The sequence below is a fragment of the Gallinula chloropus genome, assembly GCF_964237585.1.
Source record: "Gallinula chloropus genome assembly, chromosome: 2".
NCBI lineage: Eukaryota > Metazoa > Chordata > Aves > Gruiformes > Rallidae > Gallinula > Gallinula chloropus.
This window is the reverse complement of record NC_140086.1, coordinates 25,999,362-26,107,147: the sequence shown is the minus strand read 5'-3', so window position 1 is coordinate 26,107,147 and position 107,786 is coordinate 25,999,362. Positions and strand designations below refer to the sequence as shown.

Genomic DNA, 107,786 nt, shown 5'->3' with positions numbered 1-107,786 from the left:
CTGAGGGAGCTGCTGGGCCTCTTTAACTTGGAGGAGACTGAGGGGTGACCTCATTAACGTTTATAAATATGAAAAGGGTGAGAGTCAGGAGGAGGGAGCCAGGCTCTTCCCAGTGATGGTCAGTGACAGGACAAGGGGCAGTGGGTGCAAGCTGGAGCATAGGAAGTTCCATGTGAATGTAAGGAGGAACTTTTTCACTGTGAGGGTGATGGAGCACTGGGACAGGCTGCCCAGAGAGGTTGTGGAGTCTCCTTCTCTGGAGATATTCAAAACCTGCCTGGATGTGTTCCTGTGCGATTTGCCTAGGTGACCCTGCTCTGGCAGGGGGGTTGGACTAGATGATTTTTCAAAGTCCCTTCCAACTCCTAATGGTCTGTGATTCTGTGAGGAGGTTTTGCAGCAAGACAGCAAGGGAACATGTAGTTCCTGGTACAGGCATATGCCTTCAATTAATTGTATATCTCTTACCAGTTATCATAGAAGTTTTTGTTCCATTAGGTTAGGTTTTTACAGCAGCATAAGATGGTATTGCTGTCTGTTCATTCTTACCCTTTCCTGCTCCCTTTCTCTTACACGAATGTTCATGAGACTCCACAATGTACCAGTCTGGGCAGCTGAGCTGAGGGAGTAGCTCTGTAGCTGCCTTAGCCACAGACACTGCTGCTGTGGTTTCTCATTCCCTGTCTTGCCCCGCTTCCGTGGTCACTAGAGCTTTTGCTGAGCCATTTACAAGAAAACCTAGCCTAGCAAGCATTAATCTAGCCTTTGGGCATTAATGCTGACTTAAACTGGCTTATGGTTACTGTGGCAGAATGGCCTAAGACACCCTAAAAGACTGCTTCTCTGTAGCAGGATTTAAAGCACAGTGTGTCTTTGTGAAAACAGAAGCTGAAGCAATCTCATGTTTTAATGTCAGCTCATCCCTGGGCCCTGCATAGACTGTTGGTTCTTACAGCCACACAGCACTTTTGGAAAAGCAGTCTTAGTGGTGCACATCTGTAGTTCTGTCATGAATAGAAGTGAAAGTGCAGGTCACTAATCTGATCTCACTGTCCTGATTTTGACAATGGAATAGCTGTGATTTGGTGTCAGAGATGTTGCAAGCTGTGCCATTATGTTGTTCAGAACTACATCCGCTCTGTATTGTCCCTGCTATTAATAGCCACATAAAATCTCTCTTTGAAGGTGGTGCAGGCTGTAGGTCAAGGTTTGTTTTAGGTTTGCCATCTGCCTGGCAAATGGCTGCCAAAAAAGGACTTCATATTTGTGAAGTCTGGGGAATTTTGTTTCCCAAAACTATGGGGAGAAATAAAATACGTGTGAAACAACAGAAGTAAAATAGTGGGTAATAGTTTGGGGGTTTTCTGCCTTCCAGATTTGGCACCTGCAAATTCCGGATATCCTCATGGACAGGGTTGTTGGTAATGCCCAGGTGATGGGCAAAAATCAGGAACAGAGAAGGCAAAGACAAGACCAAGGAAGGTTTGGAAATGTTAGTGGAGTCTTTTGACTTGCTAACATGCTGAAGAGTGTCTTGAAGACACTCGGGGATTAGCAACGTGGGTGCAAAACATAGCTTACAGCACTGGCTGTTCCAAGGGAGCAAAGACCCTGGGACAGCAGAGATACTGTTTTGCTGGCATATCTTGTATCTTTATGGAAGTTTCCTAAAAGCTGAGTCCTGTGGGATTGCTGAGCCAACTAAAAATTTGGGGCTCACAGTTCAGATTATAGAATGCATATATGCTGGGTTCGTTCTGTGACTGTTAAATAGCATTGTTCTCCACTTTTTAAACTTCCAGTGTGGTTCTTGCTGTCCTTACAGTCACAGCAGTGTGCCACACTGACCTAGCAAGGTCCTGAGCTTCCTGTCTTTGCAGGAGACCTGTAAAAACACACAAGGAAACAACGGTGCACAAATAATTGTGCACCATCTTCCTGATACGGGGTTTTCTTGAGCAGACTCTTCTGGACACGGAATGTGCATGGTGTGGCTGAAGGAACAGCATATCCTGGTATCTGTAAATTGGGTTTCCTCGTGGTGTTGAAGGCAGTTGTGAAGCCACAGAAGTACGGAGCTGAAGGCAGCCTGTGAAATCAGCCTGGGACCTTGTTGGGAGTCTCTGTGGGTCACGCTCGCTGCTGCTGTGGCAACACTCACTAGGTCACCCGGCCAGTAGCGTGCCAGCTAATCTCAAAGTAGCCCAGGGATCTCTGCAGGCTGTGGTGTTGGGTGCACGATGAACGTGCCAATAGGAACAAAACACAGTGTGGAAACCATGTAGCAGATGATGTGTTTTGTATTTGGAAATACACGTGCTTGCTTGTGTATCTCTGCTTTCCTCACAGGTTTGATTAACTTCAGTCTTAGCAAGTGCCCTTTTAACACACACCCTTTGTAATCAGGGAAGATGAGCTTTGACACACAGATCTGTAAGATCTGGATTCCAGATGAAGAGGAATTGCAAAGTTGTTTTTTTTTTTTCCCCTTTGGTGCAAAATTTGACATTAGTCCTCAGAGATCCTTACTGTTCTTATGCAGTTGTAATTCAGATTGAGGCTCTCTTGAATGTCATGTTGCAATTGCTAGGTATCAAGGCATTTAAGTTATGCTTTCCTTTTTCACTTTTTAAGTGAGCAACCTTAGTTACATTGCACATCAGAGCCATGTTATTCGTCAACACAGTTAATTTGACTGTGATGCTGTTGGTTTAAAAATGAACTGCATGTCCTGACTGGATGAAAAGAGGTTAGATAAGAACCTTTAATCTTCATAAGGAATATAATGTTACCAGATTTCAGTTGCTACTTTTCAGTAATACTGAATTCTTTTGTCTTTAGCCTTATAAACCAAACCGTAAGGTTTCACAATTAAATGGTAACAGGGTGTTCAGTTTTATAAGTATCTGCATCGGTAATAACTGAAGGGAGATGAGTGTTTTTCTGTGGGGCTGGGTTTTTTTCCTCTCCCACCACCACCCCCCAGCCTAGTCAGCTCTCTTGTGTTGAATTGTAGGTTTTACAGTGCCTTGCTCTGGAAAGCTTTGTTTTTATGGGCTGTTAAGACAGCATCTATTCAGCAACTGGCTGGTTAGACTTAGGACTCGGTAACTTAGGAAACACTACTGAGCCTTTTTCTCTTCAATTTTTCTCATAGGCATAATAAAGCAGTGGAGAGAAACTAAAGGAAGGAAGTGTTGCCTGTCTTACTGATCAGGAACCTGTTTCTGAAGCATTTGGACAAACTGCGTATGTGTGTAGTACAATCTGAAAAGGTAGGATGTCTTCCTTTTCTGTTTTATTTAGGAAACTTCATCGCTTACAAAAACCCCTTTCACAAGTCTCAGTGGAGCTACAAAGTCATTTTGTGTGGTTAAGGAGGAACGCAAAGCCTAAAACATTCTTTTCAGTGAGTTCTCTGGAGTCTAACCAACTTGCCCTGGGATTTCACAAGAGGATTTTGGTGAAGGCAAGTTAGCTGTTCTTTAAAGAGCCTCCAAATCCATGTAAAGGCTACTCAGTTTTATAAAGCAGACAATGTAGGAGAAGACAGTAGATTATCATGATTTCAGGGTTAGCTCCAGTTTTGGCTTCTTTATCTACCCAAATAATAAGTATTTCTCCAGGCATGTGGAGATTTCGTGCTGTTTCCTCTGGAATGGAGGTCTACAAGGAGTAGAGAGTCTTAGCTGTTGTTGTTGGTTGGTTGGGTTTTTGTTTGGTTTGGTTTGGTTTTTTCCCCCCAGTATGAAACTGACACATTCAGTGAAATTTGCAGGCTGAAAGTTCCACCAGTGTTGTTTGTAAGGAGATACAAAAGGCATTAAAAAGGAATACACTTGAACTATGATCTTGTTGCTTCAGGCAGAATTCACATAAATAGAAATTCTGTCTTTCCCAGTGGCTGCTGGAACTGTGCTCAGTAACAGTTCAGAGCAAGCCTGGCTCACTGTCTGCTGAAGTCTTTGCTTTCAGAATTCAGAGCACTTTGACATAAAATAGGGATTTTGACATCCACCAGGACTATCCTCAAATTCCCACTTAAAATTTAAAGTCTCCAAAGCATGTGTTTGCGTTCTCACTTCATTCACATTAAGCTCTCTGTATTTCTGGAGTCACTTCCAGGCCTTCCTGTGGATCCAGCCGTACAGATGCAGGACAAAGGAGGGCTTTACTTCTCTGTGTTCTCTGAATAGGCTGGAGGTGTGTGGGGAGCATGGGTTATGACATCGAGCGTTTCGTTGGCTACGTGAATGAGGGGCTGTTGTGCTCCATCTGCCGCGACGTGTTAGAAGACCCACTGCAGGCTCCTTGCGAACACGCCTTCTGTACGGCCTGTATACACGGCTGGCTTGTTCACCACAGCAACTGCCCCGAAGACAGACAGATGATTGATGTGTCTTTGCTACGACCTCTCTACAGGTATACAGTGATCCTGCTGTATGTTGAAATCATGTTAATTTCTCAGCTTTGCTTGCACAGTTTCATCTTTTGTCATATACTGTCACTCTGATTGTCTTTATCCAGTATGCCTATCGCAGAAACCTGTCACTTGTATCAAGTATTGGCATATTATTTTTAGGTAACTAACTTTCAAGGTATTAAGATTTTTAGATGGAAAGAACACTTAGTTTATTCTTCACCTGTGTCTTGAACGCTGATTCTATATACCTGTCTGGATATTACCCTGAATGCCCTCCACAGCACCAAAACTTGCCCGTGCTTTTTTAGAGGAAGCAGGCAAAGCAACTCTTGACTACAGTCACTACACACTGTATCTTTTGTTTATCCTTTCAGTCTTACTAGATACTGCAGTGGGGTTTGTAATGAATAATTCCTCTAGATATGAACCAAACTTCTCACCTTCAAATCCTTTTTTAAAAAGGCCTTTAGCTGTAAGAATCTGTCTTGAGGCAGCTCGTCATGTGAAGCAGGCTCTTTTCTCAAGTCTATTCTGTAATTCCTTGGCAGCACACATTTTCATCAGTAGACACTGCTTGCTGTTTAACCCCTGCGTTGTCTGATCTTGCTCAGATTAATAGTTAGGCTGTGTTTAAACCCTTCAGCCACAAATGTTAAATTAATTAATGTTAAATTTGGCACTAATGAGATTTCACTGCATGGAAAGTTGAAATCTAATGTAGACAGAACGCTAGAACTGAATTTATCAATTGCTTTGTCTGTACTCACTGTAGTTGCTTCCGTTTGGCATCTTTAGAAACACAGAACTTACATAATGAATGAGTAGCCCTAGTAGATTTGCTCTTGGTAATATCTGCTGAGCTAGTGAAAGGTCACAGTTGCACAATGAATGTTGGAGACTGCCTTTCCTATCAACATTGTTTCTGTTGTTTTCTAATGTGGTCACTTAAATTCTATTTAAGAAAAAAAAAATTAAACCGATTACTCACAGTTTTCCCTAAGGGAGATTAGAATCTTACTTTATTTTGCTAAAAATTGAAAATAGTAATATTTCAATCGTGTTCCCAGATTTAAGAACAAATTAATTGGTGGTTTGTTTGGGGTTTTTTTGCATGTAGGTATATGAAAAATGATCTAAACCGTCTTCAGCTACATTGCAAAAACAGAGAGAACGGCTGTGAAATGGTTTGTTCCCTGGAGTCTATAGACAGACATGAAAGGGAGTGTGAATACAGTCAGATACCTTGCTCCAATGCTGGTGAGTAACATTCAAAGAAGCTGAATCCTTTCTATTCAGGAAATGTGTTTGTTCACCTTTCTGTCAACAGAATGGCAATAAAGGCCATTATTTCCAAAGTAAAAGTAAAAGCTTTAGCATCATCTACTCTGCAGGAGACTTTTTGAACAGAATTCGTTACAGATTTATGGCAGTCATGATCATGACCACAAATTTCTTGTCCAAGAGCTAACCAAAATTAATGAGAATGATGGACTTCAAATTTGTCAAGATACAGTGGGTTGTTTTGCTTTCTGTCACGTTATGTGCTCGTGTTAAGGTTTTCATTTAAAGTAAACTTGCACTTGAGGAAGAAACATACTGCTAAGAAGAAACACCCTGTTAAAGTTTCTCAGTCAGTTTTGTTCAAAATGTCATCTATTCCTGGACAAAGTTAATTTCTAATGAATGATGCCAAGGACATAGTCAAGTCATCAGTTGTGAGAAGGTGCTAGCATTGCTCCACTGGCAGTTCTGGTTTCTCTCAGCAGTGACTCCTGCACACTGTCTGCAGAAGCAGCAGCGTTTATGGAGTTACCACACCTTTTGTCTGGTGTTCAGGGCATGAGGGGCATCTCTTCAATGCTTCCTCAAGAGTACATCAGAAGGTGCTTTGAGTACCTCCAGCTACAAGTCACTATAGTTTAGTAAGGCCCTCCTAGAGGTCTGTCTTCTGTAATTTTCTACCATGGTTTGTTGGCAAATTTCATTGCTCCCGTGTTTCAGTTTTCCTACATCTATTTTCTCTTCAAATGAAACAGAAAGAGCTATGGTATATATTGCAGCAAACAGTGACTCACTGTTTAAAAATAAACACTACGAACTTACATGTTCAGAGTGTTGACAGTAGCAGTAATTTATATAGTGTTTGGGTTTTGTTCTGCACATTTTACACTGCAGACTTGTAGTGGTTTTGTCTTGGAATTTCTGTGGAAATATTTCTATTTTTGCATCAGATATTAAATGTTTGTAAATAAATGTTTTTTCTTATGTGGTCTAGTGTGCCATACACAGGACCAACCAATATGCAGGAAAACAAGTTACATTCCATCTTACCCACAGTTTTACTATGTATTCTTGGTTTTTTTTGTCTAAATATGATAGGTAACAGGTTTTTTACACAAGTGCATTTTTCCAGTCATTGCCATCTGTGGTGCAAGGGCAGGCAAGCTGCTAAGAGAGTTTTAGCTTGGCATCGCTGTTGTCGTGGCTGAATGGCTTTAATGACAGACCAGTGGCCAAAACCTTCACAGAAAATGCCTGCTTTTTAATAGAAATTTTCAGTTAATAGATAAATATATTAGTAAGTGTTGTTCAGAGTGGTTTATTACTAGTATGTGTCTCAAAACTGTAATAATTCATATTCTAAAGAAATCTTTTTGTCTCTGCTTTAATAGAATGACAATTACTTGGCTCAAGATACTGCAGTTTGTTGGGCTGAGTGTTTTTGTTTGGGGTTAATTAAAACACTTTTGTTAGTTGTAAATGACTGACTTACCTTGCTGTTCCCTGCTCAGGTTGTACAGCTCAGATCGAACGCCGCAACTTAGACGGTCACCTGGCCGTGTGCGAGTTCCGGAGCCGCGAGTGCCCCAACGGCTGTGGTTACACCATCCTCAGCGCGGAAGACACGCAGCACAACTGCGTGGCAGAGCTGAGAACCGAGCTGGAGCTGCTGCGGTACACAAACCTTCTCTTTCTTTGATGTTTCTGTTAGTCTGAGCCTAAAATCACTGCGTAAAGCACTGCAAGTGCTAGTGCTGGATTCTGGTATGTGTTAAATACTCTGTTAATTACTTGATACTAATGAGCCAGAGTAGTAGTATGTGTCAGCGTAGACTTGAAATTCTTACTGGCTTGATTTTATTTTTTGCTGCTGGGTTGGGGGTTGTTTTGGTCCAAGTTATTACAAAACTTGGAATACCAGTGCTTGCAGCTGAAGAAAACTGTGAGCTGACCATAAAAAATGACAAAATACCTAATGAGAACTGGGCTGAAGTTAGCAACTTCATTTTTCCATTGGCCCAATACAGATCCAAAGTCACATTATTTAATAATTTCATTTAGTTACATATTTACAGATATCAAAAATAAAACTTCCTAATTATTTTGGCAGATACAGGCTAATAGATTAAACTTCAGAGGGTCTAATTTTCAATTTTTTTTAAAATCCTGGTGGACTAGTTACAGTTGGTGAATATGACACTTTTTACCAGCATCCTCTTTTTCCTCTTGCATACGTCTCTGGAGCTTTCCCTTTCCATGATACTCCAGTTGCACTGTTTTGTTTGGTTTCTTTTCTGTGCTCCTTCCTGTTTGTATCTTTCAGCTCACTAAGCCTTGTGCTCTTGAATGTCACTGTGAATTCAGGCTAAAATCTGTTTTAAGTGCATTGAGAGACAAGGGATTCTGCTTCCAGACTCAAAAAGGATCCTAGTAGTAGTAAAATGTAGCAACAACTAAGTTTTGGCTGAGTCTCTGTGAATGATTAGGTTACGATAATTTACTGCATTTAGTGTCCACCATAAAAGTAACAAGATTACATGTTTAGTCATACTATAGTATTCACACTTTTTTGTCCTGACTATCTGTGCTTAGCAATACCAAGCAAGCACATACTGTAAGTAAAAGGTAGTAGTAAATCATTTAAAGTCATAAATGCATGATCTGGAGCCCAAGGAGGTAGTAGTAAATCATTTAAAGTCATAAATGCATGATCTGGAGCCCAAGGAGCTGTTTCAGGAATATGATTAGGGTTGTTCCCTGTACAGTCTGTTCCTGGTCGCTTTAGTGTCCCCAGGCACAATGCACTGCTTTTGCTCTATTTAGTACATCATACTGCTGCACCTTAAAGAGGGGCCCTGCAGAGTGTGATGGGAATCGGAGCCGACTGTTTGGGCCTCCAAGAAGGCTGTCTGGAATTGGAAAATCATGGGGATTTTTCCATGTTTGCAAGACCTAACAAGGAGATATAAACTTTTTAGGTCAGAAATGATCTGCAGAGTGGAGGAGGCAAAACATGAGATGGAGTCAAGGTTAGATTCACAGAGAAGGCATATGGTCCAAAAAGAGAGTATTCTGCAAAATGAAATTGAAGAACTAAAGGTAAATATGATCGGTTTATTTCCTTGTTTCCGCTCTCTTAACAGGCTAGCCTTCTGCTTTTCCCAGTGGTGGTCTCTTAGTTTGTTATTGCAGTTTCATACAGATGAGAATTGCCTTAAGTTTGGGGAGCAAAAGAGGTGTCAGCACAGTGCTTTCCCCAGGCTGGTCAGCTCTGTCAAGAAGCTGTCCAAGCGCTGTATTTGTGTGGTTCATCCACTTCCAATTCATTTGGAGCTAACCCAGATACCGCTGTACCGGGGCTGTGATGGTCTGTGCATGCAAAACACGTCGGGAAATGGGTCTGAAACTCATCTTCAGTGTCTGAATGTGGGACATACATCACAAACTGGATGTAATTAATACCCAGCTCCTCTTTTAGTGCTGTGCAAAGTGGCTCAATCCAGTGCTGACACAGAGCCCTGCTGGCAACAGTGCTGTCCGCTCGATGGTTCAGCTGCGGCCAGAGGGTTAGGAAGTTGCACTGTAAGCTTCAGTAACAAGCGAGGTGTCGTCTTTTTGTCCATCCAGTCCTTACGGTATCGCAGAACAGTCATTTTTAAAGCCCAAGGCAGTGGGTGTGCTTTATAGTTTACATTTTTGGGTTTTCTGGATTTGATGTTAAAACCTTGGAGACCAGCATCTGAATATAACCAAAACCCTATTTTATTTGGGGTCTTGAGATACAAAATTTAAGCAGCAATTAGATCAATCCACTGTTTCCTATTCTGCTTTTTAAGAAAGTTTTTGCACTTCCAGGAAAACTGGTTTTGGGAATCTCTACAACCAGACTGTCTCACTAGGTGAATGCTGGATTGTGTCTCAATTTGTTTACATTTGTTCTGCCATCCAAAAAAATACTTCAGTGTTACTTATTCGTTATAGTCCCTCACCCACCGAGCGTGGCCAATCCAGCTTCATACCATCATCCTAGAAAAAGGTTTGTTTCTTATGTAAATTTCTGTTTGCATTTCAGAGTCAGATGTCCCGACTGATGTCAGACGTGCGCTCTCTGATGGCCGCAGAGAGGCAGCACCGCCAAGAGCTGGAGCAGGCAGAGCTGGAAAAACGGGAACTAATGGAGCTGCTGAGGGGGCTGCAGAAGGACTGTCGATTAACTACTACTGAAGGAAGCAGGAAGTCAACAAATTTCCGCCCGCTAGCACGACTAGAGAGTGTAAAACGAAAACCTAGGGAAGTTACAGTTATCTAAACAGAAGTAAGCTCAAAAAGCATTTTCTTCTGATTTCTGTGACCATCTGGCATCTTTTCTACTTTCTATGACTGACTGGTAACCTGTGTATCGTTTCATTTCCTTTCTTTTTTTAATCTGGATCACTGCTTTTTCCCTCTTGGGGCATAAAAGCAAATGGGGAAGTTTTCTCTTAGGGAACACACCCTGGGCATTAAAACCAGTAACTGGCAAATAGATTTTTTTTAGCTAGTGTTTTTATAAAAAAGGGGGAAGGCGACTTGATTTGTTATCTCTTTGGTGCATCATGTACAGGCGTCTTTCAAGTCTGAGAGCAAGAGCCTTTTCAAGTCAAAGATACGCAAAGGTTGTTTCCTTTCTGGTCCACTGTAGTCCATTTAAATCTGGTTTATGCTTGTACTTGAAACAGAAGGCCAATGTGTATCATCAGTAATGGCATTTGGGGTGTCCTTAATTTTGGGAAAACTCAGTAATAGTATGAAGAAGTCAGTAATAAATAGATTTTGTTTGTTTATAGTCCATAGAAGGTCTATTTCAAAGGTGGAATGAAAGCACTTTAAATTGTAATTCTTGTGCGGCGTAACAGCTCCAGTTGAGGTTGGCTTCAGAGCTGCTGTGATTTTCCCAGGCTGACACACACTTAAGAGGCCAATACCAAAGCCCAAGGTAATAGTCACCTGGAACCTCTTAAGTGGATGTGTGAGTAATTTGGAGTCTATGGGAGGGGATCTGCATTTCATTGAAAAACTTGAGCGTTTTGTATGTGAAAGTATCAATTCCTTCTACAGGGTCCCTTTGGCGTAAGCCCAGCCCGTTAGGTGCTCAGTCTCTTTAAAATATATATAAATACCTTGAGTATCCTTAATTTTCTGTGGGCAGGTTTAAGGCTACTTGAACATTAATGTCCACAACAGACAAATATTTGCACAGTCACTTGGACTTCGGACACCTTTCTAGTACTGAATGCATCTGTGTAAGAGCTAGGGGGTTTTATATAGACACAAAAATACTGACTCAAGGAAAGGGAACATTTATCTGTAAGGGCTGCATGAGGAATCCACACAGTTCCAAGACTTTTCTCTAAACTTCTCCCACAGCATGTTCGTGTTGTTTTCAGGACTGTAATTAAGCCATACTCTGTCCTCTGTTGTAGCTCTCCAGCGGAGTAGCAAGAGGAGAACCCGGCCTCCTGTTTACTGAGTGTGCTAAATCAGTTCTGAATTTTCAGGAAAACGATCTGGATCGGCCCGGGCAGTGGTTTGGAAAGCCAACACACTGCTGCACGTTCCTTGCTGTCGCCCAGAGCAAAGCTTTGATGGCTAACAGCATAACCAAAGAGACAGGCAGCAGCCTCCTTCAGTGATACACTACATTATGAAGACTTGCAGCCAGACCTGTCTTAATTCCAGGCTTAATAAACCCTTAGAACTTGCTGTTTCGTCAGTACTGCTGAAGGAGACGTGCACGTGTTCAGGCCTGGTGCGTATAAAAACTGACAGAAATAACCCTTCTGTACAAATTTGTTGGGGTTTTTTATCTGAAAGAAAATGTAAGGAGAGTTATGTCCAAATACTTGTTTTCAGCCCTTGTGTTCTAGATGCAATGCCAGTCATTGGCTAGAGCAGTCAGCAACTCATGACGTAGCACATCTCTTAAGCAGCCATATTTAGCAGTCTGAACCAGTAGCTGTACTTTGGGAAGACCTTCATTCACACTAAACATACATCAGTGTGTGTATCAAAGCTGTAGGTAGAAAGTAAGAATGCTTTTATTGGTGTCTGTGCTCTGTGTGACTGTTTCAGCACTCACCTCATTTCAAAGTTTCTTGGCAGCACCAGATTTCATGCTATTAGAATCAGGATGTTTTCAGGATGTGCTTTTCTGTGTACTGTACTGTGTGGTTCTGTGACGTGACTTTATCTACTTTGCCTAATGTGAAAGAAGAAAATTCCTTCCAAGTCCTAAGGAACTCGGGTGAGCTGGATCATCTTTCCCAAGCTGGAGGGCAGGAATGATCTCCCAGTCTTTTCTGTCCTGACCACAGAAAATTATATTTTCAAGGCTGAAACTAAATAGCCTGTTGTGTTAATATTTTGTCTAGCTTTAGCTTTTCCAGTCTCACATATTACACAGCTCTTAAAAATGGCTGCCAGAAGCAAGGAATTTTTTTCTTTCTTTCAAATAGTCTGTTAATCCTTTTTATAAAAACTAAGGGTCCAAATATTGTAGTAGACTTGGTGTAAGAGAAGACATTCACTTGGAAATGCTACTTCCCTAGTCACGATCGTATCCTAAGATACAGGAGAGACACTGCTCAGTGTGCATCACAGGAGGGTCCAGCACGGAATTACTGGCAATGGTGTTCTCAGACTAGATCACACTTCCACCAGTTCCATCTCCTCCCATCTGTGCTGAGAGCAAGTTGACCTGTACTCCAGTGGGCCAAGAACCATGCTAGCAGTTGTTGTATTTTTAGTTGCTTCTAATAACACTCTGCAGCCAGAAAAGGGATGGTGGGGAAAGGAGAGGGAAGAGGAGGAGTAAGCACAGTCCAGCTCTCTTCCCTCAGCCCGAGTGCAGTGATGCAGCTGCAGTAACCAGCCTGTGCCAGCAGCCAGCTCAGCCGTGTCAGCCCTGCAAGTAACGCTGCCTTAGAATTAAATCTTCAGCCAGAAGTGGATACAAAGTGTAATGGTACCAAACCTGAGAAGTACACAAACCAACCTCAGAGAGAGGAAACTGTTAGTATTTGAGACTACAAAGGAGTGCAAGGAGTGGCTGTGTTAGGCTGAGTGGGAAAGAATAACATTAAGGAAGTAATTAAGACATTAACATTTTAAAGTAAGGGCTGAGTTTCTCTTTGAAAGAAAAATCAACATTTACATATTTATTCTTAAGACCCAAGAGGCCAGTTACAAAAACTGGTTTCCACAAGGGACTTCTCTGTTGGAGAGGTCAAATTCAAGACAAAGTATCATTTCCTCCACTTCCTTCAGCATTAAAGCTGCATTTTAAAACTCCTGTTCTGTGCTCAGCCCAAAGCAAAGCATGGTCAGTGGTCACACCCAGCGTGGACTGGATTATTTCTGGAATGAGAATGGCCATTGGGGAGAGCTTCCAGTGCACTTAGCTGAGATTCAACAATAGGCTGGAGCTGAGAACCAGCATCTGGGCCAGGCGCAGGAGTGGACAGGGAGACCTGTGCTGGGGTCCCTAACTGCAGTGGCAGGTTTTAGTTAGGGTGAGTCTAGTACTAGATTAATGGTCTCACATGAGGTAAATTAACTGAACAGCCCACAGTTGTTTCCACAGGAGTTTCCTGTCAGCACAGAAGGGAATTACGTAGTCAAGTGAAATATGGTATGGTGAAGTGTTTAAAACCACTCTTGGCCAGCTGATCTCAAATGTTCTTCAGTGTTTTTAATGAAGTTTAATGTATGCATAGATCCCAGGTGGCCAACAGTTCTGAAGGACATATAGAAAGGGGTAGGTTGCCTTGCAAATGACACTTCCCACATGCTGTCCTCCTGGCTGCTTCTGGCATGGTGCTCTACATGGAAGTGCTGGATAGGATTTAAAAGGAGCAGTACCAGCCTTGACTTTCTCCTGTACTGCTTATTGGATGAAGGATGGTAGGTCAGGGAGATTTTACCACATAGATAAGATGCCTTTATAAAGACCTACAATTCTATGCAACTTTATATTAACAAATAAACACTGAACTGTCTTCCAGCATTATGGTTCACTGCCAATCTATTTACATTTTCTACCTTTATATACACAAGGATAAAACAGTGCTTAACGGAGCTTAATCTCTAGTCTGTAAAAGAAACTGTAACACTCTTTGTATCACTTTGAAGTACACTTTGTATAAAAGCTGAACTAATAAAGGGTCTGTACCATCAGCAGTGCCTTTGGTTTAGTTCATTTCTTTCTCTGCCAGAAGTTTGAGTTACTCTTTGTTGGCTAACAGCCAAATTTTTGTACTCTGTGCAGAGCAGGTGGTCGTGGAAAAACCTCCAGCTCCAAGGTCAGTGCACGGGAGTAGGCGAGGCTGTATTCCCCCAGAGGGACCATATCACAGTAAACAAGGCAGGTGTTGGGTCCAGCAGTATCCCGTCTCACAGAGTTTCCCCCACCTCACAGCTGGGAGTTTGTGATCGGGATGAGCAGCTGTTCTGAAGGTGAAGAACTAGCAACACCCAGAAAGTCCTGACAGTCCCGTCCTGCACAGACAGCAGGATAATAAACTGGCAGGAAGGGGAAAATTCATTCACTGTCCAACAGCTGAGAGGATCCGATTCCCTGAACTAGGTAAACACCAAGAGTCCAGAGCATGACACTGCGCTGTGCAGTGCTCTGCTCTAACCGGCTCAGGCACAGCCTCTTACCTGGTGGGAGGCGTTACTCAGTGGTTGGAGGAAGCCTGGAAGCTTCCATGTCCAGCGCGGGAGAGCAGCACGACGGTTTGCAGATGACTTCTCTGCTTGTCCCCATCCATCAGCACCTGCCCTTCAGCTGGTACGGGGTAACAACAGCTGCATGGGTGCTAAACGTCTCAGAAGTAAAAAAAGCACAGATGTTGTCCTGCCCTTATCCCACACACAAAGGATGCGTTTGTCCACCCGTAACTGGGACAGTGCTGAACCGCGGCGATCCTTACACACTTCAGCCGGGCACAGGCACAGCCACTCAGCTTATCTCCTTTTCCTACCACACGCTGGCGCACACACACAGTCTGCGTACTGAGCTGCAGGAGGAGGAACTGTAGTGCTCTCTGGATCTGTCCCGCCTTCCTTGCTCCTCCCACATGTATGCTCATCTGCTAGGTGTGGATTCACTCTGCTGTATTCTGACATCAGCATTAGTGGCTTCCAGTGTTCTGGGCGTCCGGTCAGGAAACAAAACCTGGAGACGTTTTCTTGGGCAGCATACAAAATAACATCTAATGCTTGAGGTGTTATTTACTCCTAGTAGAAATCCAGTTTAAAAGAGCAAACCAAATAGCTCCAAGTTTTAAAACAGCATTATTTTGAGTTGAATTTATCCAAGAAAGCAACCACTTTGCATTGAAGGGTCACAGAATTAAATTCATTTTAAAAAACCCAACAAACCCAACAGAAAACCCCAAGCATACACATACACTTTTTTCATGTTTAACTCAATTCACAGAGCTTGCATACATCAAACAATTTAACCCACCCTTTATTTCCTCCTATTTTGAAAATGACTAGTGTGACATGCCATACATTTTAAACTTTCAAGACCCAGTACTGAATATTTACATATTTATTCCATGCTCGACAGTTTTATTTACCGTTCATCTCCACGTCCCTGACCGAAAACAAATGATTTATATCCCTGCTAGTTTCCAACACAGTAAAGTTTCTAAAAAAATAACACAACCTTAAACACATGGTCTAAAGGAGCTAATCAGCTTAAAAAATACTTAGGCGGTGCTCCTTAAAAAAATAGCATTAATACGTGTAGCGCCCCTGAGAGCTCCTCCTGCTTTAGCCGTTACAATTGCATTATTAGTAAATTTACACCTTCCTGTGATTTTACCATTTGGAAAATTGTTTGGCTTCTGATACAAATTGTCGTTGATGTCACCTTAAGCAGTGTTACCTCACCTTAAGCAGTGTTACCACACACACTGCTGTGGACCGTAACTGTTCCCTTTAACTGCACCCAATCAGCACAGGTTTACCACTCCCCTAGGGCAGGGCAGTTGGCTCTGTGCAAACTGATCACCTCTCAATCAGCGGGACACTGTCCCAGGCAGGGGAAGGACACATGATGGGGGCCTTCTGTGGCTCAAATAAAAAAGCGACTGCATTTAGCCAGGCAGCACAAAGGTAAAAAAAAAAAAACCCCAAATAACCCATTTGAAGTACTCTCATACTTGGAAAAAGCTTAAGATAGGCTGTTAAAGTTTACAATTCTAGGCAGATGAGGTATCCAAAGCTGAGATTACAAAACACAGGAACGTTACAACTGTGCCCTATTTAAGTGAACAAAGACCCCTTTATAGCACTTTTGTAATGTCAAGAGACCAAAGTGTAAGTGAAAAATCGAGCTCAGCGAAGTCTGACAGCAGAGCTCGATTGTAAAAATTGTAAATGGCCTTCAGAAAAAGTTACCACTCCTCAACCCATCCAAAAATGTCATGAAAGGCTACTGAGAACTGGTGAATTCTCTGAAATCCCATGGAGCTCCAAGGAATGCAAACGTGTGAAAAGCTTATTTCCATCACCGAATTTAATATGAAAATAATTCAGAGGCAAATCGAGCAGTAACATCTCTTGGTCAATTCCCACTTCTCAAGGCTTTCCCTTTTTGCACTCTATGTCAGTCCAATTACAGCAACAAAACCCCACACTGTCTGTTCAAAGGGAAGGTTCAGCATGACTGTATCACGATTTGGCTGTTCATTCTATACACCTGTCCCCACACCTTCTCTTCAACTATGCCAGGCAGCAGAGAGGCAGGCGCCTAACTACCCCCAGGTTCCCTAAGGGTAAGGGGTAGTTTGTCTTTTAGCTTCAAAGCACACTGTTTGCCAATGAAGTAACTCCTGCGCTCCTAATGCACGAGCTGGAGTTGTAACTGCTAGAATGTTCTCTTATTCCTTGGAGTCCATGACAGATTTTCTAATTTTGACAGGTGTGGATTTAAGTGTCTATCTGCATTGCCAGAGATGTACAACAAAACTCACATAAATTACACTGATATTTGCATTCTTTCATAGATTACTTTCAGTCAATATTCAATCACTTGCTACTTCAACTGCTGTCAGATGGACCTCATTCATTAATAATTCAGACTGGCTTTACAAAAAAAGGGGGGGGGGGGGCTGCTAATGGTTCTAAACCTGAGAGAAAAAAACTAAAATTGCCTTACATATATATATATTTTTTAAATTTTCTTGCAGTAATAAGTCACACACAAAACACCTGTACCTTTCTTTTGGCACAATGAGTATTTTAGAAGTCCTTCAAGTCTTAACTCAAAGAGGTTCTTTACTGAGCATTGTCTACTGAAGTCCATGAAAAAAAATCAAACATTCTTTCAAAAGGAACCAAAAAAAAAATTTACAATTGTACACAGGAAGTCTTGAATGTTATTGAAATCTCGAGTCTTGTATCAAACAAAAACTCTTCTTCAGACAAAAATATTCTCTTGGTGTCCTCCAGATACGAGTAACTCTGAATTGGTCCTTTAGTGCCGCCTCTTTTCTTTGTCATCTTCACAGAAGTCCCCATGGCTGGGCTGTTCCTTTAGGTCTCATTTTTATCGTGTGAAGGAACGTACATGCCGACCTCTTCCACTGCCTCCACTAACAAACTTTCCTCTTGAGCCACCACTGCTACTACTATTAGCACTTGTCCAAGACGGTCCGATTCCTCCCCGGCCTCTGGACGCACGATCGCGAGGACTCGGTCGGTAGCCTTAAAGCAAAGAAAAGTATACTCAGTTGGAAAAAAAAAAAAAAAAAAGCCCTAGGCGTCAGTAGCTGCTGGGAAAGCGTAAGGAACAAAAACAAGATGAGACAGAAACGGGCTCTGGTTTCTCCTTTTAATTGTCACTTCTCGTTTAGGCAAGCATCTTGTGCTTGGGTTTGCTCTATAATTACCATGTAGGTACGAAGACAAGTGAACTGCAAAAATCTGAATGCGAAATTAAGGTTCTGCGAGCGAGGGTTCAATTCAGCAAGTTTTATGGGTTACAGGGCAGGTCGTACGAAAGCACGCATCTGACATAGTCTCAGTGACAACTGTTCATATATGCTTAAAACATTTGCTGAATTTCAAGGTCTCTGCAGCATCCTTGTATGGTTTCATTTGTAAAGCAAAAATGAAATTCAAGGAATTTTCTATAGTTCGATGCCCATAGGAATACCATGTACCTGCTGAACTTAATGGTCTCAATGGTGGCAGTGGACCCCTGTTAAAATTGCTTTGACCACCTCTACTGTCATTGTAGGTTCCCCTGGGCGTACTCTGTGCACTCCAGCTTGAGCCTCGAGCGCCTTCACGACGACTGTAATTTCCTAGATAGGGAGAGAAAAACCCACACGCTGTTGAGCAAGCGTCACTTCTATGAGGCTTTTTCATTTCAATCTTCACAACACTCAGGGCAGTAAACAGGATATTTACATAATTCAAACAGATAAAGCTACTCTGCATCAATGTACCCTCCATATCCTACTCAAAGTCTACAAGTCGCTGTCTTATACACAGAGGCAGGGGAATATATTTTCCTGAGATGAACTCAACCTGAAAAGAATTCACACCGTCTACTGTGTTAAGAGAGACTCCTACACTTAAGGGATAAAGTAAATATTTGCTGGTTCTACTGTGCAAGGACTTGTCCTAATTATGGGATGGACCAGAAAGGAATGCACCTTGTTTACGTATGAAAGCAGCTTAACACTACAGCTAGAATCTCCAGGTTCACTGAAAACTGCATCTTATTCTTCTCGGGACCTTTCATCCTCTTATTCAGAAGTTGCCTTTAAACCAAACCAGAGGTGTGTTGAGATGCTTGATTTTGGGAACTGACATGTCACCAACGGCAGAGAGGGCCTTTTGTTTTTCTGACTGCATCTCTGAAGCACTCCAACAGCTGCTGAAAGACAACAGCTAACTCCTTTTGTAAAAAAGAGGGAGGAGAGGCAACACAGGAACTTGCAGCCTTGTTCCAATTCCAAAGCGCTCCAGAGAATCCTTTCTAGTGTAAACAACTTCAGAACAGTGCTTCAGGAACACCGCACCCACCAGGGATGATTAACTGCTAGTAAATCGAGTTAGTATTACTGAAGCATTTGTAGCATTCATTTACTGCAGTTCTATTACTGGAAACAACATACCTTTTGAAGCAGGTGGTGTAAAGAACCTGTTCTGACTGTGAAAAGCTCCTCGTCCCCCACGATTCCCTGAGAATCCACCACGTGAAGAAATCTTCTGAGACACTTTTGGTGGCCTTTTGGCTGGTGGTATCCCATCTGGAGCAACCACTTCTTTGCTCTCTGCAGCAACAAAATCATCCACGTGCATGGAGGGTGGCCTGCTTGTGTTCTGTTTCCTCTGACGGAAGATATCGTGTGGTCGAATTCCTTGTCCAAATCCTCCCCTGCCTCTTCCTCTTGGTGGTGGCACAATATGAGCTCTCTTTGCAGGCTCTATGTACTCAGATTTTCCACTGTTGTGACAAACCATGATGTATTTAGTTAATACAACAATACTGAAGGTCAGGCATTCTCCATGCTGGAGATGCAATTTTAAAGGTACGTGACAATTTGAGAACATACAAGTCAGTGCTGAACACGCTGTTTACTCATTAAACTCATCTTACCTTGAAGTTATGAAGGTCTCATGCTTGTGTTTGCCAAGTTTGAACCCTTTGGTGGTTTTTGTGCGGCCAGGGGATGATGGTTCTGACAAAAACGACCTCTCCAATTCAGCTTGCAAGTCAAAGTCGCTGCAGCCCTTCTCGGACAGTTCAATTAAGTCAACTTTCACCTGCAATGACAGTGACGAGCTTTACCCCAACGATCGGCACTGTCACCTCTGAAGAAGAAAACACGCCACACCAGGACAGATGAGATTCAGAAAGGGTCCTACCACCAGAGCAAAGAAGCTCCACCCTCTCCCTTTTAACACAGCAGTGTGGCTCAAAACAAGCATCAGCACAGCTGTGGCAGAACAGTCTTAATAGCTCTGAATCTCACAGTCAGGGGGACAGCTTTCCAAGTGTGAACACCCGTCCTGTCACTACTACAGTGAGGCACTCTTTTACTTAAGCTGCGGGCCTCTAAGTTTACTAATTCTGCTTTTGCCCAGAAATCAACGGGTTTGGTTTTGCTTGAAATTAAACCACAAGTATCTCTGCATGTAAAATAAAGAGTAAAACTAAAAAAGAATGAAGGTAATGAAGTCAAGAGAAACTAGGGAGGAGTTAAGACACTGCTGATTGCTTTGTTTTAAAAAAAGAATGTTACTGTATATTTTCCAAAAATTACATTTAAACCTCAGATCGCAAAAATTAGGTTTCAAATACTGTAAAAATCTTTTGTGTAAGTAGTTTCATTTATTACTGACATTTTTTCCACTTTTACTGTATCAGAGCAAAGATTTTTGGGTTTCTTTTAAAAAAAGCATAGCTATCAGGCTCTTTGGGTATTACTGTGATGACAGAAGACAGGCAAGGAAAACAGATCATGCTACATGTAACACAAACTGCTGAAAAGCCCCAGCAGCCACACAAGAACAGGTTAGGACTGACACAACCGTTCCTCTAGAGATGACTTCCACATTAGTGCACTGCAAAAGGTGCCAGTTTTGTGGCTGCTTCTGAGTGAACCTGCAAGCATTCAACAACAACCTTTATCAAATGCCAGCCCCTATATCTGGTGAACCGTTTGGCCATGTAAATTTCTGATGCCACTGGCTCAGGTTAACCCTCATTTTTAAGTCCGCTTCACTTCTATTAATGAATTCTTTTACCATATCCAGATCAGTGTCTATTTCTTCAGCCTGAAAGGGTGAGAACCACATGGACTTCAGCTGGTCATCCATCACGTCTGCCAACACATACGTAGTCCTGCAACAAAACAACGCCAAACACCTATTTGGTCATGAACAACAACCGACTGCAAGCCTACGCAGCACTGCAGAACCTGGGGGGCATGTTGCTGCCTTACCCTAAATACTTGCATGAAATGAAACACACTGGGACTAGTAGGTAGTAGTGACAACAGTGCTGTTCAGATCCTGCTGTACTACACCCACCCACAAATTACCATGTTTCCTTGTGTACATCACAGGCAGTCAGCTCCCACACATTGACATTTTACCTGTTGTTAAACAAATTTTGGAGAGAGTCTGGTGCAGAAAGAATAGGCTCTACATCTTGGTCACTCAGTGGACAAGAATCACCCGCTGACTCCAACATCTGTCTCACTCCAACAATATTGTCCAGTAAGGATTCAAGGCCATCATCTTCCTTAGAACGATCCTAAGTCAACACAGCAGAGAAGGAAACATGCTTTTGTTAATTAAAAAAAAAAAGGGGGGGGGGGCACTACACAATACAATCTGTCCATCCACAAAAAGTGAAACTAAGACACCTGAGTACACAAACAGCAGCAGAGCTCTCCTCAGTGCACTATAAAACGAAACATGTCACCACATGCACATTCTAGTCCTTGTTTCCAGCTGATGCAATAACCTCCACAACATAGTCCCAAAGAAAGCATCACCCAGGTTTCAGTTAACGAGCTCTCTGCTAGAGCATTCCAGCACCCTAAGTGCCTGCTCTTTCTCCTTCAGCACAGTTGTGGCTTTTAATCTTTTAGTGGATGTAGGCAGCCAGGGAAAGAATGGGAAGGAGTTGTCTAATCCTGCTGGTTTAATCCAGCAGGCAGCTCACTGCACTCCCCACAGCGGGATGTGGGACAGAACCTAAAAGAAAGACGGTGAAACTTGTGGAAATACACAGTAATAGGAAAGAAAAGGAAGATGATGATAATAATAGTAATAATCACCATCACCTCCAAAACAAGTGATGCACAGCACAACTGTTCAACACCCAAAGGTGATGCTCAGCTAGTTCCTGAGACATGACGTCTCATGGCCCACCCCCCAGTTAAATACTGAGCATGGTGTCATCTGGTATGGAGTATCTCAGTAAGGTCTCTTGATTTCCTGACCATGTTCCTTCCTGGATAGCTCAGCACAGATTCTGCCTCAGTGGTAGTGACCATGTGCTGTTGTTCCAGGTTCAACCTAACATCCACAATACACCTGGCCTGTTTCAGCCCAGCCAACACCAAGGCATGAGATTATCCTGTTCTCACTACAGAACTGCATTTTTCCTAAGAAACCACACAAACTCCATGCTAAATCAACTCTAAAAAGTTTAGAGGCTTTGTCCTTTGCCACATTAATCACACCCCCAGCTCACTATCATCTACAAATTCACCAAAGATATATCCATTATGCAGGTCCTTGATGAAAACATCTAGCAATATCAGACCCACTACTGACTCCCGGTTTCTCACTTGTTACTGGTGCCCAGTAACATCAAGCCACTGCTAAGCAGCGGTTTCTGTTGCTTATTACATTAACCATCTGCTTCACCACTACCCAGCACTCTCTTTGTAAGCATTCACTGCCTTTCATCACACAATTAACTGCCTATGGTTTTACAGTGCACAAATACTTCCACGGCACAAGGGGATCCCAAACCTCCTTGAAACTTCTTAGCATTACCACAATACAAACCCTAACGTCAGAACCCATCCTGCACCAGAACAGGTGATCGTGGGCATCCATTTTAAAACCATGGCAACAGCTCATACCAGTTCCACAAGGAATGCCCCAGAAGGTGCGCTCCTCTTAGCAAGGAGGGATAGTCTACATAGTTATAAAACCACGTTCAGATACAAGACTGCAACATCAACTTGGTTATTTAAATTCTTTTACCATAACATGTTTCTCCAAATCAAGCAGTAGGTTTTCTGGGGTTTCTTCTTTGTTTTGCAGCAGATGTTTTAACTCCGCAGTAGTCAGACCCAGCGTTCTGCCTGGATGAGAACCATCTGCTTCCATAAGGCTTCCGTCATCTCCACAGCAGCCCTGAAATATGTGACAAGTGGGAAACAGGTACACACAAATATTTGTTACACTTCTGGACTGCAAAATTTCCCATAGAATTAAAATGTACATCACAGCAGATCTAGCAAAACTAGAGACATCTTTTGATTTAAACGATATTACACAAAATATTTGAATGAAGTACACTCCAATGGGCAAGTTTAACTGCTACATCAAGATGAGTGAACCCCTTCCTCTATAAGCTGAGTTTGTACCACAGAATTAGCAAGTATTTTACATTTCCTTTAGATTCCTTCCTATTCTCCATATCAAGACAGCAGCTGTCTTAACAGGATGCCAATCTAAAACCCAGACACACCATGCTGCTATTTGCTTAGGGAGTCAGTATGAATCAATATGCCATTCTTCCTACTGAAAAATCCTTTTATTTACTAAAGATAGATTCTGCCCAGCTTTCAGAGATTTCATTAAAAACTGAAGATGGTCCTAACAGTACTGGCAGAAAAGCCTTACACAGCAATCTGAAGAGCCAACTGCTCTCAGAAATAACCATTTCTGAACGCGTCTCACAGTGCAGATTTCAGAGAGGCAGCTGAGTCTGCCCAAGGGCCCAACGCATCTTCACTCACCAGCGTATCAGTGTTCAGAACCTGTCGCATGAAATCCAGAAAAGAAGAGGCCAGTTCGCCCGTGTCTTTGCTAAAACTAGTGATTACTCGCTTCAGTACAGTGTACAGAGCGCTGCTGTGCTTCCTCAGAGAGCTGTTTTCAGAATGGAGAGAGAGAAAATGCTTTATTAGTGCACACACTGTGACCGCTCCACTGCAGCTTTTGTAAAGAAACAACATATATGCAGAAGAAATTTGGGAAACTTTACAATTATCAAGTTGAATTTTGATTAGGAAGCTGAGGCTTCATTTTCTCTGTGCTAGATTGCTGTTCTCACCAGTGCTGTCTGCAGATACTTCAGACCACACACCTTCAGCTATACATACCATAGCAATACCTCTAAAACCTGCAAGAAATTACTTTTTTATCTCTGGCAGAAAAGGGGTAGGAGTACAGCAACACCTGCTTGCACAAGGGCCTTATGTATAAAGCAGGTTCACACTTGCTGTCACAGTTTCACATCACCATGATGCCTAACTGCCAAAACAAACTAGAAAGGCAATCACCCAGCAAAGAAATACCAAGGCTGTGCACTGAAGCTGACAGCTAGACATATAGGATCACTGAAACAACAGCATCTTTAACCTCCTTATTTTTCATTTACAGGTTGTCTAGCTTCTTGCAGCTTGAGCAGCACAGTTCTGCAGCACAGCTCAGAAGAGTGTTTTGAACCACCTTTTACTGACAAGGCTCCAGGTACCACCTTTTTCTCTGTGAACCTCACAATTTTCTTGCCTCCTTGCACTTCACCTTTAGTGGACAGAAACAGTGTCAAAACACCACACTACTGCACGTATATATTCTGTTTAAAAGGCAGTGAAGTCAACAAAAGTAATTTCAAAAAAAATTTGCATCCTCATTTCAAAAGCCTTAGCTGCCTAGAGGTTACAACACTTAAGGGAAATTCAGACTGAATCACCTCAAAATAGAGGGGATGACAGAGAGCTCTCCAATGTCCCAGGAGAGAGTTCTAGCTACTCGAAACGGAAGAACATGAACACTATAGCTCATTGTCCAGCCTGGAGGAAATGGAGTGTAAAAACATTTATTTCAATGTTTTGTTTGTTTTTTGAAAGAAAATGTTCTTGTGTGCACACCACAGACATTACTCAGAGATAAAAGTCTCAAGTGAAAGAAGACTGAATAAAAACACTAAAGCCCCAAAGAGAAATGCAAGTTCAGATGCTTTATCCTCAACGTTTCCTACCAGATGAATAGGAAGTGATTTCATGTCGCAGAAGTTTTTTAATGAATGTAAGTTTTCAGTGGTATCTTAAAATACCATACCTCTTTAAGTGATAGAAGCCATAGTCATGCTCTGTAAGAAACATCATTGTTCGGATACATGTCAGCAGACAATTGTAACTGCTCTCAGAATTAGTTAATGTTTCCATCAGAGAGTCACAAATTAAGGGCATCAGGTCTTTGTTCGGTAAGGAGTTGGAGAGCTGCTCTGATTCAGACACGGAACCTTCTGATGAACTTGGTAAAATGAGTGCAATATCCTATAAAAAAATAGATGGTTATACACATAGTTAAAAAATGCATTCTGTATACCAGCAATAAGCATAAACCATACATTAAGTGAGCAGCACTAGGCTCTCTCACTACTCCTTTACCATCTTACTCCGGAATGTAAGTTATTACTAACCAGAAAAATACTGACCCAGAGTATCATTTTTAACGTGGTTCTGATAAGGGTTACAAACTATTATTGATTTTTAAAAGTATGAAAGATTCAAAGGGTGAAATGTGGTAGCAGAGCCCCACCCAGAAGCCCAACAAACACTAGATAATATGCATACAGTTTCTTGCCCAGGTAAAGCAAACTGCCCCTCAATCTCAGAACTGTCATCAAAATACAAGGAGCAGCTGAGGTCACTTGGCTGTTCAGCTTAGAGAAGAGAAGCCTGAGGGGTGACCTCATCGAAGTCTACACCCTCCTCAAAGAGCACAGTGCAAGTGCCGATCTCCACTCTCTTAACCAGCAACGGGACACGAGAAAACAGAACAAAGCTGAATCAGGGGAAGTTCAGGTTGGACATTAGGAAAAGGTTCTTCACTGAGAGGGTGGCTGGTCACTGGCGCAACGTCCCCAGGGAAGCGGTCACTGCACCAACCCTGTCAGAGTTCCAGGAGTGACTGGGCAACAATCCTAGTCACACAGTTTAGTTTCAGGTAGTACTGCAAGGAGCAAGCAGTTGGACTTGATGATCCTTTCCAACTTGACATATTCTATAATTCTGTGGTTCTACAATCATTAAGAGGCTGCAGACACCACCCAGGAAGTTTAAGATCTCCTGACCCCTACACATTTTATGTAAAATAAACCAAGATACTTAGGGATATGGTTTAGCATAGGATGGGAATGGTTGGACTCCATGATCTTCAAAGGTCTCTTCCAACCTTGTTATTCTGTGATTCTGTGAAGATTGACTTTCACAGTGAATTGGCACAGGCAAAGAGCTCTTGTTTATATGCAAATGGACAATTCATCTTCACTGACCAGAAATGCCCAAAGGTCTTTTGTGTGAGCACATACATGCATGTAACTAGTAAGGCAAATGATGACATGAAAATGTATACATGCAACTGATGAGAAGCTACCAGGGCTGGTCTGTGACTCAGTCTTCAGATATCATTTCTTACACTGCTCTAGTAACTTACACTTAGTTCTAATGGTGGTGTTTTATGGTAGCATCATGCAGTATGTATCTTTATCTTTTAAATACAATTTTAAGAGGTTTCCACTAGACAACTAAGAGACACATATTTATTCAACTAGGAAATGGTTGAATAGTGACAACTCAAGTATTGCCAGTGGCCCACAGGAAGAAATGGAAATCCTCTCTCAGCTGAAGTGACAATCTTTGTGCCATTCAGCTTTTGGTCTCTAATGACCTACCAGAACAGTGTACATAATGCAAGAGAAGTATCATAAAATGAAAGGATTACAAACTCAAGAGCAACAAGAAAGCAGGTCTGCCAAAGCAGCCAACCATACACATCTTTTCTTCTACTATTTTAACAACGTCAATACTTTTTTTACTTTTGGAAAAAAGCAGGCACCAAAGAAATTAACTTATTTGTCCCCTAAAATTACCTATACACACTATGAACTGAATATAGAAAATACCTGATCACAGAGGGACTGCAAAAGGGAAGTTACGTATTCAGCACACTGTTGATGAGTGACATTGTCTCCAGCCGATCGCATCAAAGTCAGGAGCTCCTGGAAAACCTCTGCATACTTCTCATCACCTTTAGTGTTTCCATTGATAAGATGCAAAATGGCCAATTTACAAGCTTTATGTGAAGCCAGGGTATCTAATAGAGCAAGCAGTCGAGTGGTCTGTCCTGTGTACTGTTTCTCTTTTTCCTCTGCATTGCTGAAAAGAAATCAATGGACTTTGAGAAAGCTGTTTTCAAGTGATCTAAAGAACTATAAAAACAACCATTACAGGAGTCATTAATTCTGCACTTTTAAAAAAACTATTTTACACGTGTAAACTTACCGTTTCATTAACTTTTTGGAAACTGCTCAACTTTCACTAAGTGACTTCTAGCTGTACCATAAGTTAGCTCATCTACTATGCATTTAACACAGTGTAGGCTATTAATTGTACACAGATAAACATGCTTTTATGCAAACCCTATCTAATTCTACGTGCATAATTATATTTTTAAATAAACGATACTCATTGTTTCAAACCCACCAAAATTTGTAATATTCAATTTCCTCCAGCTTACACAGACCTATATATTTTTCTACAAGTCTGCAGATTCCAGTATAGCAAATGTTGCTGGCCTACTTTTCTTTATTATATCAGACAGGTAAGCACTTCACAGATGAGATAAAGCTTATTAAGGAAAGCCTGAAGAAAATCTTCCAAAAACACCATACATATACAATGTGAACGTCTACAGTAAAACTTTAAAGTAGGAGATGGTTCCGTGGCAACTTTAAGCATTATCAGGACACAGTATGTAGAACTGTAGTGAGAATCCATTCAGTTCATCATGGACAAATAACACTTCTGGAAGTATTTTCCTCCTGGTAATTTTATTGCACGGAACAAAGATGAATTTAATAGTTCATGAAAGAAATCTTAGCAAGAGAAATCAAAGATACCTTTGTAGGTCTTCTACAATCAGATCCAGTACAGTCCTCATGATAAGAAGAGCAGTAGGTGAAGCCAAGTCACACAACTGAACACAGATCCGTCTCAGCATATGCTGAACAGGCTGGCAGGATGAACCGGAGAAAGAGCGAACTATCTCTTGTATGAGCTTGGCCTGAACATGAAGATGCATGCTCCACAGCTTCCTGGTGTTGAGGGCCACTGATATATCATGTGGCTCAATTACCTGCAGGAACAGAAGGACAAAAGCTTTTTCCACTCAACTTTTATCATAAAACATGAATTATATCACAAGGTATAAACAGAGACTAGTACTGTCTTCATCAAAGACAGGGAACGCCATTTCCCTATCACTGAAAGGCAGAGCATGATTCCAGCAAATTGTGTATTCCTTTGGGAACAGTGGCTGTCACACACCTTTTCTGCTTTGTTAAAGGTCCCAAATTCAAGATCCATGCCAAAAGAAAGGACAGCCTTAATATACAGAGTTTGGTATTCAGGGTTAAATTCAAAGGTTTCAGAGCCAATCATTTAAGTTACAAAATGGAAGTTTAGATAATTTCACAAGGGACAAAAAACCACCATGATTGCTAATTTAAGAAGATATGTCAAATAACAGATCTGTTTCTGATAAAAAAGATGCATCTTCAAAGAATCTATGTGAACATAAATACTTTACAGAAACTTTAATTCATCCTTTCACATGCCTGTTTTTTCCACAACTACAAAAATGGTCTAAGGGTTATACATCATTAAAACTCTTCAAAAAACTAAACAAATTTAAACTATACCTGAGTCGTCTGCATGGGCAGTGGGAGAGGCAACAATTCTGAAAGCAGTATGAGTCCAGAAAAAAAGCCTTCAGGTATTCTCAAAATTGAAGAGAGAACTTCCTTCAGCATTAAAGACCAAGTATTGTTTGCCAAAGTTTCTTCAGAAATGGTAAGTTTTTCATTAACACCTTGTGTAAAAGTCAGTAAGATATCAACAATGTCATTCTGAATTTTCTGCTCATCACTGTCTAAGCGGCCTGAGAGAGGGATGGAGCACAGGAGCATGTGTAAAGAAACAAGCGCTGAGGGAACGCGCATGTCTTTGAACTCAAAAGATCCACCCCTCAGGAGCTCCGTTAGCATTGTTTTCAGGAGAGTGAGTGTACAGCGGGCCATAGAAATTGTTGTAACCCTGTGCAGTGTGGTGCCCATGTTGACATGGAGTCGCCAAGGCTGAATAAGTATGCTGTTCAACTTCTGTAACACCCGGATGAAGGTGTCCATGCCCTCAGAAGAAAAGAGCTGGATAACTGCAAGATTCCATTTAAGGTCTTTCTGTTGACCTGTATGGAAAAGAAACAATGTTTCTATATGTCTACTTTCTCCTGGGCAAACACAGTTACAGTTTAGATATATTTAAGTAGAAGACTCAGAAAACGTAAGATGTGTACATGAAGCTATACAGATACACCAGCCGTACCATCTACGAGAGGCGGTGGACATGCGACATGGCAAAGAACACGAAGTGCAGTAGGAAGCCCAACTCCATCGGGGGTCATCAAACTGTCAACGTTCTTTTTGGGAGAAAGAAAGAAAAAAAAAAAAGTATTACAAGGAAGGACTTTACAGCATGTGCATCACTAGGTTATTATTCAAATTATTCCACAAAATTCAAGTTTTTTTTATTCTACCTTTTGGAAAGTCACAAATACAGCAGAAGCAAAGACAGCAGGATCAATGTTTGTACTGTGGTCTTAGGAGAAGCTATAAGATTTAAATAGTTGGATCTTTGTATCATGTAGTTATCTTGGGGTTTGTTTCAATAAATGTAACCAAATTCAAGAACTGGCCTAGATCATAAGCTTTAATAAAAGCATTTCTTTTGAATAATAGTATATACTTTTAAGTATCACATGTTAGAACATACTTAAGGTAAAATATCAAAAGGTCTGAGCTTATAGACCACAACTAAAAGATAGTATTTATCTGTGTTTTACTAACCTGTTTAATATATTCAATCAGATTTGGAATACAATTTATTTCAAATCTAAGATTTTTCAAAGGTTCAAGCCACTTGCTAAGCTCTGGGGGAAAAAAAAACAAAATTACTTAAGTAACTTGTCAGTGCACTTATAAACACAAAACTTTTTTCAATAAAAATGTATTTAATTTTCACAACAGGTACAAAGGCCAAGCATCAAATCTGATAGAGATACACTGCAGCTGTAGCCAGCTGAAAAGCATCAACACAAGTAAGAATTCAGTCCAGGCAACATACCTCACATACAGAGAAAAAAATTGGGCTCAAGTCAATCTGAACACTCAAATATTTTCCATCTTATTGTCCGTATTACTCAAAGTTAAACTTATTTATAAAAGACACAAAGGGTCCCACTGTCAGCTAAAGGAAAAAGCCATCAAGGGCAAGGATCAAAGCACAATCCCCTTAACATACATAACAGTCACTACAAATTTAATACAAAACACCTATTAAAGGCCCAAATGGAGCCAATCTCTGCACCAGTAACAGAGACTCACTCTCTCTTAGCCCAGAATAACCTGACAGTGACAATGTTTTGGGACAAGAGATTTAAAGTTTTAAATTGTTTCTATTGTTCCTGAAAAATGTGAAGGTTCAAAGCTAAACTAGATCTCAATTGACTATTCTCAAACTGGCTTCATGATTTGGTTTAATAAACTAGCCCCACTTCCCATGAAACTGCATGATGATCAGATGAGGAGCAAAGAAATAAAAAGCATGGTAGAGGAGAGAATTGGAATTAAAATTAAACTTTGAAGAATTCATTTCTTTCAGTGCATTTAAGTTTTGAAAGAGATGTATGTCTACACAAGTCAGCTAAGTAGTGCACAGCACAACTCTGGACATCAGAGTTTCAATGTTCAGATGTCACAATAATGCCCCACGGGCTTCTTCCACATGACATGGGAAGTCAACATGAGCCAAAGAACACACCAAGACACAGTTTGGAGGTCAAAAGATTTAGTAACAGGGCAGTGTGGCAGATGGCCTACGTACCAGAAAATAGATACAGGATTATCTATTAGTACAGAAAAACTTTATAATGGTACATCAATAAAGGGAACCATGAAAATAAGAGTCAGCTCACTGTCTAGTTAGTCCAATTTTACTAAAATTTGCTCTCCTATTTTCAACACAGAAATAATCTCAAACTTCCTGTAATTATCCAAAATTCATGGTAGTTAATGAGACTTGAAAAATAATTTAACTATAAAGAATTTCCTATTTAACTTTCATTAACAGAAAAAAAAATATTACACATCTTCTCAGTGACTCAACTAATCAGATGCAGCTGGAGAAGGAATGTTCATTATATACATTATCCAAACCAGATGATCATGAAGCACCAATTACCCACATATAAAAGGTTTCTTCTATACATTCAAACAATTCAGTTGATAATGACACATACTGTACCTTGCAATTTGGTGTTATTTTCATCTGCTTTACAAAGCTTCAGCAAAGGCGCTGAGTGCTGTTCCAGCATTTGGACATCACTGGAAGATTGAACCACCAGCAAAACAAGGATGCAGGCATAATTATAAGCAACTGACTTCTTAGACTTTGAATCTCTGAAACAACAACAAAGATTTTCTTTTGATCTCAGCTATTACAACTGTTATATTTTCATTCTTTGACCTCTAAAACATCAACCTACAGAACTTTGACCTTCACCAAGGATTGCCCCTTATAATTATCAATTAAAAATCACAGATTTTCTCCTATGCTTTTTGAAAAGTGAAAGCTTTCTTTCACATTGACTTTCAATTTATTTCAAAATCTATAAAGGATGAGAGCAAGTCAAGCAGCACACAAATCTTATCCCATAACTTCGTCTGGTTTTAGAAATCTTGTTTTAAAACCATTGCTACCTAAAATAATAAAACTGCTTGTCCAGAGAAAATGATGACTGTTTTTAACACTTACAAAAAGATAGTGATTAAGATATTCCAACCCCAGGGAACAGTGCACTGTCCAGTTTCACTCATCAAGCCTTTTGCTTGTTTCACAGTCAGGTCTCATGCTTGACTGAAAACTGCCTACTTACTATTTTTTTCATTCAGCCAAAAGTCTGACCTGTATTACACCACCTTTGTGGATTACCTACACAGATCCTGGGTATTAAGTATTTAATTACCAATGATAGGCCTGATTTTCTATTACATTCTTCTACTTAAGTTGCTTTGTTTTTTAACAAAAACATCATTATCTAAAAGAAAAAAGAATATTTTCGATTTCCCAGATTAGTTAGAAGACAGATACTTTTACAATGTAAAAACCTAAAGCATACAAATAAGAGCATAAATTACCCTAAAGCTTCTTTGGAATAGTACTCCATTAAAGTAATAAGACTTTGGAGGTTTTTCTCCAGGCTGAATACATGAGCAACAGCAGATCTTCCCACAGGGTTAAAGGTGATCAAATAAAGGTTGTGAAGCGTTCCCAGCAGATCTGAATGGTCAGTCTCCTCATTGGCTGTGCACCGCTGGAAGTGGCAGAATAATTCTGAAATGCACTGTAACGTCTGTGTGGAATGCAGGAGCCACAGGGCAAAAGTATCCTCGTTGGCACCATCTGACTGGAGACCCTCCTCTTGATCCGGATCAGAAAACTGGCAAAGTGCTCTAATCAACAAGTTTGTAGCTTCGTACTCGGAAATGAAGAACAGAAGACCCTTCTGGGACTGCGCCAGGAAGCGCAAGATATCTCGTATAGCCTGCAGCACACCTGGATGGGCACCCGTCACGGGAATGGACAGCAGCAAAGTAATGCATTCCAAGAAGAGGTGACTATGAAGGTATCTGGGAAACAAAAACAAACAGGAAAATAATCAGTAATATTACAATCATCTGTCAACACTGCACAGTAACGTCACATGAAATTACACGCCTCCTAGCTTCAGTACTTATTGCTCTTATAACTAATTATGAAATAGCACAAAAATTTAATCGTGTGAAGCATAACTGCTATAACATTTACAGGAAATAAATCCCTAAAGTTCTGATCTCCAAAATAACAAAAAAAAAGGTTACTTATCTACAAACAAAATACTTCCTATTTTATTAAATTGGCTGTTTCTGAATCATCATCAATGCCATGTTAAACAATTTGCACGTGCTAAGAAATCAATCATTATAGCCTATGTATGATGTGATTTGAAGACTCTGCGTGTATGTACATGCAGAGCCTACTAACAAGGAAACCTGTTAGCATTTAGAGAAATACTTTCTGAACAGAAACGTGCTAACAGAGAAATAACACATGGGATCCTGAATGGCTGAAGGCAGGCAGGCCTCAGCTCCTCTGCCCCTGCTGTTAAACAGTGAGCTACACTGACACAACTGCATGACTTGTAGCCTTGTATCCTGCCAGCTCAGCATACAGACAGAGGGATTCCAGGCCTCTTTTACTCATATGCACAGGTGTTTTCGACGATAACAAAGGGAAAACACTGCAGATCTACTGCAGTTTTCAAACATGGACTTGCACAGCATCACACTCGTTCAGCACCTAGCACAATTGGCCTGGACCTGTGAATGCGACTGAAGTGCTAGCACAGCATCAGCAATAAGGTTAACTTCCTGTTACATGCAACAACAGAGTAACAGGTACATTAACTATCACACTCTCTCATACTTTATAAGCACAATCCAGCATCCGCCAATAAAGAGTGAAATATCTAGTAAAGTGTCAGTCAACGAGGTCATCCCTAAAAAACGTCAGTATCAAGCTGGAGGAAAAACACTCTAGAGAAGTGAACTTGCAGTTGCCATACCTGAACAAAACAGGGTAAGGGTCATCCCTTTCTGGAGGGCCTGTAATGCGTGCCATAGTTGGGAAAGATTTCACAGGTGGTTGAATCATTGTGTGAGGAGCAGTTTCCATCAAATGGAAGATTTCTTCGAGGAGACTAACAAGCTTTTCCATCTCTCCTTCACTTACATTAAAAGATTCCAAAAGATGGTCCATGTCCATAGGAGTCTCCACATCATTCTCATATTCCTGGTTAGTTCTTTCAAGTCCTGCCAGGTCCTGGTCCTGTTCTGGCTCCGTGTGATTAGAAAGAGAGGGAGTGTTCTCTGCTAACTGATCAACCACCTTTTTAATATCTGAGAGAATCTCATAGAAGTGACATTTCTGGAGAATTGCGGAACCAGCAGTAACTACTCTCACAGTTTGATCTAACAGTATGAGTTCCAGGAGTTTCTGATAACCACTTTTCTCATGTACATCTGCGCCACCCCTCAGGAACATTTCCATTCCCTCAGTCATACTAATAACACTATCCAAAGCTTTAAAAGCATTAAGTTTAAGGGAGGACGATACATGATCTGCAAACAAGAGGTCAAATAACACATTAATAACTCCTGCCTGCAAGAGTGCTGTTATTCCTTGAGTCCCACATTCTCCGAGTGATGACACCAGTTTTGTCCCAGCTTTGAGCTGTCGGACATTCAAAGCAATGGGTTGTTTCTGAGCTACCTGAAGGTTTAAAGCTTGCAGGGTCCAGTCTACTAGCTTGGTAATATAATCTTGCTTTGTGTCTTTCACCTGCAGGTAGCTCAATCCTTTTGTTATTAAACTCGGAATTTCCTCTAATGCAGTGACCCACTTCGCACCCCTTTCCTCTTGATATAATTCCAAGAGTTCAGTTAATTTAACTGAGGCTTCCACTGCCCCCGAATTTTCTTTTTCTGGGTCTTGGTCCTTTATTTTACCAACTTCATTTTCAAATACAGTCTTGTAAGGGCAGCTGAAGTATAAAAGAGGTCCAAGCTCCCTTTCAAAAGGTTCATATGTCACAGGAGGTACAGATGCCAAATCCTCAGGAGTATATTCAATATCAAAGCTTGGATACTTGAATGTTTCCCGTTCCAGATCAGCAATTCCATCTTCATCACTTGAAATCTGCTCATATCCATCATCTCCTAAAAAGAAGGGACTCAGTTATGAAATGAAATTAATTATGGACAAACAAGTTCATTACTGCAAATAAGGCAAATAAGGCAGGCAACAGTGCAATGTCAAAAGGGAAAAGATCCAGTTCTCTCTGCACTTAGTTATCATAATGATACTGCCATTGACATTTCAGAAAACCAATCTTATTTTCCTTAATTTATTTACAAACTCACCTTCACCTTCTTCTTCCTCTTCACCCTCATCTTCATCTTCATCTTCCTCGTCCTCTTCCTCTTCCTCATCAGCAATACTCTCTACTGTATGACCATCATCATCATCGTCGTCGTCATCATCCTCCTCAACATCCACATCATCATCATCATCTCCTTCTTCTGGTTGATCTTCCTCCACTTCTCCATCATCAGAGTACTGGCTTTCCTGATGGATGGATGTTCGATCAGGAGAAATAGGCTCAAAGTAATCCTCCCGATGATCCACATCATCTTCTTTTTCCCCAACCACTAAAAATAGAGAGGTTAAGAAATGAGGACTTCTGGGATGTACAACAACGCTCAACAATATGGTTTAGAATTTTTCATTAAGCATAATGGAGACACAAAAAAAGCATCCCAAAAGAAAATGTTTCGGTGATTTGACTGAACACAAACAACAATCACTTAGTTCATCAAGTGACATAAATAAACATGTAGAGTCCTTGGCACTTTTAACCCATATGGAGACCAGAGAACTCAGCAGGTGCTGCAGAGGGATGGAGGAGAAGGGCAATGAATACCAGTCAGCAGAGCATTTATACAAAATGAGCAGCATGTTCAAGCAGAGTATTGGTCAACAACTGATATTCTCAATTCTACCAACTTCTAAATTGACACAATTTAACATAGCCAAGACATTTTCTTTCAAATCCCTTTCCAAAAACTGAACCTGTCCAGCAGGAGTAACAGCAGACAGGAAACTTCACACCAGACAGGAACACAGAACTTCTGCTTCTGCTAAGCAGTGACGGGCAGCAGATAAAACACAGTCTGCTCTCATTCTACCTGATACTGGCATAGGTTCATCCTCATCATCATCAGGAGGAGGAGGGCCTGGAGGTGTCCTTGGTCCCCTTGGCTGTGGTCTTGGAGGGCTGCCATTGAACTGGTCTTCTTTCTCTCCATCAGCTGTATTTATTGTGAAAATGAGAGTTTGCATTTAATGGAATCACAGGAATAAAGTGGGAAATTTCAGTTTTTCAGTGCTACTTTTAACTAGAGAACACCATTTCACAGCTGTTATTCAATCTGTATTCTCTGCAGCATGCAAGGCAGTTTTCTGAAGCCACTCTTGATGTAAACAACACAATAAGCAAGCTTATTAACACAACTGATTTGTTTTTAATGTAATACTGGCTTAAAATTAACATGGGGCATTGCCATTTCTGGCTTTCACACTAGCAATATTGTAACTCTACCAATAATATAGGAGTTACTTTTTAAAAAGAATTTAAAGTTTACATTTTAATCAAGTTTTTTTACAGTTCACAACTGGTTTTTACTACACTGAGTATTCAAAATTTCCAGCCCAACAGTTGTACCTTGAAGAGACCGGTTCTAGTTTTAAATCTAAAAACCAAAACTGAAGCAGAAACTTGATCATGGATTCTATTTGTGGCCATTCTAACACCAATACAAAGCAGACACTCTTCTATAATGTACTTTACATACAAGTCACAATAAGTGACATAAGTTAATTATGGCTGTGAAATAATTTTGTTATAATTTTAATACTAATCATTTTGTTGATATTTCAATCATCTAAATTTTAATGAGTTCACACAAATTAAACTGCATTTTTAACCATCCCAAGTAATTAGCAACAGATTAAGTAACCCATTCTCAAAAAAAAACTCACTAGTCAAGAATCTACTTAAAACCACTAAATAAGTGTTTTATATAAATATATAAACATATAAATATATATATCTAGAAGAATATATATCTAATAGAAAATACAAAACTGAAGGACAAACACATAAAGCAAGAAAAATACAGCCACTGAAATCTAAAACGTAAAAGAATTTGAGGGTTTTTTTCAGATGAAATACTATAATGTTGACTTAAAAAAACCCCAAACAAAACCAAACCTGTGCCTTCTCACAAGGCTTACCGTGTTTTGGGTTTCTTTTCAAGCCAGGCTGCTGCTGGGGAGGTGGTGGTGGAGGTGGTGGTGGAGGAGGTGACTCTCTCTCATGACTTATTACCCTGTCAACTGAGCCATATATTGCCAAAGTCAGACAGTTGTACCAGCCTCTTAGAACCAATCCATCTGTGTTCACCTGTTTTATTAAAAATGAAAAAAAAAGAATAAAAAACTTAAAAACAACACAAGACAACTTCAGAAAATTTGTTTTCTTTAGTAGTTATTAGTAAATATACTGATACAGTAACAGTATCTGCATGAAAGGAAAACTGAACATTAAAGTATTTCTTCCCCCCACATTTTGAAAACTGAGACAACTGTAAATACATCAATCATCACAATAAAGAATCTTTCCCTAAAAGCATTACATTCCTCGCAATACATTTCCTAATCTACTACAGCCTATCAATAATAAAGAAAAAATCACCATAGCCACACGAACACTGATTTGAATGAAATAAACAGAACTGAAAATTATTTTCTTAGCTGTGGCCTGCAGCTGCAACATCCTGATTTATCTTTGCTTTTAAGCAGTGGATAGTTCTCTTGGTAGTCTCCATAGGAAATGTCAAGCAATCAAAATTGCTACAACTCATACCATTATAGATGCAAGCTTAAAGTAACGAGTATCTGAATTACAGGCAGATTTTAGAACAAGATCTTAAACTGCAAAAGCTTCACACAGTGCTAACGTACCACATGCAAACATAATTATACCTAAATGACAGACATGTAGGTTTATATCATATTGCATTACCTTTGCATTGGGTCTGAAAATAATTGAAGTGTTTTCATCATACTCAAGGCTGTTAAATAAAATACACAAAGTTATTTTTCCATTAATATAAAGCATGCTTACAAAAATGAAACACAATAGTACTAAATATAGAAGCCAATAATAAACCCCTGAACAAACACATACTATTAAACTAGAGTGCATCATCACTTATTCCTACAAAATATTAATATATATGGGCTCTATAAATTTAAAAATAACAGTATTTTTTCTTCTTTTACTCATGAATCTCTGTCTTCCCACACAGACTGGAGGAAAAGGGCAAGAATACAAACTAGCACAAACCAGACTAAACATGAAAATCATAGGAGATACAGACTTTACACTGTGCATTTTGTGCACTGAAAAACTCTCAGGAAGGAAAAGGTAGGTAATGAAGTCGTGAAGTAGTCTTGAAAGTACTTACCTCCCCAGCCTATCAAAAACAGGGGCACTTGGTTTGCTGACGTTGTTGAAAAACAAGTCTAGTTGAAAACTATGTGGGGATGTCTCTCTGGAAACAGAGCAAAAGTAAAAATTAAATCTGTCGAGCTCCTTACCAGTGTAAGTAGGACTAACAGGGGGAGAAAAACCCTTACATGATATGTTTAAATAATTCCCAAACATAATTATGAGCTAACAGTCACGTAAAAGCATTTTACCTTTTTATATCAGAGGTTCTATTGAGATATACAAGTTCAAGATAAAAAAACAGGAAGGTGTTACTGAGTCAAACAGATGGTCTCTTTCACTTACCCATAAGCCCTATTGTCAGGCAAACTGGTGTGAGCCCGTACTCCTGGAGGAATGACACGCACTTCGTTTATGTAAACCACACATGGAAAACGAACCACATCTATATTGGTACTTTGCTACAAAACAAGGAATAAAGGAAGTCTAATAAATGCAAAATGCAAGCAAGGCAATGTACTCTTTATTAACAAAATCAAGGTCACAATTCTAATAATTACAAAATGCACCTCTGTAAAATATTAAACAGTATGGTTTAATTTTAAACAACAGCAAATGTTGTATTTCAAATGTAGTATTAGAAATTGTAATGCTAATAAAAATCTGGTTTACTAGACCTGTACAAAAATTCCACAGGATGCCTATTTCTACTATTGTGCAACAACATCTGGAAACCTTTTGCAAATAACTTTTCTGTTTCCCACTCAGAAATAACAAATACAACATTCTTACGCTGTCACTCACAAAAGATGCTTGAGCAAACTAGGAAGTAACCATAAAAATCACAGTGACTTCCCATGTAGCAGCCAGCAAACAATTAACGCTGAAAGTCTCCTCTCACCACACCGGGTCTTATTATATTTATATAGCAAATCTGTCATGTATACATTTACAAAATAGCACACATGTATCAACTATATGTCCAACTGTAAGCAGATAAAGGCTTTCTTAAACAGACACTCCAAATCACAATAATTTCTCACTGAAAGTTTCCATTTAACAAACTGAATTAGCAGATTGATGGAAGAAAAAAAGAAAAACCTCACATTAACCTAAGTATCTACCAACCTGACTGAAAAAACAAATACAAACCAAATTATCTGCAGTCAAAAGTTATATAACTTTCATTAAGATCAGAAAATAAACAAATTACCAGCATAAGGCAAGAAAGTACCAAGATTTTTAAGAAATCAAATAAACAAAGTGTTTTGGGTTTGCGTGGCAAGGTTTGGGGCGGGGGGGTGGGGAGGGGAGTGCTGCAGGGGTGGCTTCTGCAGGAAGCTGCTAGAAGCTTCCCCTAATCAAACAGAGCCAATTCCAGATGGCTCAAGGACAGACCTGCCGCTGACCAAGGCCAAGCCAACCAGGACGGTGGTAGCATCTCTGGGATAGCATAGTTAAGAGTGGGAAAAAAACCCAAGTGGCAGGTTTTTGTGGCCAGAGAAAGGAGTGAGAAGGTATAAGAAACTCTGCAAACATACAGTTCAGTGAGGAAGAAGGGGGAGTGCTTCCCATGGGGGCTTCAGTTCTTCACTAACTGCCCCAGCATGGCATCTATGAGGTACAGACCTTTAGGAACTAACGGCATTTAAAACTAACATTTAAGTGTGTGGTTTTGGGTACATACAACTGTCATCTAATAAGAAATCTGTGCATATATCTTTTAGCTCACAAATACAGCACGTTGCCCTAAGGACTGCTGTGTTACAAGCAGGATGGTAGAACAAAAGGAACCTTGCTATGACAGAGAGCATGACTTTGTTGGATGGACTTGGCAGTGCTACGTTAATTGTTGGACTTGAAGATCTTAAAGGTGTTTTCCAACCCCGGCAATTTTATGATTAACAGTATGATTAACAGGAACATGGTGACTACAGCCTGAGAGACCTCTTTTGCTGTTCTCTTAAAACAGGTCTGTGTGTCAGATGGGAGACTCCGATTTCTGGAGGAAGGGGTGCTGCTGTGGAAGCGCTGCTGCGGAGGAAGCTGCGTCCCCAGCAGCAGTGCCCAAAAATAGACAAATTCCTGTCCAAATGGTATGAGATTACACCCCGACAGCCACACAGCAAGATCATGATGGCGAGCGAATCCAACCCACTTTTCTTCCAAAACATTGAAAGAAAGTGCCCAAATAACTATATCAACACATGTTAAACTGCAAAGCCAAGCCAAATAAATAATTTTGCTTAGTAATCAGCAGCACTTTTTGAGAACTGCAAGTTCCAAGGCAAAACTCATGACTCATTTAGCTGAAGAATTAGTACAACATGAAGGCTTTTCTCCAACATGTAACACTACTTTTCTTCTTTAATAAAAATTCAATGATTCAGGTTTGGAAAATGTCACTGGTAAGACAGAAAGTGTGAGAAACCATTACACAAAACAAAAAAAAAATTCATAGTGTCTTGGAGGGGCACAGGAGTGGCTAGTGTTTTCTACACAGGCGAACAGCAGTGGCTAGTGTTCCTTGCCCAATACTGTCTTAAAAAGCAGAATTAAAAAGACATGTGGGTGTCCATGATCCTGGCAGCTAGAAAGGACCACAAAATAAATTCCAGTTCACTTTTAATTGCAGCATCAACTTAGAATACTTTTTTTTCTTAATGTCTATGAACACAGTTCAGATATTCCATGATTCTACAACATCTTTCTCGTGTTATACGCTACTTTTCATTTCCCTACCACCCCCCACCCCTCAATGGTTCCCTTTTTCCGCCCTGAACAGCACAACAGGCTGAGCCCTGGGCAAACCTGCTGCGACACAAATGGCTTCAGGAATACTCAAGATCCCAACAGCCTCAAAGTGGAATATTTGCCCTACCTCCACTGCTAAAGCAAGCTTGAAATAACCGTTTTGTTCATGATGCAGGTGTGCTGCATAAATCTACAAGAATATCTCACACCCACACAATAACCCCTTCCTCCTCACTAGCTATTAAAAAGCAGTAGGTACCTCACAAGGGGCTGAGTGCAGCCCTCTCTCCGACTTCCTCACTTATACACTTCTCACACCAATTTTACCTACTTTGTTTCCCGACAGCTTCTCCCCCCTGCTACCTCTAAATCTTCACTCTTTTCTTACTGCCGTACCACTCCCCTCACTCAGCCCCTACCAGCAGCTACCAGAACAGCGAGGAGAGGCTGGCCGCACCGCGAGGCCGGGCGCCACGTCTCGAACAAGGCTTCGGGGACAAGGCGGGGAAGGAGTGCAGATCCCCCCCCTCAGCGGGCACCTAGCCACGGCCTGCTCCCTCCTGGCTCAGCCATCTGCTGAAGCAGGGCCGCCGCCGAGGCCTACCCCGACCCTGAGCGCCCCAACGGCGCTCCGTGCTCCGCCGCGGGCCTGCAGGAGCCCACCGGCGCCGGCGAAAGGGCCCCGACAGTAGCTGGGAAGAAAGAAGATGAGGCAAGCGGCGACCCCAGCGCCCCACCGCGTTACCTCCGCGCTCTGATGCTTGAACGTGTCTAAAAACAGCAGCTCGGTTGCAGCTTCCACCGCCATCTTGGCTCGGCCGAGGGGGAAGGGCTTCCGGGCGGCAGCGCGAGCGCTTCCGGGTTGCTGCCGGGCACGGGCGGGAACGGGGGGGGCGGGGCTGCGGTGCGAGGGTTGCCGCGCCCGCGCGACACCCGCCGCCCCCAGAGCCGCGAGGGAGGCGGCGCGCGGCTGCCTGCGCTCCGGTCCCCCCGCCCCCGCCCGAGCGGGGCAAAGCCAAGGGCGGCTCGGGGAGGGAGGGGTTCTCCCTCACAGCGGAGGGAGAGCTGCGGCTCGGCGGCAGGAGCGGGGTTGGGCCGTGGTGCCCCCGAGCTCGGCGGGCATCGCCTCTGCGGTTCTGCGCCCAGCCCTGCTGCCGCCTGGTTTCACGGCGGATTCTGCGCCCAGCCCTGCTGGGTTTCACGGCGTTCAGCCCCGGCTCAGCGCTGACCAGACTCGGTCCTGCTTGGGAAGCTTCCTCGCTAGCCTTCCTGTGTTTCACGCTGGCCCTTTCCAGACGTAGGAGACTCGGACGCTTCTCTGGAGCTGGCACCGAACAGTTCCTCGCAGCCTTTCCTTGTGCAGCCCCTGGTCTCCCTGTCTGACGCCCGGTGCCCCTCTGCAACGGCCACTGAGTTAGATGTGGGGTAGAGACGCCGTGAGGCCAGCCTGGCTTGTGCCCAGATGGATGACATGGAGCCCATCTCATACAAAGATAAGGCCACGGAAGTTTTCTGTGCAAGCTCTGTCTCTCTAATGGCAAAACTGCGCCATGTGCCTTTAGGGGAAGTCTAGAAAATGAACCACTGACTGGAGCTTCAGCCACATCCCTGCGCTCTCCTTAATGGTGTTAATTATACCTTATTATCTATGTCTTGTTTCTGGAACAGCTTCGTAATGAAGTAAGCTGCTTTGCACACACACCAGGAATTGGCGAGCCCCTTTGTTCCAGCAGCTAAGCCTGCCGCTCTCTCAGCCCTCCAGAGCTTCACTGGCACCAGGAGCAGCAGTCCTCCAGGTTGGACTTGAAAACATTGCATCAGTTTAAGCAAGGGTGTGGTTCGATATATCCATTTTCAGTGGTGAAACTAGTTCAGGAAGTTCCTGTGCCCATACCGTGTGTTGGGGAGCTGGGCCGCAACGCGCAGTTCCACAACCTGTTTTATTGGCACACCTGAAGAGGTGTTTTGTTGGGAGTGCAGGGATGGATACTCACCGGCTGGAATTGCTTCTGAATCCACTGAAAACATGGTACTGCCTCCTCGTACTGCTGTTAAAATGCTGCAAATCCCTTCACAGAAACATTTCAGAATTTAAGGGGCCTCCTTCCCTGTGCCAGCAGGTCTGGCTCTCGTTCTTGCCCTAAGCTGGCACCCCCCTTTCTCACCCTGGTGGATAAACAGATCTAAACTCCTGGAAAAAAATATAAATTTTGTACATAGAAAAACAAAACTCAAATGTATACCTGTTTTGCTAAAGCAGTGCAGTGCTTACAGCTGCTAGTGATTCTTGCCTTGGCTTATTTTAGTGATCTTTATGGGCTCTTTGGAGACTTCTACCCGAGAGCTGCTTTGCAGATCTACTCCAAACATGGGCATCATCGCACGTACCATTATGCTGGGGGAGCACAGCCCCAGTCAGATGGCTTCTCTCCCGGGACAGGCTGGAACAGTATTGCAATCAGGTCAGCCAACATGAGTTTCAGTAACTCGCAGGGGAATTCCAGCCCTGTGTTTTTATCTGCACTGACTCCCTTGCTGCTGGTAACAGCTATGGCTCTGGATGTGAGAAGAATCAAATTTGCCAGATTAAATTCAGATGGCTCAGAATGCAATGTCATTGATTTCAGTACCTGGCTAGGCTTACAAATCAGTGGCATTTCTTTTCTGCAAGGAAAAGCAGCAGTGTTTGTGTGTCACACCCAGTTGCATGATTTCAGGGAACAATTTGGGTATCAGTAGAGAGACATATAGTGACTGATGAAAGTGAAGGAAACAGAATTTGGCTAGCAGTAGCAATTGTCTCAGATTAAAAAAACCCAACCAGTTGGTGGTAACAATTAAGACATTCCAACAAAATAATACTGCTCTGCTGATTCTGCCATTGCAGCTGTAAGTAGTTGATATTCTGAAAGAAAACACAAGCACAAATAAGCAAGAGTGATACAGGTGGGAGACCCAGCGCAAGCCAAACATCTGTGCAGGGAAAGATAATAGAGTTGCAGATAGTACTGGGGTGTATTGAAGACCCTCTGTAGAAGCATAAAAGCAGGGTGGGAGACACAGAACTCGCAGGAAAAACCTGGAGGCAGTGAGATTTGCAAAGTCCCACAGTTGTTGAAAATAAACTGGGAGGATGAGTGTTGCTTGATGAGAGGAGGAAGCCTCAGGAACGTGAGGGAAATAAATACAAAGGCACGGAGGTCTCTTGACATGACCAGGATAAGATCAGCTCCTTAGCATGAGGGAAGGTGTGAGTAGTTTCAGAAATGTCCTGTAACAGAAAGTGGTGTGGTGGGAAGCCAAAACTGATATAAAAAGGACAGAGAAACAGTTGCACTGAGATTAGCAGAGGGGCTAGAAGCTAGGCAGATGGACAGCAGGCAGGAAACACGGAATATCAGGAGAAAAATCCAGCAACAGGGTGCTGGGAGGAGTCTTGAGAGGTCATCATGCCCCAAAGCACCCTAATACATTTCTGTAGGTAACAACACTGATGTCATGTGGAAGATGACACTTCATGCAAAGGCTATGCTTAACAAGGCCCAGGGATAACAAATGGCCAGGGAGAAGCAAGTGGAGTGGGAGTACACAAATGCCAGGAGCCTGGGTGACACCGCATGGGAACCAGAACAACTGGTGCATGTAGTCAGACCAGATACTGAAGACAGGAAGGAAAGAGAGTGGAATGGGAACTGTGACTGGAAAATCGGCATTTTAGGGAATGTGTTACTCAAGAAAGAAAAAAATAAAAGGTAATGGCACTACAGGCACAATTAGCAGCGAGTGGCACCCAAAATAAATAAATAAACCACAGATTATTCATAAACCCAAAAGACAAAATGGGAATTAAAAAGTACTTTTAGGGTATAGCTAAACCTATGAAAGGGGTTACTGTACATAGTGGCAGCCTGCTATGGCAATAAGCGGAGGACTCATGCTCCTGTATGGAAAGAAGCAAGGTAGAATGGGACAATAAAGGATAAGAGGGAAGAAAAAATAAATGGCTAAGCCAGAACACTACAAATCACAAGGATCAGGTGCCCATCCGGAAACAAAGACAAGGGCTGCATCTCAAAAGCCAAGCAGGCATTGGGAAGGAAATAATCCAGGATGGATGACTTACTGAAAGATGACCAGCAAACCCAGCAAGCACTATCTATCTGGCATGCTCCAGTGTGAAGTCATTTCAGAAATGGACTTCTGGAGTTTTTTACTAATATATAAAGTGGTTTTCTTTGTTTGGTTTTTTTTAAGAAGAAATTGCACTAAACAAAGACCTGAAAGGGAAGTTGCAAAAAAAAAAAATCAAATCCCTCCAATCCAGGCTGGGCAAAGTCCTCTGAGCAACTCCCCGAGTGAGGACCAACCCTGCTCAGATGCTTAGTACAGGTCAGCTGCAGCCACTGCTGATGACACATAACCTCACACTGCCTCACATATATTTTGCTCAAGGCATCAGAAAGACAAGACAAATGCACGAAGTAAACCAGGCACCCCAACCCTCTGACAAAAGGGGCGCGATTTGCTCTGGTGTCAGGTTCACTCGGCCAATTTCAGCTCCTGCATTTAAAAACTGGGGGAATTAGTTTGCCGTCTCCAGCCCTGAAATTTGCAGTAACTTTGCTATCAAGAAACACCGTTTTCAAAATCTTACACAAAAAAAGGGTGACAATTACTCCAGCCATCTTCTGCACACAAAATGTGGCTGTCCAGTGAAACATACAGACTTTTCAAGGAGGAGTTTGGGGGCAGTGGAAGGAGACCCAGGCTGCGCCAAACTGCAGCAGGGCAGGACGAGGGAGCAGGGCACTGTGTGGGTTAGTCAGTGGCTGACAGGATCCTCAATGCCTCACCCTTCCCACCAAACCAACACATCTGGGTGAGCTAGTAAAAGGTGGTGCAAGCTGCGAACCTGTGCCAGCACAAGGAATGGCGATGAAGAAATGCATGATGTGCACCATCATCCCATAAAAACTTAGAGAAGCAGCATCGTGATGAAGTTGGAAATACACAACCAGGGTCTCAAAGAACCAGGTGTGCTGCAGGATTTCCTTGGGGAAAGTGCGTGTTACTTCTTTTCCCTACGTTCGGTGACCTTTCCAGGTATTTGTCATGAAAAAAAACAAGGTTTGAGCAACAGGCACGTAAAGCCAATCTCTCCGCGAAACCACGATCAGCAGAAGAGAGGCGGTTGTCACACGCGCCAAAGCCATCACGGGTCATTGAGGGAAACTGCGACAGCCAAACCAGCCAGCTCTTCCCGCACGACTAGGTCCGCCGTGCCAGGGCACTACAGAGGCTTCCGTGCCGCTGCCGTGAGCGCGACGAAGGAAAAGGCTCCACCGCCCTGCGCCCGCCCGGCTCCCTCGCAGGAGCTGCTCCCGGCCGCGCGCCGCCGCCACCGCGCTCGCCCCGCGCCGAGGGCGGAGACCCGCCGGGGCGGCTGCGGGCGGTGTGACCGTCTCCCTTCCCCTTCCGTCCAGGCGGACGGGGTTGCGGACTGCCGGCGGACGCGGGGCCGACCTGCCTTTCCCCGCCCGCGACATGTCCCGGGCAAGATCGGGCATCCCCGCTCCCCTCCGCCGTCCCGTCGGTGAGGAGTCACTCGCGCCTTCCCGGGCAGCGCCGCGCCGACAGCGGGAGGCGCAGCCCGGCAGAGTCCGGCCACCGTCGGTGCACGTTGGTGCTCCTCGGAAGCCCGGAGCGGCTCTGTACCCCTCCCGCAATCACAGTCCCGCGCTGAGCCCCCCACCCGCAATCGCGACCCCCCCCCCCCAATTCCGCCACCCCCCCACGCCGTGCTTGCCACGTCCCCGCTCGGCGGGGCCAATGAGCGGGCGGCGCCAGGTGTGTGCTACCTGCACCACGTGGGCCGGGGGGGTGGGCAGGTAGGGCCGCGGCCCCGCGCAGAAAAGCCCGCAGCCATTGCGCGCTTCCCAGGGGTGCAGTCGGTGTGGGAGCGGCCGCCGCCCGCCCCGGGAGAAAAAAGGGGGGGGGTGGGTGGGAAGCGGGGTAGCCGTGCGCCTGCTCCGCGCCAGTGCTCGGGGAGCGGGGCTGTCGGTGGGGGTACTCTCGCTTGAGTTTCGCTTGAAGGCGTCTCAGGAAAGAAAAGTTTCTGGCCTTGCTTCTTCCCCCTCCCCCCCACCCCTCTTTCGTTTTCCCCGTTTCTACTCCCTCTTCCGCTCCCCCCCCCGGCCCCCCAGCCCCCTTTTCTTTTTATCCTTTCCACTGGCCCTGTGGCAGCACCATGACGGCGTCTCCCGACTACCTGGTGATCCTCTTCGTGACCACGGCGGGCACCAACGGAGCAAGGCTGGGCTCGGATGAGCGAGAGCTGCTCCAGCTCCTGTGGAAAGTGGTCGACCTGAGGAGTAAGGAGGTATTTTCCCCCGAAGGGGAGCACCCCGACCTGCTGCTCCCCTTGGCCCCTGTTGTGCTCAGCACAGCAGGGATGGCCCCAGTGTTGGGCTGGCGGTGGGTGCCCCGGACTGGAGCACGCTCTGGTGCAGGGCAGGGGCCCGTGCTGCAGGTGGGGACCTCCAGCCTGGGGAGCTGACTCACCCCTCCTCTGCTTTCTCTGGAGCTGGGACACCTGCACAATGTGCTGGTCCGACCTGACCACCCGGAGCTGACAGCTGAGTGCCAGGAGATCACCCAGGTGGATGTGGAGAGCCTGGCACAGGCTCCACCGCTGGAGCAGGCATTGAGACAGGTGACCCCCTATAACTGGCTGCTGCTTGCTGGTCTCCCGTGGGAGCTCCCTGCTGGGGTAGAGGCAGTGTTACCCATTTACCCCCTCTGGCACTATCACTGCGGCAGTGGAGCCTAGCACAGAAGGGCCACAGACATGCAGGCCAGGCAGCCTGGTCTGTGGTGGGCTTTGTGGGGATTTCTCACTTGCCTTTCCCCCATTTACCTTGGGAAGGACTGAACCCCCAGAAAGGAAGGTCAGGGTCTGGCATTCCCCTATCCTGGTCTCCTGCTCTGCCAGACCCCGAGTCTCTGCTGAATGTGACCCCTGGTCTATGTTGGGAGAGGCTAAGTTTAGGTGCCCCCCTGAAAAGGCTGGGTGTGGCAGGCTCTGTTAAGGATTGTGGTGGTTCATCAATCCTGGGAACGAGACTGCATTGAGGGCTTTAGATTAACAGGGAGGTGTGCCTGATTCTCATTGGGGGTAGGGCTGAAAGCCTGTCTCCTTTCCAACATGTTTAAGCGCCCCATCTGAAAGGCTCTTTTGCCCTGGCACTTCCTCAACTCTCTGCAACCAGTTTTGTGTCTCCTTGCAATGTTTTTGCAAACACTTCTGGAAAAGGAGTGATGCCCATTTGTGTGGCCACCCCTCGGTTATAAGGGGGGGGAATTTCTTTGAAGAGAATTATCATAAAATCTGTAGATTGTGTTCTTAATAGCTAAGCATATGACAAATGAAGGATTAGGGTCCTAGTAAAAGAAATCTCAGCTCCACATTCCTGCCACCCAGGAATAACATGTTACCTACTGATGACACTGCCTCGCACAACCACCCTGATCTTTTACATGTATGTCTGTCTCGTGTTCCTCCTTTCAGTTCAATCAGTCCGTGAGCAATGAGCTGAACATCGGTGTAGGTACTTCCTTCTGTTTCTGTACTGATGGACAGTTGCACGTTAGGCAGGTCCTGCACCCTGAAGCTTCCAAAAAGGTATGTAGTTGTAGCTTAAGTCTGACTCTTGACGTGCTTTATGTGATTTCTTACAAAATTGATCAACTCGTCTTTAGTAGGAAGGTGCTTCCACACAGCTGTAGTACAAACATTGCTTGCATGTTAATATGCTTGGCAGACTGGAGAGCCTGTCCATGGGGAAGACACAGACCGTGCCCTGTGCTTATGTAGTCCTGACATGCCTCTTCGTTAAGTCAGAAGACAGACTTCCTTGAATTAAGTGTTTGAGAGAGGAACAGTGCACTGACAGAGTAGTCCTAGTTTCTACAGCTGGAGAAGTGGGTTAGCAAGTGGGAATTTGGAAGTGTTGCCAAATAGTTAACCACCTTAATCATAAACTGCCTTTTGAAATTTTACATTCACCTTTAGCTTTAGCAACTTTACATCTCTGTGTATTCAGTTGACGTGCTGAGGGCGGTGCTGGTATTTGTAAAGAGCCGAGCAGCAGTTTGAGGCGGGCTCTGAGTGATGACTAGTCCCATAATCTGGAGTTTTCTATGACTTCAGAGTTGCCAAACTGCTAACAGTGTTATGAGGTCCTGCCTACTTTTCATTAGGGATAGAGTTGCAGCAATAGGCCAAACCTCTAGTCCTGAAATAACTGCATCAATATTAATAACGTGTCGTTTTGTGGTTTGCTATGAGCATGCACTACTTACTCTGCTCTTCACATTGAAACTGATCTGTGCCCATCAGTTTGCTGCTTCATCTTTGAAGGGGCATTGCTGCAAGCCTGTGCTGTTACAAAACTAATATTGGATGGGTTTAGTATTAATACTTGTTGGTGCTCGAAGTATTTATACCTCTGTTTAAAACAGAAGCAGTGAACGTGATTCACAGTGAATGGAGAGTCCTTATTTATGTGTACTTCTCTTGGGGTACAACATGAGAACATGAGGATACAAGTTTTTAGCAGACTTTCTTGTCTATTGTAATGGCAGTGTGTTTTATACAGTTAATCTTTCTGTGCAGTGAAAGTATGTGGATAAATAATTGTAGGGGGTTTCCCTCTTTGGTGCCTGGGATAGGTGTCCTTTTTCTATATCATCACAGGGTCACTGATAGGAAGCAGAAGATCATAATCTTCTGTTGCTGTTTTAAGAACTATTCATTTGAAATCTGCACAGTGCTGCTTCTAGATTAAGTAAACCAGATCTGTATGAGACATGTAATAATTCCTAGGTGAATCCTGAGGCTGGGGTGGGGGATGACTCAAATTCAGATAGGGAGAAATCACTAGGCTCTTGAATAGTTTTATTTAAGGATGCACAGTCTGAACCAATCTAGCAGCTCATGGTATTCAGAGAATGAATTGGTATCAACTGTTCCAAGCAAATGTTCCCAGTGAAAGTACAGAACTTGATCTCTCATGGAGGAAGAAAAATACCCATGCTAAAACTAGAGCAAGAAAGCTTGGCAAGCACACCTGCATTATCATAAGTTTGTCTTAAAGAGTATCGTTTGCCTAATGCACCTCTCTATATGCTAAGATAAGCTCCAATGTTCTCAAAGCAGAACTTGTTTTAGAGCCTAAACTTCTTTCTTTGGGCTCCCTAAGTATGCTTTCACGTATCCTGTCATTCTGTTACAATGCCAAGATGCTAACTAGTTGTTAAATCACAGAAAGCCCTTGCTTTTGGTCTAGAGAGGTATGACAGGCAGCAAACAGCCAAGTGAAATATGAAATATTGTGTCTGTTGGGAAGAGCTAACTGAGGGAGGAGTAGTGGTTTGTGGTGGTTTAAGCAGCATCCCCCAAGTTTTCTCCACACAATTTTTGCCCATGTCCTTGGTGTCAGGTGTATGCTTCCCCCACCCCCCCCCCCCCCCCAAAAAAAAAAGCATGCAGAAGACAGAGTGGTGCACTGAAAAGGGTTTTATTGATTACTAGTGGGCTACATGACTTGCTCCTGGCTTCATACACTGCAGTCTAAGTAATTGACACATAGGTGGATAACCTCTGTGCCGTGTCAAACCCTCATCTGCACGCAGTTGGGTTTTTTGGTTGTTGCTGTTCCCTTATTATTTTAAAGGAATAAATATTTGCAGTGTGATTATTCTCTACAAACGCAACCTTGTCTATAAACAAAATGTCTTCAGTTAGTCTTGCAAAATTTGTTTGGCTCTCTGAACTGAACTGAGTGCCCTCTGGCTTTTTACAGTTAAAACTGGAATCAAGAATTGATGATAAATGTTGCAATAGCAGCCATTTCCTCTCCTACGTATATATTGGATGTGAGGCACTAGTAATAATAGCAAATGTTTCTCTGGCAGTGAAAAAGCACATTTTTCCCTTTAAACAATGTAGAGAAGAAGCTGCTTAAGCAAAAGTTTATAAACATACTTAGGTGTCTAAGATCTGTGTGAGCTTCTCTGTAGAAAAGGCTGTTTGTGTTCCCTGCCCCTCATAAGGAAATTGGTTGATATCTGAAGGCAGAGCAGATTAACTGATGGTAGTTACTTTGTCCATTTCCAGAATATCTTACTACCTGAATGCTTCTATTCCTTTTTTGACTTGCGGAAAGAGTTCAAGAAGTGTTGCCCTGGCTCACCTGATATTAGCAGACTCGATGTTGTGGCCATGAGAGAATGTATCCTTTTAACAGTGATGGGTGTCTACTGCTGTTAGAGCTTTGGCTGAGTTTTAGGCCGGAGCTGTGTGAGTAATGGTTGCAACACATGTTTAGGGGTGATATAACTTTAATGAGTGACTCAGAGCTGTCCTGAGCTTTCTCACAAAGATAAAAATGTATGAAGATGCATGTTCCCGTAGGGAAAGTACTGTATTTCTTCTTGATTTCTGTACATTTTCTTTACAGCTTGACAGCTTTGTCTCTTTGAAGGTCAGAGTTTAGTGTTACTGGCATATTTGTTCAAATTGCTGATATGAATCCCGGTATTAAAGTTCTGTGTTTACTTGTCTCAGTTAGGCTTTGATTTTATTTTAAGGTAAGAGTGACTGTTGGGACACCATCTTAATTTTTAGGAGGAGGGGACAGTGATTCTTCATGTGAACTTGCAGTGAATCTTTGGTTCAGGAGTGAACCTGAGGCAGGGTGTAGTGCTCAGTCTCCTGGAGTTCAGTCTCACACCTCACAAGGTGAGAGGCTGGACTGGCAATAAGATGCTGTTACTAACCTGCTTCCGTTTTTGGTGAAATGGTTGTCTGAAATTGCTTTCTGAATAGCTTTAAGTGGTCAGTAACCTCATCCTGTCTGGCTCTCTAGTCCTAGATTGGGTTTGTTTGCATGCCATGTGCAATTATGAGAAGTGAAACAGGGGCTGTGAGTGGTTTGGCTGTGCCTTCCTCCTTGCTTCCCTGGCTCCAGTCCTCATCTCAAACATACTCTCGGACATGGAAAACACTTGATGTCCCTATTGATCCATTGAAGCAGTGACCATAAAAGCTAGCTAGCAAGGAGGGATGAAGGAATTTAAGAGTGTTTTTTTTTTTTTATACTGGGTTTCTTTTGTTGTTGTTCTTATTATAAGCTAGTCAGAAGTAAATAGTTGTGTCCATAGAGTGGCTGCCACTAAAAGCTGGTAGTTTTCTATCTCAAGTCTGTGGCATCTGAATTATTTTGGCCTTTCACTGCAGGATTAGTATTGCCTGAGCTTTGTACTTGTTGAACAGAGAGCATAAAATATTTATGTATGTGTAGATTTTTTTGTGTTTAAGGTTGAACTCTGGAAGCAGTCTGCTCTGCTTTGCCATCTTGAATTAAGATTAATCTCCCATAGTGAAGGGGCAGAAATCGCTCCACCCCTACTCTGAAGCAAAGCAGTACATTTGGTGTAGGAGTGTGAATTTTTATGTATAAAAGTGAAATAAATGTTCTTGTTACGTAGTCTGGAAGCTGGAGTATGGAGGCTTCTAAAAGTTATGATCAGAAACCTAATACACTCTTTAGGGATGCTGTGACATCAGCTGGAGAAGTTAATTAAAGGCAATGTGCTACTCTTGCTGTTTTGTAGAGATACCTTTGCTTTTTCCTCATGTGAATGCCTGGCATGCGTCTTGTCACCGTGGAAATCATTGTATGACCATAGCAACCTGCAGTATCACTCACTTGTCAGCTAAGACACAGTGCCTGACTGCACGCCCTGTCTGCTGGATGGGTGAGCAGACCACCCCGTGTTACCAACTGTCAGGAAATCCCTAAAGACTCAGTGCTGTGTGAGGGTGGTTTTGGTGGCTGCCAGTAGTATTTCCTCTTAAGTTCCTAGAGGAACTTGAAGACTTGGTCAGTCTTTACAAATACTTACAACCTGAACCTGAATTCTGAATCCAATATACTTCTTATAGTATATAAACCCAAGCAACTTAATTCTGTCTTTATTAATCCTTGTGGTTAGTCTTGTTTTGTAACTGCTGATGCTCTTACTTGTAAATTTGCTATGTTTATGCAACATGGCTGAAATTAACTGTCTCTGCCCTGTATTGCTTGAGAGTGTTGGGGTGGAGGATGCAGGGACCATACAGGTAAAGTAATCCTTGTTTTCCTCTTATTAATGTAGTAATTTTCTTTCTACTCATGTTGCTGAAATATACAGCTTCTGACACCAAGGAGCTTAAGTTAATACACTTGGAGAGTCTGGATATGCATGTAACACTTGTGACTAACAAAAAATAATTGTTGAAGCCACTGCTAAGTCTAAAGGCTAGTTCAGAATTTTTTTCCTTTATGTAAGTGGCACAGCTACTTTCCTCCTGATTAGCAAAGAGCAGAGTTTACAGATTAAAAGTAATGTGGATTTGAAGTGGAATGGTGGGACAGGAGACAAAAATTATAACCAGAGTGTGTTGAAATGGAGTTGCAGGTTAGTGCACAGAATCTGACCAAGCTCTTTTTAAAACTCTTGTAGAAAGTGCAGCTCTTCATCCCATAGCTAAAGGGGCTGCATGAGTGGAATCTTCCATGATTTGTGCCACACAAACTGCACTCTGCCAGGTTTGTTAGCATTTGGTGGGGAAAGAAGGCTTTGGTTCAGCAGCAGGGTACTGACTAGAGGTGCAGAAGTCCTGCACCAATAAACTAGTATGAGCAGAATGGTTTTATTGGGCACATCACTTTATGTACTTACGTCTCCATTTAGCTGCACATTAAGATGGTTGTGTGATATGAAAAAGTTAGGGGAAAGCTGGGTATTATTGTATAGTCACTTAATTTATTAGGAGTCTTCAAAATGCTTCTATTTTTATGGGCAGCATTTAATTAAACAACAATTTACAGGCAAGTGGAGAATGTACTCTGTTGCTCCTGACATTCAGGGAAGATAAATTCCTACTGCACAGTCACCTAATATATATGTTCTGGTGTATAACACTGGATAGTTGGAGACTGGCTATGTATTTTGTGCAGACAAAACAAGCACAATCTTGAAAAAGAACACTAAAAATATTAAACCAAATAATTGTCTGGGTTATTTTGCTGTTAGAAAGTATTTTTTTCAGCAAACTACTTCAAATTGTGTATAGCAATGAAACCATTCCAAACCCAAAGGCTCGGGTGAAAGCTTTGTTTCCTTCTCTCCCACCCCACCATCCCTCATTTTTAAATTACATGTACAAACAGCCAGCTACTTCTTTTAATGCAAGGTAAGGACATTTTTAAATGCTATGGAATTTGAGGGACTGAGGAAGAACTGAGATTAGTCGTAATCTATCTGACTGCTACTGCTGCCTAATGTGTCTCAAAACAGTTTTTCGCGTAGGAGACAGTCTTCTGGCAGACTTCCAGTCAGTGTTGTGTAAGAATAGTGACAGCAGGACAATTATGAGGAATTTTGAGTAACAAAAAACTTGATTGAAATGATCATGTTCCGCGGAGAAAGGAACTCCTCGGGTCTGTTGAAATCCTCTTTAAACATGTGTAAGTATACAGAAGGAGTAGGGCTGTTCTTGCATCCTCAGTTCCTCCCATACTTGCTGCACTTCTTGATTTGCAAAGCTTGCTGAGCCAGTTTTCACCGCTGTAAGTGCCTTCAGGGTGGAGTGAGCAAAGCTTGCATGACTATTCTCATTCAATCTGCAGAAGACTCATCTCTTGCCTCAAGATTGGGTGTGCAGAAGCCATTAAATGGCTCTTGCTTCCTCCATGGTGCATGGTTTGCTCTACTCCTGAACTGGGCTTGTGAGTGTAACTCCTCACTAGGAGTATCTGCTGGGTGTTGTTTTGAAGTATGCCTGTGTTTTCCACTGACAGCATGCTTAACTGCTGGATGCAGTCTGGATACTGCAAGACTGAAATTTGTGGGTGAGGGGTTTTTGGGTTTTGGTTTGTTTGGTTTTTTTTGACCCAGGAGTCTTGAAACAAAGATGCAGGTCACAGTTATAACTAATAACACTGAACTCTGACAATAAAAAGCCTATTGCTGGGTACTATCTGAGAATCTTGCATAGTTCTAATGGTATTTCCTGGGGTAGTACCCAGGAACTGGGTAACATCAGATTACCTTTATGCAGAGTAGTACTTTAAAAGATGCCTGAAGAGACTTAAACAGATCAAAAGGGGAGGAGGATGACTGCAGAACACAATTGCAATACTAGTTCATGTTCTGTCACCTCAGAGTGAAGTTGGATGTTCAGTGTTTCTTTTGCCAGTAAAGAAAGCAGTTGAGACTCTGAGATGAAGAACAGGAGACAGTAGAAGGGAAGAAGTCTTGGAGGGTACTGGTAGTGAGTAAAGCTGTGTAATGAACCTGAAAAAAATGGTTAAAATGGTTTAGAAGTTGCTCCTGTATTATATAGGCCACTCTGTACAATGTGCTCTCCCCATACTAACATGCTGATTGGTGCAGGAGGTGGTACAGCAACTGCACAGCAAGATTAAGATGTTCCTTGTTTCCTATCCTGCCTTGTTATTTGGGTGTGTCTTTTGCCCATTGCTTCATTTAGAACGTGTGTGTGTGTATGCTATTGCATATAGTGCCTTTAGATAGCCTGGTATGTCTTCTAACACTTCTTTAACTGTGAACTCTGGTTTATCCACCACAGTTCACTGTTTGCAGTTGCCCAGGAGAGGTATCCTTCAAATATCACTGTACACATGCATGTGTGGTCTCCTATCTCCTCACAGAACTGAGGGATGGGTTTTAAAAACATTTAACAGCATTTTCCTAACCATCCATAATTTCCAGTGCCCTCTGTTCACAGAAGTCCTTTACATAGTCAGTCTTGTTCAGCAGAATTCAGGTTTTCAATTAGTTATTAACATACTCTTTTACATATGCAGAAAGTTACAAATTTTCTTCTCCAGTATTGCCTAAAAGCTTTGCTTCTAGCTAATCAGAGGCGAAGGTGTGAGTGATTTCTCACTCCTACTGATGCTGATGGCTTTCCTCCTCCCTTCCCACTGTGTTTATATTAGTTCCCTGGCACAACTGACTCCCTGTGTCTGAACACCTGGTACCAACTTCTGTTTGTGTTGGGGTGTTTTGAGAAACTGTATCTCATGTTGATCAATATTTTCAGTGAAAATGTTTTCTGAAGAAAATGAATGCGGGCTGGGGGAGTTGTTTGTCTTTCATTGTGTGGTGGTCTAGCTTCAAATTCCTAGCTCCTGCACACTGCCGTGTTCTCCTTGCTGGCAGCTGATCGCTTGTAGGGATCTCTGGCTCTGGTGAAAGGAAGTATTGAAGTGTTTCTTCTGTTTTGACAGCGCGGTCTCATAGCCAAGTGCATGTGTGTGCACATGTGCATGCATGTCTCCTGCTGGAATAGCTGTGGGAACTCCTGACTTTGACAGAGGACAGATAATGTTTCTGACCAGGGTTCCAATACCTGCATCTTCAGCAGCTTCTGGCTTCCTGGATGGGCAGCAGAGTCTCCACAAGTGCAGCACGGGGCTCTTAGATGCTGCAGGCAGAAAGTTGTCAGGAAAAGAAGTATTACTCTGTTCTGATATGCTGGTGCTCAGAAACATCTGTATAGTGCTGATTAGGCAGCCTCTCTGCAAGGGAATATTTCTGTGGATTACTGCCTTTCTTTTCAACCCCCCTTTCACAGGGGGCATGGAAGGAGATGAGCTTGAGTATACAAGATTGAGATACTGCAATGAAGAAGCTTCTTGTCATAAATACTGGTAGTGTTTTAAACTGTGCTTTGGGGTGGTTGCATGTGGCTTGGTCAGGATTTTTAGCTTGGCTTTGAAGAAAACAATTTAAGATTTTGGACTGGACTCAAAAAAGGTTCTGGGATGGAGGGCAAGAGCAGTGGCTAGCAAACTGTATTTAGTCACGTGGTTAGAGTAGACATCAGTGGTTTAGTGGCTTGTTTTTTAAACAACTTCACTTAGTCTTACAAGAACACATGAAGTTTAAGTACAATCCTCTTGCCTTCCATACTTCAATGCACGCTTAAAACCAGCAAAGCATTCAAAATCAAATTAACCTCAAAGTTTATTCTGCTGACACAGCAGCTTTCATTTCCTTGGAATGGAAGAAGAGTTATTCAAACCAAATTATTTTTCATTTCACAAGATCAGTTAAACATCTAGAGCAATTTAAAAAATCTGTTTAGTAGGAGTGACTTGCAGTCATCCCACAAATAATAGGGAGGACTTATTTCAGAGTGAAATTCATGCTGTCTCCCCTGTTGATGAGATGATAGGACAAAGCTGGTGTGTGCTGTCTGTCTCTAACAGAAGCTGCTGTTCTCTTCCCTGCCCTTCTTGTAAGTATCTGCCAACTCAAATGTGCAAAGCTCTAAGTGGAGAAAAAATTTTTAATTGAAGAAGAGCTTTGCTGTCTTGGACTGAGAGGAAACTTTTGAGACCCAAAATGTGTCTAATGGAATTCTGTGGGTGGGCAAATGATTGGTGCATGTGACTCATTTAAATGTGTGCATTACTGTACTGCCATGCCAGGATAAGTTTTCCTTAAGAAACCTTTACACTTTTGCTCTAAAGTCTTGATGCAAAGGGATAAAAAGTCAAAAAAAAAAAAAAAAAAGCAAGTCCTATTCCCAGACTGCTTCATATTTCAATTCTTCTATTGTACTTCTTTGGTTTGCCCTATAGTCCTCAAAGAAGTTATGGGTCGAAAAGACCCTTTGAGAAATTAGCTTTATAAATGATGGGATAGACCTGCAAGTAATGTTACAGCCCTGTAGCTTGGTGTTAGAGAAGGGGAAACATGCAGCAAGTAGGAGAGAGGTCATAGTAAACTGTTTAAAATGGTGTGAAACAAAGATGGTATGTGCAACTTCAGACTCACTTTATGAACATAGGAGTGTTTATGTTGTCCTTCTGCAGCCTGTATTTCCAGGACAGAACATTTCCTGCTCTCTGTTGGCAGGAGAGTTTGTCCTTGTTATCATTTCCCAAATCCTTCAGACTGAAGATTATGTGGGTTATGGGAATTGTTTTGTCTCTTGATTATCCACAATGGTACATTCCTATGAGATTCTCAAAGTGATTCTGCTTGCAGCGCAGACCTCAGATTGTAACTCCTAACAGGCAAGGCTTCAACAAGCTACCACTTGTGAATTTTGTTGAGGTGGTAAGATACTTATTCTGCTTTGGGATTTGCTTGTTCAGAAAGCATCTGGTATATCCTTCTCTTTCTGCAGCTTCTAGAGGATGGCTTTGAGTCTCCTCCTTCCTCAAATCTGCCCCTTGAGATTAAAGGAGATGTTAATTAAAAAGGACAGGAATCCAGTCTCTTCTGCATGCAAAAGTGTGTCTGTCTGTCAAACATACATAATGCATGAGTATATTAAATATATATGTCCTTATTATGGGGTCTCGTGTCCTCAGACTCTTTCTGGAGTGACCTCACGCTCCCGCAGGTGGCAGTAGTTGGAGGCAAAGGTGGAACAGCTAATGTATCCCAGTGGGAAAATGGATTAAATCTTCCCTTGAGAAGCAACTTAGCATCAACGATAACATGAAATCTTGTTGCTCTAGTAGGAAGCCAATTAGAAATCTGTTTGTTGATGATTGACTTAACTCCAGAATAAAGATTTAAATCTTGACAAGAACGGTCCAGCATTTCCCTACGGAGCCTCTCAAGTTGAAGATATGGGGAATATTATTTTAACACTAATATCTGAACCATACAGTAAGTGATTGTGATGAACAAGTCTTCTGTATTGCTTCCTTGTTTATTTCCCCACCTCTCTTGTATGCTGAGGAGAGAGAAAATAACTGGTACTGTGTTTCGTAGATCACAGATTTTCAGATCCAGAAAGAGTGAACTACAAATTTGAAAGTGGACCTTGGTAAGTACACCTTCTCCCTCTTCTTGCTGGGTGCACCCCCACCCTTTTTGGGGGGGTTAGTTTTCTTTCAGGTACTGCTTATCCAAGATGTACTTCTCTGTATTTAAAACTTGCAAATTACTGTTAGCAGTTTTATATATCTTGCCACTTCTGAGGGAATAAATTGGATGCTTTAAGTAGGAAAGGGAACATGTATTGTATGATCAGGTGCAAGCCAGCAGTCTTTCTAGGCTTCAGTGCTGCTTGTTAGCTGTCGGTTCTGGGTTGTGATTAACTGTTGCTGTGCTATTAACAAGGACTGTAAGCATTTTTGGGGAGGCATACCTGTTGGTACTAGATCTTACACCTTTTCCTGCAATTTGGTTCACAGTTACTGAATACACATAAAGTTCTTCTAATAAAGAAGAAACACTTCCATAAAGACACTATGCTACCAGTAAATTGTTTAAGCTATGATTTGTGTTCTTCCCAAATGTTTTAAATGTAAAGCTATATATACTTTTGATTTGTTGTTGGGCTTTTAAAAATCTAATCGTGTTTATTTGTGTGAATACAGATTTTTCTCAGGGGGTTGCTGGATACTCCCTTTGCAGTATCACAAGAGACTGGTGTTAAACTGACCTTATTTAGATTCCCATCTTACCTGAATACATACTTCCCTCTTCCAGATTAAGGAACTATTTGTAATGGTAGATGATGCTTACACTTCTGAGAAAGAAAAGTATCCATTGAGATCAGATCAAAGGGTTATGTTTTATCATTGTTCTAAGCTTTTTTCTTTCGCTAATAAAATCCTGGGATGAGATCGAAGATTCCCATATTATTTTTTGATAGTGAGAAGTACAGAATTAGGAGATGGAGGGAACAGTTTGAGACAGATGCCTTACAGAAAGGCCACCTGATAACTTAAAGTATAAGCAAGAAACTTGACTCTCCTACGTCAGGGCAGAGTCCTCTGCTGCTTAACAGCCCTTCATCTGCTTAATCAATCCCACAGTGTCTTCTGTGCAGAGCCTGTCCTTGCAATAGCCAGAAAGGTAGCCTTGGGTATCTGTGTTTTGTTTTACATGGCCCTTTTAAAGGTTTGGGGCAATGACCAATTAAGCCTGGCTTTCCATGGCTGAGCTATTCCCATGCTAAACAGCCACTGTAGCCTGTAGCAATATTAGTCCCTAGTAGCACACTGGCCTGAACAAGCAATGTCAAGGCCAAACTCTTTAGGCAGGAGTCCTCTGTGTGTACCAAGTATAACCCTGCACAGGCTTGGTCTTGGATGTGACCTGCTTTTACACACTGTCACAGTGAAAGCTATAAGCACTAATTTGTTACATTTGACTGGTGTGCTTCGATTTCTACTCAAGCTGAGGTTAGAATAGCAAGTTTCATTTTATACCAGTAACTGTGCTCAGACAGGAGAAACACAAGCCATCAATGTCAGGAGTGGGGAGTAAATTTGAAACATGCTCAAGGAACAAGTGTGGTGAAGCAAGTGAGGGGATCTGGGAAAGGGGCAGTCAAACGGAGCAGATGCTTACTGAAGGGGGACATGTAGTGGCTTTGGATGGTGGTGTTGCTTAGCCCTCACTGCCCTGGCAGTGTTGCCCAGCAGACACTGAGCTGGGACAGAAGCCTGTCCCTGGAGCACACGCGGCAAGCAGGGAGGGTGGTGTGTGGCAGATACTACAGGCAGATGTCTTGGCATTGCTCTCTCCCCCTGTGCCTGCAGCAGCAAGATGGAACTTGTGGATGACAATGCTGTTATCCGAGCAAGAGGATTGCCATGGCAATCGTCTGACCAGGACATTGCCAGATTCTTCAAAGGCCTAAACATCGCCAAGTGAGTAGCTAAGAGTACAGTAAGTTCTACGCTTGCAGTACTTTGTCTACATCAGTCAGAGTCTTATTTCTCTTGATTTAAATCCTGCAGGGGAGGTGCTGCACTCTGTCTCAATGCCCAAGGTAGGAGGAATGGGGAGGCTCTCGTGAGGTTTGTAAGTGAGGAGCACAGAGATCTAGCGCTGCAAAGGCACAAGCATCACATGGGAAATCGATACATTGAGGTGCGTGACGTGCTTAGAAATCCCCTTCCCAATAGGAGTGTGATAGCGTGCCAATCGCATGTTCTCCTTTCTCTGCCTAGGTATACAAGGCAACAGGTGAAGACTTCCTTAAGATTGCAGGAGGTAACTTGGGGGGGGAGGTTTGTTCCATCAGCATCTGTAACTGACTCTTGGCTACAAACTGCTCCTGTTGGATGTTACCTTTAATTTTCTTTCTTCAAACAAGTAGTTGGCTGGTATGTTGATTACTACGTACACTGCTAGCAGCAGTTCAAGACATTCCATGATTTATCTGTTCATCTTTCTCTTGCACATTCTTGCCTTTTTCAAACAGCCCATCAAATAAGGATTTGATCAGGGAAGGTGATCTTGCATGTGAACTTAATTTGTTAGGTCATCTTTTTAACTGAAGGGACCTACGTGTTATTGGTTGCTAAAAAACAAAACCAGAGTAATTTTTCAAAACAATATGACTGCTGTTGCTGTGGAGACTTGCACATAAAAGCAAACAGGTATCACAGTGTAAATAAGGGATTTATGAAACTGATTTTCTTCAAATCAAATCTTTGCCTCAAACTAAAGGGGGAATTTAGTGGGAATACTTATTTAAGGGGAATATTGAAGTATTTGCAGCTTTGAATTGAAAGGCTGCAAAACTTGCTCTAGGAATTCTCCTGTGGTCTCTCTTCTTCCCCTTTGATTGCAAGAATACAGAATTTAAGTGAAGATCCAATAAGCTGTTATTTATCTATGATACTACCTTAAGGTCCTTGTTGGCTCCTACTGGAGATTTGGTCAGGATTGTAAATGACTATCCGGATGTCTGAGTTTGAGGTTTTAGGGTGGGAGAGGCTATTAAGCTGTCAAATAGCTAACTGATGTGCTTGATAATAGTTCTGTCATTCAAATTTAAGACACTGCACATTGATATTGGTGGTGGCAGACCCCAAACTTTACAGAATAAGATAGTTGTAAGTGAAAGGACCATATTAGGATGTGAAGTTGTTTAGCAGCTAGCTTTGCTTAGGGTAGTGCTATTAGGGTAGAGTTGTAAGTATGAGCATTAGTGGTCTTTCTAGTGGTACTGAAAGTATAATTTTCAGGCTTTGATGGTTTTATCAGGATAGGATTGATTTTCTGGGTTGTCTTGAACATGCCCTTCCAACTTTCTTTCCTAGCACAATGGTCTGGTATTGTGTTACTGTATGTTACAGCTTCAAAGCATGCCAAAGGTATTAAGTTAGATGAGATGCATGACAGCAACCATACTGCTTGTGCAAAACATTCAGGCTTTCCCTGGGCTCTGAACATTGTAAATACTGTCTATTTTCCTCCAAATGAGGATGAATCTCTTCCAAACCAAGTCAGATTGTTACCTTGTATAGGACACTTCCCATTAAAGCCTTCCTAGTTTCTGAAAGTGCGACAACTTTTCATGACTTTGGAGGCAAATGCTGTTCTGCTTTTAACAACACTGGTGAGGAGGTAACTATGTCAGACTTGCTCATGTTTATATGTGGTTGCCTAGTCTTAAGAGCTTCTGTACTTTTTGTTAAAGGTACTTCCAATGAGGTTGCACAGTTCTTGTCAAAAGAAAACCAAGTGATCGTCAGGATGCGAGGTCTGCCGTTCAACGTAACAGCTGAAGAAGTGCTGACGTTCTTTGGCCAGCACTGCCCTGTAACAGGAGGAAAGGAGGGGGTCCTGTTTGTCACGTACCCTGACAGCAGGCCGACAGGGGATGCCTTTGTGTTGTTTGCCTGTGAGGAATATGCACAGAATGCACTGAAAAAGCATAAGGACTTGCTGGGGAAGAGGTACATCGAACTCTTCAGGAGCACTGCAGCGGAAGTTCAGCAGGTGGGTGTAAAGCTTACAAACATTGGCTTCTTCTAATCCAGACTCCTACACTGGCATACAGTAGTGGAAGCAAATACTACTTGGCCATGACTTGAAAGCTGCTTTTCTCTTCTCTTTTGCTGTCAACTGTTGCTGTAAAGAGTACTCTCTGAACTTCCATGAGGTTTTGCTCCCTCTAAATGTAAGACCTTTGTGGTATATGGATGTTCTCAGTCACATATACAAACCTTAAGGGTTTTGGCATCCAGTAGCTTTGCAAACAGCAGTTATAACAGAAGCATATGTGGGTCTAGTGCTTTACAGATACTGAATTTAAGTCAAGTGATGGTCTATTCAGGAGGAGTGTCAGCACAGTTCTTCATCTAAAATAATTGTCTTTAGTTACCAGCACAGAAAACTGGGGCCTTTGGATGTAGCTGTCCTCTTCAGAGCATTGCATTTGAAGACTATTACAAACTGCCTCTAAGGGCAAGTCCCAGTCACCTGCCAGCACTGGCTACCTGGCAGAGAGTGGTGGGACTTTTGGAAGCTGAGCTTGACAAGTGCCCCCTCTTGGATTACTACGGCTTGATGGACTATTAATTGCAGTTATGCTGTCAAGGAAAGGAAGTAGGGCTAAAGGGATTGTGTGTATGTTCTCAAAGGTTTGTAGAGGTCTGCTTGAGGCCGCTAACTTCTAAGCGTTCTAAAATGCATTCTTGCATTCTATGATGCAAGCTAAGGCCATCCAATATCCATGTCACTGTAGCCAAGCAATGGCTCACCTCTTATCCCCTAAAAATGTGGAGTTTTCAGTACCTCATTTGAAGGGTGACACTAATGATGAGAAGGCATAGCTGCAACACTCATTCTTGTCAATGTATCTTTCTCAAGTGCTGTCACAAGTTTCTTTGTTTAGCAAAGCCCTCTGACACCTGTATAAATGCAAATGCATCTTAATCTTGCTTGGAGAAATTTAAAGGATAGTGACTGAATACTCTGTGAACTTTTGACCAGGCAGGATTTTTAATGTTAAAATTAGTAACAAGAACTATCATAGCATGATTCAGTTACAGATATTGTGACCCAGTAACACAACCTATGTTAGTTAATGGACTACTGCATCTCAAGTCAGGACTGTTTGGTAGATAAACATGCTTCTAGTTCCCAGATTCTCCTAAAATTTTGCAGGGGAGATACATTTGATTAGAAGTGTAACTGACTCTGTAGACAATAGAACACTTTGGGATATTTTCCTAATAAAAAATACTGTAGTAATACAGGCTTCACGTTCTAAGAGGTCTTCTAAGAGTTGTGTAACAGTTCAAGTAAATTCTCCAAAACAAATCTATGCTTTTCAAGAAAGAATTATCCAAAGAGTTACTTGAAAACATCTGAATTGTAAGCACTGCTGCTGTGGCTTAAGCCTAGAATCTAGAACACTCTTCTTTTTTTCTTAACATACATACCAGAGTGAAACCAGACAGCGCTGGTGATGCATTCTGTTCCTTGGAGTTCAAGGAGGAGTAAGGAGGCTTTCTGTATAACATCTGATTTTTCTGCTCACAGGTGCTGAACAGGTACTCTTCCACACCTCTCATTCCTCTCCCGACACCTCCTATTCTTCCAGTATTACCTCAACAATTTGTGCCTCCCACTAACGTCAGAGACTGCATACGTTTGCGTGGTCTTCCCTATGCTGCTACTATAGAGGACATCCTGGAGTTCTTGGGGGAGTTTTCTACAGATATTCGGACCCATGGAGTTCACATGGTACTAAATCACCAGGTTGGTAGGCACCCCATTTCTAATCAGTCTATGCCAACTGCCTATACCCACAGTGGGGAAGTACCATTGGGGGTCAATGTTAATGGCATTAATGGACCCTCATCTCTCCTTTAGAAGTGTACTGGCAATAATGATTGGTTTACTTGAACCCTGCTCCTGCATTTGCTGTAGAGCGGTTTCTGTTATTGAGACCCATGTGCCCGAATCCAAGACGCAGTCTTGGAGGGGTGGGTGCTCCCAGAGCAGCGGCTGTGGTTGCACTGTATGAGGCTTGAGCTGAAGAGTCTCTTGCTCAATAGCATGCGTGGTTCCAGGCGAGGAGTTATCCTCAGAATGGGCAGCGTTGGCTCTCAAAGGGAGGCGTTTGCCCCTGCCTTGCTGAACAATGTGCTTGGGATATATTTGAGGATGTGTGAATGCGGCCTTTTAGAGACAGGATTTCCTATGGCCTAAGTCAGCAGCTGAAGTTTTGGGTTTCCTGAACTGTGTTGTTGCTTTCTTTATAAACAGTCACAGCTAAGCACCAAGATTAACAACTCATTGACATGTATAAATAGTCACATCTTCGCCATTGTCTTCTGGAAGCAGGTTCTACCAAAACCTTTTAGACAAAGGACTGTGCTTTTCCTTGATCACCTTTATCTGTGTAGTCTTGTGACTTTAGAGGGAGGAGATGTCAGCTTTCCCAAATCTATGGAAATGCCCTGAGTGGTTGCACTGATTACACCCGTTATTGTGGTATAAAAGTGATTCTTCTGAAACTGTTCTTGTTGACAGTAAACTGTAGCTGAAAGGACAAAATACTACATTGTCCTGGAGTACAGGATGTGGGGAGGGAAAAGGGACTACAGTTATTCCATACCTCTCTGTCTGTGTCTGAGGACTTGTTTTAGCCAAGACCTAAAAAGCTATAAGGAACGTGCAGGGCTGGCAGAGACAGATGTTAAAGCACAAGCAATTGCTTATAGTAGGGTCAGCCCTTGCCAGTAAGAGCCTGGAGGAAGAAATTGGTGTGTGTGTGTATAGTCCTGAGGTCTGTCTGCTTTTAACAACACAAACTTATTACTATGCTACTACTTCATGGGGGCTTCAGAAACATTTTTTTTCCTTTTTGTCTGCCTTCTTTGTAGGGACGTCCATCGGGAGATGCTTTTATTCAGATGAAATCTGCAGACCGAGCTTTTCTGGCTGCACAGAAGTGTCATAAGAAAACTATGAAGGACAGATATGTTGAAGTCTTTCAATGTTCTGCTGAGGAGATGAACTTTGTATTAATGGGGGGCACTTTAAATCGAAATGGCTTGTCCCCACCACCATGTAAGTTACCATGTAAGTTTTGCATGGCTCTTGCCAATACTCTACACTGTGTGTGTGCGGGTAGGTGCTGGAGCTGCTTTCTTGACTCTGATTCTGGTTCTTGGAATGTCACGTGGGGGTATTAAAATAAGATCTCTTAATTTTTAAATCACCAGTACCTCACAATCATTATTTTTCCCTTTGGTTGTGAATTACCATGATTGAAGAACTACTTTAAAATTACTCATGCTTGTCCAGGGGCAAACTTCCTTTCCCCTCCCCTCCCTGAAACTTGACTGGGCCAGGGTGTGCCATTACTCTGAATAGTAATTTGTAAGCCCCGCCTAGAACTTAAAGAACAGTTTCCTGTTTAAACTGTTTTGTATTTACATTTTTCATCACGGTGAATTTGTCAAGTAAAAGCCCTTCCCCTTTCGCTTCCAAAACCTAATTTGAGAGACAATTGGCAATGCTCTGCTTTGGGAGTTAACCACAAGTGTTCCACCTCTGGAACCCTACTGACTGAACTCTTCCTCTTGCTTTTTGTTGTTCCTACAGAACTGAGATTGCCCACATGGCAGTAAAAACACATAGCTTTGGCCTCAGAATTGTGGAAACTGTATTTCATGTAAAAGTAGCTCAAGGAGCATAATAGGATGGACGTGAACTTCTAGACAAACATTTGGGGGGGAAGTACTTTAACAGCTTAAGGGCTTCCTTACTAAACATATGTGCCATACAAATCTGAGCCTATGGGAAAAATAATACTTTGCTTCAAAGATCACAAATGGTAGTAGAGTAGGAACTTTCTTTCTATATATGCAAATGTATTGATGTTGGCTTTTGTAAGAAATGGTTTCTAAATCTAAGTCAGAGCTGCCAATATGGCAACAAACTTCTTGGGTGTGTTCTGGTTTGTGTGATTCAGCTAATCCTTAGGAGATAAATTTTCCAGGTGACTAGCACTTTTTTCTTTTTGCAATGCTGATGTCCTTCTGAGTAAGGATCTGCAGTATGTGGTTCTTTGTCTAGCAGCTGTTCCAGGCAGGGGTTGGAAACTTCTTTTGAGAGGTACTAGGGAATGCTCTTGGGCAGAGTTCTGAACTTTGGGAACTCTTAAGGTGATTGTATTCCCTTTTTCAAAAACAAATGTCAGCCCTTTTGGCTCTCTGCCCCATTCCATAATGCAGTGAGATGCTGTCACTTTAAAGTTAGTTTCTATTGTTTTGATATTAAGAATTACCTGAAACTTCTGTATGTTCAATTATATGGCACTGAGGAGGGCTGAAGGGAAGGAAAGGAAGAGCATAAAGGAGCAGTGTGAAGTCTCATCTGTGAGACTTCATTTAGGGCCTGGCATCTTGCTGAAAAGCCACAAGGTGCACTTCATTTTGTTAAAAAACTGTTAATGCTCAAAGCTGCAAAGCCATGACTTTTCTCACTCTACTGTTGGTTAAGTGAAGGTAGAACTGGTTTAGGCGTAGGGAGTGTCCATGAAAAGTGATCCTCTGCTCTGGGGAATGTTCAGCAGATCTTTAGCACTGAAGTTTCCTTTTTACAAGAGATGTCTCATACTTTCTGACTGGAGACTTCATTAAAATCTGAGCCTAGACAGGAAAAACTGGCTTCTTTGGAGACCCTAAGTATGTGTGTTACTGGCTTTGTGTTTGACTGTAGGGTGGGCACAACACTTGTGTGTTCGTGTTGGTGGCTCAGACTTATTTTTGTCTCTGAGAAGTTTGTGAAGGCTTTTTACTTTAGAGTTGCTCAGCTAATGAAGTCCATATATATGCTGGAATTCAAAAGGTCCTATTCTGTTTTCCATTTGTTCCCTCTTAGGCCTTTCACCCCCTTCCTACTCCTTTCCGGCTCCTGCTGCAGTTGTGCCAACAGAAGCTGCTCTGTATCAGCCATCCATGCTCCTGAACCCACGAACGATTCAGCCCTCCACAGCGTACTACCCTGCTGGGGCTCAGCTCTTTATGAACTACACAGCCTACTACCCCAGGTAAAGCAGAAGAGAAAACAAGCAGGAACAAAGTCTTTTTGCAGCAAATGCACAAAGCTCACAAAAGAACATTGTCTGCCATCCTAAAGGCTTGTTGGTACCAAGAGCAGCTTGTTTGGTATCTTATTCAGGGAAACAATTTCAGGGTGTCTAGGGATTTCCCAAGTTTTAAGAGTGTTTGAGGTAGTAATTTTTTTTTTAAACACAAGTCACACAGTTACATTGGAATTGTTTGGGTTTGGTGTTTTGTTTTGGGTTTTTTCCTCTAACTAACATGCCTCTTAAGTGTGTTAGTTTGCACTGCTGTGTCCTCAGTGGGAATTAGTGTATGCAGCACTCCTTCCCATGTCTTTGAAGAAGCCCTTGTTCCTTCTTTAGCATGGGTGGATTGGGGTTTGCCACTTCTGAAACTATGCCTCTTCGGTTTTGTAGTTAAGTAACTTTTGACCTTTACAGTGAAAACTCTTATTTATAAAAGAGTATGTATGTATTGAATGCATATGTAAAGTATATGGAGGCACATATTTTTTTCTGGCTTCATAAACTCTTCTCCCAAAGGGCTTTGGGCTCTTCTGGATATATATTAGCTATCTTCTAAAGACAAAAACTTAATACTGTTTGCCCTCTGCCGTCACGATGCCTTGGAAAGAGCCACGTTCCCTATAAGCCATAAACCATTCCTCATCTGTCAAGAAACCTGCTCAAGAACTCAGCTCTTCAGTTGGATTCTGAGCAGTGCTTTTTATCTCTGGAGAAGAGTCCAAATAGTTGCTTATGAACCTGTTGAGCAATAAGGACACTCTAGTACCTGCAAGATAACAGATTTTCTTATTACTTTACACTAAACCAGTATGTCTGTGAGCTGCCTGTGTTGTGGTTTTTTATTAAAATGTTTTCTTCGTTCATGAGTTAATTTCTCTGATGCCTTCAATGTCTGTCTTATGGTTATGATAATGTGTTACCAAACTCAGCCTCTTTAATGTAAGATCAAGAAAAATAAAATTCCAAATTTGCACTGGCAATATAAAACAAGCTTCTCAATAATAGCTCTCTACCTCATCAGAACACAGTAGCAGTGATAGTTCATAGCGAGTTGGACATCTCATACTTCCTAAAGTGTTGTTAGTGGCTGCTGCAGGCCCTACAACCTGAATGGGACTCTTACAAGTACTCTTTTTTTTTTAAAGAGAGTCAAATTTCTGGAGTCAACTTGGCTTTCTATGATGTGTGATCTTGTGATAGGATATTGCTTTTCTATCCACCGTAAATGCTTGATCTACAGACAAATTCTCCATACTGCAGTTAAGTGGTGATACTTTTTAGCTGACATGTGGTGGGGGGCGGTTTCTGAAAAAACTAAGCCTCCTTGTTTTTCTTGCAGCTTCCTCTGCCTTGGTAAAGAATGCGATAAGTAATTGGGTCCCTTTCACGTAGCAATCAGAACTCGTTTAAATGGAGTGTTCTGGTTCTGAAACTTAATTCAAAAATGTGAAGTATGTGGAGCAGGAAAGACTGGAGTATCCTCTACTAAGTGGTGCATTTAAATGCATATACATGGAAAGGCAATACAGAGCTAGTGGCTAATGATCAGACAATGGTTCATAAATCTAACTGGTGAATTCTTATGGAAATAAGGAAAGCTTCTTTGACCTGCTGCCAAAAGGTTCTACCACTTGTGTTTTGCAAGGTCAAGTTGCTTTATAATAGCCAATTCTGTGCTCTGTCCAGTAATCAACCTAGATGGCAGGGGGGAGGTGGGGAGGGGGGCGTTGCTTTGGTCTTCAGTATCTCTCAGAAATCCATGAAACTCGGACTTGTTTTAACGTTTACAGCTTTGGCAATGAAACCTGATGGTGTAAAGAAATGAGTGTCTTCTGTGCCATGAAATTAGCTTTAGTGAACTCATAATGAAAAGGAGGGAGAGCAAGTTATTCGGGATCTGTCAGTCTTTGATATCTCTGTTCAGCTTGTAATTACATCTGGCAACATGTTCTGACAGCAAATCAGTGGTCTCAGTCTCTGCTTAGTCCCAGGCTTTTGAGAAAAGAACAATAGGATTCATGGGAGGGAGGAGTTTCTTTCCTTATCTAATCCTGGATAAATAGGTGTACTAGATGCTGTATGCGTCTTGTGAAGTAATGAGTAACTGCGGTACTTGGCAGCTGCTAATGTGTTCTACAGAACCTCTTCCCATATGCAAAACTGATAGTTACTGCTACCAGATATCTAGTTTTCAAACAAAGTTTAATATTACTGTATTTATTTAGTCCACTGCCATTTTGATCACTTAGGCAGTGTCTTTAAAACCTTAAGTTTCTGTCAAAATCCATAATTGTAGGAATGTACTTAAAACTGTTCTTTTTAGCATTACTTTGAATGGTGAAGTGGAAAGCAGAGCTGCTTAGTTGGTAGTGTGCTGGTGGAACTTGTAGCCAAAAGATTATGTGGAAGCTGAAAACTGATGTGGGTTCAAACAAACTGGATAAATTCAGGGGCAGGAAATTTCATTGTGAGTTCGTGAATACACAGAAACCACATCTGGCTCAGGAAGTCCTTGAACTCAAAATAACTGGAAGAGTGTTCTTACGTTCTGTGTCCTGTGGTAAACTCTTGTGCTATTGAACAAAGGTGGGTAGGTGAACTTCTTTGTTTGCATATTGAAGTAGTATTTGTCATGGGAGATACTGGTACTGCTTGTGAGTGTGGGTGTCTTCCAGTGTGTTTGTGTTCAACTGTGCTAGTCCAGTAGTGGCGAAGTTTTGGGTTACATCCCACTTGTGTCAGCATTCTCCTGGAGAAACTTACTGCTCATGGCTTGGATGGGTGCACCCTTTGCTGAGTAAAAACAAAAAAAAAGGATGTTTGGGCCCAAAGAATTGTGGTGAATGGAGATAAATCTAGTTGGTGGCTGGTCACAAGTGGTGTTCCCCAAGGCTCAGTACTGGAGTCAGCTCTCTTCAGTATCTTGATTGCCATGTCCAGATCTTTGCCTTGATAAGAGTGTACCCTTAATAAGTTTGCAGGTGACACCAGGTTGTGTAGGAGTGTTGGTCTGCTGGAGGGTAGGAAGGCCCTATAGGGGGAATCTACACAGTTTGATGGGCTAAGGCCAGCTGTTCAAGGCTCAGTGCTGGGTCCTGCACTTGCATTGTGTGGAGCTGTTGTGACCCTACAGGCTTGAAGAGTGGCTGGAAAGCTGCCTGGTGGAGAAGGACCTGCTGGGGGTGTGGGTCAATAGCTGGCTGAACATGAGCCAGCAGTGTGTCTAGGTGGCCAAAAGGGCTTGTATCAACAACTATGTGGCCAGTAGGAGTAGGCAAGTGATTGCACCCTGTGCTCAGCACTGGTGAGGCTGCACCTTGAGTTGTGCATTCAGTTTTGGGCCCCTCACTACAAGAAGGACATTGAAGTGCTGGAGTGTGTCCAGAGAAGGGTAATGAAGCTGGTGTGAAGGGTCTAGAGTATGAGTCTTGTGAGGAGCAGCTGAGAGAACAGGGTTTGTTTAACCTGGAGGAAAAAAAAAAGAGATTGAGGGGATACCTTATGGCTGTCTGCAATTCCCTGAAAGAAATTTGTAGTTAGGTGGGTGTTTGTGTCCTCTCCCAGGTAACAAGCAATAGGATGAGAGGAAATGGTCTCAAGTTGTGCCAGGGGAGGCTTAGATTGGATGTCATGAAAAATTCCTTCACCAAAAGGGTTGTCAAGCACTGGAACAGGCTGTCCAGGGAAGTTATTGAGTCACCATCACTGGAGTATTTAAAAGAAGCGTAGAATTGATGCTTAGGGATATGGTTTAGTGGACTTGTCAGTGCTAGGTTAATGGTTGGACTCCATCTTAGATCCACAGAATCACAGAACTACAAGGTTGGAAAAGACCTTTAAGATCATCAAATCCAATCAATCCCATCCTAAGCTAAACCATATCCCTAAGTACCTCATCTACCCTTTTTTTTTTTTTTTTTAACAAATCCAGGGAAGGTGACTCAACCACCTCCCTGAGCAGCCTGTTCCAGGCCTTGACGATTCTTTCAGTAAAGAATTTTTTTCTAATAGGTAATCTAAACCTGCCCTGGCACAGCCTCATGCCGTTTCCCCTTGTCCTATCTCCTGTCACCTGGTTGAAGAGACCATTGCCCACCTCTCTACAACCTCCCTTCAGGTAGTTGTAGGTGGTGATAAGGTCTCCCCTCAGCCTCCTCTTCTCCAACCTTATGATCTTCTCCTTTTCCAACCTAAATGATTCCACAATTCCCTGTATGGCTCTTTCCACTGGAGCAATTTGAATTAAAAGGTCTTTTTATGTGGTAGTTAAAGGCATGATTCTGATACTTGTTCCACAAGGAAATACAGGCTAATTTGTTATTGTTGTCTTGTCTGTGTTTGACTTTTCCTATTATGGATTAGGTATGGCTTTTTCCTTCATCTTTATGCTAATCAACTGTTTTATATATACTCACATGCAGCATACATACATAAAAGTGTGTATATAAAAAAGAAAAATTACCAAGGTTAGAAAAATGCCTCACTTGTTCTCCATGATGGATCAGATCCTTCGTGATGGTCATTGTGGAGACAAGTGATGCTTTTTTCTAGCCTTGATCATTCATTAGATGCATGTTAAAGCACAACTAAACTGAAACCAGTTTAAGCTGGCAAAACTGGGAACAAGTGGGCTAGATGAGGAGTGATATCATTCAGAGCTGCTGCCAGCAGCTTTATTTGCATATCTGTGTGTCTGGCTAACCAGCATCACTTGACAGAACTGGGTTATGAAACAACCATATGTGTATTTAGCCTGGGAGATCTGTCACAGATGGAGAACAGCAGCAGCCAGAAACAAAACCTCTTCATCAGCTTAGTTGTACTCATAGCAATACTCTGGACCAAAGCTCTGAGATTGTAATGTGCTTTTTTAATTTTTAAAAGTATGTCACCTTGATTCTGTGAGATCACTTCTGCAGTGAATGGGCTTGCTGAGCATGAAAGCTTATTTAGTGGCTTTTAGTTGCTGTCCAGTTTGCATGTTTACATCAAGTGGCAGAATTTGGGACCCTTTGTTACTTGTCCTTGCTCATGGTGTGCCAGTCTCCATCGTGGATTTATCAAAATGACATCAGCTCTCTAGTTAATGGCACAAACCTGTCACCAGAGTGATTGTTTTTTGGGGGGAAGCCTTAATGATTCACTTCTTGAAGTGAAGGTAGCTCGCCAACTACTAGAACAGCAGGGATGCCTTGAACTAATGCTGCTTTCCTTGGAGTGCACTAGCAGGGAGGACTAATTGTTGCATGCATAGGCTGTCATTATCTCTTCACTTGTAGGTTTTAATTAGTGAAACTGTCATGGTGTCTGAAAGGCAGCAGCAGAGTAATGATCTGATCAATAGGTACCTGGGTATCCAGATAGATGGTGGGTTTGTTTCTTTTCTTTTTAATTTAAATAACTTTACTTTCTTTAAAGCTGATAAGTCTGTAAAAATGTTGTTGCTGGTAGCAGTGTCCCAGGGTTTAATCAACCCACCAGACAAAATGCCACCATGGATGCTGGTGGAGGTTGTTCTCCTTACAGATCCCAGTTCCTTTTGTTAGCTTAATATGTTCAGCTAGTAGCTTTTACTGTCACCTTCTGACTCTTCCTCTGCTATCTTTTAAAACATTTCTATTAGTGTGAGGGATTAATTGGTATTACAACATTGTGCAAGTTAGCTGCAGAGATACATTTGAGTGTAGTTGTTCCTTTTGCTTGTTTACAGCACAGTTCAGTGATGTGATCCTCCTGTTGGGCCTCCAGGCATGTGTCATGCATGCAGGTGGCCTTTTTAAACACTCAGTGATGGCTAGGGGATCTTGGGTTATCCAGGGCAGAAAGATGTTGCTGGATGCCTCTTTACAGCAGCTCCCCACAGGGATAGGGATGTGTTTGAAGTCTCAACACTACACAAAGCAGACTATTGCAGTCTTCTGTGGTAGCAAGCAGTTCTATCTCTATTCCCATTTGTTCTTGTCCTGCTAGCATTAACTTATGCAGGGAAGCTGATTGCAGTAGGCAGACTGGTTAGATATGTGTCAAGTGGGCAATAGGTTACCTGGTTAAATGTGGGCATGGCATCTGTACCAAAAGAGCTTTTGCTGTATCCAGGTGTAGAATTGGATTGATTTTGGAATAAGTCTCTTTAAAACTGCAGACACTTTGTGTTCTCAACTGGGAAAGGTTTTTTTTAATAGTCTGTGATATTTGTCTGTGATTAAACTGCAGTCATAGCCTCTAAACGTTTCTGTTTGACTAACAGATGACCTGATGATTTAGTGCTCATAGTTCTGCAGTCTGTCGAGCAACATGGCCTTTCTTTAAACACAGATAAATGTTCTAGTCTGGGAAAAAATATTTTTGGCTATGCAAGTAGTTTTTTGCTATAGCATGTCTTTGTTTTTGTGGACAAGGTACCATGTTAAAACTTTCAACTTTGATAACTATACCACAAAACTTACAGCTTTGTCTGCTTCAGACTTTGTATGAACCACATCTAGCACAGCTCTGTACTGAAGCTGCATTTCCCCCTCCTTCTAGGCTACTTTCCAGCAAGGAACATTATAAGTGTTATACTGCAAGCTTGTGTATATGCACACATTATACAGGTTACCTGTGCCAGCCAGCCCAGGAAGTAGTTGGAAGTCCCTGTTGATCTCTGTTCGTTAGATGCAGGGGTGACCTCTCCAGTTCTCTGAAAGCTGCTTGATGGATGTGCATCTTCTTGCTGTTCTTCCTGCTGGCTTTGGTCAGAGGACCTGGCTTTGGAGTGCTGCAGAGCTGCTTGGGGTGTGCTGAGCTTCCCAGAGCTAGCAAAAGGGGGGGCTAAACTTAATCTTGAAACACTAATGGATGAGTTCAAGTTGTTCTCTCCTGCCCCTTCCTTTTTTTCTCTCCCATAACTTTCCCTAGTAGTGTTGCTGTCAGTAGTAGGGGGAGGGATATGTGATGTGACTAGCTTGCAATACAGGACCTGTCTTAGTCTTGAAATTAGTAGAATCTGTCAGTCAGCATCATGAAAGGATTTCTTTTGGTCTCTGGTATCACAGAGCAGAAAACAGTGAAGGCTTAAACAAAAAAAAAAAACTTTTCAAGGTCTACAGAGAACAAAGTCAAAGTAAAAATAGAGAGAGAAAAATTTGCAGGGAGGGAATGGAAACGTGTAGATAATTCCTGTGCACATATCTGTTCCTACATGTAAATAGTGCTGGTATGTCTGTAGTGCTCTTGACTGACCTGCAGGATACTTGGCAGAGATCTGAAAACCTACTTGGTTTATGTATGCTGACTGTTCCCAGCTCATACCCATTTTAATATAAACCACAGCTTCCTTCTGGATATTGGTATCTGTTAAGCAAATATATAATGGGGAAAAAAACCCCTAGGTAATCAAACAGGAGAGACTGTGATCATCAGTGTTTCTACAGAATATTAGCAATGAATGTTTGGCATCCCTTGAAGTGCATAAATGCTGTTTGAATGCTGATATCAACCTTCAGAACATGTGAAAAGTTGTCCTTGCATCTAAAACTGATTTCTGAAACTTAATTGTGTTTTATTTTGAGTGTCTTTGGAGAATATCACAATCTCAGAAATAATGATTGGAAAAAAATGAATATGACTGTTGACTAGATCCAAGAAGGATCAGTTCACAAGGAAAAAAGGTTTGCATTGTGAAATGCTTTGTATCGTGTTCGATTCCAAGAACTAGACTGATATAAAAGGCATAAGGTCTTGCACTGCATCATTATAAAGTGATACGCAGTAACTAAGAACAGCAGAAATCCTCTGACCCCCAAGTAAAACATGCAAGCATTTGTTCCCAGGGCTTGTTTAACTAGAGAAGATAGACTGGAATAGCTATCTGTCTGGGACCCCTCCCCAGACACTTTCCACAACTGGTGTCCTCTGTCTACTGGTTTTCCATCTAGAGGCGTAATTTCTCAAAGTCACTTGGTGCTGTTCTTCCAGGAGGTTGTCACCCATCAGTTTGGGGGAACACAGATGTGGCTGGAGACAGTCCATATGTTATCTTATATTGGGAATGAGAGCAGGCCCCTTAGCTGATGCTGAAACCTTTATCTTCAAGGTGGTATTATAAATTAGACCATGTCTGTAGCATCTCTGTGCAAAGTTAGCAGGGTTAGCCTGAACTGTTGCAGTTGTAAACAGTTTGACTTCTGCTAAAACAGGCAGGAATCCTGCAAAAATACTAATAAAACTAAATTACGCAGGGTTTGGGGGGGAGAGGCCTGAAAGGGAAGCACGCTTTCCCCACTAAACGCTGTCCTACCAGAGCTTAGGAGAAATCTCCCAGAGGCCCAGCAGCGGGGCCAAGTGGCCTGGACTGTAGGAAAGCTGTTGCCTGGGATACCTAGCCAAGACTTTTGTGGGCCACCACTGCACGTTCTGTTAGCCTAGCCTCTCAGCAAGGGCCGGAGAGGCAGAGGAACTTCAGTTCAACAGCAGTGCTTTCCAAAGACAAGGGCTGTAGCCTTGCTTCAAAACTCAGGCTAGATTGCCCAGAGTGGATGTCTCATTATAGGTTTGTTTTCCGGTGGCTTCTTGTTTGTTTGTTTTGGTTTTTCTTAACAGCAATGCAAGCTAACTCTGTCTTGCCTTACTACAGTAACTTAATTCAGAAAGTTGATTCATGGTCTGGTGTGGGGCATGGGCTTTCCCCTCCTATCTAATAAGAATCAATTCTGCCAAGAAAACTGGTAACAAACATCTCTTTCCTTGCTCTTCATAGGAGTTCTGGATGTAATGGGGGTGTTTTCAGAAGGATTCTAAAAAAATTTGAACTATTCTATAGCTTAAGTTCTCTTATGGTGTTCTGCTTTCTTATCTCAGATGCACAAATTACCCTTTTTTTTTGGTTGCTTCAGTTGTCTGGCCAAAAAGATTAATGTTATTGACACTTTCCACAAAGCTATGCAGCTGCAGAAAGTCTGGGGAGTGCATCTGGCTCAAGGAAAGAGTACAGTTTTTTTTAAAATGAAATGTTACACATTATATGTCTGCTTAGCAGTAGCTGGAAACTCATGTGGGTTGCTTGACATTTTAGCAAAAAGAGGGTATCTACTGGAACTATCAAAACAAAACAATGGTTGGTTAAATTGCTACAGCTTTGCTGCAATTTGAATAAGGCTTTGGAAGACCTGACAAAGAATAACAAAGCTTCTATGAACTGAGTATTTTGGGTGTTAGTGTTTTTTAATTACTCATGAATAAATTATACTATCATGGCTTTAATATTGCTTTACAGTAAGACAACTGTGTCACTGGTGCTAGCCTTGAATCTGGGGCAGCTGCTATTGACCACCAAAGATGCTGTGTCTAAAGAGTTCGTGAAATACAATAGAAGTAAAGAATACCTTGCTAGCATTGCTGGCAGCTGGAGAGACCCCTTTCTGCAGAGGTATTTGGCAGACCTCTGACAAATAATGGCAAAACTGGTAATGGAGACCACTGACCTTGAGCTTGCATATCTGCCATAGATTCATCTTCTTACTCTTTTACATAAGTTTAAAACTTTGTGGTTGTAGACAGCATGTGGTGGCAATAAGCTCCAATGCTGAGTGGTGCACTGCAAGTCAAGACTCAATTTCAGTCTCCTCTGATTGCTGGACCTTGTACTACTCAGCTTTTCAAGCACATAGGTATAGTGACACTGGTAGTGTTTTTGATAGAGAATAGTGAGATGATTAATGTTACAGGAAAGGCATGCAAAGAACCATTTATGGGAAGTGTATTGTGATAAAGTTGTAGGAAAATGCTTCTCTAAAGCATAAAATCTTAACTTCCCATAGCTGTTTTTCTTATAATAGGCTACACATTGATAATTGCAGGTGTCATCTTTTGGCATTAGACCATCTCTGCTATCTAGTGGAGCCACCAGTGAAAAGCTATTCAGAAAGGTACACAGGAACACAATACTGTGGAGATAAATAGGCCTTATCAGCAGCTCACATGGAAAAAAATTTCAAGGCATGGATAGGTGTGTTCACTGTAGAAGTAGCAGTGTTAGAGCTCTAGGAGTTCCACAGATACGATGGACTGAAGACTTGTCTGAAGGACATGTATCAGGAGTAGTGTAACCAGTAGTAGGGAAGCAATAGTTCTATTCTACTCAGCTCTGGTTAGGCTGCACCTCGAGTACTGTGATTTGGGCCCCTCGCTACAGGAAGGATGTTGAGATGCTGGAGCGTGTCCAGAGGAGGGCAACAAAGCTGCTGAAGGGTCTTGAGCACCAGTCCTGTGAGGAACAGCTGAAGGGAGCTGGGGCTTTTTAGCCTTGGGAAAAGGAGGGGAGACTTTATCACTCTCTACAACTACCTGCAAGGCGGTTGCAGAGATGTTGGGGTTGATCTCCTCTCTCTGGTGAAAAGTGATAGGATGACAGGAAATGGCTTAAAATTCCACCAGGGCAGATTTAGGTTAGATATCAGGAAGGATTTGTTTACTGAAAGGGTTATCAGCATTGGAATAAGCTGGTGGGGTCACCATCCCTGGGGGTGTGTAGATAAAGTGTTTGAGGACATAATCTAGAGGTGGGCTAGTCACGGTTAGGCTGTGGTTGGACTCAATCTTAAGGGTCTCTTCCAACCAAGATGAATCTATGAAGAGAAACCATAAACATCTGTCTATTATGTCCAGGATGACTCTTGTCTGCTGGATTTGTTTGTTGCCTGCTGTGATTGAGCTATACTCCTTCTATACTGTGTGTGTGAAGATGACCCAGGGATTTGCAAATATTGGGAACTGGGGAAGAGCAAGAATAAAAACAGTGGTGAGAACACAGGCTTGGAGGCAAATACACCTGCTGGACTTAAGCTGCAGAGGAGCTCAAGAAGATGAGCTTTACAGTAGAGTGAATACCGGCTAACATTGAGCACTTGTGGGGAGGGAAGAATCCTCCACAAGGGATCTTGGGACAGTGGCCTTTGGGCTAAACTTAGTCTTCATGAATATCATTTTTAGGGATTTTCAGAACCGATGTAAACAAGCAAAGACTGGTACTCCCTAGTAGAAACTTTCCCATGATATTTTTATAGACATGAGTTGAGACAACAGAAGTAGAGTTGTTCTGGGAACTACTTCTCTAGTGTGGTTTGGGGAGACTGTTCTAGGTCCAAGAAATAGCGTGAAAATGCTGATGGAAGTGGCAGGTGCTTGAAACTATGCTCAGAAGGTCAAGCAAAATGACCAAGGTGGCTTTGAGCAAGAAGTATGGGCTTTGGGGAGGTTAACCAACCTTCTTTTTCTTTAATCTCAAAATTGTGTAATATACAGGAGAGGCCAGTGGCGTACCTTAGTACTATAGGACAACTTCATTTGGCTCTACCAAATAGTGAACTTACTAACTTTTCCTTTGGATGCTTTTAAGAGTACACATAGCTCTGGCTGTATGTGAGGTGTGTTTGTCCCTGATTCCAGGTACATTGTCTTGAGACAGTTATGACTGTCAGAGTCTGGAGACAGCTGACTTCAAGATGCTGTGTGTACCCATATGTTGTGCTGTTAGGCGAGCTTGAAAACCCTGGCTTAGTTTCTATTCTTGAATTGTTCTTGATACCGTGGAGCATTAGGAATGTCTAATTATGTGGTCTGAACTTAGATATCTGCCCAGGACTTTTAAGAAAGGTTAAGATACCATAGCTAGCTGCTGGCTCGCTCTCCTGGAGTAGTTTGGCTTCTGATTGCTTCTATCTTAACTTGTGTTTGTAGTACGCAGCAGAGGATGGACTTGTGTACACAAGTGATCCGACCAGGACAGTGTCAAAAGAATGGATTTGCATTTAAAGGCCCCAGCAGTTAGACTTCCCTAGAGAAGGTAAGGATAACGACCCCCAGGAGATGTGTTTAAAGGTATCATGTTTGCTTCAGATAAATTGCGTTGAGTACAGTGGTTTTCATTTGCTGCCCTGGGAACATGGTTACTCTTTCCTACATCCAGAATGTTACACTGTGATGTATAAGGCCTTGGCTATCAGAGCCATTGTTTAAAGGATTTTGACTACTCCAGTCTTGCTACGGGCTGCTGCTTTGCATATTTCCCAGGGCTCCAAATGCATGCTACCTCCAGCTTGAATTAGGATTGACAGTCTCCAGAAAGCTCCTCAGAGTCAGTTTTCTCTGAAGAGCAAAACCCAGGGATGATGTTACTCTCCTAGTGATGCACTAGGATACAGTGTTGGCTAGGTACAATGAGCTGTTTTCCTAGGTAACTACAGAATCTGATTTCTAAACCTCATGCTGATGTAAAATTGCAGCAATGAAGTAGACTGTATAACTGGCAGCTACTCCTGCTTTTGTAAGCTTCCTGATCAGGCCATTTCAGCCTTTCAAGCTTGGTTTACTCTGTTTTCTGTATAGGAACAGTCAAAGGGTGAAGTCACCCAGAAAGCATTTGTGCAGAAAAATGCAAGTTGAACTGAAAGCAGCATATTGATGGCTGTAGTGTGTGCTTTATTTTGTGCAGTAGTATTAAGGAAGATGGAGAAATAGATATATTAAAGAAAAATGCTTCTGTAATCTCCAGCTTCTTAAGAATACTTGGTCAAGGAAGTGCCACTTTCTTTCCTCCATTCTCTTCTTCACCTTCTGGAAAATAACAACATAAGTACCTTTTTCATTTTCCCTCTTCTCAAAGACAAAACTTGGCCCCTAAGTGTAATCCACTTCTGGGCAAAAGCTTCACCTGCAGCATCACCTCACTCATCTGCTCTGAGAGTCCTGTGGAGTGAAGTACAGCATCTGTAAAAACAAAAGCAACCATCTTGGCTAGTTGGCCTGCAAGCTGGCTTTTTGGCTGGGCTGATGAAGCTAAACCTTATCTACATAGCTAATAGCACCTAGTCTGTAGGTGCTTAGTAGCATCCTGCCTTCAAAAGGTGTGGTAATGGCATGGCCACGTTGGAGCTGATTATCAGACTTCATGAAAACAACAAATCATACAACATGAATGAAATCTGGCATACTTTTAGTGAGAGACAGAAGATGTCACTGCAATGGTCTGTGTGTGTAAGGTGAAAACTAAAGCTTTTAATCCCACAGTAAAAATGTGATGTCATGGAAATCCAAAAAAAAATCAAAACTTGCCTTTTATCCTGGGGTTCAGGGACCTGCACAACTTTCTCATGCAGACTCTTCCACCCTTCCTGATGTTTTGAACAAACACAGAGAGCCTGGATGGAGACTTTGATCATGTTCCCAGTGTTACTGCTGCTCAAGCCAACTGTGCTCAAGAGAAATCATCAGAACTCTGGAAGTCAGGAGATGGACCCCTAACTTTCTTAAAGCTGATGCACAACTTTCACAGGAATGTGCACACAGACCACTAAGGCCTCACTGAGAGCACAGGTGCTGAGATCACCTCCTCAAGGGTTTCTTCTTGGTAAAGTATTAAGCTGCTCTTAACATAAAAATAGTTTAGCCTGAACCTACAAAGTCTGATCTACTCCACTCTTTGAAATAGTGCAAAAATCCCCTTTTTTACCTAACTTTGCACACAGTTTCAAGTTGGTTTTTAAAGTGTTTTCAGACCCCTAATTGTGCATTTGACATTTTTATAAAACCCCCATTGTTTTCTTGTACGTATTTGTCCATTTGTTCTGTGCTCTGTGTACTTTACACATGTTCTTACAGACACTTTACACAGCACAGGAATAACTGGGAATGTAAAATGGGTTATCTGAGAGGGGGAAACACTGTAACTTTGTGTTAAAAAAGAAAAAATTTTAAAAATACAGTGGAGGATGTTAAATGCTGTGTGTCTGATTCTTATACACTCTCTGTATGCACCCAGGTATTTAAATTTTAATAGCTCACAAGAGCAGACACTTTCAAACTTTGATCACATACCTAGCCAGGAAGGGAGAAGTGCAGTTAACCTCTCTCATATTGTACTATTTTTTAACATTTCCTGCTCTACTTGCCCTACTTGCTGTTTATCACTTTGTACTGAAGTGAAGGAATTGTGATCTGTTGTAAGACCCATCACCTAGTCTAAAGGAGGGACAGTTGTTTTGAGTTTGGTGTCTGAAGTACAGTGACTATGCTTTGACTGTAACCCAGCACCACAACTGTCCCTCTTAGGAAAGAGCACACTGAGCATCTCTCTCCCTGCCTCCCTTAGGACTGGACCTGAGCTAGGGGTTACAGCACAGCATCTTTCTGTGGGAATTACACCCTGGAATAGAGTTTTGTGGGGCTAAATGATGCAAGTGGTCTCAGTTCTGTGGCATGTTCAAAATAAATATTACAGAACAGAGGATTGCAAGTTGATCTGGTGTTTTTTTTTTTTAATTGGCCACAAACAGCTTTTCTCTGCACATTAGAAACTGTCTTCCAAGTGAGACAGTTACTGCCAAACAAGCTAAGGTATTTGGCAAACTGACCTGTCTCACTACTTAAAAGCACACAAATCCTCAAAAATGTGCTTAGTTATACTTCTAGAGGTTGATGGGGGGAAAACATTTATCTTATGGATTCCTCCTTGCTCATCCAGCCTCTCCTGGAAAGTGCATCTGGGCACTCAGAGCTGTGCATGTGCCTTGCTCCAAGGCTCTCTAAAATACATGGACAAACGTGGAGTTCCTTGGAGCTAGAACCTGTATCTGCTGGAGGGACTGAACTCAGCATCAAGTTCTGCCTCTCTTGTTCTCTCAGATAAGTTCTTTAATTGTAGCTGAAGGGCTACACCTTTGTGCTCTATTAGTTGAGTGTCTTCCTGAGAGGAAGAAAGCAACAAGCTCTTGAAAACTTTCAGCCTGGGCAGTGATGGAATACACCTTACCACCAGTGGTTGTGTGAAGTCAATCTGTCATCTCTGGGGTTATTAGGCTGCATCCCCTGCAGCTTTGGAGCTGCTTTCTTCCCCAAGTTTTCCCCAAACTCAGCAGAAAGAATAGAGAAGTGTTGAGACCAGACTCATGCTATGGTTTCTGGGAGGCCCTTGGGAAACCTCAACAGTTAAAACGGGGTTCCTGTGAAGCGCTTTGGGCATGAGGTGCTTGTGTGCCTCCTACAGCATTATCTAGTTACTATGAGCCCAAATCCACAACAGTTCCATAGTATCTCTGAAAGTACAAGGGAAGGGAAGAGATGGCAAAGTAGAGAAACTTTCAGTCAAGATGAGTGATAATAGAAATGAGGCTATCTAGTTAATAAATAAATAAAACCCCTGTTTCATTATTTTCCCCCTTATTTCTTTGCTCTTGCCAATGTTCCACCTTCCTGCAATCACTACAGCCATAGGAATTTAGATTTATGTTTTCTTCTGGCAAGCTTCATGTTGTTATGCTCTGAAGTATTTGACAAGGCATTCTTTTAAATCACTGCTCTGTAAGCATGAGTATATTCAACAGGATTATTTGATGCTAAATATTTTTACAAGGTATTTCCAACTTCTATTCCAGGGGAGATGGTTCTGCCTTTAACTTTGGAGCACAATTATAAATGAATAGTTATTCAGAGAGAAAATTAGCCTCCATGAGCTGCTCTGGGAGTGATGGGGAAATAAAGTCTTTACATATTAACTGCATAGGACTGTCCCAACTGTGCAAATACAGATAGGGAATGAGTGGATAGGAAGCAGTAGGGCAGAAAATGTTTGGAAAAATAACTCATAAAATAAATGCATTAACTAAATCTTCACATTGCACAAATGGGGTTTTTTTTTGGGGGGTGATGCCCTTGAACTTTTTGAAGTCTTCTATGCAATGCTGGTAAAACTAGTGAAAAATGATGGCCAACAGTTGGCACAAATTTCAGAAGGGTGTGGACTAGCTGCAGCATGAACAAGTAGACAGACAGAGGGGGTGTGCAAACAGCTCCTAAGGGTCTGCTGAGAACATGGGGATTGCTTAGTTTTGGGAAAAGGAGGTCAAGGAGAAGCATGAGCACAGTGCATTAAAAATATTGTTGTGAAGAGGGAGGGAAGGAATTAATTCTCCCTATTGTGGGTGGGATCAGGAAAGAAAGCTGGAGTTATAGGGCAGACTACCATCTAGCAATGCTTCAGTACTCATCTGGGCTATCTGGGGAGGCTGCTCAGCCTCCACCCCATCAGTCTTTTCGGACTTGTTGTCTGCTGAGGACCCACTGTCAGGTACCAATGAGGATAACATGTCCTTTCCAGGTTCCCACCAGCCTCCTTTTCTGTGATGACGCCACTTTCTTCCTATGACCCCGGCCTCAGATTTTATAAAGTTAGATGAACACCCTAACATATGTCATTTGAGGTGGGTCTTGTGTTGCTGTCCACAAGCTCTCTCCTATTTGGGATTCTGTGAATTCTGTGTGTTCAGTTTTGAACTTAATCCTTTATATTGTTTTTCAATAAGTCAATCTGTTTTAATTGATTACAACATAAAATTTCATGTAACCCGGAGTTGAGTAGTATAACATACCCTAATTGTAATGGTGGGTGTTACAATCTAAACAAACTAGAAATGAGGCAAATCCTACAAAAGGGAAAAGCATTCTGGTTTGGTTTTGCAAGATTAATTGTGAAATCTCACAGCTTTGATATCTTCAGATATCTCACCTCGGTTAGGCACAGGATCTGAGCTGGAGGCAATGGTAGTTATTTAAGCAGGAGAGCTGGAGACTCCATCAGTAAAGAAGAAAGTTCAATTCCATGATGAAATTATCTCTGAGGTTAAGGTTATTGACTGAACTCGAGATGTGAATCCATCACTCAGGTGTGTATGTAGTGTGTAACGTGAAGGTAAGAACTGGGATGAATCTGAAAAAGCATAGTGAAAATGTGTTATACTTTCATAAAGACTATATTTACAATTATTGTATTACATGGTGGCAGTTCATCTTCTGAACTAGTCTTAGTAAAACATTTCTTTAAATCTAATAGTTTTATATGATTTTAAAAACAATCTAAACTGCAGAAGCTTACTATACCTTATCCTAGATAACCTATGCAATGACAACTCACTTTTATCATCAGTATAAGCAGTTTCCAGTATTCAGGCTGCCACATCTTCATATGAGCCAGGAGTGTGCCCAAGAAGGCCAACGGCATCCTGGCTTGTATCAAAAATAGTGTGGCCAGTAGGTCCAGGGAGGTCACTGTGCCCCTGTACTTGGCATTGCAGTGCTTGAGGCTGCACCTCGAGTGCTGTGTCCAGTTCTGGGCTCCTCACCATAAGAAGGACATTGAGGTCCTCGAGTGAGTGCAGAGAAGGGCAGCCAGGCTGGTGAAGGGGCTGGAGGGCAAATCATATGAGGACCAACTGAGGGAGCTGGGGATGTTTAGCCTGGAGAAGAGGAGGCTGAGGGGAGACCTTATCACCACCTACAAGTACCTGAAGGGAGGTTGTAGAGAGGTGGGCGATGGTCTCTTCAGCCAGGTGACAGGAGATGGGACAAGGGGAAATGGCATGAAGCTGTGCCAGGGCAGGTTTAGATTGGATATTAGAAAAAAAATTTTTACTGAAAGAGTTGTCAGGGCCTGGAACAGGCTGCCCAGGGAGGTGGTTGAGTCACCTTCCCTGGATGTGTTTAAAAAAAGGGTAGATGAGGTACTTAGGGATACGGTTTAGCATGGGACAGGAGCAGTTGAACTAGATGATCTTAAAGGTCTTTTCCACCCTGGTGATTCCATGATCTTCTTCCTCTTTTTTTTTTTTTTTGAACAGAGTCCAGCAGTCACATATTTCAAAATCCCAAATCTAAACCTGAATATTTATGTACATCATGTAGTTTTCATAAGAGCTTAATGTTTTTAAATAAGTTTCTGCCACGTGCTTTCTGTGGTCAGTGTGCCAGCCTGCCTGGCATTTAGCTAGGAACTTTGCAATCTTTTCCTCATTAAAAAAAATTACAATCTCTCACAACTTGTTTTCTATAAAAATAACACACCACATTTAGGGTAGGATATTATTTTTTAAGCTTAAAGGAGTTCCTAAAAATCCCCACCCACCCCCAAAAAATAATAATCTTTTTTAAGATGAGGGATAATCTCACTGTAGCATCTTGTGGCAGCTTCAGGTGGGTGTAGGGGAAAGCCAGTTTCCACATGGTTTGCAAGCAGCAGCAGATAGCTTGGTGTTCTCTATTTTGCCAGATCTGACGCCAGTGAAATTTCTCATCCCAAACTTGCTGTCACACATTCTGAGCCAAACAGTTCTTAAACTATAGAATACTTTGTCTTTAATTGTATTTTGGTCTGTGGACTTCGTTTGCTTTCAAAGATTGCAAGTTGAAGCTAAGTCTACATTGATTAAAATCACTTGCAAGGGAATACCCCAGGGTTTTTTTTTTGGAAGTCACCAACTTGGCCTCAATGTAGGTAGGGAGGGGTAGAGCCAGGTTGTGTCTCCCTGGGAAGGAGAAGGGATGGTTGGGGGGTAATGCTGGAGAGGAGGGATGGAGGCAAAAGGGAGGGTATGGAGACTTGAAGCACTGGGCATCCCCAGCATCCCCTGTCCCTCTCCAGTCTCGTGCTTCAGGGAAGGAGCCTGTGTGTTTGCCAGGCTCAGTGCCACCTCAAAGCAACCAGTTATTTCAGTGTGTGCTCAGATGGGCACATTTGGCTCGTGGATCCACACAGACTCCTTTTTTGTTGTTGTTTAATCATTAATGCCCTGAATGGAGATGTAAACAGCCACACTTGCCTGCATCCTCACCCACACAGAGAGCCAAACCATCCTTTGACATGCCTCAGGTCAAAAATGGGCAGCTTGGCAAACAAGCTGGGGGTGTCAGAGTGAGCATGAGATGAGCATGTTCCATCCACCTTTGCTGCCTCTGCCCTGCTTGGCTTGAAAATCCTCCAGAAGGTCACGCTCTGCTGAATTGGAAACAAGAAAAATCCCAGCTTTCCTGGTGTAAAATGGAACGTGGTGATTAAAAAAAAAGTCCTCCTGTGGCTCGTTGTGTGGCAGCTACTCTGCTTGGTGCTTTCATCTCTCCCCAGGGGATGTGTAATCCTGGTCTGCTGAGGGAGCTCCTGCCGTCAGGCGCTTCAGGTGCAACCGGGCTGAAAGGACACACGGCCCAAGCATCAGCTGCAGAACTGAGCTGGAAAACAGCTAAAAAAATCAGTTACCAACCCCACCACTTCAGTTACTGCTGAGAAAGGTGTGGATGGGGGTGTCAGCCAGGCTGGGCTCAAGGGAGAGGGCTGATTTAGTGGCTTTAACTGAGCAAGGAGCCCATGTGAACACCAGTAAACCCCACCCTGCCTGCCTGTGAGATGTCTGAAACACAGAATATAGCGAGGGAACAGCCTGGAGACCCAAACTTTGAGGTGTTTCAACTTTATCATTCCAGCTAATGAAAGATACCACCTCTGCCTATGAGATACACCCTGTTCATATCCTGAAGCCATGATTTCATTCTATGAGAACAACCCCAACCAAAAATCCCTTTCTTCTCCTGGGCCATGCTTGTACCCAGTTCTGTGCCACTGCATGCTGCCCTGGGCACAGCTCTAAAGGTCCAAGGGCACTCTTGGGCACAACGGAGCAACAGAGATCTTTAAGCACTGGAACAGTTCCCCATTCCTGATCACACTTGGGAGCTGGGTTGACAGTGGTGGCCACACAGCCAAGGGGAGCCCCAGTACTGAGTCGGGAGCGAGTAGGGAGTTGAAGTAGCACCACCAGGACTGTCACTAGAGCATCACAGGATCCCAAACAGCAGAATGGCCTGGGATCACCTCGGGGCATGTAAGGAAGGCCAGCTGGAGGCACTGCACTCTGCTCTCATCCTGGTGACATCGCTAACACATGGAATCACCCCAGATTAACTCAACCAAGGCTTCCTGCGACGGGTGAACAGGTAGCAGAAGAGTATCTCCTACCCAGCCTTGCTGCACTGCAGAAAAGGAACGAAAGGCAGGAGAGGTTTGGATCACAAAGGCTATGAGCTTTGTCTACCCCAGCAATCAAAACTAATCTTGATATGATTTTTGAGCATGACTGGTGATGAAAGAACAGTCCCAGGCTCATTGCACTCATGGAGCCTGGGGTGGGAGTGCCAAGGGCCGGCTATTAATTACTACTGGAGTTTGGAGGGGTTTGGGCAAGGGCTGAGGCTGTGCCGGCTCCACGGCAGCTTGATCCCCAATGGAGAGGGGAATCCTGTCCTCTTCCACGCAGCTGCAGCTGCATTTTGCAGCAAGAGCCCTCTGTGACATCACAGGAATGAAATAAGAATACACAGAAATGAGCACAGAGAAAATGAAAGATGATCTGGTTTGCTTTTTAGTGAGCTCCTAGTTACCACAGAGAGAATCCATCGCTCTATAACAAAGCATCAGCAGCAAGAGTGGGATTCTGTGAATGTTTGCTCTGTGATCTCTAACATCAAACCCCACTGTCCTGTGTCCATCCATGCAAGTGGGCAATTGCATGTGCTGACGTGATCCAGAGGCTGCTGTGTTTCAGTCCTTGCAGCCTCAGGTCTGGCTCTGTCAGTGCTGTCCATGTGTCCCTGCTCCTACAGCTTCCAGTATCAAAGCTAGAGGGAGTTTGCAGAGAAAGGTGTCTGTACTGCCATCCATCAGCTCAGCCAGCTTTCAGCAGCATCTGGATCACGTGCATGCCACCTGAGATGTCAGAGCAGCACTTTGCCGGCATTTCTTAGGAGACTCGGGGTGCAAGACACGCTCCAAACGAAGAACAAAGCAGCCCATTTATTAAAAAGTTTCATCCCATGCAGATCTGGCTGCAAGGTGGAGGGGGAAGGGATGTGACATGGAATAAATGTCTCTCATAAGCTATCGCACATAAGCACAAAGTTGTGAAGTGACAACAGTTCTAGAGCACCCCACTGCTCAGGAGCCATTCCTGGATAAGGGACCCTTGGCACTAACACAAATCGTAGGTGAGCTGTTTTTACTCACCGGTATCTCAGGTGGAAAATATGGTTACAACCAGATGAAAAAAGCTAGTAAGACAGAGCAAATAGATGGGCTTTAACACTTGACTCCTTTTCAGAGAGCAGCTGCAAAAATACCTGATGGAATCACATGTTCACTATTTTTCTCTGACTTCAGATAAAAAAGCATCCTGTGTTGGAGGAGGCTGCACCCAAACTTTCAAACCCAGCCTGGCCTCCAGGTCTCAGGCATGCAGGGTCTCCTTCTGCTGCATGGTCACCAACTGCAGCTGCTCTGCAGGTTCAGTAACACCTTCGCTGATGCCTGGTGAAGGCTTCCAGCTGTGCGGTACCCTGGGTTGTGCCTGCGCAGGTATCCTGAGCTACGGCTGCGTAGGTTACAGCCACCCTGGGAGCTCACAGGAGCCACAGTCAGCAACGCTGCTGGGGCATCTTATGACATCACTCTGTGTGCGCTGTTCCCCTGCCCAAACAGGATCAAAAAAGTAAAACAAGGTAAAAATTAAGAACCAATGACAATGTAAAATGAAGTGCTGTGGTTAGCTGCACGCCACAGAGATGGTGTATTTGAGCTCATCACTCAGATTGTCAGTCTTTATATGACAAGGGGAAAACAGTGTTGGGGAAGAGCTGGGGGGGCTCTGGCACGACCAGCCCATCTTCATGGGCAGCAGCCTGCGGGGCAGAGCCGCGCCGCCTGCCCAGCACTGCGTGGCAAGTGGGAAAGACTACTCAGAAACAAGCTCTTGGCCGCATCGGGTTTGGGAATAAAATGTCGCTTCTGGTCTATTGTGCAGGTGATTTTCTCCCCCCCCCCTCCCAACTCATTATAAAACCTGTGAGCTGTGACCAGATTTCTGGATGCTACAGGCGAGTAATTCTCCTATTGAAACACTCTGGCTGCGGTGCGGCAAGACCTGGCATCGCCTCCGCCAGCAGATGCCATGGCCACAGAGCACGGCTTCCAGCCCGGCAAGATGGTAGGTGGAAATTAAAAAAAAAGGGCAGCATCTTCCAAATCTGGCTTTGTATGTGCTCTGGGATAAACGTGTAGTGGCTGAACCAACTGGAGGGAAGGAAATTTCTCGTTTAATTAAATGAACAGAATGAGCAACCAGATGCTTGAATAAAGAATAAAGATGCGCTGCCGCTTGTCCAGGACAGAAACTTGCTTGCTGGGGGCTGGTTCACAGTCCAGCCACTTTCTCCTGGTGCTGCCCTTGGGGGAAAGCTCTGTATCGTCCCGTTTTAACATAGGTGACTTGGACTGACATCAGCAGTGATCGTACACTGGCATAGGAGGGGGAACCAAGCTCCCCGAGACAGCAGAGCCTGGTTCTGCCCACAGCACGCACCAGGATCACCTGACAAATCCCGTACGGGTGATGCACAACATGCTTTGGGTACTGACAGATTTGCAGTAAGCTGCTTAAGGTGGAAGGCAGCTGCATGGCAGCAGTATGAGGCACTTGCACATCCTCATTTTGCAGTGTTCAACTCAACTGAACTAATAAAACGAAAGGCAATTTAAAAGTGCCTTGCAATTACCTTGTCCAAGAGCTTCTTAAAAGCTCCCGCAATGAAAGTGCATTTGAGCTTAAAATATGGCATCAGTCATGATGGTATGTAACAGCTATAATGTTTAACCTAGGAGGAATTGGCTCTGTTAAGCGCATCACTTTACAACTGCTGGCACCTGGGAATAGTGTCTGTGTTTCTGGGTCAGCCTTTCAGATCCCAGCTTGTCAGACTAAAAAGGACCGAGCCTCTTCTTGCCTACACACAGAACAGCCCTGCGCATTGCGCGCTGGAGTAAAACTAACGGCCAGCCGTGGTGCAACAAAAATTGTGCGGGCAGCTGGTGAGGGAGTTGATGCCTGTGATTTAATCCATCCTGAAACCAGTCTCGGGCATCCCATTTCATCACAATCTGTGTGCTGTGGAAGTGTTTCTGCTGCTGAGTTATTTCTGTTGTTTCAAGCCTGACGGTGGTCACAGCCTCCCCCACACACACATCCTGCCGAGCTTCCCCAGGTGCCGTTGTTTGGAATCTCCATGAGATCAGCATCTGAGCAACCCCTGGGCTCTGGGGACCTGAGTTGCACCTTACGCTTTGCTACCCAAGCCATCTGAGTCTTCTTGGTTTTAACACATGATGGCTGACGAGTATTATCTGTAAGGAAGGGAAAGTCCAAACAGCTTTTATCTCCACAAGTGTGTCCCTCCCACCCTGTCAGCTTTAAGTCAACTGCACCTACTGATGCAGTTAAAAACTACCAGCCCCTTATCTGCAAAACCTCTTGCAACCCAGAGACCTGAGATATCTTGTTTTCTGGCTCTCAAGACAAAGAGCGGGGCTTAGGTCTGCACTTTAAAGTTTGATTTTTGGCAATCGGGAGTTTGCAGGGCTCCGTACGGACCGTCCCCAAGCCAAACAGCCATGCCAGCGGGGACGGCTGTTATCACAACAGTGAGACCTGTTTAAACTGCTGCCCTGCTATCAGGCAGCCCAGACCCGATGCAGCTGAGGAGAAGCAGGTCGTCAGTCCAAGGGCTGGGGCTGTCTGCTTGGTAAATATTGGCGGTGTGGAGCAAGGAGTACAGCAACACTGCAAAAGGCCCTTAAAAATGTTCAGGGATGAAAATTGCCGGCACTGTTGTGATTTTGAAGCTCAAATAATAAATGATTCAACAACTGTACAGTTACCATGGGGATGAATTCTCATTGAGACTAAAATTACCAAGCTGCTGACAAGGACCTATTTTTAGTAACAGCAGATGTGTATCTTTAAAAACATCAGCACAAACCTACTACTGTGTGTTTGTGTATGCATGCCTGCTCGCCTGTAATTGAGTTTTCTGATGCTAATAAGAAAAGCAAAAAATGAGTAAATGTCTGATCGCTGCAACGGGCGATGCGGCGATTTAGGCCGGGGGTGATAAGTGGAAGTCGCAATTAATACCTGATAAATAAAGCATGCAAAGCGGCCAGATTGCGAGCAAGCGACGGAACTCGTAAGCAGAGCCCTATCATTACCGTCAGCTACTGTGCCACAGTAATGGAGTGTCTATTTTCAGTGTCTGTGAGTATCTAACGGGAAGCACCCGTCTGCGCTGTCACAGCCCCACGACACGGGAAAACGGAGGCTCAAAGCTGACACGGGCTGCTGGCACGGATCCTGAATCTCTGTCTCCAAGACTGAGTTTGTCAGCGCTCTCCCTCTATTTCACACTTGAGGGAGGTGCAAGGATAACCACCCCCCCACACACACACACAGCATGCGGATTAGGCAAGGTGCTAACACATCCGCAGCAGTGACATAACTCAGCCAGTGTGGGTGCCAGGCAAGGGAGCAGTGCTTGCTCACCACCAACCAACTCATCCCATCTACGCTGACTCACCACACCATCAACCATACAAACTGTGCCGCCAGTTTAAGAGCGGTTAAGGCCCCTACACCCCTGGCTTTGACTGGGATTTCCTCCCTAACTCAAATAGGACAGGCTGCAAACCTGGCTTTTTATTTTTTTTAAAAATAGCTGAATTTTGCTGCGGGAGAGGCCAGAGGGTGGCTGTAATGACATCTCGTTTATGTCCTAGGGAGCCTGCTTTGGCAGGGGAGTTGGACCCGATGATCTCTTGAGGTCCCTTCCAACCCCTACAATTCTATGATTCTATGATAAAAGGATTCCTGTGGTTCTGCTGCACACGTAGCCACATAGACGCACCCCGCTCGCCTCCTGTGTGCCAGTGCAGGACGCGTACACGCAATGGAGTTTGCCAGCAAACCAGCCACGCAGAAATCGGACAGGGTGCGTTGTGGCTGGGTAGGGTGACGGGGCGGTACAGGAGGCAGCTCAGCAGAATCCTTCAAAAAACCCAACAAGCTCTTCAAGTTTCTGACAGGTGGGGATGGAGACAGCGGGGATGGAGACAACGGCGAGGACTGCCGCGGTTCACCGCAGGCAGTAGTGGTCCCTTCCTGCGCTGCTGCACTGGTCATGCCTCCCACAGAGGGCATTTCAGATGAGAAGAAGAATTAAGGATCAAGAAAAGCCCTTGTGCCGACAAACATTTGCAAGGAACCCGTGAATGATCTTCTATACTGGAGTAAATTATGTAAGGGGGCTCAATTAGACCATCCATCATTTCCTATTTTCGATACTTAATTAGGAAAAGAACAGTTAGTTCCTCAGAGTTGGCTCAGTGAGGTGTGCTGGCCATACATGCTCTGCTCTGGGAGGGAACGTGCCTCTATTACAAATCTCTGACTCTGCTAGGAAATACCATAGCGTTCTGCCACCACAGACAATTCTCCCCATTTTTCTGTATAATTGACCTTGTATAATTTGGAGTTTGGGGGAGTTTTGTTTGAAGAAGCTATCCCCGTGGACAGCCAACCTGTATTCCGGGTGAGGTTCAGAGATCCTCTTGTTCAGAAAGCCTCTCTGAGCAACTTGGCCACATTACTGAAGATTAAGTGATGAGCTTCAGGAGACCCAGGTAGCTGAAATGCCTGGGCTGGCCCTGCCCTGTTGAGATCCTATCTGTGGGCTCCCATGAATTTCCTAATGCTTCTCCTAAGAGACCGGGATGGTATGTGCTGGAGACCAGAGGCATACAGAGAACACAGACATGTCTGAGGGACGATCTCAGTCTTCTGACTTATCTGCAGCAAAGGATGTGATTTTAATTCTGTAGCAAAGAGAAACTTGACCTCATACCCAATTTTCACTTTGAACAATTCAACTTGAAGGGGTTATTTTGGTATCCAGTCCCCATGAGCTGAACCCCACCAACTTGGGCACTGGTCTGGAACATTTTCTGAGAAGTCACTGGTCCACAACAGACTGCTTCCCGATATGGAGGGTGTCATCAGCTCGTGTTGATTCCCAAGGCGCTAGGTTTATCGGGACAAGAACTGCCACGATGAACACCATCCTAAGAGTACAAGGGATGGGCTCCTTCAGAGCTGAGAGGGGGCATTTTTCTTACTCTTCTAGGAATTAAAAAGAACTCCTACCCTTTGGCACACATTAATGTTGCACTGGCTTGTTCCCTTGTAAGTCCAGATGATCCAGCTGTTAGCCGTGAGGGGAAAGTAAGAACCACCCTGAACCACAACGCTGACATCTGGTCCTTTCTGTCTGCCTTTTCCAGTGCTGGGGGGAAAAGATGCTCTTGTCTGTCCTGGCAGGATCAGATGAGACGTGGATGTCCTCCCTGTTGTAGATGAGCAACCAGTGGCTGGGGAAAGGCTGTTACTGCTTTTGAGCCCTCACAGATTTCAGTGGGAAATGGCAGCATCTAGATCTACAGGAAACTGAGGAGAATGGTTTTGTGAACCATGGGAACATGAGAGAAGTGTTCGAGGTGGATCAGGATGTGTGAAGCCACAATAGGGGAAAAAAAAAAATCTTGAAATTACCTATTTGCTAAGGAACTACATCCATGTAGCCCATGTTCCTTCTTGCTAGCTGACATGTAGGGAAATACTGGGTGAATTGCATGCACTGCATTGGAATGGAATATTTTGCTGTACACGGATGCGCCAGCTTATCCAGTGTGGGATCGTAGGATAATTCAGGTCAAACGGACCTTGAGAAGTCTCTAGTCCAGCTGCCTGTCCAAAGCAGGGCGAGCTCTCAGGTCAGGCCACACTGCTCAGCATCTTATCCAATCTGATTGTAAAAAACACCATGAATGAAGACTGCAACCTCTGGGCAACCTGTTCCAGTGTCTGGCTGTCCTTGTGAGGAAGAGGTTTCTGCTTATATCAAGGACATAAGGATGGGGTAAGTTCTTTAATCTGCTTCTCTGTGCCTCAGAAGTGTCATCACACACAGTGAGAGTGCTAACCTGAGTGAGAGCAGTTCTTCAAGGGAAGCCAGGATCACCCAGGGCCACAGACCTCAGCTGTAAGACACTCAATACCACGTGGAGAACTGCAAAGGTAGCCTGTGCTGACCACCTCAGAACCAAGGTCTTTGGTACTGACAAAAGTTTTGTCGCTGTTGCGGTGCGTGTGGTCAGAAGGACAGCAAGACAGTGGCAGACTCCGCTTGTACTTAATTTTGCTCGCTGTGGTATGGGTTAAAAAGCAGCAGTAACTAACTTAAACAAAACCAAAAAAAGGGCTGACATGAAAAGGAAGGTGCAGCTGCTACAGCATCACCACTTTCAAAATCCCAAGTTTGCAATAACCAAGGAGTCACTAACCAGGCAGGACACATCTCCTGCTTCTGGATTTTAGCCCTGACTGTGGGAATAAGACTTGGGCAGGAGGAGGCTGAGGCTTCTCTGTGCAGCATTAGACAGAAATGTCACACTTCAAGTGCTGGGGTGTTGAGGAATACCGATGCACAACTTAATGTGGTCAATTCCCAAAACAATGTCTGTCCTGCCAGTGCTGACACACAGTCCTGGAGGCAACCAGTGACAGGAAAAGGGCAAAATCCCAGCAAGACCCCAGCAGGCGATGAAGCCACAAGCACAACAGGACAGAGGGAAGAGCTGTGTCAGTGCTGCCCTTGGTCAGCCTCCACATGCCAACACCTTTTCGCAGACAGCCAGGGGAAGTTGCTTGGAACTGTCTTAGTCTCTGCCACGCTGCTGACTCCAGATGGGTCTCTAACAGTCTTCCCTCTCATGAAGGGGTCTATAATCTAGTCTCAAAGCTTTGGTAATTTCCCTCTCTAGGAGTTAGTTAGGGGAACTGATACTTACACACACCTCTGGGTTCCAGTGTGGGTCGTTTGGTCTAGCATGTCTGAAACCACTTTTTCCCCAGAGACTTTCAAGTCCTTTTAAATCACACCTGCTTAGGGTTTCCCGAAGAGTCTTTATTCTTAAGGGGCCCAACATCCAGTCCCACACCCCTCTCCAGAGGCAGCTTCCACAGGCAGCAGCCCATCCTGCTGCTTCTTTGTCAGCCCTCAGTGTTACACCCAGACGCCAAGGTGGCCACCAGGCATGCGTGACGGGCTGGCCAGGCTCTCAGCTTCTCACAGAGACCACCTGGCTCCCCTAACCACCCCGACCACTGTCCCACCCTCCATGGGAGCCAGCTTTGCATCCAAGCATAAACAGGCCATCTGACCACAGCAGGTCAGGTCTCTTGGCTCCAAAAGGATGAGAGCTGCTGGGGCTCTGCCACCATGCAGACACTGGTATGAAGCAGCTGACCAACATCCCAGATATTGAGCTACCCAGAGCTCAGGTCTTACCCAGCACGACAATTCCTAGAGTTTTACAGATTTAATTATATGCGACTGTCACTTACAAAAGATCACCTTTGCTGTCAGCCCATTAATCTCCTCTGCTGAGTTACAGGAGTTCAAATAAATTGGAGTGGACTGGTTGTGAAGTTAAAATGGCACACTGCAAAATCTTGGTCTGTTTGGTTTGAGCATTCAAGTTATCTTCCCCTCTCCAGTTTAAAAGTTTCTAAAATTTATGGACTTAAAAGTAGTGCCTCCTGGATAACACAATTTCAACTTCTAGGTGTCTGTGCTTGTTGTACTTAAAGGTGAAGATCAGTTTGTAATACAATTTCCCCAAGCAGATATAATCTGAAACCATTGAATGTTTTTCACAATTAGATTTTGAGCTGAATTCTTCTTTCTTCTTCTTTTTTTTCCCCCTTACCCTGAAGGAAAACTTTTCCGACTCCAGGAAATAGGAGAAAAAATCTCCAGTCCTACGACTAAGAAAAAGACATTGCAGGCACATTTAGAAGTACTGAAGCCAAAGAATCAAGACTTTTAATAATAGATAAGTTAAAGCCATTACAATCATAAGGCAGATCTCTATTATGCTGGCTGCAAACTTCGAATCACTCCTGCACAAGGACATCCTTGAAAGACTCATTCAGCATGGATATGTACTTAACAATAAGGATTTTTGTTTTCTTTAGGATGAAGCAAGGGAACCAAAACCTATTTGAAATTCCATTTTTTACAATAATTTAGTATTTCTGATGGGCTCTGATCTGCTTTTGCTAAGAAAAGAGCTGTTCAGGAGCAGCTATCAAGGCAACACATGCAACATGCAACACTGTTCAGGACAGAGCTGAAAGTGGCCAAAGAAGTTTGCATTGGAGGCCTTGGACGAAAGCAGCTACTGAAGAACCCTGAGGGAAGATAAGAGCAGTAAGATGAAAAATACAAGTATCACCCCGGGGTTTTTACCTTCCAAAATGATGAACAGGTGATAAACCATCCTGGGGGGGGCATACCTGTACATTGCCAGAATACCAACCCTTATTTCTGCCTGTGAACAGCAGGAAAGGATTAATTATCCCCCTCGTTTTCCATCCTTCATGAGAAGCTGGGGATGTACATACACACAGCCAGCGACCTGCTCCAGCAGTGTCTGGTTTCCTGAGGAAAACTACTGGTCTTGTAAAAACGAAAAGCCATCACAATGTGGATTTAAGACTACTAATAACCCAGACTTTCACCTTAACTCTGAGACCATGCTGCTGCAGATTTAAGCCTTGAAACTAGGACAATTGTTGTGATATGGACAGAATAAGCCCCGATGTCTTGTGGTAAAATGCTTAGAGCAACGAATATTTAGTATTAAGCCAGCCAGGATCCATTTCCTCTAATTAGAATGTTTTCACCCTGGTGCTCTTTCATCACGTGCCACCAAATGAAAAAAAAAAAAGGTGTTTATTTAATTCAGTGTGGCTCCTAAAAGTGATCCCACCAAGCTGGAAGACTACAACCTCTCTGGACTGTAAAATCCATGGGAGACCTACCTCCTGAGGGGCAGCCCTACAGCACACTGGGGAGCACTGAAGTCCCTTGGATGAGGACTGACAGTACCTACCCGGGAGGAAAATGAAAGCAGGTCTATTTATTCTCCAACTTACCACTTGGCTTCCAACTATAAAAGTTCCAGCAGGTTGAGGTTGGGTCCCCCCCACGCCCCCCTGCACCCAGCTTTACAATTGTTGCTGCTATAAAATCTGTACTTGGGGTTGGGATTGAACATATTAAACTTTTTCATATCGCTCAGGAGCTTACAGCCTTTCTTTAGCACCTCTTCATGAAAGTCCTGCCAAGTCAGTGATTACCAGGGGGATGTGGAGATGAGGCAGGTTTACAATTTCTTTTGATCATTGATGTCCTAGTGCCTACAGCGATGAAAAGTACCCTTAGCAGGCTGTATTACTCCACCAGACACCTCCAGATTAGATCATGGGAAGCAAAAAATACAATTTAGATACAGGATATTGCATAAGGAACAGCTAACGCTGTGCACCTCTGAATTTATGGTGCCTGATTTCCTGTAGCTTCCTCTGTCGTGGAGCCTGCAGTGTCTACTAGTGCGGCTTGGGCACACCGCAGCCTTCCTCTCTCTAAGGGCATCAACTCCTTCTCTAGAGGCTGCCTTTTGCTGTGGAAATTGCAGAACAGCAGTTCTGTAGTTTTGACAAAGGTGGTCGAGGTTAGTCATACAGCTAAAGTATCAGTTTTAGAAGAGAAATAGCGAACCAACCTCACTGACTCAGGAAATGAGTTTGTTGATGTCATTTTCGTGTTGCTGCAAAGGCATTTATGTAGTTTTCATGGCACTTTAAGTGGTGTTTTCCAGCTACTTCTAAAAAAAACCCACAGGAGGAAATTCCCATACAAGTTTAGAGGAATTTTTTCTGGTACCCTCTTTTGCTCATTTTATTGCAGCTAGGATTTCACCTCTGATTTCTGGCCTGTGTTGTACAAATTGAAGATGAAAGACAGTTTAAACTTGCCCTTCAGCTCATACACTGCAGCAAGTTTTGGAAGAAGTAAACCAGGTCTTAGCTACCAAGAAGTAACTGAGCTCCAGTGTTGGAGGACAAATGAACAAGTGAGTCAAAAGTACCTACCAAAAAGCAACTGAAGGGAACAAAGCCACCTAACAGTTGGGAAGAGCAATATGACATGGACAAATGACACATAAAAGTGAAAGGTTACGAACAGAAGCTGAAAGTAATGGCCTGAGTAAGGGGGGAATGCAGGGCAAGGAGAGGAAAATAGTGGGGACGGGGACTAGAAGGGAATGTGGGATGCTCTTCAGATGGACGTGGAGATGATGGAGATGATCTCCACGGAGATGACAGTGGAGGTGGAGAAGAAGCTGCTGACACTGGGACTGGCCCTGGCTGGCCAGAAGTTGTGTATTAACCAGCCTCCATCTTCTTCTTCCTCATGCCTTCCATGAGATGCACTCGTTACTTTCTTTAAGACCTGACTTTAAGGATTTTGGGCAGAGTCCCCACTTTCCTACCATGTTTATTATGCCAAGAACTGCACCAGCATAATTTTTACAGGAGTCTCTTAAGTGGTGGCACAATAGGCAACGGCAAGCTGAAGGGGAGACAGGAGACACAAGGGGAATAGCAGACAAAAAAACCATTCTACGAGCAGACTTGTGGCTAAACCCAGTTACTTCTGAGAACTGAGAACATGCAAGTGGAAAGAGCGGTATCTAACAAAGGTGCAGAGCCGAGTTTCGGGGAAGGGGTCAGGAAAACACTTCAGTCATACAGAGAAAACTCCGGAGGAATGAAGCTGCACCGCAGAGTAGGAATGAAAGGGCCGTGGCAGCCTTGTGCCATGCTAACGCAACACCACAGAGAGGCGCACTGCAAAATGAGGTTGTGAGCAGCCCTTTGTGCATTCGCTTACAAAAACCCTTTAAAATCAAGTTTACCCCCAAAATATAGCCCCTCCCCCTGTAAATATAACGGAAACAAACTCATCCCCCAGCATCAGACCATCGCTTGTTAGAAATACCTAAAAGGCTCGTTTGTGCTCCCACAGTTCCTGTGACCCACTGCAAGAAAATCTTGTGTTTTGAACAATTTTCTTCCTCACGAGATGGCAGTAAAAGAGGTAAAAGCTAGCTAGATGCCTGCTATGAAAATACAGTTTTACTCCAAATTTAAATGCTGAAGCAAACTATATTTTCACTTGGAAATGAAGATAATGAAGGCCAAATTTGCTTGTTGTTTCTCTAGGAACCAACAACTGGTACCTAAGAGTTAGCATCAGTTAAATGTATTCAGGAAAGCCTTCCCGTAAAACACCGGTATTTAAAACTTACAAAAATCGTTACTTTGCTGTTCAACCTTTTTTTAATCCTGTTTGGGACACAAAGTAGACGGGTGACTTTGATACCCAAGCTCCTCTCTGTCTGCATGCCCGAGTAGCGCAGCACAAGGCAATACTTGAAAAAGAGAATTTGTGATGCATCAATGGAAACCTTCTGGCAGTATCTCAATCGAAGTCTCGTGAAACTTGGCTCCCGAAGCCAAAATAAGCCACGTTCGATCCGTTCCCTTACGAAGAAGTGGCACGTGGTGCGTCTTGAAGCAGGTAATTTTAAAAGGAAGACGTGATGATGAAGGTTGCTGGGATGTTCACGTTAGGAGTGATGAAGACGCACGGGTGAGTTATGCAAGTGATACGAAGCAAGTGCCAAAAACCCTTTTACCAAATCATCACACCCTCTGCATAACGCTTAGCTCACTATAACCCCTTTTCATATATACATCTCCCAGCCTCGCACAAAGGAGAAAGTAAAAGCTATTTTAGAAGTAATTTAGGAAGCTTAAAAACCGGCCAGTCACTGTGAAATTTATTAGCATCTTTTCTAAGCCTCACTTCAACTGCCAGTTTATTGAAAAGTGTTATTCTAGTAAAATCCTTAAAAGGAATGTCTCGAGGCTTTCAATGACTACAAAGGACACTTGTAAAGTTAGCTGTTCTCATTAGTATACAGAGGCTAGGATTTGGGGAAGGAGCGGGTGGGGGGGGGAGGAAAGGGGGATGCAGAATTGATGCATAATTAACAGTGGCGAAAAATTCAAGCCAACCACGCCAGCTTCACGAATTTCAGCTGTAGTTGTGTAACAACTCGGGCCCCGTCGGCTACGCTCGGTTTTTAGCCGGTTTCCTCCAGCTCTTTCAGTAAAGATAATTAAACTACTCATCAAATTCAGCATCGGCACAGCGACTACTTATCGGTCCGAGCATCTAAAGGACAAATATGAGCACAACTAGTCCTTCCGTTGTTGGCTGGTGGTTGTATTTGAAGCAAAGATTTCTTTTTACATTCTATTGAACTTTTTCCTCCTCCCCCCCCCCCCCCCCCCGCCCCCCTTTCCTGGATTAAGAAGGAAACAAGCGAATTTCAAATAAAAATTCTTTTGAAGGAAGGACAGACAGCACGTTGCATTATAGTGTTAGAGGACAAGAACTAATGGCAGATCCGAATCCTTTGCGAGTTGTGTGAAATGCCACAAAAGCAGCGTTAAGTTCCGAGGGAAAAGGGACTTCAGATGTTAGTCGTTAAGGAGGTTCTAAAATGCATTGAACTTCTTCCTCTGTGTTTTACACGCTTTGATATGGAAAAACTGCATTCTACTTATAAATTGATCAAGATAAAGCTAATAATAACATTGTATACTGTTCCTAGCGCACGAGGGATCCAGCGAGACATTGTAAAAACCTTCAGCATCCGTTTTGATCAGTAGCTGGGTACGCAGAGAAAGAAGACCAAAATATTTTGCGGATTTAAGGTATTCTTGAAAGAACTAATCACACAAGTAAATGTAACTGTTCAAATTGCTCTCTTGGACAAAGGCAAACATCTTCCATTTTCTTTCATGTGGGATTGCTACCTTCTTCAAAGGGGAAGCTTTTACCTCAAATTGAGTGGGGGTTGGGAGATTGTTATGCTCCAGACTGTCTGATGTGTTCAGTTCTGATCTTGAAGCTCATTCTTTGACTCCTAAACACCCACCGTAGGATTTTACCAAGGAAGCTATTCAGAATAAGCTTTTTATCACCAGCGTCAGATTCTAGGTTTTAAAGACTCTTGAGGAAAAATAAAAGAATTAAAAAAAAATTGCTGGCTAGATCTCTCTCCCCTCCGTTCTTGTCTTTCCTCCCCGGAGAAACAAATTTAAAAAAACCCACACAACCCCCAAAACAAGTAACCAACAAGCGCTGTTCCTTCCTCAATACCCCATACCTAATTTTGGTTTCATTATGATTCGACTTTTATAAATTCCACCAGCCTCCTCTCCTCGGCTGCTCGAAGGGGCGTCTCGCAGCTTCCCAATGAGCGCTGCTGGCAAACAAAGGGGCTCAGTTGCATCTCCGTGCATTAATAACCGGTGTCCCACTGCATCAGGCTATGCGGATTGTTGTGGGGATTTTTGTGTGTGTGTGTGTGTGTGTGCGCGCACGGCTGCAAAATGGAGATCTCACAACTGAAAGAAGATCAAGGGGAACGTGCCCACTGGAGCATCATCCACATAGTTTTGTTCTCCTGAAGCGAGATCCGCTTCCTCTTAACAATGAGACACGGAGCCGAAAATAAAAACAAGACCACGTTTATTCAATACAGACAGGTTAATTAAGACAGTAAAGTCCTGTAAATCAGGAACACATTTCAAACACTCCGGTACGAAGTGCATATATTTAAAATCAACAGCTGCATTTTGCACTGGAGCCATTGAGTTTGTCGGGGGAAGGGTGGGTTTCGAGGGGGGTTCTTTTTCTCTCTTTTTGGTAGAAAAAACCCCCAAACTTGTTTCGGCTACCTTTCGGAACAATGCGTCTCGGCTCCATTCACTCCTCAGGCTTTACAGTTTTTAGTCCAGCTGCCTTCCAGCTTTGTGGGTTTTTTTTTTCCTTTTTCACATTTTTTGTTAGCTGCTCCATACAGTCACAACAGGAAAAATAATAATAAACCTCAAAATAATAATTAAAAAAAACCAAAACAAAACAAAAAGCAACAAAAAAAACCGAACCCGAAGGAGCCCGGGAGGGGAAAGGAAACACCTCCCGCCGGGGTCAGCGAGAATTATTGCAAATGGCTCCTAGGAGACGGAGCGGCCCCGCGGCGGCCGGGGGGGACCGGCGGCGGCGGGGGGGGGGAAACCGCGACCCCGGCCGGGCGGCCCCGGCGGGGGGGGAGGAGGAGGAGGAGCTCCCGGGGAAGGCGCGGAGAGGGAAGGAGGGGGGCACAACAACAGCTACAGCTCGGGGCGGGTGGCGTGCGCGGCCTCCGCCGGTTGGAGAACGGCGGGGCTCGGCGCCGCGCCGGGGGTGACCTTGTGGCGGGCGGGCGGGCGGGGGGGGACACACGCACCCGCCGCGCCCCAACCGACACCGACCCCGCCGCGCCCGTCCCGTCCCCGCCCGGCAGTGGGAGGAGGGGGGGGCCGGCTCCCGCCGCGGGGGGGAGACTTACATCGCGGCGGAGCCCGCGCCGCGCTCCTGCAGTCCGCTCGGCGGGGGCCCCGCCGCCGCTAGCGGCCGCCCCCCTCTGCCCCGGCTGCCGCCGCTCCGTCCCCCGTCGACTACTGCAGGGGCTGCACCGCCGCCGCCTCGGCCGCCTCGCCGTCCGCGCCGCTGCTCCCCGCCGAGACGCTGCCGCTGGAGGCTGTGGAGGCCGCCGCCGCTGCTGCCACCGCCGCTAGCTGCAACCGCCGGACGGCTTCTTTGATGAGGTTGCCGGAGAGGATGAGCTGCTGCAGGAGCCGGTGGGGGTCCTCCTCCTCCGCCAGCCCGTCTCCCGGCCCCGGCGGCGGTTGTTTCCTCCGACGGGCGGCGCTCCGCAGCCATCCCCGACCGCACAGCTGCTTGGTGACCCGCTGGTGGCCGCTCCTGTCCGGCCGCGGCGGCTCCGTGTGCTGCGGGTGGGCTTGCGGCGGGGCCGGCCCCCGGGGCGCCAGCAGGCCGCCTCCGCTGCAGCGCGGCGAGTAGGGGGCGGCGCGGTCGCGGGCGCTGCCCGGCCCCAGGTGCTTGGGGGCACGGGGCGGCGGCGGCGCCCGATGAGCGCTGAGCTGCAGCACCTCACCCAGCTTGGCCACCAACGCGTCCACCTCCTTGGAGCCCGCTTGCCCCACGGCGACCGAGCGCTCCAGCAGCAGGAAGCGCTCGCCCGGGCGGCACGGCATCTCGGTCGGCGCCCTGCCGTGCCGCAGACGCAGCGGGACCGGGGCCGCCGCCCCGCGCGCACGCGAGCACACGCGGCTCCGGCGGCTGCGGTTGAAGCTGGAGCTCGGCCCGCTGGGGTTGGTTTGTAAACAATGGGTGACGCGGGATCCCGGGCACCTCCCACTGCGCCGGGCGGGGGGGAAGCACTCGCCGCCGACGGCACGCCGACGGGTACCGGCGCCGACGCCCCTCGCGGCGGGTGGGAAAGACTCACTCGCCGGCGCAGGGGTGGCTCCTGCGGCCGGAGACCGCCGGTCGGGCGAAGCCACCTCGCGATCGCCGGCCACGGCGCTCCCTGTCACCCCCCCTCAGTCTTAGCACCGCATGGACCGGCCCGCTTTCAAACCCCGCACCTCGGGTCTCGGAGGCGGAGCCCGGATGATTGGCAGGAGGGGTGTGAGGGGGCGGGGCGAGTGGCCCGGTTGTGGAGGGGAGGTGCGCGGGGGCTGCTGCGGGGCCCGCGCTGGACGGCGATGGGCCCTTCGCCGTCCCGCCGCCTCGGGACGAGCGCCCCGAAGAGAGGCGGGAGAAGGCTACCGCGGGGGGGGCGGGGGTGCGGCGGGTTTTGGTGTGTGTGAATGGCGCCCGGGCGCGGAGGAAGCGTGGCCGCTCCGGTCGGTACTGTGTCTGCCCCAGCCACGCAGGCCTGGCAGATGCTGCCCCGGGAAACCGCTAGCAGTCGGAAGGGCTCCGTGTGCCGCTGTGCGCTGGTGCCCCCCTAAGTGCTTGGCTGGCTGCGCCGGGCGGCTGTGGGGACGGGAGCTGGACGTGCCTGTGCTTTCCCTTTAACGCCGCACGTGGAAGCGGTGCTTGCGCGTCCCCGAGCGGGTAACGCCGAGCGGCGCCGGGCGCTGCGCTTCCCTTTACAGTAGCCTCCCGCCAGGGCCAGCTCTGAGATCGCAGCACGCTGATGTGTTGTGATCTCAGAGCTCCCGAGATCACCGCACGCCGCCGTGCTGCCTGCGGTGAAGGCGAGGCGAGCGCGGCTCTCCAGCGCAGCGCTGCGGGGTTCAGTTCCTCGGCATGGAAATGCCTTTGGGGGTCCTATTTTCCGTCCCTAGAACTGGGAGACGCGAAGCGAGTCTCTGCGGGCGCTCCTTCGGGTTTTCTACCTGCCTGCGATTTACTTCACTGCCCGGACCGAGGCTCCGTCCTGCCTTTTCCTATCCCAGTCCCGGCTCCCCCCCCCCCCCCCCCCCCCCCGCTTCGAATCCGTCACCGCGTCCTTTAAGCGAGTGAGTTCCAGCGACGAGCCTTAAATAGCATTTTCTGGTTGTCAAAACACCGGGTACATAGTCCAAAACACGCTCATTCACGTAACTGGGCATGCTGGGGAGCGCTGGCAGACTGGAAGTGGCTCACACGCCTACCTGCTATCAGCGCCGTGCCCTTGGTTAAACAGTAAGCAGTTGGCAAAGGCGAGGGCACGTCCTTTTGTCTGTTTGCCCGTGCTTTCCTGACTTTCACTTGCTGTACAAAATGAAAGAGCCCCTGTGCGTTCTGTGCACGTGTTTGTCAGCGTGCCGATCAGCAGAACGCGTTGCTGGTCACTCCAGCTTAGGCATCCAAGTGCATTGCTACATCTCCAGGCTGGGATTTGTGCGAGCTGGGCAGAAAGCATGCTACCTAAATGCAGATTATTTATGCGCATATATTTTTAATATGCATATATATATACACACTTATATACATAAAGCGCCTATCACTGTATTGATAAACATTCTTTGGAACCACTCTGATGGCAGAGGTAAGAACAGATGTCAGCCTGTCAGTACCTCAGCAATGCTGCTTCTAACCAATTTAAAAACCAAAATAAAACAAAAAAGCCACAAGACTCTGCTGCCAGCTTGCTGGGCTGGTGTTTAATACTGCTACTCTGTCAGGGTTGGGGGGAGACCTTTTGTGAATGGCAACATATATATATATATATATATATATATATATATATATATATATATGCTTTTCTTACTTTCAGCACCTTCTTGATAACTGGGAATTAAAATTCCGATGGCATTGTTCTACAGGTAGTGGAAAAAAGTGAGATCTTGTTTCCCCACGCTGGAATATTTTCAAGAAAACACTTCTACCCTTATTCCCTAATTATGCAGTATCTTTTCAAGTGAAATAAAGGCAGGCCTACATAGATGCAGTAGATGGATCTACTTCAACTCCGAGGGAGATCTATATTCAGAGCACTTCTGAGTAGGTAATCTGGCATTCTGTACAAGCAGAACTGCAATAAACCAGTACAGCTTATTCCACCCTTTTCTTCTCCTCCCACAAAAGCGAAATAAGCTCTACCAGCAAAAGCTCAGTGCTGCTTGTGATTACATCTACACCTGGGGCTTTCATGAGCCCGGCAACGATAATCACAAATCCGCTTCATTGCATCCCTAACCAACAGCAGCGCTGGGAAAAGTTTGCAGGGTAGAGCAGATCGGTGCCAGAGATAGGGAGCTCAGAGCACAGTCATTAGCAGAATCCTGATGTCCTCAGATCTTTTTTAATGCAAAACTTGAGTGATGACTGATTGACAACCCACCCAGTAAGTATCTGCTGAGGATTTTAGGACTAAACCTACTGAAAATATTTACACTGAATGCTACTAATCAGGGTTAATAGTTTTGCCACCTCAGCAAAATGAGCGTCATAGATTTGCATGTGTTACAGATTTACCGTGAGAAGGGCCTTTCAGATGATGTTCCTCTAGAGGAATTGAGAACCTCAGCCATGCCTTTGGTGGTCTATCTGCTCCCTTCACAGTAAGAGTGAAAGACAAGGGAAAAGAATGCCGGAGAAGACACTATACACCACATCCCATCTGAAGTTGTCCCTCAAAGGTTTGCTTATATGGGAAAATCTACACCCGAGTGGTCTCATCATGAATTTATGTCGTGCCCACATCTGTGGAGAGGAGCTCGTTATGGCAGCACCCGGAGTCCTTTCTGAAGTCAAACCCTGACCCACGCCCAAGAGTAGGTCTAAACTGTCCACAACCACCGTTGGATGTTCCCAGCAGAAATCACTGCAGCAGGTTAGGAGCTGTTAGCCGCTTGCTAGTGCCTCTCTGCAGAAATGAGAACAACTTCAGCGACGGGTTTCGCAATAAAGTGGCTGTCGTACACAGAGGCGCCCTGATGTGGGGTTTGTGAGAGTAAGTGGCAGGATTGGCTGCCAGGAAGAGGCTGGGGCTTCTTCAGTTGTAGCCATCACCTCATTCAGCCGGGCCGAGTTAGCTATAGCAAGGCATTCTTATTTAGACTGGAAGGATCGCAGCCTGGTTATCATACTTGGTTTTCTGCTTCCAGTGATGCTGGAAGCACTGCTTTTACTTCAGCAGTTTCCCACAATAATTTCAATCAAAAAACCCCAAACACCCAGCAAACCGAAACATTAAGGACAAGGGCAGGTTCTTTAAAACGTAAAAGGATGGAAAGAGTTGCAAAACTGTTGGCAAGATTTTTCTGACCACTGACAACATTTCTCTGAGCAATTGTTTCACAATGAACGTTGCCATGATCTTTTCTTTTTTTTTTTCTTTTTCCTCCTGATACATTTCTTTATATTGTCTGTTTCTGCTCTGGGATTCCCAAAATTTCCAGTGCCAAATTGTTGCCCAAGTAATTCTATGAGTAAGGTGTTACAGTTGAAAACATTATTTGGTTCCTTTATATTATTATTGTTCGTTTGCACTCTCACTTTATCTGCCCACCTTTTTAGAAAACAGTGTTTAAGATATTTTTAGTGAAAAACCTTAGTATTTTTACTTGACTTTCAGGTATCCCTGGAGGAAGACAAAGCCTGAGTTTCACAAACGAGTGCTAATTGTTTGGATTATGTGGCCATCTATAAAATTTTCATCTAGTTTTATAGTGTTTCCTGAGCATACATTTTATTTTCAGAAGGTAAAGGTCAGCGCAAGTACCTTACCTTTTGTTCTGATGCTTGCAAGGTGGACAACTGGATGTGAATTCTGAGCTTTGAACCCGTTAAGGACAAAGAAAGAAAACGCTTAAATCCGTGGAAGTCTGCAGTCCAGCGTGGTTTCAGTCCTTCCACTACACTTACGTGTTCAGGATCACACACATGTACTAACATGTCAGGGAAAGGAGGAATGAGAAACAACATTTATCGATGTGAAAGGGAGAAATACCATTTAATTTGCACAGGTGTTTGCATTTCAAACCCTTACGCCGGAACTGTGTGATCTGCGATCTCAGGCTGGGGCGTTGTGTAGAGAAGTAAATGAGATTGATAAGTTCGTGACAGAGACTGTGTTGCATCGCAAGGGTAAAATATTTATAGTGCTGTTTACAAAACAGCAAGAGGGCTTTGAACTGGGTGAACCCAGTGACTAGGAGGTCCTTTCTAGTCCTTTCTAGTCCTTTCTTTCCCCAGGCATTTCTCACGTCTTTTTATTTTTAACAGAAACTTCTGTCATATCTATTAAATATG

The 107,786-nt window shown here is 43.8% G+C and overlaps 4 protein-coding genes across 4 annotated transcripts; 2 read left to right on the top strand and 2 right to left on the bottom strand.

The window, feature by feature from the left end:
• Window positions 1-4,216: 4,216 nt before the first annotated feature.
• LOC311205461 (RING finger protein 151-like) lies at window positions 4,217-10,179 on the top strand (the record flags this gene model as incomplete). Its single annotated transcript, XM_084279892.1, has 5 exons — window positions 4,217-4,422; window positions 5,541-5,680; window positions 7,216-7,378; window positions 8,683-8,803; window positions 9,777-10,179. 5 exons carry the CDS (start codon window positions 4,217-4,219, stop codon window positions 10,011-10,013), a joined length of 867 nt encoding a protein of 288 aa, XP_084136018.1. The 3' UTR covers window positions 10,014-10,179.
• Window positions 10,180-17,235: 7,056 nt separating this feature from the next.
• VIRMA (vir like m6A methyltransferase associated) lies at window positions 17,236-41,324 on the bottom strand (the record flags this gene model as incomplete). Its single annotated transcript, XM_084260277.1, has 24 exons — window positions 17,236-17,464; window positions 17,923-18,066; window positions 18,886-19,217; window positions 19,371-19,537; window positions 20,522-20,618; window positions 20,872-21,032; window positions 22,502-22,654; window positions 23,263-23,395; window positions 24,590-24,807; window positions 26,439-26,691; window positions 27,435-27,670; window positions 28,236-28,780; window positions 28,918-29,011; window positions 29,439-29,521; window positions 30,895-31,049; window positions 31,788-32,279; window positions 33,254-34,406; window positions 34,611-34,898; window positions 35,436-35,558; window positions 36,544-36,712; window positions 37,334-37,382; window positions 37,779-37,865; window positions 38,108-38,223; window positions 41,262-41,324. The coding sequence occupies 24 exons, from the start codon at window positions 41,322-41,324 to the stop codon at window positions 17,307-17,309; spliced, it is 5,469 nt and encodes a 1,822-aa protein (XP_084116403.1). The 3' UTR covers window positions 17,236-17,306.
• A 5,439-nt stretch (window positions 41,325-46,763) lies between these two features.
• On the top strand, window positions 46,764-79,278 carry ESRP1 (epithelial splicing regulatory protein 1; the record flags this gene model as incomplete). The annotated part of the gene is made up of 14 exons (XM_084260269.1): window positions 46,764-46,895; window positions 47,100-47,228; window positions 48,084-48,197; window positions 50,694-50,808; window positions 58,181-58,279; window positions 58,385-58,439; window positions 60,166-60,276; window positions 60,367-60,499; window positions 60,580-60,622; window positions 62,058-62,359; window positions 63,908-64,126; window positions 65,257-65,455; window positions 67,262-67,430; window positions 79,188-79,278. The coding sequence occupies 14 exons, from the start codon at window positions 46,764-46,766 to the stop codon at window positions 79,276-79,278; spliced, it is 1,911 nt and encodes a 636-aa protein (XP_084116395.1).
• Window positions 79,279-101,703: 22,425 nt separating this feature from the next.
• On the bottom strand, window positions 101,704-103,439 carry LOC311205537 (GSK-3-binding protein-like). Its single transcript, XM_084279990.1, has one exon. The coding sequence runs from the start codon at window positions 103,289-103,291 to the stop codon at window positions 102,692-102,694; it is 600 nt and encodes a 199-aa protein (XP_084136116.1). The 5' UTR covers window positions 103,292-103,439; the 3' UTR covers window positions 101,704-102,691.
• Window positions 103,440-107,786: the final 4,347 nt, after the last annotated feature.

Excerpts from the sequence above, each read along its gene's own strand:
- LOC311205537 (XM_084279990.1), bottom strand. The coding sequence starts at position 103,291 with ATGCCGTGCCGCCCGGGCGAGCGCTTCCTGCTGCTGGAGCGCTCGGTC.